The 144,179-nt window shown below is 42.4% G+C and overlaps 1 non-coding gene across 1 annotated transcript; it reads right to left on the reverse strand.

Annotated features, from left to right (window-relative positions):
• Positions 1-20,692: 20,692 nt before the first annotated feature.
• On the reverse strand, positions 20,693-20,765 carry Trnaa-cgc (transfer RNA alanine (anticodon CGC)). The gene has a single exon. It is a non-coding gene; the product is annotated as a tRNA-Ala (tRNA).
• Between the last annotated feature and the right edge of the window lie 123,414 nt (positions 20,766-144,179).

Consider the following 144,179-nt stretch of genomic DNA (forward strand, 5'->3'; position numbering starts at 1 on the left):
TATCTGTTTTCAACACCGTTGTACTTCACTGTAGGCATCCTCCTTCCCTATCGCGGATCATGGATTTGAATTACTCATTGCTTCTGTAGGGGACCTTTAAATTAAATCGCATTCTGTACACAATACAAATTAGCGTTTTCAGCATTAGGAAATAATTACTAAAACCCAAAAGAGCGGGAAATTACGGAAAAGGAGACTAGTGGAGATCAAACGCCACACTTTAGATTTGTAGTCTGCCACACAATCACTGAGCCATGGAGCCACACCTAAGAAATATTAGTTTTTAATTTGTATGTCAAATGTATAACTCATAACTGAAACACACCATAGAAGTAAAATATGTTTTCCTTTAAAATCGACTGAGGGAAGGAAGAGGAAGCGCTGGATCCTCGTCCACCCATGTACGGATTATGACAACAAACTTTTACTGACAACAACTGTCTTAGGAGTATGTTCTGAGGAAGTGATAGAAAGATAATTTTGTTTTCTGTATCTCTATATCTGCCTTGGATAGTCACATGATGAATGAATAAACCGTACGTTTTCATAAGAATATTAAAAAACAATCTTGAAGTTATTTGTAAATATATCCGTGTGGTGGTGGCGCTAACTGAGGAAGTTCTCTTCCGTGATAAAAATAAAAAGTATTTCTTTGTTTAAAAACAGGATAACATACTTACTTTCCTTGCCAAATTGATTCCTTACTCTTACCTCACTGAACTGCAGAAAGATGTCAGTTTTGTCCTTCTTGCAGTCAAAGTGGAATTACCACAGGAGCACGTTCCCACAACGCCTTTGAATGTCACCAAAGCCTAGTCGTCACATAATCTTGTCCTGTAAACATCACGCAAAATTGAGATCAGCCCTAACTTCTTTGATAAGCGTCTTTCCTGGACTGTCCCTTGCAGACTGTTCTATGCTAGTGTTACAATTGAAGCACAGGCACAGGAATTCATCGAACTAAAAAAGCAGGTCTTTTGTTCCTTCTTAATTTTTTGGCTTTCGCGAAGCAGCCATTCAGCCGTCTCATCAGTGGAAAGCTAATACTGATGATACGAACGTGAGAACAACAGAGCACGCAGACCCTCTAAATGGTAACATCTCCGATCCGGCAGGGAACGGAACACGTGCCCCTTTACTTAGCTACCCGCCGTACTTACCGCGCTGCTAACGAGGCGGACACCTAACAATACTCTGAAGGCCTTAGGGTGTAGAGCTCAGTATTTCCACGGCAAAGGACAGCAATCCGCAACCTTTGTAGTTTACTGTTACACCGTCTAGTGCCATTCATTGTTACGGAAATGATGCAGGCATTTTATTAAAACTGACTAGACTACGATAAAAATTATCGCTCTCAAACCAGTAAGAGGAAATTTATTACTGTCCTCTAGAGTAATTATCTTCTTCTGACTGTGTTCGGCGAAATAGTTTAATTTGACGTTTCACTACGTCACATGTAGATGTCAAGATATAAAAGAAACCGACTGAAGTAATTGTCTAGCGTCGGAAAACGTTTTCTTTTTGTGCTAAATCACGATGTGACACTGAAAATGAGACGGTCACTTTTTGACCATACCAAATCTCAAATTTCTGGAGGACTGTGTCATCTATATACATTAATAAGGTGTTATCTCAGATACTTGTTCAATTTTAGGGCTCTATGACGAAATATGAAAGTTGACATTTATCAAAAAATATGAGGAATGGAACCTTAGTCCCATCGACGTAAGTTAAAATATACAAAATGAGATGTTTGATTGATCAAAGCTCTCAGTCACCTAAAATATACTGCGTCCAGGTTGGACACCAAAATGAGGTACCGTGCATTTCAAATAATTATGTCATCGGTCAACGAGTACTGACCAGCGGTTGTATCTCCGGGTTTACGGAAGAAACTGCTAGAAGCCTTCATCGACCGTCCCCGTTTAGATACTTGCAGAGCTTGTGACCTATGGCGACCGCAAATAATGCAAGTGTAGAACCTGAGAAGCTGAAATGCGCAGGTAAAAAGATACGTCTTTGAAAGGTATAAAATTCACGAAAATGATTGAATGTATCAACAGTGAATTCGGAATGCCTTCAATTACCACTCACATACCTTGTATAGACGCGCAACAGTTAACAGTCACTAACGTTAGCCCAATCTAGTATGTTTTACAGCGTACAATCCTCCACCGTGTATCTACGATTGATTTTTGACGATACAGAGCAATGTCCCATGTGCTTGTGGCACATGAGTTTCGTTCAGATGAATTTTGGTTGTTTCACAAGCAGTTTACACAAACGAAACTCCTTTGAAGTTGATTTTGAGCCTCTTGTGAAATTTGGCTTTTGTGGCGTATACATTATGTTCTCCCACGTAAATGCCTTAACTAATTTTACTTCTTTGCAAGAAAACATAGTTATATCATGTTCTGGATTTTACGAAATATTGGTAAAGGGAACAACAAATGATGAAAGTATCCGCGAATTTTAATGTACCGTAACATCAAAACGCAATATAGTACACATTTAAGTCAATAAAATGGGTAAAATATGTAAGAACATATTTAATACCATGAAAATATTTTATTAAATATTTAACGCAAGACAATTTGAAGTGATATCTTTTGGATTAAACCATAGCTTACTCTGCTCTTAAACATACCGGAAACAACAAAAGTACAATAGGAAGGTACGTTTTACGTTACTTGTTTTCTTTTGCACGTCTGTACTGCTCTAGAGAAAGAAAATTATTTCTGTCACAGCTGTTTTTTAAAATGTCCACCATCACTGAAGTTACAAAGATAACTTTTAATTCTAAAGCACAGTGCGCAACTTGAAACTTCTCAAAATTCTCTGCATTCGTAATATATCCCCAGTCAGAAAGAATGTTTTAATACGAGGATGGTGCAAAATTTTGGAAATGAAATATTCGTGGAGAGATGTTCGGTGATGTTGCAGACAGCAGAAAACTCGAGTGACCTAGACACATTGTAAAAAAAAAAAAAAAAAAAAAAAAAAAAAAAAAAAAAAAAAAAGTTGAACTTATTCACTTACCTCTGTCTAATATCACATCTAGTGTGTGTGTCCACTTGCATTCCATATTCTCAACAATTTAAACAATTTAGAACGATTTTGGCAAAGACAACGCCATAGATCCTAATTTACCAACGCTCCTTGCAAGGAATTAAAAGTAGCTGTAGGCTTATCGCAGAGAATTTCCCATTTTACGGTTAGTGGAAGCATTTTAGACCTCTCAGACTGGAGATACCTAGGAATTGAATCAGTCACAGATTTCACGGCTTGAAAATATTCATTATGATAACCAACGGCTTCAGTCCATGTAACGCACCTCTTTAAGACACCCCAGGTGGCAGTGCTAGATTCCGCAGCCGTTCCCTTACACTAACACACAACACGGGGATTTGGGAAACACTTTCTTTGTGTATGAAATTAATTTATGTTCATCTGTGTAGCAGCCGCGTCCTTCTTCGGCGAAACGTTGCATTGTGTAGGAAAAAGAAAAAGATATTGAAATGCTGGTAGAATATGGGTAGGGTAGATGTCGCTTTCAGAACATCCACTGCAGCATGCGAATACATAACAAGATGGTTTTCTTTTTGAATTGGCTTAGGCCTTAGTACTTTAAGACAGCAATTCACAAATCGTGCTGCTGTTTAATGATTTGTCTTTAAAGGAAATCAGTTGCAGCTTTTAAGATTCTTCCATACTGAGTCTGCCGACAATGAGATTGCCAATGAAACGTTTACGTACGTCCATTGTATCGTCGATGATATGCGGTCGCACTGCGTCAGTAAAATCTGCTTTTTAGCCGACTACTTCATTGTATGCACAAAACTAGTATACGTTGCAGAATTTGGGAATTCATATAAAACCCGATCTGCTCGCTGCTCGCTAGAATTAGAACAATCTGTCAGCAGGAAAGCGACGTCCATCACAATCCAAGATCTTAATTCAGATGATAATTTTGATGTAACAGAATGCATAATGGCAACTAACACTGATGAACTCTTATGAAGTAATATTCGGCAAAATTTTCTTGGCGCAGTCCTTCTCTAGTTCTGAAACGGTGGCAGTCGCTACTAGTCTTGTTTGTCCCACTGCTAATCTCGAAAGCACACGAAGCCTCTTAGTATGCACGAAAATGACTTCTACAGTGCTGTATAGAGTATTATTGTTGAATCAGTTTTCTTTTGAGAACTGCAGTTTAGAAATTCAGAAAACGTAACGGAGGTACATCATTCATGATCCTACATAACATCAAATTAACCACGTTTTAATGCATTAGAATGCGATTTTTCCTGTCTTTAGGTTTGACGGTGGGTCTGATTTGAATATTTACAATTAAAGCAGCACGCTGACATTACGGGTAAAAATAAAGTGTGATAAAAAGAGCAATAAATTTAATTCTATCTAGCATGCAACTGAAATATGTAAACATATGAAATTATAGTGAACTACGTGGAAATATGTAACGATAAAATGATGTATGTAAACGCTGCTAAGGTAATTCGTGAACTTTTACACTTATCGCGTGTGTAAGTGCAAAAGAAGAAGATGCAGTTACATAGCTATTCTGGCTCTAGTTACCATGCATATAATCGGTTTTCTAATGCTCGCTTCAGTAAAGTTCCCTGAGTGACTTAAATATCGGCTTTGCGAATTATCTGCAGCAGTTTATTCTTAGAAACAAAATTATGTCACTGTTTTAGTTTTCACGAATAAATTTTCTTCGTATCCTCTCCTGGCTGAAATTAAAGATCTCATATAGAAAAATCACGTTCCTAAAACGTGCCCTATTTCCGCCAATACCAGCTCCTAACACTGCCAACCAAATCGTTTCAGCAATCAAGTGAAGACAGTTTGTAAATAATGTATAGTGACAAAGCCAATATTATGTAAGTTTCCCGAGATAATTTACTAGAGTCGTCTGTTTCTCCTTGATGAGGAAATGATCAGGGGAACAGTGAGGCAGAGAGAACTACATATCTGCAGCAAATGTGCACCCTGTTATCGTATCGACTTAGCCTCTTCCTATCGATGTAGCAACAATGATTACTAAAGTACAATGGACAGCTGAAACGAGTAGTAATATGCTTAGCAATATAGACGTGCAGATGTTTGTGAAAGAGATACTCAAAACATTTCGCTTATAGCGACATCAGGTAGAGGACTGTAGCTTAGACCTGTAAAACCAAGCAAGGGTCTACAGTTGGAGAAACGCAGAATGGCACGCATTACGCTATCAAGAGCGCAAAGCGTGTAGCCTTTAACGACTACCACAGCAGAATCTTAGTGAAAGGTTTCTCACAATACCGAAAGAAATTTTATGTAGGTATACTTAAAGTTTGACAGTGGTGCCAAAATTTGTGTCCATACACTCATGGGTGACACAGGAACTTAAATTGAGGATAGTAAAGCAAAATCAGAAATGCTGAACTCCGTTTTCAAATTATCCTCCACTAAGGAAAATTCCGTAGAAATACTGGAACACGTGAGGCAATATTGACCTTACGACTTATCTTAGAAGAAAGATTGAGGAAAGGCAAACCTACGTTTCTAGCATTTGTAGACTTAGAGAAAGCTTTTGACAATGTTGACTGGAATACTCTCTTTCAAATTCTAAAGGTGGCAGGGGTAAAATACAGGGAGCGAAAGGCTATTTACAATTTGTACAGAAACCAGATGGCAGTTATAAGAGTCGAGGGGCATGAGAGGGAAGCAGCGGTTGGGAAGGGAGTGAGACAGGGTTGTAGCCTCTCCCCAATGTTATTCAATCTGTATATTGAGCAAGCAGTAAAGGAAACAAAAGAAAAATTTGGAGAAGGTATTAAAATCCATGGAGAAGAAATAAAAACTTTGAGGTTCGCCGATGACATTGTAATTCTGTCAGAGACAGCAAAGGACTTGGAAGAGTGGTTGAACGGAATGGATGGTGTCTTGAAGGGAGGATATAAGATGAACATCAACAAAAGCAAAACGAGGATAATGGAATGTAGTCGAATTAAGTCGGGTGATGTTGAGGGTATTAGATTAGGAAATGAGACACTTAAAGTAGTAAAGGAGTTTTGCTATTTGGGGAGCAAAATAACTGATGATGGTCGAAGTAGAGAGGATATAAAATGTAGACTGGCAATGGCAAGGAATGCGTTTCTGAAGAAGAGAAATTTGTTAACATCGAGTATAGATTTAAGTGTCAGAAAGTCATTTCTGAAAGTATTTGTTTGGAGTGTAGCCATGTATGGAAGTGAAACATGGACGGTAAATAGTTTGGACAAGAAGAGAATAGAAGCTTTTGAAATGTGGTGCTACAGAAGAATGCTGAAGATTAGATGGGTAGATCACATAACTAATGAGGAAGTATTGAATAGGATTGGGGAGAAGAGAAGTTTGTGGCACAACTTGACCAGAAGAAGGGATCGGTTGGTAGGACATGTTCTGAGGCATCAAGGGATCACCAATTTAGTATTGGAAGGCAGCGTAGAGGGTAAAAATCGCAGGGGGAGACCAAGAGATGAATACACTAAGCAGATTCAGAAGGATGTAGGTTGCAGTAGGTACTGGGAGATGAAGAAGCTTGCACAGGATAGAGTAGCATGGAGAGCTGCATCAAACCAGTCTCAGGACTGAAGACAACAACAACAACAACAAGGAAGATATGTCCTTACTAAAGACGACAGTCTCAACCATACGTAAAGTTACCCATTCACACAGGCTCAGAGTTATTGACGAACCAGTGAGGGATGCAAACAATATTGCCAAGGGTTTAGATGCACCTCGACAAACTACGGATCATTTGCACTGCTTCGGACTCCTTCGACGAAAGTACGCTGGCTTCCAATAACATAACAGCGAAATTACTGAAAAGAGAGAAGCCTTTTGAGATGACTGAAGACACAGCAGCTGCATTAGCTACTCTTACGGATAATGACAGAAAGGATAAAATTCATTGTTCGCAGAACTATTCAAGCAAACATTCTATGAACAAGAAGAGTATTGTGATACTTCTGTCTGAAAAAAAGGCATTTTCAGCCTGACTGCGAAAAAACAGTCTTTAAACTGTCAAGAGAAAGTCAAGCAAGTAAGCAGCGAGTTCTGAAGGTAGAAATGAGAAACTTTTGGCTGCTAATTGTGATGTGCCTGGTAATTGCACCTAAGTCAGCTTCAGAAAAATTAATACTGTAGAGTGGGAGGACTGGACCTTGAGTGATTTAAAACATCATTCACCATTAAAAGAAACAACACCTTTATTTGACACTCCGAATTTAAAAGCACAGACAATAACCATTAGAAATTTAGCTAAGTCAATTTTCTTTTTATTTTACTGCCCAAGAATGCCATCAATGGACCTGCTTTTTAGCAGCTTGGAATTACAAGAGCAATCTTTTAACTGTCCAAGTGAACATTAGATGCCCTTAAATTTATAACATCTCGAATAATTACTGCGTCCGAGGTAAAAGCACAATACAGTAAATTAACAGTATTACACGAATGAAGCCTTCAAGATTCAGTTCAATGAAAGAATCAGAGAAATAGTCGTGAAATGACAAGAGTTTTAAAATTAGAAAAACACTGAAGTACTCCTTTGGTCGTGACAACAGGGCAGCCATAAATTCTAGTTTGCTGGCTACGTGGAGCCCAAGTTGCTTGAAATGATGGCTAATGATTCTAATAAATTTGCTGCCTGTGCTGAAAAGTAAAGTGGTGGGTAGCACTGAACGCGTGCCGTGATTGCAAAACAAAATCCGGTGTTGAGATAGGTCAAAACACAGTAGTAGTATAGCCTTTACCTAACCTCTAAATAATAAATATTTGCCCAGGTTCTCCTATAGTTCAGACAAAAGGCTATTAGTTAACAAACAATTATTCAGGGCTGGACGCGATACGAGGGTAGAATGGACAGATTTCAAGACAGTTAAAGCAAGTCACAAGTAAGGGAAATAAATCTGTTTTAAAATTTACTCCCTAACTTTAATCATTACTTTACAATAGTTCATTAAAATCCTTTATGATTAAATTAAACGAAAATGTATCATTCAAGGTTGGCCTGAGTACAAGATGTGCATTGAAACCCCTTTTACTGACACTTCGCTGCAGATATGTACGTAACAGCAGTGCAATTTAAAAATTTGTTTTCTTAGTGACAAAATTAACGAGGAAGGTTGATTTGAAGTAATTGATAATTATGCAGCCTATGACGGCTTACTCATCAAAAGGCAGATAATCAAAACAACCACCTCCTGTAATATTAGCGCTACGAATTACCAGAAGCCTTCAGATGAGCTCTAACACTGAAACTGAAATAAGTAGCTTGTAAGTGGCCAAAAGCACACAGGCATGGAACTTTTAATACAAACCTACTTTACTTTCAACAGTACACGGACGGATATTAACAAAATCACGAGCAAATCGTCAGACGCCGTAATCGGACCGAGCCCCAGCACACAATGTCTCTTAGCGCCGCTCGAAGGAAAGCAACTGAAAGCCACTAAAGTGGTAATATCAGAAAAAGGGAAAATCGGTTGCACACAGTGTACTCTAAGTATCATGTAAGGTAAAGAGCTCATTTCTTATCAGGATCAAGTTCATCCCAGATAAGCATGCAGTTTAACAAACTTTCCCAAGGAAATCAGCTGCAATTACATTTTTCTTTTTCTTTTTTCAATAAATAAAATAAAATAAAATAAAATAAAATAAAATAAAAAATGTTAAAATGCAATATATTGAGGCTCGAATCTTATGTAACAGCGTAAAATTCACTTTTTAGGTTACACAGTGAACAGTGCCACAAGTAAAAGCAAAATCAATTGCAAAGCGTAAAGTGAGTGGTTACACTCATATAAGATGCCAAATTACCAGTACACACACTTGGCTTCCCAGTTAGGCATAAAGTAAATCGTTGACCAAGGCGAAGGTGGAACTTCAGGCGCTAGGGCAGGACCACTGGAGTTGTAGACACTTGCGAGAAGCGACACTTGTGAGAAACTGGAATGTGGTGACACTTGTGAGAAATCCGGGATGCTGAGGGACCGGCACAGGGTGTGTCGCAAATGCTGCGCCACTACCTGCTCGGCCACTACCTGCTGTTGCTTAGTGTCACTGAGCGCTCGGTTTATGCCGGCCCGTGCAGCTGCCGAGGGACATTCACACTCCTCCAATGCAGCCACACTACATTATTTCAGAATTTTTTTAGGCATGGAAGAGTGGCCTTAGTTAAATTAGAAATCGGAGCTGATTTTGCTCCCACGATATCATGTCAACCATTAGTTTCAGCACAGTTATGCGTTACACCTTTTTCATTGGAATTTTAGTTCTAATTAATCTTACATAGGGCATAATTTTCGCCCAACCACATACTAAACGATGTATTTTACAGCAACTATAGAAACCGGATATGTTTTCCATCTTTCATCCCTCACCCAAAATTTTATATGATAGGAGTGGCAACTTTTCCGTATACTAAGAGCAGTCAACTAAAGAATTTGCTTCTCGGTAGAAACTTTTTTCTTTATTGTTGTTGTTGTGGTCTTCAGTCCTGAGACTGGTTTGATGCAGTTCTCCATGCAACTCTATCCTGTGCAAGCTGCTTCATCTCCCAGTACCTACTGCAACCTACATTCTTCTGAATCTGCTTAGTGTATTCATCTCTTGGTCTCCCTCTACGATTTTTACCCTCCACGCTGCCCTCCTTCTAAACTGGTGATCCCTTGATGCCTCAGAATATGTCCTACCAACCAATCACTTCTCCTTGTCAAGTTGTGCCACAAACTCCTCCCCGATTCTATTTAATACCTCCTCATTAGTTATGCGATCTACCCATCTAATCTTCAGCATTCTTCTGCAGCACCACATTTCGAAAGCTTCCATTCTCTTCTTGTCCAAACTATTTATCGTCCATGTCTCACTTCCATACACTGCTACACTCCATACAACGACTTCCTGACACTTAAATCTATACTCGATGTTAACAATTTTCTCCTCTTCAAGAGCGCTTTCCTTGCCGTTGCTAGTCTACAATTTATATCCCCTGTAGTTCGACCATCATCAGTTATCTTGCTCGCCAAATAGCAAAACTCCTTTACTACTTACGTGTCTCATTTCCTAATCTAATTCCCTCAGCAACACCCGATTTAATTCGACTACTTTCCATTATCCTCGTTTCGCTTTTGTTTATGTTCATCTTATATCCTCCTTTCAAGACACCGTCCACTCCGTTCAACTGCTCTTCCAAGTCCTTTGCTGTCTCAGACAGAATTACAATGTCATCGGCGAGCCTTAAAGTTTTTATTTCTTCTCCATGGATTTTAATACCTACTCCGATCTTTTCTTTTGTTTCCTTTACTGCTTGCTCAATACACAGGTTGAATAACATCGGGGAGAGGCTACAACCCTGTCTCACTCCCTACCCAACCACTGCTTCCCTTTCATGCCCCTCGACTCTTATAACTGCCATCTGGTTTCTGTACAAATTGTAAATAGCCTTTCACTCCCTGTATTTTACCCCTGCCACCTTCAGAATTTCGAAGAGAGTATTCCAGTAAACATTGTCAAAAGCTTTCTCTAAGTCTACAAATGTTGGAAACGTGGGTTTGCCTTTTCTCAATCTGTGGTGTAATGTGAGTCATGCTAGCAATTAGCATTAAGGAATGAAATTTATGTATTGGAACAAGATGTATTCATGGTGCACTCAAACATACGTTGTTTCTAAGATTCTCTACAGAAAAATGCTGTTTGCGATTGCTAGAAAAGCTATGACTTTTCAGGCTTCATTAGTAAATCTTTTACAGTTTGCAAGTGTCATTTATCCGACTTTGTGTCGTTTCCAGGGAACATCACCTGAAGGTAATCTCTCTTCGTCCCCCACTATATTTATTTACAATATTTACAGGATGATTATTTATTAACATTTTTACAATAGGGCGATCGGCGTAAACTGAACCTCTTTTCAATATATCCAACTGTTGCTGTAGCTTCAGCCATTTCCTTTTCATTGTAATTTCTGTGCATGGACCACACAAATAAGAAATGATTTTATATTGCCGTCAGCTTGTAAGGGACTTAGAATTTATCTCATCTGTATTAATTGCGGAGTTATTTCTTCTTTTCCCACCTAGATTTAAAACTAGTCGGTCGAATTGGTGCCCATGATATTCTGCGTCCTCTCTGGGAATTTCTACTAAAGAGTAAAAATTTCGATGAACCTTCGAAATTAATGCATTTATCCTCCGATTCCATCCTTCTGAAAGACTGCTGGTGCGATGACGCCTATCTGCACAGTTCCATACATCCCTTGCCACGTCTTCATTAACCAGCCATTGTTCAACAAAATAGTCGTAAAAATCCTGCAGGTTTTCATTAACTGGCATGCTCTCCTGAATGCATAGCCACCCATCATCAAACATGTCCAGGGGAATGTGAGCCAAAGAGGAACACAATATAATGTGGAAACGATTTTCTTCGTTTTCCTTGTAGGCAGCAACAAGGCCGCAATTCTGCACTTGCCTCCACAAGCACTGATTGAAGTAGTAGTTGCAGCCATTAATCTTTGGGTCAGGAAACAAATTTCTTACTGATTGGATGACTGTAGCTTCAAAAACCATCTTCATAGCTATTGGATTCAATCCAGGTACTTTGATCTTAACAGCTGTGAAAAAGCCATCGTACGCTTCTCGCTTTTTATTGGGTAGCAAAGCGTACACGGTTGGTACTGTGTTTGTTTCTTCCTCAGAACTAGCAATATCGTCATGAACAATAAATAACTGTCCAAGCTGCTTGCTGGAGCTTTTGAACCTTCCATCGACAAAGAACGAATCGCAGTCTGTTAAACAGGATTTTCCCTTTCGCTGGCGAATACCAATACCCTATCATTCGGTCCTTTGTCGTCATCCGCAAGTAAAAATTTGCTCCCGTCATTCATTAGCAAATGATGTTCTTGCAGAAATATTCCTGCAGCATCGGTCGGATCTTGTGTAGATCCCATTCATTTTGGCCTGATGCCTTGCAGTGAACGTTTTTCACTCCTGTGTGACGGCAGTGATGTGACGATGTCGTATCCTTGATTGAATAGCGGCATTAATTCTTCGGCGTAAACAGAAGAAATTGAAGTGTCCGTTTCTTTTGCAAACCTTTTGGCGTTTGCCTCGTGTTTTCACCCTTCATTAGCCGCGACGTCCGGAGTACATGTATGGCGGTGCGCTATCTTTTTTGTGTCCCTGTAGACCGCCCGATACCTGTTCGGCCGGGTCTCCTCACAAATGGCACTCCTCACAACTGTCGCCGCTCACAAATGTCCCAAATCCGGACCATTGAAAGCCCGGGTACATCATAATACACTTTCACTTCGCGTCCACGTTCTCACCAGCCGCCCGTGCTCGCCACAACACCCCTGCCGCCGCCACACGCAATCCAGCCAACTCGAAAAGTCGCAAACCAAAGAGTGCGACTCCTATCGAAAATGGAAGCGATACGAACTGCCACGTGTCGGTGACAATGTTTCGTTTGCGTATACAGAGTTAGTCACTAATTATTGCCACCAATAATAACTCTGAAAGAGTGATAGGAGCTGAGGAGTTTGTGGGACAAAAGTTGCATGGGACAATGGGGGCCATAATATGACGGTGGATTTTTGTTGCTAGGCGGGGTAGCTTCAGAGATATGATGGTCAACTTTGTTTTCTTGAATGGGATGCTATAGTTCGGTAATTATTTTCCGATAGCGACTATCGAGACGAATCCAATGATGTGTAACAGTAAGGTCATTGAAGGTCAACGGAGGTCACAAAGATGGCATGAACGTCCATTTACAGAAGGTGTTGGAAGTGATGGCCGTTGGTATCAATGCAGTGCTCCAATCTTGTTAACATGGACTGAGTGGCACTCCTTATCACATCGGCACTTATCGAAGCACATGCTCTGACAATTCTCTCTTCAGGTGTCGTAGGAACGTCTTTATAAACAATGACTTTTACGAATCCCTACAAGAAAAATTCCAGATGCGTCAAGTCTGGCGACTGAGCCGGCCACAACATATCTCCTCCGCGTCCAACGGAAACGATTTGGGAATTGTCTCTGCAAATCATTTCGAGCCATCAGCGAAAAATATGCCGGACTCCCATCGGTTTGACACAGCATTCTCTTCCTTGTTCCTAAAGGTATATCTTCCAATAACAGACCTAATATTTCTTTTAGGAGTGTGGTGTGCTTCCTACCATTAAGATATCCTTCGATGCAATAGGTACCTATAATTCTGTCCTCCACATTCCCACATCATGCATTCAGCGCCCACGGTTTTTGGTGCGCAACTTGCCGCTGCCAACATGGATTTTCAGTTGCCCAATAATGCATGTTATGCAAAATTAACATTTCCATGGTTCGTGAATGTAGCCTCGTCAGCAAATAAATTCAAATTAATAAATATGTCATCCCTCTGAATCTGAAGTTGAGCACATCGGAAGAATTCAGTGCGACACATACAATCCGTAACAATTCTTGGTGGACACTGATATGGCGATGAAGAACACGAACAACAATACTCTGGCTCATGCCAGTTTCCCTTGCGATATGACGCGAACTAACACAAGGATCTCGAACTACAGTGGGAAGAGTACCAATTCCCTTTTCCTCGTTAGTAATTTTCCTTTGCCAGATATGTTTCCGATGCGTTAAAGATCCAGTTCTTCTCAATTTATCATACACATATTTGAATGTAGAACGTGCAAGATGAGTACGTCGGGAATATCTTTCAGCATATAAGTCTCTAGCTCCCATTGTATTTCTTTGGAATTCTCCGTAAATGAGAAGCATATCGACTTGTTCTAAGGAAGGAATACATTATTCACATTCTCTTGATTCGACGATAGTAGTCTTACCGCTCCTATTAGTGTTGTAGTGCGAAACCGTCTAATGGTCTCTACATACCAATAGCACGTTGGATGGATACGCCATTCTCGGCGAATATTAACTATTTGCACGACATAAGAGAGAGAATTGTCAAAGAATGTGCTTCGGTAAGTGCCGATGTGATAAGAAATACCACTCAATCTACGATAAGAAGATTGCAGCACTGCACTGATATCAATGGTCATCACTTCGAACACCTTCTGTAAACGGACGTTCATGCCATCTTTTTGACCTTCGTTGATCATCAAAGACCTTAATGTTACACATCATTGGATTCGTCTCGATAGCCGCTATCAGAAAATAATTACTAAACTATAGCATCCCATTTAAAAATCAAAGTTGACTTTCACATTTGAGACACGACGTCACCTAGCAACAAAAAACCAGCGTCATATTATGCCCCCCTTGTACCATGCAACTTTTGTCCCAAAAACATTTCAGCTACTATCATACTTTCGGAGTTATTCTAGGTGGCAATAGTTAGTGACTCACCCTGTAGAGCTGCATCAAAACGCATTACTTCACACAAGAAATGGTTTTCGACATGTAAACTCCCTAGGTAACCTCGAAGCTGCTATCCAGATAGAAACACCATAAACTGTAGACTACATTATATGACTGTAGTGTGAAGAAAAATCTTTATCCAGTGGGAGGAACAGGCAGCAAATATTTAAAACTAATATTCAACAACAAGATTGATAGTTATTTTAGCCAACATTTAGGGCCAAAAATCCTGAAGATGGCTTTAACATAACCAGAAGCCGGTAAATAAATAAATATTATTGCGCCCTCGTCTTTCGATTTTAACCTAAACGCGACTTAAATACGTGGTGAGAAACCAGTGGATATCGGTATAGAAGCTGATAATTCTGCCTCGATTGAAATAAATGAATTGCTTTAAAAGGGTTCTCTATGAAAAATATCCTGTCACTATTAAGAAGAGCAGCTCCTACTAGCATCAGCTTTTGCAGGATTACTTGATGGTAGCTAGTAGATAATTTCTAACAGACAAACCAAATACGAAATCTCGAACCACACAAAATGCAAGAAAAGAGAAACAGGAAATTCATACGGAAAGGGAACGATAATTTCAAGCTATATCATTTGTTGGCTGAAGATGTCTGTTTCGCTGCACCATAACAAACTTCTTTGGTTTAGGGTTTAAGTTATGACGAAGCAAACAGTTTCATCTTAAGCAGTCGATTTGGAATAAATCGATTGGTCGCAATCTAAATCGAATTTTTGGAAATAGAATTGTATCACAATAGTCCTCCAAAACTATACTTCTATTTATTAATTATGTGTGGCATTTTTCCATTGTACTAAGGTAATTCTATGAACCCAGAGATAAATACAATTGTGTGTTCCATTGTTATCACAGACTCCAGTCACAGAAAATTACTCGTCACGAAAACAATACACCGAATCTTTAGACAATAGGACACGGTATGAGTAGGTACAAAACGTTTATCACAAAATATAAGCAAAACATAAGACAATTTTAAACCAGTAGTCTAGAAGTAGCGTCGATTCATAATCAAAATGTTTTCGATTCCGGGTTCGAATCCCGGCGGTGCTTAAACTTTGATTAATAATCAGCATTGGCAGCCGAAGACTTCCGCCGTAAGAAGTCACACTCTTTCTGCCAATCAGCAATGATGAACGACATGAGGATGTAGAAGGCAATAGAAACCACTGCGCTAAAGACACGTAACGTGCAACCACAGGATATGTGGCCTGTAATTAAAGAAATGTCATGATGATCGCTCCATTGGCAAAAGATACCGGAATATTCCCCCATTCGGATCTCCGGGATGGAACTGCCAAGAGGGAGGTTACCATGAGAGGAAGATTGAATAATCGACGAAAGCATAACGTTCTACGGGTCAGGGCGTGAAATGTCAGAAGCTTGAGCGTGGTAGGGAAACTAGAAAATCAGAGAAACGGAAGGCAAAGGCTCAATCTAGATATAGTAGGGGTCAGTGAAGTGAAGTGGAAAGGAGACAGGGATTTCTGGTCAGATGAGTATACGATAATATCAACAGCAGCAGAAAATTGCATAATGGGAGTAGGATTAGTTATGAATAGGAAGGTAGGGCAGAGAGTGTGTTACTGTAAACAGTTCACTGACAGAGTTGTTCTTATCAGAATCGACAGCAAACCACACAGACAACGATAGTTCTAATATATACGCCGATGTCGCAACCTGAAGATGAAGAGATAGGGAAAGTATATGAGGATATTGCAAGGGTAATACAGTATGTAAAGGGGGATGAAAATCTAACAGTCACGGGGGACGGGATTGCAGTTGTAGGGGAAGGAGTAGAAGGTTACAGGAACATGTGGGCTTGGGACAAGGAATGAAAGAGGAGAAAGGATAATTGAGTTCTGTAACAAGTTCAAGCCAGTAATAGCGAATACTGTCTTCAAGAATCACAAAAGGAAGAGATATACTTGGAAAACGACGGGTGATACAGGAAGATTTCAGTTAGATTACATAATGATCAACAGAGATTCCGAAATCAGATACTGTATTGTAATGTGTACCCAGGAGTAGATATAGAGTCAGATCACAATATAGTAGTGATGAAGAGTCGGCTGAAGTTTAAGACATTAATCAGGAAGAATCAATACGCAAAGAAGTGGGATACGGAAGTATTAAGGAATGACGAGATACGGTTGAAGTTCTCTAAGGCTATAGATACAGCAACGAAGAATAGTTCAATAGCTCAGTAGGCAGTGCAGTTGAATGGACGACTCTAAACAGGGGCCATGACGGAAGTTGCGAAGGAAAATATAGGTACAAAGAAGGTAACTGCGAAGAAACCAGGGGTAACAGAAGAAATACTTCAATTGATCGATGAAAGGAGGAAGTACAAAAACGTTCCGGGAAACTCAAGAATCCAGAAATACAAATCGCTGAAGAATGAAATAAATAGTAAGAGTAGGGAAGCAAAGACGAAATGGCTGCAGGAAAAATGCGAAGGCGTCGAAAAAGAAATGATTGTCGGAAGGAGAGTCTCAGCAGACAGAAAAGTTAACCTTCGGTGACATTAAAAGCAAGGGTGCTAACATTAAGAGTGCTACGGGAATTTCACTGCTAAATGCAGAGGAGGGAGTGGTTGGTTGGTGGTTAGTGTTTAACGTCCCGTCGACAACTAGGTCATTAGAGACGGAGCGCAAGCTCGGGTTAGGGAAGGATGGGGAAGGAAATCGGCCGTGCCCTTTCAAAGGAACCATCCCGGCATTTGCCTGAAACGATTTAGGGAAATCACGGAAAACCTAAATCAGGATGGCTGGAGACGGAATTGAACCGTCGTTCTCCCGAATGCGAGTCCAGTGTGCTAACCAAGGAGGTAGTGGATAGGTAGGAAGAATACATTGAAATCCTCAATGAGGGCGAAGATTTGTATGATGTTATAGAAGAAGAAACAGGAGTCGATTTAGAAGAGATAGGGGACCCGGTATTAGAATCAGATTTTAAAAGAGGCATGGATGGCTTAAGGTCAAATAAGGCAGAAGGGTTAGATAACATTCCATCAGAATTTCTAAAATTATTGGGGGAAGTGGCAACGAAAAGACTGTTAACATTGGTGAGTAGATTGTATGAGTCTGGCAACATACCCTCTGACTTTCGGAAAAATATCTTCCACACAATTCCGAAGATGGAAAGAACTGACAAGTGAAAAATTATCGCATCGTCAGTTTAACAGCTCATGCGTCAAAGTTGTTTACAGGGATAATATACAGAAGAATGGAAAAGAAAATTGAGGATGTAGTTGATGACGACCATTGAGGCTTTAGAAAAAGGAAAGGCACAAGAGAGACAATTATGAAATGGCGGTTGATAATGGAAGCAAGACTAAAGAAAAATCAAGACACGTTCATAGGTTTCATCGACCTGGAAAAAGCTTTCGATAATGTAAAATGGTGCAAGGTGTTCGAAATTCTGAAAAAATAGGAGTAAGCAAAAGGACGAGGCGGGTCATATAAAATTTGTATAATAGGCAATAATAAAAGCAGACTACCAAGAACGAAGTGCTCGTATTAAAAATGGTGTAAGACAAGGACATAGCCTTTCACCCCTACTGTTCAATCTGTACATCGAGGAAGCAAGGATGGAAATAAAAGAAAGGTTCAGGAGTGGAATTAAAATTGAAGGCGAAAGTATATCAATGATACGATTTGTTGATGACATTGCTATCTTGAGGGAAAGTGAAGAAGAATTACACGATATGCTGAACGGAATGAACAGTCTCTTGAGTATACAGTATGGATTGAGAGTAAATCGAAGAAAGACGAAGGTAATGAGAAAAAAATTATATATGAGAATTGCGAGAAGCTTAACATCAGGATTGATGGTCACAAAGTAGATGAAATTAAGAAATTCTGCTACCTTGGCAGAAAAATAACCAATGACGGACGGAGGAAGGAGGACATCAAAAGCAGACTAGCAATGACAAAAAGGGCATTCCTGGCCAAGAGATTTCTACTAACATCAAATATCGGTCTTAATTTGAAACAGAAATTTCTGAATATTTACGTCTGGAGTACGATATTGTATGGTAGTGAAACATGGACAGTTGGAGAACCGGAACAGAAGAGAATATAAGCATTTTAAATGTGGTGTTACAGACGAATGTTGAAAACTAGATGGACTGGTAAGGTAAGGAATGAGGAGGTTCTGCACAGAATCGGAGAGGAAACGAACATGTGGAAAACACTGATAACGAGAAGGGACCGGATGATATGAGAACTCTTAAGACATGAGGGAATGACTTCCATGGTAATAGAGGGAGATGTAGAGGGCAAAAACTGTACAGGAAGACAGAGAGTGGAATACATCCAGCAAATAAATGAGGACGTAAGTTCCAAGTGCTAATCTCAGAAGAAATGGTTAGCACAGGAGAGGAATTCGTGGCGGACCGCATCAAACCAGACAGAAGACTGATGACAAAAAAAAATAAAAAATAAAAAAATAAAAATAAAAAAATAAAAAAATAAAAAAATTAGGTAGTGGATGACAATTATTGAAATACATGAAAAAACACGTAAATTACTTACAAACTACGGCGTGCACACACTTCCTTCAACATGTAAACGTCTCTACAGATATTCGGAATTATATGATGGCATGTTCGATATTTCTCCATCATTGGCGATGACGTGGCGCATACGAATACCGAAATGCTGCACGACCCCCTGAAGTGTCGGATAATCGATGCTTTCGATGACATTCTGAATGGCTGTTTTCACTTGATCAATGGATTTGGGATTATTTGTGTGCACCTTGTCTTCAATGCAGCCCCACAAAAAGATAACATGGCCGCCAATCGAGACCCTTGACAGAGGCCTCTCAGTGTCCAGAGCCTGAATTTCGTGCCCCAAGTGCCCCTCGGTGATATCAAACACTCTCGTGCATTAATGCGGTCTAGCTCCGTCTTGGATGAACCACATCTTGTCAAAAGCGGGGTCACTTTGGATAATGGGGATGGGATCATGTTCTAAAACCTTCACGTACCATTCGGTAGTCACTGTGCAATCTACAAATATGCTACCGATTATTTCGTGAGTGGACATTGCACACCACACAGTCACCCGTTGAGGGTGAAGAGACTTTTCAATCGCGAAATACGGATTCTCATTCCTCCAAATGCGCCAGTTTTGCTTATACACAAACCTGTCCAAATGGAAGTGGGCTTTGTCGCTAAAACAAACATGCATGCACATACTAATTCCCATCATGTCTCGCGGCGAACCGTGCAGTTTGAACGTCCTAAGGTAACCCGTTCAGAAGTAATGACGATTTTATTTCGTATAGTTCAATAATTCTCACAAGCATCGGCCTTTGCATATATAAGGCTAGTGAAATTAAGTTCCAGAGGAGCAGGTTGGGTGTAACAAGACGAGACAGATTGCGAAATGTGTATGTGAGGAAAAGACTAAAGGAGGAACCAGTACAGGACAGGATAGAAAAATCAAGACTGCATTGGTATGGACACATGAAGAGAATGGATGAGGGAAGAATTCCAAAGAGGATGTTTGATCTGCATCTGGAGGGGAAGAGGCCCAGAGGAAGACCAAGGGATAGATGGGTGAAGGGAGTGAAGGAATGTGTGATGAGAAGAAGAGAGAACTGGACGAAGGTGGAAGAGGGGGAATGGTGGAAAGACAGAACCTGATGGAGAGGCTTGTGTTCCCGACAGACCCAGCCAGTGGCTGGAAACTGTCCAAGATGATGATTTCGAGTTCACAGTGGACGTAGGTTGGTAAACCAACAAGTTTTCACCTCCGCTAGCGGAATTTACCTTGGCTGCGTTCAGCTGTCCGCTGCAGTGCTGCTCTCGCCCTCTGTAAATCCTATAAAAATGATAATCAAAATTTTTACTGTTTTTATCAGTAAAACTATCCTATGTTTCTCATTAGGCCAGAAAAGCAGCACTCATCCCTAGTCTGGAAATATGACGATACACACGTTCATAGATGGAGCAGTATGTATACTACAATGCCCTCTCAGTTCTCGCATGAACATTTGACTACATGGCTGTTTCATTTCTCCACTGTAGGAGCTCAGCGACTCTTCAGCTAATTTCTAGCTGAATGTCAGCCGAGGAGGAGGAGGAGGAGGAGGTTAGTGTTTAACATCCCGTCCACAACTAGGTCATTAGAGACGGAGCGCAAGCTCGGGTTAGGGAGGGATGGGGAAGGAAATCGGCCGTGCCCTTTCAAAGGAACCATCCCGGAATTTGCCTGAAACGATTTAGGGAAATCACGGAAAACCTAAATCAGGATGGCTGGAGACGGGATTGAACCGTCGTCCTCCCAAATGCGAGTCCAGTGTGCTAACCACTGCGCCACCTGGCCCGGTGAATGTCAGCCGAAGTGCACGCAGTGTTCACACGAGATTCCTCTTTTGGCGTCGTACAGAGCGTGATGCGCCCTGTTCTACACTTGACTCTGGTTCAGAGTACAGTTCTCGAAGTTTTCCGTCTTGTGTCTTTTGTAGCAAACTGTCCCTCACCTGTATCCTATTGTGTCTCACATAATGGATTTTTCAGACCAATGGGAGCATTCCTTTCATCTTATGGAAATTACCTCTGCCAATTGCAAAGGGCCTACCTTCCAACTGTGTCAAAATTTCGCCCCTCCCTACTCCTTCTGAGTTTATTCCAGCCAATCAAACATTTTGTGCCCGCTCCTGATGCCTAAAAGTTACATGCCGTCATCATGAGCGCACGTGAACAACTGCGTCACTGCTCTGTTTCCATTTGGAAATTCCCCAACGCAGTTTTCTAAAGAATTTCTCAATAGAAAGAAGCTCTGGCCCGCTACCTGCTCCCCGCGATGCATCGCCCAGTGTGTTCATTGTCCCTTTCGCCACAGGCCACCAACGACGTTTTAAAAGCATTCCATTTTACTCAGGCCATGACAGTGCAACTCTCGTCTGCCCCAAACTAAAAATTTTCATTCAATCTGCCACCGTACAATATCATTCCGAATTTCTGACAATATCCTTTCCATGTTAATAGCATAATTAATACACTCTTTCTGTGTAACTCTCCTGTTAGTATTTTTCTTATGGTATGTTTTTCTACTGCAGATCCTTTTACAGCTTCTAGTATTCTCAATAATTTTTTCCACAGAGCATGATGAATTTATGTGCCAAACATCTTGCATTTTTTTTTTTTATTCAACATCTTACTAGCGTTATTGTCAAAACAATTTAACGACTATGTATATAGATGATAAAACTGCAGATAATAATTAAAAAACTGAATAGTAAATATGCAACTGGTCAACAATATGAAAGTAAAAGACGTTCATTAAAATGTTAACTTCAATCTATTCATTGTTACGTAGTTTGTGAGTCACGATTCTGCATAAATACAGTCTGTACATGGGTTAACGACTGCTTACCGTACCACAGTCTATGATGGGGTGAAATTATGTCTGCCGGGCAATACTTGGAAGGCATAGCCCAAGGTCCTACCAGGCGTGTGGAAAGGCCAAGTTTCATGTTGTTGTTGTTGTTATTGTTGTTGTTGTGGTCCATTCAACTGTACTGCCTTCTGAGCTACTCCTTACTGCTTAATCTATAGCCTTATAGAACTTCAACCGTATCTCGTAATCCCTTGGTACTTCCTTACCCCACTTCTTTGCGTATTGATTCTTCCTGATTAATGTCTTAAACTTCAGCCTACTCTTCATCACTACTATATCGTGATCTGAGTTTATATCTATTCCTGGGTACACCTTCTGCTTGCTACGTCGGCATATGTGCCTGAACTATCGTTGTCGGTGTTGGTTTGCCGTCGATTCTGACAAGAACAACCCTATCACTGAACTTTTCACTGTAACACACTCTCAGGTCTACCTAAATTGCCTTCTCCATCCTCATGCCGTTGAGCATTGCTGATGCTTCCGCCTTTAGGGACAGTTTCTCACTCCAAGGATAAGAGAGTGCCCTGAAACTCTGACCGCTGCACCATCCTGTTTGACAAGTCCTTTGGCAGGATGAGGTTGACTTCTTATGCTGGAAGTCTTCGGCCGCCAATCCTGATTATTAATCAAAAATTTAAGCGGTTGGGGGTTTCGAACCAGGGACCGATGAAGTTTTGATTACTGGTCAAAGACGCTACTCCTTTTTTCGATTTCATTTTGTTCGTTATTGTTAGTTGTATTTGTTCGGGGAGCACGTCCCCTGACAGCCGTTGAAGTTCGATGTGGATCCAATGACTTAGTTTTTTCTTTTATTTTTTATTTTTTATATTTTCTTTAATCACAGAGTGCAACTAATCTTTTGACCGGAAAAGCTGAGGTACCCTGCTGGCAATCTTCGACAGTGGGGTCATGTGGACTATGGCGACGTTATCTCCAAATGCGTCCAAACAGGTCAACCGTAGTGTTATTCGTTTGGTGGGTGTCCAGGGACAAACACCGGAAAGAGCATCACCTTAAAGATAGTAAGCAGAAAACTATGAGTCATTCCAAATACAAGTGGTTAAAAACAAAAAAGATTGAAATGGCTTTAAGCACTATGGGACTTCACATCTGAGGTCATCAGTACCACCGGCTCGTTTGCGTCAAAATGATAACATTTGAATCTTTCCATCTTTTGGAAAGATCTCTGAGGATGGTCATGGGCACAGTCCACTAGTAACAGAATATGGTCTGCGTCATTTCTTTTCTCTGGGATCTCTAGCGTGTTTGCATGATTAGTTTGGTCCGGGATTTCAGTGGTTACCTAGATTTCAAACATATACGATCAAGCAAACCAATAACTTATTAAATATCATCCAGGTACTAATAAAACATTTCGACAACTCCCTGTATTATTTATTTATTTATTTATGCATTTATTTTACCTGGCAAGATTAGGGCCTTCAGGCCCTCTCTTACACCTAACCAGGCATACTCAGATTCAACAAATTTCAGTTTCTACAGAACATTAAAGACATATAACATGTTATACAGTATTAATGTTACAGAAAAAATTAGAGATTATAAAAGTACTACAATGATAATTATAACAATCAAAAAGTAATTATAATAATCAAGAATAATAATAATAGTAATGACTATGTATAGGAAAGTGAACATATTTTTTCTTTTATGAATGTCAGTCCTATTGCTAGTTGGGAATTTTCTCGTTATATTCTTGCAGCTTGTGAGTTATTCTCATCAAGCAGAGACATAAGACGATAGAATGGGGTGAAAGAGATATAGAAAAGGTGGATAAGTTAGAGGAGGAGAAATAGAATGGTAAAATTCGAAGCTATGATGGAGAGGAGAAAGAAAAAGATGAGAGGGGCACGACAATGGTGGCTATACCGTCCCTAATATGTAAGTCTTGAGTTCCCTCTTGAATGTTAAGTGGTCCTGGATAAGACGCAGATCACAGGGGAGCGCGTTCCATAGTCGTATGGCTGAGATGGAGAATGACACAGAGAAAGATTTTGTGTTATGTAAAGGTACAGCCAAGATGCTAGATGTATCCGATCTAGTATTGCGGTTGTGGAATGATGATAGGTGTTTAATGTGAGAAGATAAGTATTGGGGGCACCAGTGGCTAAGAAATCGTTGAAGTAAGCACATCGTGTGAAGATCGCGTGCCTTATGTGGGCGTATCCAACCTAGCTGGGAGTATGAAGAACTGATATGATCATACAACCGTATATTGCATACGTATCTAACGCAAGCATTCATCACTAGCTCGAGGCATCTCGAATTTTCACTATTTGTGCCGTGTTGAACTACATCACAGTAGTAAAGATTAGGCAAGACTAGTGTTTGGACTAATTTTTGTTTAACATGGGTTGGAAATATTTTTCTAAATTTTTGAATTGCATGTAGGGAGGAGAGTGATGTCCGGCAAGCTGTGACTGTTTGTTCTTCCCAGTTTAGGTGTTCATCCAAGATTATTCCAAGGTCTTTTACTGTTTTTTGGTATGGTACTTGGGTACCATTGAGGAGTATTTGAGGGACTGTTTCGCGAAAGTACCGACTGATTAGCTTTGGATGAGATATAAGTATGACCTGGGATTTCTTGGGGTTTAGTTTCAGACCTAGGTTCTGTGCCCATCGAGAAACAGAGCAAAGATCTGCGTTCATACTCGCTACTGCGTCAGCAATGTTCTTGGGGCTTGCACTTATGTACAGTTGGATGTCGTCGGCATATAGATGGTAGTTGCAGGAGTGAATCACTGAAGAAATATCATTAATGTACAGTGAGAAGAGTAATGGACCAAGGACGGAGCCTTGAGGAACTCCAGAGCGCACGTTTTTCCATGATGACTTTTCCGACCCACAAATGACTTGTTGACTTCTGTTTTTGAGGTAGCTGTCGAACCAGTGTATAGCGCTGTTTGAGAAATTCAGCTGTTTCATTTTAATTAGTAATATATCAAAGTCAACTGTATCAAAAGCCTTGCTAAAGTCAAGCAGTGTTAGGATGGTAGCTTCACGTCTGTCCATAGCATGTTTAATGTCATCAGTTACTTTGATTAATGCAGTTGCTGTACTATGGTGCTTTCGAAAGCCTGACTGATATTTGTTGTGGATGTTATGAGTTTTGAGGTAATCCGTCAGTTGTTCATGGACGATGTATTCTAGGGGTTTAGATATTGCAGGTAGTATGCTGATCGGCCTGTAATCACCTGGCGACTTAGGGTTGTCAGTCTTGGGTATAGGTTGAATTAAACTTTGCTTCCACTCAGTAGGATATGTACTACTGACAAGAGACAGGTTGAAGATGTCTGTGATAACTGGAGTAATAGTGTCTACGACGTTCTTAATCATGCCAATGCTGACTCCATCATTTCCTACTGCCTCGGAAGAGATTCTCATAATTGCCTTGTGTACTGTGCCAGTAGTTACATGTTTTAGGTAAAACTTGTCTCTCGAGAGATTGATATCTTGGGGCTGGTAATTTGTCGCTGCGTGGCAGTTTATAGCTGTTGAGAAGAAATCATTGAATTCTTCTGCAGACGCTTGATAAACAGCGTCAGATCTTCGCTTCCCTATACCGAAACTGCGCAGCTTTTTCCACAGTGCAGCAGGTTTTGTTATACCGCATACGACAGAGCGGGCATGTCTGATTTTGGCATTCCTCACGCTTTGCTTGGTTCTATTTCGGAGTTTCCTATAAGCTTCGTACGCCTCGGGAGTTGGGTTACGCTTGAAGGCCCTATGTGCAGCATCACGTTTATTCATTAACTGGCGCAATGCAGTGGTGAGCCACGGAGCGGGAGCTCTCTTTACCTTGACAGTGCGTTGAGGAGCATGTTTATCATACAGTGTAATAATTTTGCGACATAATTCCCGAATTTTTCCGTCTAAAGTCGGTTCATTGCTTATATCATGCCAAGGGATGTCTGAGCAATCCTTTTGAAGAGCGTCATGGTTAACATTTTTTAGGTTTCTGTAGGTTACCAGGTGAGATTTTTCTTTGGTAGTATGCACTGAGTAATTTAAGAATATCACGTCGTGAGCAGAGAGTCCTGGAGCGGATATCTGATTGGCGCGAATTATTTTATCTGGTCGCTTTGTTGCTATTATATCTATGAGTGTATGGCTGTGTGGCGTGTGATGAGTTGGGTCCAGCGGTGTTAAACTCATATCATTGGAGTGGAACAGTCTCCTTAGTTTTTCTGCAGAGGGAGATTTTAACTGTAAGTCGATGTTTGTGTCGCCCATAATGATTATGTGTTCATACAGTGTCACGAGCGAGGACAGGGCAGACTGAAAGGAGGACATAGCACCGACGTTTGGAGGTTTGTAGATTACTCCAATTAGCAGTTTCTGATTTGATGTGTTTATTTCGAAAAACAAGTACTCTGCTTCTCCTTCGCCCTTTGCATCCGATGTGCATAGTACAGTAGGTCTTAGATCAGAGCGAACATAGGCACCCACACCACCTCCGCGTCGTGTTTCACGATCTGCTCTTAGGAGAGAGTAACCATTGATTCGGATAGCGTCGGAAGAGTGTTTCCTGTTACCGAGAAAAATGCCATCTACAGTGTTAATTTTCGGAAGCTGCACAGTGGCCTGACGGCAGCCTCCATGCTGGGCACTCCTGAAAAATGCTAGTCTTGATATCTGTCTCGATTTGGTGGTTTGATCTGACTTTATTTCATTGAAAAGCTAATTGAAAAGCACCTGTAAGTTCATATTCATACGAGATGATTGTGGCACCTCGCCTGTTCAACATCAAGTGTCAAATGAAAACACCTTCAGCCGTCTGAATTTCCAGTTTTACTTTATTTGCGCCACCAGTTTCAGCGGTAGAATACGCCATCTTCAGCCCCCCTGACTGATGTTTCGGAAAAATCCCACCTCTGGTCCGGTTAAAATACGGGCAGGCATTCAATGACTGGAAACTGTAGATATCCTCTAAAGGAGGGAAGGACGCCAACCGGGCCGACTTGGAGCAGGAGAGTCACCACAGGATATTTGAATTTCTACTGTCTAAACTTTTACAAATAAATTCATATAACTTTGTCACCATGACTAGGAAGGACTGAGGACTCACACTCATCGCAGTGGAAGTTCAAAAACGTCGCAAAATACCTTTTTTTTACATGTGAAATTCCTCATCTTTTCACTTACTACTGGCTGCATTTGTTGCTATAGGTACACTTTTCTTCCTAAGTAAGAGAGATTCTTCGATGAATTTTTCATAGCATACAAGCAGTAGTTACAGGTGTATGACACTCTAGAAATTTCCAAATCTATTAAAAAAACTGTGGAAAAAATTGAGATAATTAACTATAAAACTTGAATTTTTTCTAAACATGAAGTTTAAAAAGTAACAGTTCATTCATTTTTTCATAAATTAAATAACTTCTAGAGAATCATACACCTGTAACTATGGTTTGTATGCTGTGCAAAAGTCATCGAAGAATCTCTCTTACTTAGGAAGAAAAGTGTACCTATAGCAACAAATGCAGCCAGTAGTAAGTGAAAAAATGATGAAATTTCACACGTAAAAAAATGTGTTTTATTACGTTTTTGAGCTTCCACTGCTATGAGTACGAATCTTGAATCCTTCCTGGTCATTCTGTTAAAGTTTTATGAATTTATTTGTAAAAGTATAGACAGTGGAAATTAAAATGTCCTGTGGTGCCTCTCCTGCTCCAAGTCGGCCCGATTGACGTCCTACCCCCTTAACACAGCGATCCCATCGATCATCACTTGCCCACTGGTGTTAAGAAGGAATCTACGGATACGAGTCACCGAATGTTGGTGTCATTATTTTGACTGGGCCAGTGTTGGCATTCTTCCCGCTCGTCGTTGAAGGGGCCTGAAGATGCGGTAATATAGTGCTGAAACTGGTTGCACAAATACAGTAAAACTGCAAATTTAGAGGGCTGAAGGTGTTTTAATCTGAAATTTTAATTAAAAAGCCACCCGGAACGGTGTAGAATACTCACGTCACGTGCTGTTCCACTTGTAAGTAACTGAGCGGTAGTAAAGGACCGTATCTGCCGAGATAGCGGCTCCTGCCTGGTCTGGCAGCTGTGGTTAGCAAAGCATCAGATAGGCGCCCTCCTTGATCCTCCGCAGGACTGGGCCACGCTGGGCGGCGCCTGTACTTTATCGACTGGGATCCCGGCCGCAGGAGGAGAGTAGGAGAGAGAGGAGGAAAGGGTGTGCCGGCGCCGGCACTGTGCCAGTTACGTGTCCGCATTACGGGCCTCGCTGATTACCTCGGCGGCCGCGCCGCCGCCTTCGCCGGCGGTCCTCGGCCCGGACCGGAGTGGTCCATCCGGCCCCATCGTCCACGGCCCGCTGCGCCGTGATCGAGCGCCCATTAGCACTCCTGGGCGCCGCAAATCAGAGCTAGCGCCGCGCCACGGCCGCCGGATTAATTAGAGGGGAGACGACGCAACGGGTAATAGAGTGTGGCGCTCGGTACCCAAGGAGCAGGTAGCTGACGCGCGAGCGGACAATAGGCTACTGCGATCGGCCAGTGACCTGCTTGTAGCATAGGTCTACATTTTTACTAACGTGACAAAAGTCTTGCGATACCTACAGGGACAAATGCAGATGACGGTAGTGTCGCGTACCAAGGACAGTGTATTGGCGGAGCTGTCATTTGTATTCAGATGATTCGTTTTATGGACGCACATTTGGAATTAACAGGCTCTGAACGCGGAACGGTAGCTGGAGGTAGACGAATTGGAAATTCCATTTCGGAAATCGTTAGGGAATTTAGTATTTCGAGATGAACAGTGCCAAAAGTGTGCCCAGAATACGGAATGTCATGCATTGCCTCTCACCACGGACAACAGAGTGGCCGACGGCCTCGCTTAACGCCAGAGAGCAGCGGCGCTTGCGTAGAAATGTCAGTGCGAGTAGACAAGCAACACAGGATGAAATAACCGTAGAAACCTGTGTGCGATGTACGACGAACGTAACAGTCAGGACATTGCGGCGAAATTTGGCATTAAGGGCTATGGCAGCCGACGAGCGACGCAACTGCCTTTGCCAACAGCGCAACATCGCCTGTAGCAATACTCCTGGGCTCGTGACAATACCAGTTGGACTCTATACGATTTGAGAACCATGGCCTGGTTGCATTAATCCCGATTACAATTGAAAAGAGCTGATGGTAGGGTTCGAGTGTGGCACAGACCACACGAAACCATGGACCGCCGGCCGGTGTGGAAGAGTGGTTCTAGGCGCTCCAGTTTGGAACCGCGCGACCGCTACGGTCGAAGGTTCGAATCCTGCCTCGGGCATGGATCAGTGTGATGTCGTTAGGTTAGTTAGGTTTAAGTGGTTCTAAGTTCTAGGGGACTGATGACCACAGATGTTAAGTCCCATAGTGCTCAGAGCCAATTGAATCATCTGAAGCCATGGATCCAGGTTGCCAACAACGCACTGTGCAAGATAGTGGCTACTCCATAATGGTATAGGCTGTGTGTACATAAAACGGACTAGCTCCTCTGGTTCAACTGAAACGATCATTGACTGGAAATGGTTATGTTCGGCTACTTGAAGAGCATTTGTAGCCATTCATCGACTTCATTCGGACAGCTCGAGCAAGTGCTTTGACAGCTCTTTGAATATTCATGGGGTATAATCGAGAGGTCAGTTCGTAAACGAAATCCGGCATTGGCAACACTTTCGCGGTTATGGACGGCTATAGAGGCAGCATGGTTTTATATTTCAGCATGGGTCTTCGAAGGACTTGCGTCTAGCCAACGTCAAGTTGTTGCACTACGGGGGGGGGGGGGGGGGGGGCGCAAAGGAGGTCCAAAACACCATTAGGAGGTGCATGGCGGAGGCTACCTTGTACCACAAGTAGCCTTTTCGTTGCCTGTTTCACTCTCAAATGGAGTGAGGGAAAGTAGATCTTTATGTCTCCGTACGAGTCCTAATTTTCTTACATTTTCTTCGTGCTCCTTTCGTGAAATGTACGTTGGCGGCATTAGAATGGTTCTACAGTCAGCTTCAAATGCCATGTCTCTATGAACACCGTCTCCCTCCTAGGAATTACAATTTATATAAGAAACATCTCTACAATACTTGCACGCCTCTGAATTCCTTCGATGTCTTCCTTTAATCTAACGTGGTGTGAATCTCAAACACTCAGATACAATACTACTGAAGAATGGACCACACCAGCATTCTATACTCTGCCTGTTTTGTACACTGACGTGACAAAAGCCATGGGATACCTCCAAATAAGGTGCCGGACCTCCTTTTTCCTAGCGTATTGCATCTACATGATGTGGCATGGATTGAACAAGTCCTGGGAAGTCCCCTGCAGAAATATTGAGACTAGCTGCCTCTACAACCGTTCATCATTGCAAAAGTGCACGATTTTGTGCACGAAGTAAACTGTCGATTGTGTTGCATAAATGTTAAGTGGTTGGCAAAATCATTCACTCGAACTGTCTGCAATGTTCTTCAAACCAGTCGCGAACAAATGTAGCCCGCTAAGAGGGGGCACTTTGGTTCATAAAAATTTCATCATTGTTTGTCTGCAAAAAGTCTCCAAGTAGCCGAACATAAAAATGTCCAGTCAATTATCGGTTTAGTTAGACAAGAGGACCCAGTCTATTCAGTGTAAACACATCGCAGTCTTGCTCAGTGAATTGTTTACAACTTACAAGGGAACCTCCCCATCGCACCCCCTTCAGATTTAGTTATAAGTTGGCACAGTAGATAGGCCTTGAGAAACTGAACACAGATCACTCGAGAAAACAAGAAGAAGTTGAGTGGAACTATGAAAAAATAAGCAAAATATACAAACTCAGTAGTCCATGTGCAACATAGTCAACATCAAGGAGCACGCGAGCTCAGAAGCGCCGTGGTCCCGTGGTTAGCGTGAGCAGCTGCGGAATGAGAGGTCCTAGGTTCAAGTCTTCTCGCGAGTGAAAACTTTAATTTTTTATATTCTGTTTATGTGAAAAAATCTTATGTTTCCATCACTTTTTTGGGAGTGATTATCACATCCGCAACAAAACCTAAATCGGGCAAGGTAGAAGAATCTTTTTACCCATTCGCCAAGTGTACAAGTTAGGTGGGTCGACAACATATTCCTGTCATGTGACGCACATGCCGTCACCAGTGTCGTATAGAATATATCGGACGTGTTTTCCTGTGGAGGAATCGGTTGACCTATGACCTTACGACCAAATGTTTTCGGTTCCCATTGGAGAGGCACGTCCTTTCGTCTACTAATCGCACGGTTTTGCGGTGCGGTCGCAAAACACAGACACTAAACTTATTACAGTGAACAGTAAACTTATTACAGTGAACAGAGACGTCAATGAACTAACGGACAGATCATAACTATGCGAAAATAGAGAAAGTAAACTTTTCACTCGAGGGAAGTATTGAACCACGGAACTCTCCTTGCGCAGCTGCTCACGCTAACCACGGGACCACGGCGCTCCTGAGTTCACACGGTCTTTTTTGTTGCCTATCTTGCACGTGGACTACTCAGTCTGTATATTTTGCTTATTTTTTCATAGTTTCACGCAACTTCTTCATGTTTTCTCGATTGATCTGTGTTCAGTTTTTCAAGGCCTATTCACTGTGCCAACTTATAACTAAATCTGAGGGGGGTGCGATGGGGAAGTTCCCTTGTTAGGTTCTTCGCTTGCGGGGTCTTCGTCACGCTCGAACCCTAGCCTGAGCGCTTACCAACTGAAATCGGGACTCATCTGACCACGTCACTATATTCCAATCGTCTAGGCTCCAACCAATATGGTCAAGAGCACACGAGAGGATCTACAAGTGATGTCATACTGTTAGCTGACGCACTCGCTTCGGTCGTCCGGTGTAGTATCCCTTAACGTCAAATTTCTCAGTATTACCAGAACAGATACTTCGTCGTGCATCCTACATTGATATCTGCAGTTATTTCACGCACAGCTGCTTTTTTGTTTTGACAATGGTTATTCCTATTGAAATTTGAATTTTTAGTTTGAATTCGATCATTGAGTTCCTCCATTTCGTCCATCGTCATTCCTCTCTGGTAATCTGGCAAGTTACCGTCATTATTTCTACTTCTTTCCCGCAAGTTGTGAAATTCACTAACATACTCGAGTTCGCACAGTGCACTCTTGAAATTTTCGGCTGAATCGTAGGATCTACCGATGAGCTGTTGCTGGTAATGTTAAGGTAATATAATGTAGCAGTGCCTTATAATTTCTTTGTGACTGTACAGTTGATCCAAGAATCGGTTCTTCTTGACCAGGGATTCGAAGAATTTGACAGGACTGCGGAATCCTGATGCTTCTAACATTATCCTAACAACACTTGAAAATTCTGGATGGTCAAGAAAATTTTGAGGTCGAAAGTTTTAATGAATCCGCCATACGAATTTTCCCTCTCGTTGAAGCGCGTGATTCCATGTATCCGTGCCCAAATAATCCTCGTGCACTGTCATGGATTCCCTTCGTGTTGTCAGGTTCACGTAATAACCTTTCTGACCACTGTCTGTCTGTGACGTGCTGCGTGTTACCAACATAGTGTGTTCTATTAAGCGTTTTGCTGTGGCAGGAGCACATTCCTGCTGCATTGGCCCATGTGCTGGAGGTGTGTTCTCATATAACGGTTTGGAGAGTCACAAAACATTTTCTTCACTTCTGTGATGCTCTTGAGGGCGCTCTACTGGACGACACTGTGTTTGCAATTTCGCGACCCGCTCATCTGCCTGCTGAACGTCAAAGCGACACCGCCTACACCCCATCTTGAGTCAATCACAGGACTCTAGAGGCGCTAAACCTCCCCTAATGTCAAACCAGGGCAAAAGTTATGAAACCTACGTCGCTGAAAAAAAAAAGAAACTGCCAATTACTGGCTTTTTTAAGTTTTCGCAGAGGGGAGGACGGTTTTTTCCGTCGTGTCTCTTCCCACGGAAACTACCGAACAGATACAATCTCAAAGATCTTTTCTAAATCTCCAAACGTTTCTCATACGCCAGATTTTTCTTATACAAATGAGGCAGCCAAGGGAAGTGGTTCACTGGCCTATTTTCACTATTGGCGAACACGAAAACAGGTAAAAATGAGCGTATGGCATCGTTGGCGGGGAGTCCCCATCTGGGAAAGTTCGGCCGACAAGTGCCAGTTTTATTTCAGTTTACGCCACATTGGGCGACTTGCGCGCCGATGATGGGGATGAAATGATGAGGAGGACAACACAACACCCAGTCCCAGAGCAGCAAAAAATATCCAACCCATCCGAAATATCACGCCTTTCAGACGACACCAACCACCTGAATACCAGAGAACTGTTCAGTAGTTTTAAATTTTTTCTTACGAACCGAAAACAACCCACTAAATTTTAAAAGATATGCTTTCAGTGTAGATGACGTTTTTAATTATGATTTATTAAAAGGAACAGAAAACTGGCCAATAGCTTACACAATTTCAAATTCATAGCAACTACAAACATTAACGAAATGACATGCAATTCATCACGAATCTGACGAATGAAGCTGTGTGGTGCAAAAGAATCAATTTTTTTAGCGAACAGTTTTGTTAAAATCTTTGAGAAAGACTTCAGAACAGCCAGCGTGCCTGTGACGACGCTCTCGTATTGTAGTCAAAGCGAGTAGACGATGATTCGTTCTTAGTGGACGAATCATGCAACTCAGTAGGCCTAAGCAACATGAGACGGCCGCCCCTTCGGAACAGAGGAGTGCACACGGCATCCCCAACTGCAGAGAATAATCTGAACAGAATTTCAGCAGCCGCTGCAATTTTATTTTAAACGCATCTGCTTTCTGCCCTCGACGCCATTATAAAGGTAGGCTATCTCTAACATCGTGAATTTTTTCAGACGCAAGGCGAACTCGGCTGCCATCTGAATAGATTCACAACGTTTGAGGTAGCCACACTTGATAATACCCGAGGGTGCCACAAGGAGTCGTGTTTAAAATGAATGTACTCAAACTTTTATAAGCTCTTGGTAAAGACATTAAAAGGAGCGTCATCAGTAGTAGATCCGTCACAGAAAAAATACAGAATACTGCAGTAGATCAACACAGCTGTGGACGATGTGGCCGATGGCAGGCGAGCAACAGGGCAAGCAGAACGTGGCAGCAGACGCAGTGAGTCAACAAGTGACCGACGCCAAGTAAACTCAAACACCCTACCCGGTTTCTGACCAACCCCTCTAGCGCCGTTCCCGCTAAGAGACAAATTACAAGACCCGCCGTTTGAAACTCCCATCTTGCACTAATTGCTTCCATCGGCTTAATTATGCTGCCTTTAGGATGCGATTCCTCTGAGAAGGAATTCTACACAGCAAAATGGTGTTAGAGCGGAAGAGCAGTAAGAGCCCGAATTTAGGCAGCCGTTAGTCTAGTTTCGTAAGTTACTGTTCACAAACTTTTAAAATACTTACATCAGTAAGTTCATAGATGTCTTAGCAATTTCTGTACAAATTTGCTCCAATAGTACACACTTAAGAAACTCATTAACAAAGTAATACAGTCTCTACAATTTTAGTGACGTTTGAATCATGAGTAATATTTGTGGGAAAAATTTTAACAGAGTGCGACATCTGACTTAGTGTGAAAAATACCTCGGACAAAATTTAAAGCACCCACATTCTTGAATTTCAAGTACATTTAATTTTATAAATTGAAAAACCTTTTTTCGAACTTTTTATTTCTTATTTGTTTTAGTGGTGTAAAAAACATAAACAAAGTTCGTTTAGGGATAGTTAGGAAGACAGAAAACCGATATCAACATTTAATCCAATTCTGATGTGTAGCTTTTGAGAGAACTCCGCCCAAACAGGCGTCGGAATGGCCAACGGTACCGACCGAACACCGTGTCATCCTCCGCCGATAGGCGTCATTGGGTGAGGGTATGAAGGGGGATGTGTCAGCACACCGCTCTCCCGGCCTTTGTCAGTTTTCGTGGCCAGAGCCGCTGCTTCTCCATCAAGTAGCTCCTCAGTTGGCATCACAAGGGCTGACTGCATCTTACTTGCCAACAGCACTCGGCAGAATCGGATGAGCACCCATTAAACTGCTAGCCAAGCACGACGGCGCTTAACTTCGATGAATTGAGATGAGAGTGAGACTTACTATTGGGACAAGGCCGTTGCCCTTTTAAGAAAATTAGCAATAATTTAGGTTCCAGAAAAATGTAGTTTCTGAAAAACGTAGTTATTAAATGTACACAAACCATGTTTACAAGCTTTTGCAGGAGAGTTTTCTCTTGCCTCTCTTGCTTCTTTTTCTGTTTAATCTCCTGTCTTCTCCTCATTCTGAAGGTCGCCATCCACTCATACTGACAATTCATCGAAGATTAGTAGGTTTCGAACTAACAGAAGCTCTGCATATTGGACAGACAGTCACTTGAAGTACATTTGAACACCTTTTCCGTAAACTATCTTCAACCGCTAGATCGACATCCGATGCACAATCTTGTAGCCAAAACAGTGTCAGTTTAGAGACAAGGATTAGTGATCAAGATGTTATCATAGAGACAGTTGTAGCTAAAGTTTATAAATCATAGGAGAATTTTTATGCTACAAGGAACAGAGAAGCAGTTGGTATTATTCCACTACACTAAGAGTCGACACCATTTATTTCCAATATGATGGAAATAGGTAAATTATGAGCAACTCCCAAAATGATTGTAAACCGTGCTGTGCGTAAGTACGTGCAGAGTAGGTGAATGAAAGATGGAAAAATTCGGAAAATTCTTAGGAAACAGGGACTGTTACACTCTTGGTTCAAAAACGAATGTCCAAATTTTGACAGGCAGAAGTTAGTGGAAATTCGTGCGTCTACAAAAATATCAAGACGCGAATCATACAACTATTTGCATTATCAAACTTTAGCAAAAGACCTCGTCCAGAACCCAAGAAAATTATGGTACTACGTAAAATCACTATGCGGATCGGAGGCTTCTGTCAAGTTGCTCTTCGACCAGTCTGGTGAGGCAACAGAAGACAGCAAAAGGAATGCTGAAGTTTTTGAAGTTTTAAATTTCACATTTAAGAAATCATTCACGCAAGAGGATCGAACAAACAACCTCCATTTAGACAAAGATTGGAGCTCCTCGCGTGTTATTTACTCGCTAACTTCAGGTGCGGTACGTCCTCACGACGTTTACTGTGTACACACAGGATCCGATCTCCCGTGCATGATGTTGCTCGGGATCTTTTACATCGCGAAACACTTGCGCTTGCACTAGTAGCTTGAATTGCTGCAATGTAAACACCACTATTGGTTTGGATACGGCAAGTTTTGACGCTATTGTCCCACAAGTATGTGTGTGTGTGTGTGTGTGAGTTCCTAAGGAACCAAACTGCTAAGGTCATCGGGCCTTAGACTTACACACTACTTAAACTAATGCATGCAAAGAACGACACACACACCCATGCCCGAGAGAGGGGCCTAGCAATCCGTGGCGTGGCGCCTGAGACCACGCGGTCACTCCGCGTGGCGTCCTACAAGTATAGCTTTCCTGATACAGCACTATAATTACAACACATTTTTCAATGCTAGTCTCCTGTTGGCGTCCAGTTAGGAAGTAATGTGTTATGAACTGTATCCGGTATACAAACATGCCGCTAGTTGCAGATAATGTACTGTAAACTAATGCGAACTATCTCATGCAGATGCAGTTTCTGATACTACGGTCGCAGGTTCGAATCCTGCCTCGGGTATGGGTGTGTGTGATGTCCTTAGGTTAGTTAGGTTTAAGTAGTTCTAAGTCTAGGGGACTGATGATTTCAGATGTTAAGTCTAGGGGACTGATGGTTAGGTTACTGTTTTTTAACGTCCCGTCGACAACGAGGCCATTAGAGACGAAGCACAAGCTCGGGTTAGGGAAGGATGGGGAAGGAAATTGGCCGTGCCCTTTCAAAGGAACCATCCCGGCATTTGCCTGAAACGATTTAGGGGAATCACGGAAAACCTAAATCAGGATGGCTGGAGACGGGATTGAACCGTCGTCCTCCCGAATGCGAGTCCAGTGTGCTAACCACTGCGCCACCTCGCTCGGTGGTACTGATGACCTCAGATGTTAAGTCCCATAGTGCTTCAAGCCATTTGAATATTTTTTTTTTTTTGTCTTTCTGATAGGTGATCGAAATCTTTTGACCCATAGCGTGAGAAATACGACTTTTGCAATACGTTGTTAATGCACGGTTTATTTTGTCACTTGTCCCGTCACTCAACCGGATGACATCAACGCAAAATTGTCATTTCTTCCAAGATTTAGCTACTTTGTGCACACCTGCAACACTTACATCATGGGTGGTCTCAACGCATAGCAGTACACAACACGTTGTTCGGCTTCCATTGAGTCGAAACGTTACCATTCGGAACTGAAATTCTGCTGCCTTCTTTCCAAAATACAGGGACCAGCTACACGATCCAGTCACATTAACGGAACCATCGTCTACGTTCGACTTCAACGTACAATAACCACTAACAAACAGAGGTGGCAGCACTAGCAGTTGAGGGGATGTAAAAAGCCGTCGCGAGGACGCGGAGAAACAGTACAGTTGTTGTCGTAACGCGGAGTGTGAGCGATTTACCTGCCGTCCAAAACGGCATGATCATTGACTTTCTGTCCAAAGATGGAAGCATGGTTTACAGCTAGCATGCAGCCGTGGTTAAAGGATAGTGTACATGACGAAAGGGTAGGGACCGTGTAAAAATGCTTTCCGTAAATCTAAGCATATGGAACCAGCAGTATGTAAGTAAGCGAATTCAGTTAATTCAGACAGAAGAAATTCAGTTTGTAGGCCGTACTGCTATTTACCGCATTCTACCAGCTGAATGCTGGTTAAAGGAGACGTGTCTCATTGGCATGTGTTCGGTGTGTCAGTAGGACCCTGTTTTAAAAACATAGGATTCTCGAAATTACAAGAATCTCCACTCTACATGCACCTACGGACACCAACATTCCCCCGTCTGCTTCCGATGCAGTTGCCTCGCATCCTATGTCTGACGCCACTGGTGGGCGCACACCACTCCATGACATGCTATATGGTGAGGACGCTGACGTTGACCTCCTTCAGGAGGTGCACGTTGCAACTTTCTGTGCTCCCCATGATTTCACAGCTCATGTCTCTCACGCTCCCTCTACTGGTAGTGGGGTGACGATCCTCCTACGTGGTGCGGTATCCTCGTTGATACAATTGCCCATCTCCTGATGCCAGATGTATCGCTCTTTGGTATAGCGGCGACAGAACTATCAACGTCTAGGCGCCATCTGGTTTGGGTCGCCACCGCAACACTCACGCCACTTTTCCTGGGTCGGCAGGATGCATTGATCGTGGGAGCCGATTTTAAATCCACCCAGGAGTCCAAAGATCAGCTAACACCTCACTCACCACTAGTCATCTCAACATGGTGCATATCAGTCGCCCTGTCATGGTGGGTGTCATGTGCAAAGCCTAAACTTCACATGGCTTTAACTTTGTGGAAGGGAGGCCACGGATGGCGGTGAAGAACCTAGGATTCTTATTTGATCAGTCTCCGGGAAGGTACTATGCTTTATTCGCCGGAGAGCCAGGTATTGAACCGTCCAAGGCACATCTCACTTCCCTCTCTCGCCGTCACCTTGAAGGAACTGTGGTCAGGGCGCGCACACATGACAGATTAGTGCAAGAGCGCCCATCCATGTGTCATGTGACAGTGGAAGGGCGCAACCGTCGAAGGACGTTAATCAATTTTTAGATTAACACACTACCATTTGACAGTCTTGTTTTTTATTTAATTACGATCCAGCTTTCGGATTTTCAGGCAATTTTCAAGTAACTGATTTTACGTCATTAACATATATTGCAGGACATTAAGCTCAATATATGCTAATGACATAAACCCAATGGCATAAAAGACCGAAAAGTGTGTAGTAATTAAATAAACAATGCAGCGAAATGGCGGTGTGTTCATTTAAAAATTATTTAATGACTCTTCCTCAGCAACATCAGAAACTGTTGACTTTGATTAACATTCTCGCGAATTATGATGGGCGGCGCTTAGATACCCTACCCTCCAGGTGCATTATGGTATGCTGTACTTTGAACAATACCACCCGCCTGCTAACACTACGACGGTCTCCAGACTCTCCTTTGTTGCTGTTTGCTTACGTCATCGAGAAAGAAGTCCATGACACTATCCAGGCTGGTTCTATGAAAAAGTCGCTGGACCTAACGGCCTCCTACTGGGGTTTTATCGGACATTTCGTCCTCTAGTGGGATTGAGGACCTTATGTCACCTCTTGTACAGATCCCAAACGGTTTCCTCGGTGACCTCATTCCCATCCACAAGCCTCAGGGTATCTCACGGATATACTATTACCGCCTCTTGACTTTGCTCAACAGCAAACATGAGGAACTTTACCCTGCTGTTGGCTGCATGGCTTAAACGGATGAGCTGGTACGTGGCTTCCCCTGATAAAACTTCTTTGGGAGGTGCTATGTCGCTATCGGGACTTAATCGCTCTTGCTTATCCCCAGCGTATGCCGGGACTTATGGCAGTTCTTGACTTCAGCCAAGCGTTCGATCGGGTCGATCAGGACTACCTGGAAGGTGTGCTCCGAAATATGGGATACCCTGATATTACCGCCGACGTCACGATGCGTCTCCTTCGTGGAGTTAAGTCCCATGTACTCTAGAATGATCCTCTCACTCTGCCCCTACTTGCCGTTCGGTAAGTGAAGGCTGCCCGCTCTCTGCTCTGTTGTATGCATTCACCATTGCTCTGCGGCCTCCGTCAGCGCCTGTCTGAGTTGTCTTTCGGTGGCCACGTCGTCAGCTGCGCTGCTTATGCAGATGATCTCCTTATCGTTCTTCGTAGCGATGCTGAGGACAGGGAGTCAGTGGCATGGGTTATCGCTTATGGCGAAGCCTCTATTAGCTGCCTTAACGTCCGAAAATCGAGTGCTTTGGCTGTAGGGGAGGTGCTTCCTAAGGAAAAAGCTGCCCCATTGAGTGTAGTTGCTACTGTCCAATGCTTAGGACTTGATTTTGCAAGTGACCCGCGAAGCACGATTGCCCTCAACTGGCGGCACCTACTGTCTCAACTGAGAGCTAAGCTCCTAGATCATCGTTTACTAGCCCTTGATCTCCTACAGCGGGCACAATATGTAAATGTATATTTGGCGTATCGTATACCCCAAGCGGCACATGCACTTCCTGCTCCGCTGTCCATGGCTTACCGAATACTAGCGGCATTCTGTTCATGTGTTGCTGTTCAAGATAAGGTACGAGACTCTTACCGTCCCACTGTGCCGGGGCTATTTAGGTCTATATCATGTGCCTGACGCAATTACAGCCCTTTTCGTTGGCTCTCACATGGCGATGTGGTGCCGTTATCCTACGTGCCTTACCAGCCTATTGGTTGAGACCTTTTATTTCCGCCACTTTTCCTTCGAACTGAACTATGTGCGTACTCCGATATTGCCAAGGCGCTTGACGTCCACGAAGGTGATCTACGGCGTTCTTGAGCAGTACAGACCACCGAATGTAGTTAAGGAGAAGCATCCCCATCTCGACTAGCGTGTCGTGTGGCGATCGGTGAGCACTCCTTATCTTGACATTGACGTCCAGCTTGTATGGTACCTTACTGGGAAGCTAGTAAGCTGGTCACGCCTTCACGGGATTCACCTTGCAGACACCCCGTTGTGTGTCACCTGTGATGTTTTGGACACGGACGAACGTTACCTAGTGTGCGGATCGGTGAGAGTTGGGTAGTTCTTGGTGCAACAGTCCAACAGATGCTGGCCTTAATTACCAGTACGCCTCCTGATCAGATATCTACTCACCTGCTAATAGTTCCGGACGCAAGGGATGACGAATTCCTCGAAATGTATTTGTAGAGTCGTAGTTCACTATTTGTTTGCTGACGGCGAGACAAATATCCTTGATTTTTGTCAGTTCCTTAATGAACTTTATTGTGCAGTTGTCCTCAATCCCAAATAAAGACATTTTTTTCTCCAGTTTCCTATTTAGTGTCTTTCCTAACTCTCCCCAGATTTGGAGTGTTACTGCAATAAATAGTCGATCCACGCCTTTTCCACGCTTAGAAGCCGTTATTCTCTGTTTATCGGGATGTTCTTCTCCAAAAAACCATGATTCGATAATGTCACCAAATCTGGCAACCTGCCGCTCCCTACTCCTCACGATGCCGGTCTGCTAATATTCTTGGTAGTGTTAATACTAATTTACAAAGAAAGGGAATAAATAAGTAAACCATTTATGTTGTTTGTACCTCTACTCCACGTTCCCTACACTTTTCTTGGTTCCTGGGCGGAGGGAACGCGGCATTTTGGCCAGGCCTCGGGCTGAGACTCCTGCCCCCACACCCCCCCTTTAGGCGCCAGGAAGATAAGATTCCTTTAAAAAAATGGTAAGGCGACCGCTCGCGGTAAGCGGATAATCATAGTTTGAGTCCCGATGTGGCAAAAATTTTCACTATCGCCATTACGTTCTACAGTTGATGATTGTCCGTATTCGGAATTGCCAATACATTTAACGATGGTTTAAAGTCGATCTAAATGCAGCACGTAAAATTCGTTCGTAAGTGAATAGAACGCATGGAAGCCGTTTATATTTAATGTAAATCAGTAAAGAACGAATCCATTCTTACGATAATAATGACAACTCGCTTTCAAAGATCTTGCTTCATCGGACATTAGGTGCAAAAAACACATCGTTTGTTGTATTTTCCGCATGCCACTTCTATGTTTCAAACTTGTGGGAATCTGCTCAACTTTTGTAAGTAGGTAAACGAATACATGTTATTAACGTAGTCCTGTAGTTTGGTGAAAGCTTTATCCGTTACCAAGATATATGCAGCCTGGTTTGAATGACAATACAGAAATAAGTATTTATTGGATCAGTCCTCGCCCGAGTCAACAGATATCTACTTCAGATGAATTCGCAATTGCGAATAATGACTACTATCAGCTGTAGAATGGAATGCCGACAGTGAAAATTTGTGCCGGAACGAGACACGAACCCGGATTTCCCGTTTATCGCAGGCAGTCGCCTTACCATTTTTTTTATTATCAGAGAGACTTATTACTATCGTGAAACTTCAGTAGACCATAGTCAAATGATCATGTAATATAAGCTGCAAATGGGAGAAAAACCTTAATCATGATAACAAAATAACAATAATAGAAGAAGAACGGAAGAAAACTGAGAACACAACCGAAAAACTACCACAACCTCTCATGACATATATAAACAATTTTTTTAATTCTTACGTGTTTTAGTTTTTGTTGAGGTTTTATTTATTATATATATTAGTTTTTATATAGAATCTAATAGCAGAAAGACAAACGAATCAGAGTATATTCTAATTAGCAAACTTAAAAGAAAAGAACAATATTATTTCGGGAAGTATAAGCTCATGTGTATATATATTTCATCTATTCAAATTTTACAATAGAACTGGAGCGACACTGAGTCAAAACACTAAACAAAACGAGCAGGTAAACTAGGAGATAAGAAGCCGAAGCAAATCAGATGGGAGACATACATAAGAAGGAAAACACCTGTCTTTGGAAAAATGAAATTAACCAACACCTAGCCGACGGAAAACAAGATTCATCATGCTGGAGAAGAGGACTCGATATCGAGGCATTCGCAAGCATGTTCAATAGCACGTCCTCATGTACCGAATGAAGTTATCTGATCTTCTCCCTCGCCCTCTACAACATAATGAATGGTGTGGGTTTTCGACCGTGGCAAAAAGGAAGAATCTGGTCGCAATATGATGTCCGTAGTGTATAAAGTCTCAGTAAGGGAGGCCAGTTGCTTCCTAATCCAAGACCAATTTGCCATACGGACTCCACAAGTAAAGCGATGTCGAATCATATCCGTAGAAGTATAACGACTGCATAAATTCGTGTCGCTAAGACCAATACAGAAAAGTCGCTATACATTATAGCTTATACCAAGAGGACGTGTCACGCATCGGCAAATTCGGAAGACTGATATTGCACCAAACTATTGCCCAGTTCGTTATCGGCGATCCTCTTTCAACGTGGACCGGACAAGGCACTGTTTCCCAAGGAGGCTGTAGGAATTTCTTGTTGAGGACTGGTGTCCATGCAATGTCAGCCCATACGCAGCTCACCGTCTGCAGCTCGTGGTCTCGCGGTAGCGTTCTCGCTTCCCGAGCACGGGGTCCCGGGTTCGATTCCCGGCGGGGTCAGGGATTTTTACTGCTTCGCGATGACTGGGTGTTGTTGTGTTGCCTTCATCATCTTCATTCATCCGCATTACGGGGAAGGCAATGGCAAACCACCTCCACTAGGAGGTTTCCCGCGTCGTTCCGCTACGCTCTGTAAAGAAGTATGGGACTGCATTTCCATTTTCCAAGTAGCTCACCGAAAGATATAAGTTCAGCCCCTAAATAGCTCACCGCAAGAAACAAGTCACGAATGTGTTTTAAATTATAATTTGTGCGACCAACATCAGTAGGGGGTTCAAGACCAGAAGGACGGATACAGAGAAATAAACGAGACGTGAATGTGTGGGTTTCTTGAATTATCAAAACAGTACTTCGCACATATAGCATCTACGTCCTCCTTCGTAGGTCAGCCAGGCCCATACCCCCAAAGCAACGAGGCCTCGTGGGCATCTCATATCGTAAGCGAAAGATATGGCTTTATCGTAAGAAACGACCAGACAGTTGCTATAGTTTCTTCACCATCAGCCGGCCGCAGTGGCCGAGCGCTTCTAGGCGCTTCAGTCTGGAACCGCGCGATCTCTACGGTCGCAGGTTCGAATCCTGCCTAGAGCATGGATGTGTGTGATGTCCTTAGGTTAGTTAAGTTTAAGTAGTTCTAAGTTCTAGGGGACTCAGATATTAAGTTTCATAGTGCTCAGAGCCATTTGAACCATTTGTATTTTTTGCGTAAGAGACTTCCAGTTGAGCGTCGCCATTTTGAGTGGACAACGATCAATGTTGATACCGAGAGACATATGCCGATCCACCACACTAGCCCATGGAACAGCACTGTCATCAACATCTCGCAAAGTAAGAAGCCTGCATTTACTTTCATTAAGTAGAACACCTGAACTCCAACAATAATCGCAGATTACAGCCTTCAGTCGAGGTATCTCCGCAGAATTGCGAAGTATAACCATCACATCACCCGCGTTTGCACATACAGCTATAGTCCCTCCGGATAGCGTCCAACCTTTCAGCTGGGATGCTAGCATCCGAAGTAGAGGCTCCAGAGACAACAACAAAAATGGTTCAAATGGCTCTCAGCACTATGGGACTTAACATCTATGGTCATCAGTCCCCTAGAGCTTAGAACTACTTAAACCTAACTAACCTAAGGACAGCACGCAACAATCAGCCATCACGAGGCAGAGAAAATCCCTGACCCCGCCGGGAATCGAACCCGGGAACCCGGGCGTGGGAAGCGAGGACTCTACCGCACGACCACGAGATGCGGGCCCAGAGACAACACAAACAAAGTCATTGACAGCGTGCTTCCTTGAGGAACTCTCCGACTGATATTTATCGGGGGCGTCAGTTGGCCATTAACAACCACCGAAGCTGAAATACCCGTAAATAGATTTGAGAGCACTCACCGTGTGTCAACAGTAAAACCAACTGCCTCCAGAATCTGAAGCAAAAAGTCGTGGTTAACACGACCAAATGCCTTACCAAAGTCTAGGAAAGCACGGCCAACAAGCGAAGGACGTGACAGCAGCATCCGAAACCACGTCACGATACACGACTACAGGAGTAAGAACGGTACGACCACATACACAGCTTTGATGTTTGGCAACAATTATCTCCATCAGAGACGACATCCTACTATTAACTGCCCTCGCCACCGTTTTATAATCAAAGTTTAACAAAGTAATTGGGCGAATACTATCAGGAGAAGCTGGTCCAGGGCGTTTCGAGATTAAAACAATTTTTTCCACTTTCAACGACGTCGGCACCACTCTACTCTGTGACACTTTGTTCAAATGAGTCGTAAAGGTAGTACCCAACAGCGACCGAAAGCGCCCGTAAAATTCCTTGGGAAGTCCATTCAGACCCGGAAACTTTCGAGAAGGCGATCCCACAATAAGTTTGTGAGCTTCCTCAGGCTGAAATGCAGCTAAGTGTGTCATTATGCTCAGGTGTAATTGTCGTATCCAGGATCCTGGCTAGAGAGTCGCAAGGGGCTGCACTGAGCTCATCGATGTCGTAGTTGTCTACAAAGTATGGGTGTCAGACACGCACAATATCAGCTTGCTCTGATACGATACGTCCATTATTTGTTTTGTCATGAGAGAATGTATACAAGCGCGTTAGCGAAGGGTTCGATGCCGAAGAGAATGATATAAGGTAGTCAGTTTTTCCGTCACCAGTAATAGTGGTTTCGATTGCATTTTGAACCTTTCCATTTGTTTTCTTTACAAGGTCAACAATTGGCCTTTACACGCCTAACATCCGCGATTCGCAGCGGGGCGTGATCAGAAGCAGCATAAAGTTCACACAGGAGGGAATAGTAATCTTCGAAAGTTCTGCGGAAGTCTCGCGCGTTGGTAGCACAAAAAAGCATCAAAGTTTGCTTGAGCCTCGGTTTTGCTAGCTGCGTCCACCCGTCAAGAGTGGAAGAGTATTTCCCAGTGGGCCGTAGAGTACGCTGCCACACGACTCGAATCATTATCGAGAGAGGGGTCAGCTAGGTGAGCGACGTTTAGCATCCTCGGAGGGTGAAACAATGTGACTAGTGGCCGTTCAAGATTGAGAGTTGTTGCCTCAGCACAGTGATCCGTAAAGGAAGGTTTAATGACTTCAACAGTAAGAATACTATCTGTCAGGCAGTCTGATAAGTAAAACCTCTCTAACCTGCTACTAGAAGTCTCAATAAATTGGGTAAATTTTAATAACGTCGGGTACTTACAAATCCAGACGTCTTTCAGGCGTAAGCAGTGGTCGAATTCATGTAATTCACGACAGAGATTCAAATTAGGAGACTCATTTGCGGGACGCAACACACAGAATCACCACCCAACAGAATACTCGAGTACTCTTACGCAACAGATAAAAAATGTACCCTTTACAAAAACGCGAAAGATCCACTGCGCGACTAGTGCCAGAAGGAGCATATAAAAGAACCAAAGTAATATTAAAATGGTGACAACCTATGCCCCTGCCAACATTTCCACCTCAGCGATAGAAATGCCTTCGCGGAAGAATAAGGCGGTACTCGTAGAATATTCTGGTGCTACGTTAAAGATCACACGAAAACCAGGTCAGGAGAAATGGCTTTAATAACACCTCCTGTAACAAGACTATGTCCGCACAGGAATCATAAATGAATTGACGGTTCGAAGACAATCGCAATTATGATTAACGTTTAAGGAAAGGAACGAGTAGGCTTGGGTCGTTGATCACAGCTGTACTGTGATGTACGGAACGTTCGAGCAGAATTAGGTAGCTCGGGCATGGATGTGTTGATATCCTTAGGTTAGTTAGGTTTAAGTAGTTCTAAGTTCTAGGGGACTGATGACCTTAGAAGTTAAGTCCCATTGTGCTCAGAGCCATTTGAACCATTTTAGAATTAGGTAGACAGCTGAGAGTCAAGGTCCACTGCGGAATCCACAGAGAAACCAGACATCGGGGTACCAGAACCCCCGTCATGACAACCTTTTTTCTTAGATTTCCTACGTGCCACCGCACGGTCAGGTTGTACAGGCTGTTTCTGTCGGCTACGTGGCACGGTGGCCTCTGAAGACGGAGGTGTGGGACAGGTCATGGGCACAGCTTCCTGCCCTGAGGGGGCAGGAATTTGTGCCCATGATCATGTAATGCAATTCCAGCCACTAAGACGGAAGTATTCTGCGGAACTGCCAATGCAGCAGGTGATACTTTGCCGCTATTTTCATTCTCCTCGACAGTTAGTGTAGTCGACTAATTCGGGAAACCATCGGCGGCTGAAGACGAAGGAGCAGGAGGACATTGCATCGACTCGGACTGTAACAGACGATACGATGACGAAGGGGGAGGGGGGGGGGCTCCACTCCCTCTCCACACCCAGGCTGCTCAGATGGAGCCACTTCGTGAGCAGGAGGGATGGTGGAGATAACTTCTTTGCCACTCATTGTAACACGGACGGGAGGCATCGTAGCATCGAAAGGAGCAGGGGACACAATTGACGCGAAGGAGGTTGGCGCAGAAGGGGCACAGCCAGATCCTCACCATCACCATCCTGAGTGTGACGTCTCTTGGTTGTCACTGTTTTAGGTTCTATCAGCTTGCCGGTGTGGCCGAGCGATTCTAGGCGCTTCAGTCTGGAACCGCGCGACCGATACGTCGCAGATTCGAATCCTGCCTAGGCCATGGATGTGTGTGATGTCTTTAGTTTAGTTAGGTTTAAGTAGTTCTAAGTTCCAGGGGATTGAGGATCTCAGATGTTAAGTCCCATAGTGCTAAAGGCCATTTGAACCATTTTTTGAAGGTTATTTCCTGGGGGTAACAGGATTCTGAACCTGTCGCGGAAGTAAAGGCGAAAAGTCATTGACACGATCATGAAAACTGACTGTAGGGTATTTATGATCCGAAGCAGAAGTAGATCCGACGTCGGGAGGGGAAGAACATGATCAGCAACCATCAATTTGCGACGCAGCACTAAAGACGGTTTTAATACAAAAACCCTGCGCGGGCAATTTGACCGAACGTGTCCACTTTCATTACATACGAAGCAGGTTCCCTCTTGACTAGCGTACAACGAACGCGGTAACCACACACTTGTAAATGTGATGGAATATTGCGTTTAACATGCCTTACCACGGAACGAATTACGCTATAACACTGTAATCTGTGTTGAATAGACCAGCCTTCACGACGGACATGTTTCAGGTTGCCATAAAGAGTTAATATTTGCTTTAGAAAGTTGTCATCAACTTGTTGAACACTGGAACATTGTTATATTCGATTTCAGTATCTCCGAATGACACCACACTAACTGAAGTATCGCGATGTTTGAAAGGGACTTCAGAACCATGTCGCGACAGTAATCTTTCAACGCGAAGGGGATCCATAAATTTCATGTAAAACTCGTACTCGTCCACATCAACATAAGCGGTGTGGACCTGTTCAGAGTTCACATGAATTGTATCGACAAGCCAATCGTGGATTTCTACAGACCCGGGCTGCACGTGTCGCGTTGTTTTATCGAAAGTAAAGCTCACGGTACCTTTTCGTGGAATACACGTGGAAACCATGGTAGTCATAGCGGAGCGGGGCCGACGCCGCTGCAAGTAGACGAACACAACAGGCAGTAAGACGGAACGGAGGCGCTATGACTCACTTGGCAGACAGAACAACACTAACGAGGGAAAGTTCACCCAAGCGACGCTGCGGCAAGTGAAATAAACAAGAGTCTTCCCGCTCGACGCTCGAAGAGGAACTAATTTGGCTATCCGTGCACGACTACCGGGTAGACTAAAACTTCCATATGTCGTCAGCCATACTTCTACGATCTGCACTCGCACATCCACTACGTGTACTCTCGTACAGAACAGATGTTGTGCTTGAAAGTCGCATGCCCGAGATCGGCAGGTAAATAGGATATACATGAGACGGTTACTAATCCTACCAGCAAGTGAAAGAGTGCGAGTATGTCAAATTGTTTTGATTTAAACGTCTTTGAAGCTGCCAGATAATTCGAAAAGCTAATTCCCTCGTTTCAAGTTCTTAACTCCGCCCAGCATATATATACACTCCTGGAAATGGAAAAAAGAACACATTGACACCGGTGTGTCAGACCCACCATACTTGCTCCGGACACTGCGAGAGGGCTGTACAAGCAATGATCACACGCACGGCACAGCGGACACACCAGGAACCGCGGTGTTGGCCGTCGAATGGCGCTAGCTGCGCGGCATTTGTGCACCGCCGCCGTCAGTGTCAGCCAGTTTGCCGTGGCATACGGAGCTACATCGCAGTCTTTAACACTGGTAGCATGCCGCGACAGCGTGGACGTGAACCGTATGTGCAGTTGACGGACTTTGAGCGAGGGCGTATAGTGGGCATGCGGGAGGCCGGGTGGACGTACCGCCGAATTGCTCAACACGTGGGGCGTGAGGTCTCCACAGTACATCGATGTTGTCGCCAGTGGTCGGCGGAAGGTGCACGTGCCCGTCGACCTGGGACCGGACCGCAGCGACGCACAAATGCACGCCAAGACCGTAGGATCCTACGCAGTGACGTAGGGGACCGCACCGCCACTTCCCAGCAAATTAGGGACACTGTTGCTCCTGGGGTATCGGCGAGGACCATTCGGAACCGTCTCCATGAAGCTGGGCTACGGTCCCGCACACCGTTAGGCCGTCTTCCGCTCACGCCCCAACATCGTGCAGCCCGCCTCCAGTGGTGTCGCGACAGGCGTGAATGGAGGGACGAATGGAGACGTGTCGTCTTCAGCGATGAGAGTCGCTTCTGCCTTGGTGCCAATGATGGCCGTATGCGTGTTTGGCGCCGTGCAGGTGAGCGCCACAATCAGGACTGCATACGACCGAGGCACACAGGGCCAACACCCGGCATCATGGTGTGGGGAGCGATCTCCTACACTGGCCGTACACCACTGGTGATCGTCGAGGGGACACTGAATAGTGCACGGTACATCCAAACCGTCATCGAACCCATCGTTCTACCATTCCTAGACCGGCAAGGGAACTTGCTGTTCCAACAGGACAATGCACGTCCGCATGTATCCCGTGCCACCCAACGTGCTCTAGAAGGTGTAAGTCAACTACCCTGGCCAGCATGATCTCCGGATCTGTCCCCCATTGAGCATGTTTGGGACTGGATGAAGCGTCGTCTCACGCGGTCTGCACGTCCAGCACGAACGCTGGTCCAACTGAGGCGCCAGGTGGAAATGGCATGGCAAGCCGTTCCATAGGACTACATCCAGCATCTCTACGATCGTCTCCATGGGAGAATAGCAGCCTGCATTGCTGCGAAAGGTGGATATACACTGTACTAGTGCCGACATTGTGCATGCTCTGTTGCCTGTGTCTATGTGCCTGTGGTTCTGTCAGTGTGATCATGTGATGTATCTGACCCCAGGAATGTGTCAATAAAGTTTCCCCTTCCTGGGACAATTAATTCACGGTGTTCTTATTTCAATTTCCAGGAGTGTATATATATATATATATATATATATATATATATATATATATATATATATACTCCTATATATATATATATAGTGATACGATAGTAATATTTTTCATTCTTGATGAAAATTTGTTGAGTAGAGTACATACGTAGTTAGAAGTACATCTAATGTCGGAGAAGGAAAAATACGTCGTGACATCTTGTTATCTTCTGCTAGGAAAGGCGAAGCGCCTTTGACAGACGTTAGTTTCTCCTGCGAGGTATGGTGAAGCTTCCCGCTGAGCAGCGGGCGGCAACTTCTCGGCGCTGCGCCATTGGGGAGACGCGTCTACGGCAGAAGCCGAGCCGAGCGGAGCATAGCGGACTGCCTGACATCTGCGCCGCCGCCGCAGTAATTAGAAGCGGTCCGGCACGGCTGCAAAATTACGACGAGCGAGCGCTTCAGAGCCGCGTGCTGCCAAGTAGCGGCGCCGAGCACCGCCCCAAGGTCAGCCAGACCCAAGCGAGAATCACCCCATCTTGCAGAGGACGTTGAAAGAGAGCAGTGAGAAAAGTCATGAAATAGGAACTCTGACATCTGCTACAGAGTATGTTTGGGATTCAGATCTTTCACGTGCGCATGTCCACTTTTAACCTCTCTCGCTGGTGAACATAATTTTGGCTCCAGGGTTTGTAAACTTAACATCTCAAGATGTTGACTGAAGATGGAGACTTAGTTCGTAGTAGTGATTGGCTAGTTTATAATTACGCTAGACAAAGCCATAGATCATAGATAAATCAAATATATCAGCAGTTTTCGATGGATGAGGTCTCGCAGTATTAAACGAAAAGGCAAATACCAATTTATACTAGTAGGATCTTTACTAGTATGATATTTTTCCTTAAGCACTGCACCAACATGAGATAAATTTGTAAGACATGGCGGTTTCACTTAAAGAAACATGTAATGGTTCAAATGGTTCTGAGCACTATGGGACTTAACTTCTGAGGTCATCAGTCCCCTAGAACTTAGAACTACTTAAACCTAACTAACCTAAGGACTTCACACACATCCATACCGGAGGCAAGATTCGAACTTGCCGTAGTGGTCGCGCGGTTCCAGACTGAAGCGCCTAGAACCGCTCAAACATGTAATAGTTCAGTATAATTTTATATCTCTTCATCGTAGTGTAAAGAAGCGCTTAACAAACAGTATATCTACAGGGTTACAATCATTGAACTATATGAAATAAAATCGTAATAATTTATGAATGGTTTGCGTTAGGACGTTCGAAATACACTAGGACATTCACATTGCACAGTTGGCCTCGTGGTATGACGGGGATTAGTTTGCGTATTCATGGTTTGGTTTAGCGACGAAGCCCACTTCCTATCTGGACAGGTTCGTCAATATACAAAATTGGCGGATTTGATAGACTGAGGCGGCCAGAGTAACCGAGCGGTTCTAGGTGCTACAGTCTGGAACCGCGCGACCACTACTATCGCAGGTTCGAATCCTGCCTCGGGCATGGGTGTGTGTGATGTCCTTAGGTTAGTTAGGTTTAAGTAGTTCTAAGTTCTATGGGACTGATGACCGCAGCAGTTAATTCCCATAGTGCTCAGAGCCATTTGAACCATTTTTGAGAGACTGAGAATCCACATTTCGCATTGGAAAAGTCTCTTCACCCTCAACGGGAGACTGAGGGGTGTGCTATGTCCACTCGCGGAACAATCTGTGCGATAGTCCTCGATGGATCGGTCACTACCGAACGGTACGTGAACGCTTTGGAAGATAATTTCATCCCCCTTATCCAAAGTGACAATGATTTCGACAAGGTGTGACTAATGCTTGACGGAGCTCAGCCCCATCGAAGCAGGAGAGTGTTTGATGTCCTGGAGGAACACTTCGGGGACCACATTCTGGCTCTGGGGTACACAGAGGACACTGGCACTGGCTTCGATTGGCTGCCATATTCTCCGGATCAGAACACACGAGACTCCTTTTTGTGGGGCTCTATTAAAGACAAGGTGTACGTCAATAACCTCAAAACCATTGATGAGCTGCAAACGGCCATTCAGGAAGTCATCGACAGCATCGATGTACCGACACCTCAGCGGGCCACGCTGAATTTCATTATTCGTCTGCGCCGCATCATCACCATCTATGGCAGGCGTATCTAACTTATCATAATCGAAATCCGAATACCTGTAGTGGCGTTTACACGTTGAATAAAGCGTATGCACGCTATAGTTTGTGACTAATTTACGTTTTTTTTCACATCGTTCAGTAATTGTCACCCTGTATTTGTTTCCATACTGTTGGTAAATATCGCAATGCCAAAAAATCATTAATGTAGGGTAAGGGAATTGTGAGAAAGCATTTGTCTAGGTATCGCATTTAAGTGGTTAACATTTGCAAGAGCACAGGTTAATGTAAGCATCATACAAGCACTTGACGTGTAAAATGCTGGTATGCTAGTAGCCGCTCCAACCGCCAGAACGCTGAATGCAAGCATGTAGATGTGCTGGTTGGCAGTTTGTGGCATGGAGTTCCATGCCACTTGATTGGGCAATACAGGAACGAATAATGCTGTTTGTGGATGACGCCGCTGTTGTTGTACGATGATGTCCCACATGTGTTAGATTGGAGACAGATCCGGTATCGAATAGGCCAAGGAAACTTGTCGACACTCAGCAGAGCATGTTGGGTTAGAACAGCGTTATGTGGGTGAGCGTTATCCTTTTGGAAAAACCCCTCTGGGATGCTGTACATTAATGGCAGCACAATAGGTCGAATGAAAAGGAAGGTCAGCGTTGGCCGTAATATTGATGGTTTATTGATAGCTATCAATAAACCATCAATATTGCGGCCAACGCTCACCTTCCTTTTAATTTAACTTATACGGTTGTTGTGCACACAGCACTCCATGGAGTCGCCAATCAACAACAGGTCAAATCACCAGACTTACGTACAAATTTGCAGTGATGGTGCGTGGGATAACCAAGAGATTGCTCCTGCTGTCATACGAAATCCTATCCCGGGTTGGTTGCAGCTCCTCAACTGGCCCCGCTCTAACCAACAAACCACCATCTCTGGCATTCGAGGCAGAACCATGTTTCGTCAGAAAAAATAACAGATCTCCACCCAACACACGGGTGAGCTCTGATTTTAAACGACTGTAGTCTCAAATCGCGATTCTTTGTGTTCAGTGGAGTGTACACTACAGGGCGTCTGGCTCGATTTCGTTCCTGAAGTAACCAACTCGTTACGGTTCGTTGTGTCACTATGGTGACAACCGCTGCTCAAATTGCTGCTGCAGATGCAGTACGATGTGTCAGAGCCACACACCGACCACTATGGTCTTCCCTCTTGGTAGTGCCACCTAGCCATCTGGAGCCCGGTCCTCTTGCGACCGTACATTCAGGTGACCGCCGGTGCCAGTATTCATGTACAATGGCTACATTCCTGTCAAGTCTTTCTGCAGTACCGCAAAAAAAAAAAAAATCAGCTTCTCGTAGCCCTAATACACGACCTCATTCAAACTCAGTGAGGTGTTCGTAATGGTGTCTTCGTTGCCTTAGAGGTATTCTTAACTAACATCAACTCACGACGTCCAATCTCAAAGATAACCGACGGTCACGACCGTTATATAGTGTATGGCAAACTTGGTTTGCATCATCATAATGGCGCTACTACCGCAACTCTGCGCCACGCGACTGACGCGAAATTTGAACAACATCTCTCAGATATAGATACAGCCTACCAGATTTCGTTTATGTCGTGCAATTGCTTCTTAGTTTTGCGACTTTTTCCGTTAGAGTATTATTGCTCAAGACAAATGTATACAGCACATATCTCTAAACACGAGAAGAAGTGAAAATTTGCAATCCATACGTATTATAAAAATGAGTGTACATAGATATGCATGTTTGTATGAATGTATGTATAGATGCATGCTCTATATCCAACACTAAACCAGTGGTCCGAATTCAACCAAACTTGGTATACATAGCACTTACTATCTGAAAAGAATCGCTGTGGGGTTATGAACCACCTGCATGTGAAAGTGGTGGGGGTGAGAGAGCAGATTAGCTCACAACGCGCGGATATCAGTATTTTAGTCATCCAGTATTTGAGAATTAAAGCACTTAATGACTTTCAAATACCTTTATAAATAATTATAAACTTTCACGAAACTTTTTCTCGCTGACAGTCCCATAAAATGAAGAAAGGTAAATAGGTTATCGTTTTTACATTTTCGCAGTTCTTCCAATAAAACTGCCCCATGAAAAATGACGTTTTAATTTATTACTTCTTTACTACTACCTTATTCACGACACGTTTTACAGACAGTATTCACATGCAATACTGAATGACCAGCAAAATGTCATGATACATAGTTGAGGAGACACGATGTCACAGACACTGACCTACATGAAAACGAAACTGCGGGGCAAAATTCGCTACAGTCAGGTGAAGTACATGCACAAATATGCTTGAGAAATGTTAAACGTATGTGAAATATATTTCAGATTTGTGTTCGCAGGCGACGTCACTGGTAAAACGCTTAGCCTAAAACCCTGGAATGATTTGAAGCAAATTCGGTACACATATAAATACAATCTGGTAGGGAATGTTGTGACCAGAACCACCACCTTCCTGTTTGGACCAGAGTGATAACGTGGAGAGAGAGATAGGGAGATGGAGGAGTGTCGTAGGACCGTTGCTATTCACAATATACATAAATGACCTTGTGGATTACATTGGAAGTTCACTGAGGCTTTTTGCGGTTGATGCTGTAGTATATAGAGAGGTAACAATAAAAAATTGTACTGAAATGCAGGAGGATCTGCAACGAATTGCCGCATGGTGCAGGGAATGGCAATTGAATCTCAATGTAGACACTTGTAATGTGCTGCGAATACACAGAAAGAAATATCCTTTATCATTTAGCTACAATATAGCAGGTCAGCAACTGGAAGCAGTTAATTTCATAAATTACCTGGGAGCAGGCATTAGGAGTGATTTAAAATGAATTGATCATATAAAGTTGATCGTCGGTAAAGCAGATGCCAGACTGAGATTCATTGGAAGAATCCTAAGGAAATGCAATCCGAAAACAAAGGAAGTTGGTTACAGTACACTAGTTCGCCCACTGCTTGAGTATTTCTCAGCAGTGTGGGATCCGTACCAGATTGGGTTGATAGAAGAGAAAGAGAAGATCAAACGGAGAGCAGCGCGCTTCGTTACAGGATAATTTAGTAATCGCGGAAGCGTTACGGAGATGATAGATAAACTCCAGTGGAAGACATTGCAAGGGAGATGCTCAGTAGCTCGGTACGGGCAATTGTGAAGTTTCAAGAAAATACCATCACCGAGGACTCAAGCAGTATATTGCGCCCTCCTACGTATATCTCGCGAAGAGACCATGAGGACAAAATCAGATAGATTAGAGCCCACACAGAGGCATACCGACAATCTTTCATTCCACGAACAATACGAGACTGGAATAGCAGGGAGAACCGATAGAGGTACTCAGAGTACCCTCTGCTACACACCCTCAGGTGGCTTGCGGAGTATGGATGTAGATATAGATGTAGACAGAGCGAGGGATGAGGGGCAGTAGGAGAGGGAGAGGGCGGAGGAGTAGATGGATAGAGGGGGAAGGAGGAGATGGACAGAAGAGTAGTAGATGCAATGAGAGAGCGGGAGGAAAGGATGAACAGAAATAGGCGCAAGAGGAGATGGTCATAGTGTTCATCCATGAGGTGAGCAGAGAGATGAAGTGTAGGTGATGGACAGAGAAGGGGTGAAGGAGTTTGACAGAAAGAGCGGGAAGGGGGAAAGATGGACTAACTGGAATAAATACACTCCTGGAAATTGAAATAAGAACACCGTGAATTCATTGTCCCAGGAAGGGGAAACTTTATTGACACATTCCTGGGATCAGATACATCACATGATCACACTGACAGAACCACAGGCACATAGACACAGACAACAGAGCATGCACAATGTCGGCACTAGTACAGTGTATATCCACCTTTCGCAGCAATGCAGGCTGCTATTCTCCCATGGAGACGATCGTAGAGATGCTGGATGTAGTCCTGTGGAACGGCTTGCCATGCCATTTCCACCTGGCGCCTCAGTTGGACCAGCGTTCGTGCTGGACGTGCAGACCGCGTGAGACGACGCTTCATCCAGTCCCAAACATGCTCAATGGGGGACAGATCCGGAGATCTTGCTGGCCAGGGTAGTTGACTTACACCTTCTAGAGCACGTTGGGTGGCACGGGATACATGCGGACGTGCATTGTCCTGTTGGAACAGCAAGTTCCCTTGCCGGTCTAGGAATGGTAGAACGATGGGTTCGATGATGGTTTGGATGTACCGTGCACTATTCAGTGTCCCCTCGACGATCACCAGTGGTGTACGGCCAGTGTAGGAGATCGCTCCCCACACCATGATGCCGGGTGTTGGCCCTGTGTGCCTCGGTCGTATGCAGTCCTGATTGCAGCGCTCACCTGCACGGCGCCAAACACGCATACGACCATCATTGGCACCGAGGCAGAAGCGACTCTCATCGCTGAAGACGACACGTCTCCATTCGTCCCTCCATTCACGCCTGTCGCGACACCACTGTAGGCGGGCTGCACGATGTTGGGGCGTGAGCAGAAGACGGCCTAACGGTGTGCGGGACCGTAGCCCAGCTTCATGGAGACGGTTGCGAATGGTCCTCGCCGATACCCCAGGAGCAACAGTGTCCCTAATTTGCTGGGAAGTGGCGGTGCGGTCCCCTACGGCACTGCGTAGGATCCCACGGTCTTGGCGTGCATCCGTGCGTCGCTGCGGTCCGGTCCCAGGTCGACGGGCACGTGCACCTTCCGCCGACCACTGGCAACAACATCGATGTACTGTGGAGACCTCACGCCCCACGTGTTGAGCAATTCGGCGGTACGTCCACCCGGCCTCCCGCATGCCCACTATACGCCCTCGCTCAAAGTCCGTCAACTGCACATACGGTTCACGTCCACGCTGTCGCGGCATGCTACCAGTGTTAAAGACTGCGATGGAGCTCCGTATGCCACGGCAAACTGGCTGACACTGACGGCGGCGGTGCACAAATGCTGCGCAGCTAGCGCCATTCGACGGCCAACACCGCGGTTCCTGGTGTGTCCGCTGTGCCGTGCGTGTGATCATTGCTTGTACAGTCCTCTCGCAGTGTCCGGAGCAAGTATGGTGGGTCTGACACACCGGTGTCAATGTGTTCTTTTTTCCATTTCCAGGAGTGTACATAGGAAACGCAGGATAGTAATGAAAGAAGTTATCACGCCACTGGTACGGCTATAATTAACGTAACCTTTAGACATATAATCTCATATGGTGGTACCTTATTCCAATGAACACACCAAACTTATTTTAGCACTGGGACTAGCAGGTATGGCTAACACACTGATGAGTCAAAATATTATGACTGCCGTCTTGATAGTGTCTTGGTCCATTGTTGGAACGCAATATGGCAACCAGTCGGTGTGAAATGTGCTCGCCAAGTCCTTAGTAGGCTAGCAGAGATATGTAGCACCAAATGTGTACTACGCACAGGTCTCGCAATACCCGTAAATTATTATGAGCCGGTGGTTTGTGAACGCATAGCTAGCTCCCGATGGCTTCTAAAATGTGTTCTTTAGTGTTCATTTCAGAAGAGACATAAACGTGATATCACTACCATGCTTTTCTAAGCAATTTACAATTTTTGTTTTGTGGCATGAAGGTGCCATCGGCGTTGGAGAAAATAAGCATGAAGAGAAGTAGTTTGTCCGTGGAGGATATTTACCTTCAATTACTACCACAGTTTACAAGGAGGCCCAGGTGAGTGTACCAAAAAGCCTAACAGTGCCCTCACTGGCCCGCATATGTGGCGCGATGCATGTGTCGAGCAACTGTATTCCTGTATGAAAGCTTATCCATACATGGCTATCGACCTGGAAACAGGTTCCCATTGACGCACGGTTCAGTCTCGATTATCCTATGCCCACTGAAATAGTAATAGACAATGTCGTCGGGTCAATATGGAAAACGTAAGGGTAGTATGCTTTGGAGCTCCATATGTTCACAATGTGCACTGAAAGTGTGCACCGATACATTTGCGCCTGCTCCTGCATTCTGCTCTATCGTGCAGCAAGGCACAGATAGGTGCCTATATTGCACTGCTGAGGAGGCAAGCTTGCAAGGCCCCCCCCCCCCCCACTTTTTTTTCTTTTTTTTTTTTTTTTTTTGTGAGAAGCGTTGTTACTGGTTTCGCACCTCTTCAGCTCTTCAGACACTTTCCTGTAATGTCAGTGATATGCAAACAGCACACCAGCTCTGCTGTTTCATGAAACACTTGCTCGTTCAGAGTTGCTGAGCCTTAGTAATCTCCACTTTCTCACAACCGCTGATGTCAGTGCAGTTTAACATTTGTGGCCCGTATCGTGTGCCCTGCTTATACACTCTCCTTCCCGCAGCGCTATAAGGTGGTACACAGTATCATTTGGAGACAATCATAATTTTGGCTCATCTGAGCATCTAATTGGTGAATTCAACAACAGCAAAAAAGGAATCATTAATAGCTTAGTGAGAGAGTGACCCGACGTCACTGGAAGTGAATCACCATGAGCGTTTGCATACACTGCGCCAAAGAATCATATAAACTCCATAAATGCCACCCACTGCGACTCTTAAGTTTCAAATTTGGCTCAAATATGCCTGAAACTTTTCTCTGTAATAGTACAAATCATGGCGCCCTGCGACAGCTCCCTCGGGCTGGGCGACGATTCATACAGCAAGGTGACCACACATGCGAAAGAAGCTCATTTGACGATCAAGGTGGTACAATGATATTTAATTGACACCATACTTCACCACAATCCTTCCCAATGCCACCGTGGACGCGTGGATTGGAAGGTCGTCAAACCCGCTCAAGCCCACATTTCACCCCTTCACGTGACGCCAGTGACAGAAGTCACAACCGACGCTCCCACCGTTTAAATCAAGCGGACGAGGAAAAAGTTTCAGACACACCGCAGCTCGAAATGGCTACAGCGAGTGGCATAAAGGCCGTCAATGAGACCACCCCTTCCCCTGGGGCACTGATTCCCACACACTTTGCGGTCAGATGTGGAAGTTCGCTGTGCGATGAGCAGCACGGAGGCCTTTTCAACAGCCTTTGACACTAATGACCCCGCCTGACGTTTCGACACATCCCTAACGACATCGTGGAGCTGCATCCCCATTAATCATTATCCGACCCGTTTGGAGCACAGTTAAACCTCAACTTTTGCGGTCGTCTACAGGTCAGAACCACTATGGGTCGTTCAACAACGTACGACAAAATTTGAACATGATCAACATCGGAATGGGGTGCTTATACTTTTTCGTCCCTGCTATTTGGTCTCCTCCTGTGACGTGATCACGGCACAGTGGAAAGGAGGGGGGGGGGGGCGGCAATGCGACATTAAGGCAAGAGTGAATAAAATGGCAAAATCCTCGATGCTACACAGCTGCCTTTGTTGTAAACCTTTAAAATATACCTTTACATAGAGAAACGATGACTAGAGTCCCAGACGCCTGCATGCAAGCTATGGTGTTGCTCTTTCGCAGCCACAACGTGCTCTTACGCCAAGGACTTCGTCACGTTTTATATTTGTAAAGATAAATTTTTAAAATTCTCAATAATGGCAGCTGGATCCGACCGAGGGATTTGCCAAACTGACGAGTGTTAGAGGGACCATTTGCCGTTTTATTAGCACATGTGTCAGTGTGGCATCCCGAACGATCACGCCACAGGAGGACGCGAAATATGAAGGATGAAAAATAATCAGCACCCTTTTATGCATCGAATGATGTTCAAATTTCGTAGAATGGTGTTGAAAATTCCTGGTGGTTTCAACCTGTACACGACAGCAAAAGTTGTGCCGCATTGCGCTCCATACGGACGTGATAGCGTTCGGTGGTGATGCAGCACAACAATATATCGAAACGTCCGACGGTCTCAGTAGCGTCAAACGTTGTGCAGAACGCCTTCGTGTTGCCCTTCGTACTGTGTACTGTCGTTTTCCACCGCGAAATGTGTGGGAATCAATGCCCAAGGGAAAAGGATGGTGTCATTGACGCCATCTACACCACTGCTGCGTCCGTTTCGTGCCGATTCTGAGAGGATTTGTGTCTGGAATCTTTTCCTCAGCCACGCATACGAAAATCGCGTGAGTTCAGCGATGAGCGTGACCTCCAAGGCAGAGGCATCTAAAGAAGGGGTGAAATGTGGTAAGAGGGGCCTTGACGACCTTTAAATAGTGCGACACGTCCGCGGTTGCGTTGAGCATAGTTATAGTAAAATTTGGTGCCAATGTGACTGAGCCGTGGTAAAAATTGCTGTTTTGAAGAGCGCGCCGCAGCACGTAGTGTGAAGCAGACGCCCTCCGTTTCTGGCGGTGGCGCCGCTGTGGCGATCGCAGCTATGGTGTCTCCCTCTGGTGGGAAAGGGGAAAGGTTGCCTGCTCACGTGCATTTAAGGGGCGCTATGAGCTCGCCAGTCGGTGAGTCTGGGTCAGTCTCTCGTCCCCAGCTTGCTAGTATCTCTCTCGTCCACATTTGTTAGGCAGTTAGTGTCTATCTGTCGTTCGGAGTGCTAGTATGTCTGTCGTTCGGATCAACCTTTAAAGCCGGCAAAATGAGAGTTGTTCCACTCTGCCAGTAAGAGAACTCAGCGAGTGGTCGCCCGGTTGCGGCTTAGTTCCTGCATCTGAGTCTGCGCGTTATGCCGTTAGGTCGCCAAGTGAGTCCAGTGGTCCGGGGCGTATAGCGAGGGGTAGTGACTTCGCGGTCGACACGAGAGCAACCGGAGTCAACCCACGATATCAGTCTGGCCGGGGCGAGCTGCGACGCCGAGAGATGGGAGATCAGCGCGTCTTCCTGCGTCCGTTGAAGCGGCTGGCAGCGGACAGTTCGGGAGAGCGATTTGCGGGTGCTGCGCCAAGTCTTCTCGAGATATCGCAGTTTATTAGAAGTTAAGTGATTGGTGATATGTTGTTTGATTTACTCTTGTTAAATTCTACTTCTTTTCTTGGTGAGGAGACCAGCCGCTTTGTTTTGGAGTCGTCCCACCATTCTTCTCCGTTTCCCCACCCGCGGGAAGGTGGTTATTTATGAATTGGGGTCCACAGCTCGTAGTGGTGCGGTAGCGTTCTCGCTTCCAACACCCGGGTTCCCGGGTTCGATTCCCGGCGGGGTCAGGGATTTTCTCTGCCTCGAGATGACTGGGTGTTGTGTGCTGTCCTTAGGTTAGTTAGGTTTAAGTAGTTCTAAGTTCTAGGGGACTGATGACCATAGATGTTAAGTCCCATAGTGCTCACAGCCATTTGAACCATTTTTTTGTTCTTCATGAATGAAGTAAATAAAATAAATTCTTAAGAATACTCTTTGAAAATAAATCACAGTTCATTACTGGATTACAGACGTAGTTAACCCAGCTTCCAGGTCACTACCTCTGAAGTGTAGGCTTTTCTTCGTAGGTGTCGACACCTCGCTGTCTGAACTGTCATCGAGTCAGAGTGTGGCGTCGCTTCTACACCTATTACAGACGAAGGTTCCGCTCACCTTTGGGTCAAACTTCAGACTTAAGCGCTTGCACTTGATGCGAATTGCGGGGCATCGAAAAAGAGATCTTTTAATTCAGTTTCACAATGTAATCAGGTCCTCACTAGAGATAAGACGATCGTGCTTGTCGTAGCAGGCTACTTGCTCTGTTTCTAGAGAAGAGTCACCGAATCAAGTACTTAAGTGTTACGAAGTACACAAGGAGTGGTTATGATTACTCCGCAACCCAAGAACATTTCAGTAGTAGCTTTTATATTTTTACACACGTCTATTTCCTAATACCTCTACTACGTTTCGGAGAATAAGATTGCATGAAAAGTAAGAGTCCATAAAGTCCCGAACATGGCAAGAAAATCTACAGAGTTGCAATCCATATGTAACGTAAGCTACTTTTCTGGTCTCCTGAAGCTTACCCCACATATATCTGCTAATGATGTGATATCCCGCAGAGAATATTCCAGACATTCAAACACGTCCATCTACATGACGACTGCACTTGATGTCGATAGCAAATTCCGCACGATTCGTGTGTCCACAGGTACACGGGTTGGATAAATATATCGACACAGGAAAAACACAACACAATCCTAATAGGGTCTAAGAAAATCATCAGCATTGAAATCAGCTTCCAGTCATCTCAGAATGGATAAATGGAGCTTTTTTGTGGTTTTCAGGGGAATCTTACGTTATTCTTCCTGCAAAATGGTGGCAAGTTCAGGCAACGATGATGGAGCTGCATAGCGATCACGCAACCTTCTCTCCAAAGCAGGACGCAGAGGTTCTACTATATTGAGATATGGAGACAGTCTTGGCCAGGAAAGATGCAATACTCCGTGCTCCCAGAACCAGTCGTGAACCATCCGAGCTGCGTGAGCAGGGATACTGTCGTCTTGGAACTCAAAATCATCATGTTGATCAAGCACTGTGTCATGGGATGGACTTGCTCTTGCTTAAACAAAATGCTGACATAATCGTCAGCAGTAATGCCACCTAGTAGAGTATCCCACTAGCACATGGAATACAACGACATGCCTGTCCAAATCATCATCAAATCCTCGCCTTATTTCACTGTTGCGACGTAAACTTGGCCAGAAGCTAGGACAGTGAGCAACAAAATCTGTCGGACGAAGTGGCTTTCGTCCATTGCACCGTATTGCGGGTCTTATAACTTCGGCACCATGCTTTCGTGTTATGGGCTTTGGCATCACTGATCAGTAGTTTTGGAATTCCAATTCGGTCTCCCTTCTTGTTGCTTGGTGCGCGAGTGTGACATTTAGATCTGCAGTCACTTTGCAGCATATTTTTGGTCACAATCCTCTTCATTGACCATCTATTACGAACACTCAACACACTTCCGTCTGTGTTATGTCTTAGCGAATGATGTTCCTCCGTTTACCCTGTATGCCGTATAAATCTTCGGTAGGGGACCTTCTGAAACATCAAACACTACGGCTCTCTTGTTTATGGAAACACCCATCGCACGAACAATAACCATCTACCATTGCTCGAATTCATTTACCCCCGACATAGTGCACTCACAACTACACATAACACTTTTCTGACCACCACTGCCACTTGCAAATTATTGAGGATAAGGTACAGATGCCGTTCGTGATCACATACACCAGCGCCCCCAGCAGGCCTGGGTGGTATCTGCATTGCTGTTCAAGCGTTCATTTCTCGTGATGCTTCCATGTTATTGTCCAAATCCTGTAGAACCAGCAAGCTGCAGGAAGATGAGTAAGACAGTATTTAGCATAAATTTGAGGGCTGACAGAGATTGGAGAGGAAAGGACCAAAAGATAGAGCGTAGTGCAGCAGCTTTACGTCTCATGGATTCAACAAGTCGTTGGTAGTACACTGCAGAAATATTGAGCCGTGACGCCTCTAGAGCCGTTCATAATAGAGAACGTTTTACTGGTGCAGGACGTTGTGAACGCATTGACCTCTCGATTACGTCCCAGACGTCCCAAAACTGTTTCATGGCACTCATGTTGGGCGACTTGGGTGACAAAATCATTTGCTGAAGTCGTCTAGAATTTTCTTCAAACAAATCATGAACAACTGTAGCTCAGTGATATGGCGCATTTTCATCCATAAACATTCCATCGGAGCATTATGTCCATGAATGGCTGAAAATGGACCCAAAGTAGCCGAACCTAAACATTTCTAGTCAATGATCGGTCCAGTTGGACCAGAGGACCCAGTCCATTCCTCCCACCATTATGGAGCAACCACCAGCCAACACAGTGCCTCACTGACAGCTGGGTCCCTGGCTTCGTGGCACACTCGCACATTACCATCAGATCTTACCAATAGAAATCCGTACTCATCTGACCAGGCTACGGATTTTCTGTCGTCTAGGGTCCAACCGATATGGCGGCGAGCCCAGGTGATGCAGGTGACGTGCTGCTGTTAACAAAAGCACTCGCGTACGTCGGCTGTTTCTACAGCCCATTAATGCCAAATTTCACTGCACTGTCGTAACGGATACGTTCACCGTACGCCAGACATTGATTTCTACCGTTATTTCACTCCGTACTGCTTGTCCGCTGGCACTAATAACTCTGCGCAAATGTCGCTGCTCTTAACTGAAGGCCGGAGACCACCGTAGTCCGTGGTGAGAGGTAAGGTCTAAAATGTGGTAGGTCTACTCTCGGCACGCTCCTAACACTGTGGATCTCGGAATATTGATTTACGTAACGATTTCCGAAATGGAATGCCCAATGCGCCTAGCTCCAGCTGCCACCGTGTGTTGAACGTCTCTTAATTCTCGCCAAACGGCCCTAATCACGTCGGAAACATTGTCTCATGAATTGCCTGAATACGTATGACACTTCTGAAAATGCACTGCCCTTTTATACCTTGGTGATGCGATTGTACCACCTTCTGTATATGTGCACTCCGCTATCCCATGACTTATCACCGCAGTGTATATAAAAGATTATTAACTGAAAGCACCAGGAACAGGTTCGGTGAAAGATGTTTGGTTAAAGGGAACTCTGCTGCTCATTTTTCCGCTTTAGCAGTGTGTTTTTTGTTATAACCCGCTTGAACATCATACAGATTTAGTCATGAACGAAATAAAATAAACAGTTTCCAGAGAGTTCCTAGCAAAACATGGATTAATTATTTCCTTCTCGAAGTATCAGACATCCGTAATACCTCACAACAAATTAACATATGCAAATAAGAATAAATAAACATAAATACCAAGAAACCAATTTAAATATAAATTATATCGCTTGCCCGAGTTAGCATTACAGTATAACTATATTTTAGGCCAATATGATACAATGTTTTCTCATCAGCACCTCAGAGTGGAATTTTGATAGTGGCGAATGCACATCTAACTTTAGATCGTTAAATATGGCGTTATGAAAATATCATAGTTTATGGCTTTTAGAGTTATTGACTCAGTAGTGGAAGACTTATATCTCAAGTTTTCAGAAGTACGATTTTAAAATGAAGAATTTTTACAAGTGGAAAGAAAAAAGTAGATGTTCTACACTTTTAATTTATTTAGTTAAACTGTATTTGTCTTGTACGTCCATCGTCATTATAACTGTAGTACATCCACAATTCTATGTTTTTTTTATAGTTATCTATGTAGTTGGTCTATCAAGCAGCAGCGTAATCATCTTAACATGAGATGTTTTTCTTAACAGCATTTTCTTGCAGGCTATGTTACAACAAATTATTATTAACGTTATAATATTAATACATTTCTAAGTTTTGTTATTACTCTTTTTTTAAACTGAGGCATCTGTGTGCTTGACAGAAAGTAACACTGGCCGCTAGAGTCACAATCCGGATGAGGTGTCTTTTAATTCAGCAATGATAGCTTGATGACTTGACGCGAGTACTGCAGGCTTCTGTGGCAGTCCTTTCGTTTTGTCTCAACATGGCGGCTGGTGGAACCAAATCAAATTTTGTCGTGCCTGAAGGCCAACCGACTAGCGTTGATTGTTTGGAAGAATCTTGTGGGTTTGATAATGTCGCACCAATGTTGGTAAAACTACTGACCGAAAACTGAAACCTATATATTTTCGTTGCTTGAACTAAGCCGACAAGATCCTTTTTTAATCGTAATGTGTACAGTCCACGACTTGGCGCAGACATGACTTTCATCATTAACAAAAATCCTTTTATGATTTGAAGGTGGTTTTCTTTTTATCACCTGAGGAGTTTTGAAATCTTTATCTAGCCACGCCAATTGTTACACAGCGGCATTCTGTAAACTATGACATGCGTCAGAAGATGCAACTCAGAAGTGGACCATAGGACTTTCTTTCAGTTTCGTCAGATTTCTATCGTCAGTTGAAAGGCAAGCCCTAAAGGCGTCTCTGAAATAACACCCTTTGCTCGCCGACAACCGACAACTCTGCAAATGGGGTCCATTGACACAGCACACTCCGCCACGTCGCACCGCTACAAAGCTTAGCACGTAGCACGTTACTTCATATTGTTACTTCTAAATGTCTCCACTCATTCTTCGCTATTGTACATGATTCGTATTACTTTTATGTTAATAGTGACGGTAGTTCCGCATTCTCGTGCAATCTATTGTCATCTAATGCCGCGCCGTCTCCGAAGACCTCGGTTTAATAAAATTAGGCCCTTTCCTCTGATTAGGTTATGAATTCACATACAATGAAGAGCTAAGACATAGCAAATTTCGACGTCAGAAATGTTTCACAGGTACTGTATTAACTTGAGTGTAGCTATTGTCTGCTTCTGTGTGTAACTATTGTCTATTACGTTCAACGAGTAATTTTAACGTGTGATGCAAACGCCACAAACTGAAAGAACTATTATAAATATTAGAGGGAAGCAAAAAATAGTGATCGGAGGACACCTGTTATTTTTGTGCTCAAAAATTAAACGTCCGTCCGTTTGGTCACATACTAGGTACATCAATATTACTGCGTTGCAGAAAGTCGTTTTCCAGCTTCAGTGGTGTCTCCAAAGTCTGACAGTCGATCATCGAGGACCAAATAAAACAGCAGGGCCCCTAGCTTTCTAAGGATGTTATCTGAAAAATACAAATACAGTACTTAACATTAGAAATATCAGGTATTGTTGAGGAAAAGTGTATTGAAGTTACTCTTCTCTGCTGTATTTGCACGTCATTACTCGAGAGTTAGGCATTTAATGCATTCAGATGACACATGTGACCGTCATCGAGATGTAAGATTTATTTCAGATACATGGCACAGGCAATTAACTACAAAATGTGACAGAGTTAACTAACACTGTTCCACTAAAAAAGAATCACAATACATTTAATTCCTGATCGGCCGTCTTGCCTTAGACTACTACAGAGTTATTTTGCTCTGTGGGTCTGTCATCATTGTATAACGTTTTTTGGAAAATGATGGAAAGCTGCACTTACTACTTGGAATATCGAACACCACAATGTCTTTGACGGCGACACCTGATTTCGTGTACCAACAAGGGCTATGTTATAAATGTCACTTTAAAACGTTACATATAGCTACATCATATATGGAAATGGTTTTGGCATGGTTATCGGATTCCGATGGTTGAAGAGGAAATGGTTTGATGCGGCCCGCCACGAATTCCTCTCCCGTGCCCACCTCTTCATCTCAGAGTAGCACTTGCAGCCTACGTCCTCAATTATTTGCTGGATGTATTCCAATCTCTGTCTTCCTCTACAGTTTCTGGCATTTACAGCCCCCTCTATTACCATGGAAGTCACTCCCTCATGTCTTAACAGATGTCCTATCATCTTGTTCCTTCTCCTTATCAGTGTTTTCCACATATTCCCTTCCTCTCCGATTCTGCGTAGAACCTCCTCATTCCCTACCTTATCAGTTCGCCTAACCCCCCGTCCGAGATTCGAGTCCTCCGTCGGGCATGGGTGTCTTCTCCATAGCGTAAGTTAGTTTAAGTTAGATTAAGTAGTGTGTAAGCTTAGGGACCGATGACCTAAGCAGTTTGGTCCCGTAAGATCTTACCACAAATTTACAATTTTTTAGTTCACCTAATTTTCAATCTCAAATGCTTCATCTCAAATGCTTCAATTCTCTTCTGTTCCGGTTTTCCCACAGTCCATGTTTCACCACCATACAATGTTGTACTCCAGACGTACTTTATCAGAAATTTCTTCCTCAAATTAAGGCCGATATTTGAAATTAGCAGAATTCTCTTGCCCAGGAATGTCTTTTTTTGCCATAGTTAGTCTGCTTTTGGTGTCCTCTTTGATCCCTCCGTCATCAGTTATTTTACTGCCTAGGTAGGAGAACTCCATACTCTGTACTTATTAGACTGTGCATTCCGTTCAGCATATCATGTAATTCCTCTTTACTTTCACTCAAGATAGCAATGTCATCAGCGAATCGTAACATTGATATCCTTTCAACTAAATTTTAATTCCAATCCTGAACTTTTCTTTTATTTCCATCATTGCTCCCTCGATGTACAGACTGAACGGTAGTGACGAAAGGCTATATCCTTGTCTTGCACCTTTTTTAATATCAGCACTTTGTTGTTGGTCGTCCACTCTTATTATTCCCTCTTCGCTGTTATAGATATTGTGTATGACCCGTCTCCCTACAGCTTACCCCAACTTTTTTCAGAATTTCGAACATCTTGCACCATTTTACATTGTCAAACACTTTTTACAGGTCGACAGATCCTATGAACGTGTTTTGATTTTTCTTTAGTCTTGCTTCCATTATTAACCGCAACGTCAGGATTCCCTCTCTCGTGCCTTTCTTTTCCTAAAGTCAAACGGATCGTCATCTGGCGCATCCTCAATTTTCTTTTCCAGTGTTCTGTATGTTATTTTGTCAGCAACTTGAATGCATGAGCTGTTAAGTTGATTGTGCGGTAATTCTCGCACTTGTTAGCTCTTGTCGTCTTCGGAGTTTTGTGGATATTGCTTTTCCGAAAGTCAGATGCTATGTTGCCAGACTCATACATTCTACACACCAGTTAGAATAGTCATTTTGTTGCCCCTTCCCCCAATGATTTTTGCAATTCTGATGGAATGTTATATCCCTTCTGACTTATTAACTCCTCCAAAGCTCTTTTAATTTGACTTAACTCTTCCAAATCTCTCTCAATTTGACCTTAAGTCGTCCAAAGCTCTCTTAAGTTCTGATTCTAATACTGAATGCACTATCTCTTCTAAATCGGCTCCGGTTTCTTCTTATTTCACATCAGAGAAATCTTCCCCCTCATAGAGGCTTTCAATGTACTCTTTCTACCTATCCGCTCTCTCCTCTGCATTTAACAGTGGAATTCCCGTTGCACTCTTAATGTTTCAACACTTGCTTTTAATGTCTTCGAAGGTTGTTTTGACTTTCCTCTATGCGGAGGCTGTCTTTTCGACAATCATTTCTTCTTCGATGTGTTCACATTTTTCCTGCAGCCATGTCTTCTTACCTTCCCTGCACTTTCTATTTATTCCATCCCTCAGCGACTTGTATTTCTGTATTCCTGAGTTGCCCGGAATATTTTTGTACTTCCTCCTTTCATCAATCAGCTGAAGTATTTCTTCTGTTACCCATGGTTTCTGCGCAGTTACCTTCTTTGCACGTATGTTTTCTTTCCCAACTTCTCTGATGGCCTTTTTAGAGATGTCCATTCCTCGTCAACTGTACTGGCTACTGAGCTATTTCTTATTGCTCTATCTCTAGCCTTAGAGAACTTCAAGTGCATCTCATCATTCCTTACTACTTCCGTATTCTACTTCTCTGCGTGTTGATTCTTCCTGACTAATGTCTTAAACTTCAGTCTACTTTTGATGACTACTAATTTGTGATCTGTGTCAATATCTGCTCCTGGGCACGTCTTACAATCCATTATCCCATTTCGTAACTTCTTTCTGACCATGATGTAATCTAACTTAAATCTTCCCTTATCATCTTTACTTTCCCGAGTACACCTCCTCCTCTTGTGATTTTTGAGAAGGGTATTCGCTTATAATTGCTGAAAACTGTTGCAGAACTCAATTACTCTTTCCCCTCTCTCATTCCTTGTCGAAGCCCATATTCTCCTGTAACTTTATCTTCAACCCCTTCCCCTACAACTGCATTCCAGTCCCCCATCACTATTAGATTTTCATGCCCCTTTATACTGTATTACAATTTCAATATCCTCATAAACTTTCTCTCTCTCTTCATCTTCAGCTTGCGACGTCGGCATGTATACCTGAACTATCGTTGTCGGTGTTGTTATGCTGTCGATTCTGTTAAGCACAACACTGTCACTGAACTGTTCACAGAAACACACTCTCTGCCCTAGCTTCCTATTCACAACGATTCCTACTCCTGTTACACCATTTTCTGCTGTTGTTGATATTACCCTATACACAGGTGACCAGAAATCCTTGTCTTCTTCCAACCTCACTTTACTGTCCCCTCCTACATCTATACTGACCCTTTGCATTTCCCTTTTCAGATTTTCTAGTTTCCCTGCCACGTTTAAAGTTCTGACATTCCTCGCCCCGTCTTGTACAACGTTATCCTTCCGTTTGCTTAATCAATCTTTTTCTCATGGTAACTTCCTCCTTGGCAGTCCCTTCCTGGAGATCCGAGTGGGGGACTATTTCGGAATCTTTTGCCAATGGAGAGTTTATCATGACACTTTTTTCAAATGCAGGCTTCATGTCCTGTGGATACACGCTACGTGTCTTTAATGTAGTTATTTCCACTGACTGTTGCATCCTCATGCCATTGATCATTGCTGATTCTTCCGCCTTTAGGGGCAGTTGCCCAACCCTCAGACAAGAGAGTGCATTGAACCTCTGTCCGCTTCTCCGCCTCTTTGACAATGCCGTTGGCAGAATGAGGGTAACATTTTATGCCGGAAGCCTTCGGCCGCCAATGCTGATTATTAATCAGAATTTAAGCAGAGAGGGATTCGAACCCGGACCGAAGACATTTTGATTATGAATCAGAGACGCTACCCCTAGACCCCTAGTCCAGGGATATTTAAATATAAAATTTTGATGATCTGATACTGAAACTAGATATCGTAAAACCCATGAAACACATCCATCATAGTTGCCCCTGTCACATCTGAAAATTCAATCACATGATATAGCATCATATCAAGTGATCCAGCCAAATTTCTCCTGATCTTCCTCTTCACTCTAACGAGCGTGTAGTATCAGCTTCCGGTCACCTCTGCAGTTATGAAGAGTTTCATGAGCGTCCATCTATCATTTCTGTGTAAAATGATACGCAAGCACGTGCATGAATGTGACAGTTTAACCTGTAGTACTTGAGACAAGCACAGACACACATACTAATATGCTGACACACAGAATTTGCTTCAGGTTATCTGCCATACATTAAAGACGAACTTGATTTTGTAGGTTTAAACTCTTCTGTTGACAGTTACAAAAGCTTGCTGAAAAGTAATATCCCCAAATTTTTGACGTGAAAACTCTTAAAGCTCTTTTAGTAAAATAATTCTACTAGCATTCTCCATCTTTATTCTTCACATCTTGTATTTATTGCCCAACATAGTCAACCTGGCAACGAACACAATTCTCCCAACGAGAAACCTGTGTTTTGATCCAACGGTGTAGAATGTTTAACTTTGTTGGAGGAACCACAGATTCAGCTCTGCTTTCACGGCTACACCACTATCAAACTTAAGTTATCGAAGGTGTTTTTTAAGTTTTGAAAAGAGATGAAAATCTGCTCGATCCAAGTATTGACTGAATGACGGATGACCGATGACAGCGAGCCCAAGGTGTCGGATTATTTCAGGTGTCACAGCCCTCGTTGTGGTTTAGCATTGTCATGTTAAACGAGGAAGCGTTTCACCCGTGGACGTACTCTTCGAATTCGGAACTCGATTACAGCGCTCTGTTTTTCACGCACTGACATACTTACATCACATACTGTCATCTAGAATTCGGAGCTCCCTTGCTGTATAGGGTGGCAAATACATAGATATAAATAATAAAGATGTAGATTGTTAGTAATATATGTTTTACTTGAAAAGCTATAAGAATATTCCTACCAAATAATTCGGAAACATGATTTTTCAGCACACCTCGTACAATGTGCTTCTGTACACAACATTTCGGCAAAGCAACTGCTTATAATTGGAACGACCAGATTACAAGAGAGCACTCATACGGCGCTGAAACAAAATCTTAGGAGTCAGTACAAAGTAGTAGATTCCACTAGCGTTTGTTGTAGTCTCAATTAAGGCGAACCTGAAATAAAAAATTAAATTCAGGAAGGCCTTCCCCGATATCTGCGATTGCGTCTTTTTACCTTTCACTGTCTGTGTGTGTGTGTGTGTGTGTGTGTGTGTTCGTATACCTCTCTCATTCTGTTCCCTCCACGCATTCTCTCCTCTATCTTCATGACCTAGCCATTTCTGCAACTTTCCCTCAGCGGAAAAGTAAAAATTAAAACAAAGCCAGCCTCGCGTGTATGCCGACCACTCAGTCCAGAATTAATTAAAGGAGATAGCGTTTTTGGAGTGTTGCAGCAGATAAAACATTCTCCGCTGCCTCGGGCACCAAGATACATAACTGGGCCGCATAATGAGAGCGGTTGCTACTCTGCATTAGGCGAACACGCAGTAACACGCGGCTTTCTGTAGAACCCACATTCGCATGAGCCCCACGGCGTGTTGCTGCGTACTGCAGCTATGTCACTTTCCCGCCGCGAAACAAAATTGTTGTCGCTTCCTGTCCAAGACAACGATGCAAACAAAACGTATCACACATTCAGGTAATAACACAGTTAATTTTTTCTGTTGTTTTAGTTAGAGACCTATTTTCCGCTGCTCAGTACATAGGAGCATTTATTTATACCGAAAAGAAAAGAAGGTAGTGTGTTATACAAATATATTATGATAGATATTGAGGTGATTGGTTAGCGATATGCATGTACAAATACGGCAATATCACGTGCACAAGATATAAAGGACAATGCGTTGTCGGAGCTGTCATTTATACTCAGATGTTTCGTGTGAAAAGGTTCCCGTCGTGCTTATGGCCGCACGATGGTAATTAACAGACTTTGAACGTGGAATGGTAATTGGAGCTAGAAGCGTGCGACATTCCATTCCGGACATCGTTAAGGAATTCAGTATTCAGAGATCAACAGCGTGAAGAGTGTGCTGCGAATACCAAGTTTCAGGCATCACCTGTCGCCACGGACGACCTTTAAAGGCACTTCTGCGTCAAACGCGTAATTTACGTAGGAAATATTGGAAATTTAATATATAAAGTATTAATTAAAAATTATGTACAACGAATCGTTATACAGATTGTAGAATACAGCCCTAGGAACAAATGTAGAATTACATCCCTCAATTATTTTTGGGATGGGGACGGCACGTTTTTGTTTTAGAAGCGAACGAAGACGGACGCCTTTCTGCGATTACGACAGATTTGTACGGCACACCGCCATTATCACTAACGTGTTATATAGGTGCGATCATACTACGCCCACTCTCATATTGATGCATACAGAAACTGATTTAATCTAAGTTTCATTGTAAATTTATTGTTTTTGCGTGACAATAAATAATAGTGATATTAATTAATATTTGTTTTATTTTTTGTTAAAAGTCATCCTTAGCTAAACTGCGTCTTGATATGGTGAAAGGTTCCATTTTCATTAAATGCACATACATAGTCAAGTACAAACCATTTTTTCGGTCAGTAAATTATTTTCAAAGGCCGATAAAAGAAGTTTCCATTCGAAGAGATATCACTGGTTGAGGAAAAGAATCAGAAGGAACCTTACACAGGAAGCGATTGTCAGCGCGCCTAAGAAATCACTTATTTTAATTAGTAGGCTCACTCCGTAGCACTTATCCATGCACTATCACGTCAGAATTAATAATAAAATAAATTTGAAACTGGCGACGTCATGTCTGGAATAACTATTACGTAAACTATATTGTGTTTCTTTGTTGCATGGACGATGCGAACATACTTTAGGACCAGTACCATTGAAATTAATTATAGCATCCAAACTGGACAGAAATTTAATGGAAATTACGATGAATCCTGGAATCTCTACTGAAAAATAGGATCTAAGGTAAGATACCACATGCATACATCACGCTTATTCAAGCGAACTCTAAAATTGCAGTTTGCTTTGTAGCTTCCATAAAAAAAAAACATTTCCGATATTGTAGCAATCACTTTCTCTCAAAATCACGAATTGCAATTTATTTTGCCGAACAGTGCAGTATATCAATAGACTTACACTATCCTACAAAATGGCCAATATATGTCTTGTACAATGCAAGATAGCGGGCAACCATTACAACTAAATATTTTCCGATCAACTGTTATTCTTTGGCGGTAAAACCATCATTGTTGCTATCCTGAATTTTACGATATTATTTTTCACGAATTTAACTCCTCATGAGTTTACAGATTTCATCCTTCCACAATACATTACGTGTAGGATGACAATAACACGCAACCAGTTCGAGAAAATAGAGCACGATAGACAGCAAACGCAAACAGAATCTGACACGGGCATCCAACAGAATACAGACATTAACTCTAATGTTGACACAGACGTTAATGAGCAATCAGTTGTTGAAACGCCTAGTGACGGTAGTTTTGTTGAAGCCCCGACCAATAGTGAATTATTAAAAGCCAGCTCTAAACCAATTATCGATCCTGACCTTATGTCAAAAGGCGAGAGCAGAGCAGTTTCAATCGGCAAATATTGCAAATATGCGTAATATAATAATGTAAGAAATGACCGAAAACAAAAAAGACAGTGACACACATATAACATCACTGCAAAATCATATGACCAAAAATATACAAAGTCATGCGAGCGCACTATGAGCAGAAATACAAAGAGATATGGCAATACTAAAAATGGGACGTGACGAGATTAACACTGATTTCATAGCACTAAAAAACCAGTAACGACACTTTATGCGAAAGGATGGGCGAAATAAACACAAGACTGACTGGACGACTGACTGAACTTCACAAAAAAGTTACGAACTAAATTTGCAACAGGAAATAATCACAAAGGGATTCAGTTAAGAGCCACGTGCGTAGCTGTGCGAGTCAAATGAAGTATTGTCCGTTACTACATGAGTCAGTAATTACGCTGGTAGCACAATTTGAAAACAAGGTGAACAAGTTGACTAAACAAGTAACAAGCAAACATTAGTGAGACAGACAACTATTCCGCAGACATAAACGAAGCATTTCACAACTGGATCGACGAGAAGAACCAATATTTAGATCAATGCATAGACGACAGATTACTGGCAGCTGTGCATACTCCATGACTGAATTCATTAAAAATTATAAACGCATCATAGCTGATGCAGTGCAACGTAGCGCAGCTCAGCAAAAAATTTAAATACTGTGTGCAACAGGACTGTACTAACGGCCACAGTCGAAATGTTAAGTATGGAAATGAAAATCAATATCGGTATGACAGGTATCCGATATACACGCCATACAAACCACATTGTCAACAGAACACATTACCATACACATCACTAAATTACACCCGTGGTATTAATGGACAATATGTTGCCTTGCATTCAGCAAGTGAACATTACAATAATTACAGTGAAGGAAACAGGTATTATAGTAGAGAATGAGATTTTCGCTCTGTAGCAGAGTGTGCGCTGATATGAAACTTCCTGGCAGATTAAAACTGTGTGCTGGTCCGACATTCGAACACGGGACCTTTGCCTTTCGCAGGCAAGTGCTCTACCATCTGAGGTACCCAAGCAGCTTGAGTAGCTCAGATGGTAAAGAACTTGCCTGCGAAAGGCAAAGGTCCTGATTTGGAGTCTTCGTCTCGACACACAGTTTTAATCTGGCAGGAAGTTTCAGGTATTATAGTGCTAAAGAGCAAGACAGCCTAATCAAACATCACCAGTTTCAGCCGTTCCGGAAAGACGTAGTGTACACCCTGCCATTGCTTCCATGGCATTCAGAAACGAGTTTCCCAGATCATGGACTAACCGGAAAAGAATTTCATACGTAGTAGTTTACTTAGAGAGAGACACAGCTGTCTGGGTGTACAACGAAGCCGACAGGCAAGTAACTTAACGTACATTTCGAAAGAGCTCCCTTGGCTATATTTTGGTCTCAGACTGTTCAAGAGTGTCTCAGAAAAATGGGTGTCGGTTAGACCATCAGCGAGAGCAGCACCACTAGTTCCTGCAGCTAATAAGGCCAGTACACCGTTCGCTTGTTACATATTTTTACGAGCTTCAAACAGGAGCAACTGCAGTAATGGACAGGAACTGTGATTGTTGTGTAGAGATGCGAGCTGATTTGGCGACCCTTCGCTCACAGCTCCAGGCTGCTTTGGCTTCTGTCACACAGCTTGAAGCTGCTACCAAGGGGCGCCACTGTGGGGGATCGAAAACAGGGATGCAAGGGATGTCAAGCACGTCCCATGTGTCCTCCGACCGGTCCACTGCTGTGGCCACCCCGGGTACTGCCTGCACTGAGGTTGACCCCTCACCAATGATCGAGTGGGAGATCATTCCAAAGTCTGGTAGGCAGCGAAAAACTTCCCGAGGGGCCAATCGTAGGGCCTCCCCGTTCGTTTGACGAATAGGTTTCGGGCGTTATTTGTGGCTGACGATGTCTCTGAGTTGGATGCAGTCGTCCACCCTATTGCAGAGGAAGCTTTTCGGCCTGCAAGGTCTGGGCATTCACAGAGGGTGGGTTTTCTGGTAGTTCCAACATTAGGTGCGTAATGGGGCCCCTTAGGAACATAGCTCCCAAGTGGGGGGAGGAAGCCAATGTGGAATCCGTGTGCATTCTGGGGGGGAGTCATTCCGGATGTGGAAAGGGTGCTTCCGGATGCTATGAAGATTATTGGGTGCAACCAACTGTTGGTTGGCTCATGTCGATACCAATGACGTGTCTCGCTTTGGATTGGAGCAGATTGTGTCTGATTTCGAGCTGCTAGCGGAAATGGTAAAGACTGCCTGTCTTGCTTGCGAGATTAAGGCGGAGCTCACCATCTGCAGCATCGTCGATAGAATCGACTGTGGTCCTTCGGTGCAGAGCCGATTGGAGGATCTGAATCAGAGGCCCAGGCGGTTCTGTGACCGTGTAGGCTGCAGATTCCTTGACTTGCGCCATCAGGTGGTGGGTTTCCGGGTTCCACCTAATAGGTCAGGAGTCCACTACTCACAGGAGGCGGCTACACGGGTAGCGGTGGCTGTGTGGAAGGGACTGGCCAATTTTAGGCTAGAGGGTCTCAGGGAACCACAGAAGGGAAATCCGTCTAAAAGTGGGCAGGTAAAACACAGTAATGTAGTTGTAGAAACGATTGGTATTGTAGTTGTAAATTGTCTTAGATGTGTTGGGATAGAAGCAGAGCTCCAATACCTAATAGAAAACAATGAAGCTCAAACAGTTGTAGGTACAGAGAGCTGGCTAAAGCCATGAATAAGTTCAGCCTAAATTTTTCAGACGGTCTAACAGTGTTCAGGAAGGACAGATTAAATACAGTTCGTGGTGGAGTATTTATTGCTGTCAGAGGTAGTTTGCCTTGTAGCGAAATTGAAGTTGATAGTTCGTGTGAAATAGTATGGGTAGCGGTTATACCAGACAATCGGGCTAAACTATTAATTAGATCGTTTTACCGACCCCCCGACTCAGAAGATATAGTTGCTGAACAGTTCAAGGAAAACTTGAGTCTCATTTCAAATAAGTACCCCGCTCATACAATTATAGTCGGTCGTGACTATAATCTACCCTCTATATGCTGGAAAAATTGTACGTTTAAAGCCGGCGGCAGGCATAAAACGTTATCCAAAATAGCACTCAATGCTTTCTCAGAAAATTATTTTAAACAGTTAGTTCATGAGCCCACTCGAAGCGTAAATGGTTGCGAAATCATACTTGACCTTTTAACAACAAATAATGCTGGACCAATAGTGAGTATTGTGACGAATACAGGGATTAGCGACCACAAAGCAGTTGCTGCTAGACTGAATACCGTAACACCTCCAACCATCAACAAGTAACGCATAGTATATACACTCCAGGAAATGGAAAAAAGAACACATTGACACCGGTGTGTCAGACCCACCATACTTGCTCCGGACACTGCGAGAGGGCTGTACAAGCAATGATCACACGCACGGCACAGCGGACACACCAGGAACCGCGGTGTTGGCCGTCGAATGGCGCTAGCTGCGCAGCATTTGTGCACCGCCGCCGTCAGTGTCAGCCAGTTTGCCGTGGCATACGGAGCTCCATCGCAGTCTTTAACACTGGTAGCATGCCGCGACAGCGTGGACGTGAACCGTATGTGCAGTTGACGGACTTTGAGCGAGGGCGTATAGTGGGCATGCGGGAGGCCGGGTGGACGTACCGCCGATTTGCTCAACACGTGGGGCGTGAGGTCTCCACAGTACATCGATGTTGTCGCCAGTGGTCGGCGGAAGGTGCACGTGCCCGTCGACCTGGGACCGGACCGCAGCGACGCACGGATGCACGCCAAGACCGTAGCATCCTACGCAGTGCCGTAGGGGACCGCACCGCCACTTCCCAGCAAATTAGAGACACTGTTGGTCCTGGGGTATCGGCGAGGACCATTCGCAACCGTCTCCATGAAGCTGGGCTACGGTCCCGCACACCGTTAGGCCGTCTTCCGCTCACGCCCCAACATCGTGCAGCTCGCCTCCAGTGGTGTCGCGACAGGCGTGAATGGAGGGACGAATGGAGACGTGTCGTCTTCAGCGATGAGAGTCGCTTCTGCCTTGGTGCCAATGATGGTCGTATGCGTGTTTGGCGCCGTGCAGGTGAGCGCCACAATCAGGACTGCATACGACCGAGGCACACAGGGCCAACACCCGGCATCATGGTGTGGGCAGCGATCTCCTACACTGGCCGTACACCACTGGTGATCGTCCAGGGGACACTGAATAGTGCACGGTACATCCAAGCCGTCATCGAACCCATCGTTCTACCATTCCTAGACCGGCAAGGGAACTTGCTGTTCCAACAGGACAATGCACGTCCGCATGTATCCTGTGCCACCCAACGTGCTCTAGAAGGTGTAAGTCAACTACCCTGGCCAGCAAGATCTTCGGATCTGTCCCCCATTGAGCATGTTTGGGACTGGATGAAGCGTCGTCTCACGCGGTCTGCACGTCCAGCACGAACGCTTGTCCAACTGAGGCGCCAGGTGGAAATGGCATGGCAAGCCGTTCCACAGGACTACATCCAGCATCTCTACGATCGTCTCCATGGGAGAATAGCAGCCTGCATTGCTGCGAAAGGTGGATATACACTGTACTAGTGCCGACATTGTGCATGCTCTGTTGCCTGTGTCTATGTGGCTGTGGTTCTGTCAGTGTGATCATGTGATGTATCTGACCCCAGGAATGTGTCAATAAAGTTTCCCCTTCCTGGGACAATGAATTCACGGTGTTCTTATTTCAATTCCCAGGAGTGTATATTTAAAAAAAGTTGATAAAAATGTTCTTAACGCCTTTTCAAGAGACAGTCTTCACTGCTTTCGATGTGATCATGTAAGTGTAGAATAGTTGTGGAATGTTTTCAGAGAGATAGTATCCACAGCAATTGAGACACATGTACCACGTAATTAATAAGTGATGGTACTGATCCCCCATGGTAAACAAAACGGGTGAGATCGTTGTTGCAGAAGCAACGAAGAAAGCATGCCAAATCCCCAAGGTTGGCAAAGTTTTACAGAAGTTCGAAATATAGCGCGTACATCAATGCGAGATGCTTTTAATAATTTCCACAAAGAAATTCTGTCTCGAAATCTGCAGAAAATCCAAAGAGATTCTGGTCATACATAAAGCACACAAGTGGCAAGACGAGCGATAACAACGGTGAAGTCACTGATGACAGTGCCACTAAAGCAGTTATTAAACACGGTTTTCCGAAAGTCCTTCACCAAAGAAGACGATGTAAATATTCCTGAATTCCGATCAGGACCAACTGCCAAGATTAGAATCACAGAGGTTTATATCCTCGGAATAACGAAGAAGCTTAAATCAATAAAGGCAAGGCCTCCGGGCCAGATTGTATACCAGTCAGGTTCCTCTCAGATTATGCTGATAAAATAGCTCCATATTTAGCAATTATATACAACCACTCGCTCACAGACGCATCAGTACCTAAAGACTGGAAAATTGCTCAAGTCACACCAATACCCGAAAAGGAATGTAGGAATAATCCGCTCAATTACTGGCCTATATCACTAACGTCGATTTGGAACACGTACTGTATTAGACACATTATGAAGTACCTCGACGAAAACGATTTATTGACACATAGTCAGTACGGTTTCAGAAAATATCGTTCTTGTGAAACACAACTAGCATTTTATACGCATGAAGTAATAAGTGCTATCGACATGGGGTGTGAAATTGCTTCCGTAGTTTTAGATTTCCAGAAGGATTTCATCACCGTTCGCACAAGCGTCTTCTAACCAAATTTCGTGCCAACGGAGTATCGCCTCAGTTGTGCGACTGGATTCGTGAATTCCTTTCAGAAAGGTCACAGTTTGAGGTAATAGACGGAAAGTCATCGAGGAAAACAGAATTAATATCCGGCGTTCCTCAAGGAACTGTTATAGGCCCTCTATTGTTCCTGACCTATATTAACGACATAGGAGTGAATCTGAGTAGCCGTCTTAGTTTGTTTGCAGATGATGCTGTCATTTACCGTCTAGTAAAGTCATCAGATGATCAAAACGACTTGCCAAATGATTGAGATAAGATATCTGTATGGTGCTAAAAGTGGCAATTGACCCTGAATAAGAAAAAGTGTGAAGTTATTCATTCACATGAGTACTAAAAGAAATCAGCTAAATTTCGATTACACGATAAGTCACACAATTCTGAAGGCAGTCAATTCAACTAAATACTTAGGGATTACAATTGCAAATAACCTAAATTGGAACGTTCACATGGGTAATATTGTGGGTGGAGCAAACCAAAGACTGCGATTCATTGGCAGAACACTGAAGGTGCAACAGATCTACTAAAAAGAATGCTTACACCACGCTTGTCCGCCATATTCTGGAGTATTGCTCTGCGGTGTGGAATCCGCATCAGGTGGGACTGACGGATGACATCGAAAAAGTACAAAGAAGTGCAGCTAGTTTTGTATTATCGCGGAATAGGGGAAATAGTGTCACAGACATGATACGTGAATTGGAGTGGCAGTCATTAAAACAAAGGCGTTTTTCGTAGCGACGGGATCTTCACATGAGATTTCAATAACCAGTTTTCTCCTCCGATTGCGAAAACATTCTGTTGGCACCCACCTACATAGGGAGAAATGATCATCACGATAAAATAAGAGAAATCAGGGCTCACACAGAAAAATTTAAGTGCTCGCTTTTCCCGCGTGCCGTTCGAGAGTGGAACGGTTGAGAGTCAGCTTAAAGGTGGTTCATTGAACTTTGTACTTGTACTTTATTGTGAATAGCAGAGTAATCACGTAGATGTAGATGTAGAAAACAGATGATGGAACCAGAGCCTTTCAATGCCAAATATGGCAATTTACGAAGATATTTTGAGAAATATCTCAATATGACACATTTTCTAGTCGAACCTATGCATGATATAGTCCGCGCACTATAAGCAAGACTATCATTCTGTGTCAGAGAGAAACTAATGCACATTACCGACAAATATGCGGAATATTTGTTGATAGTGCTAGATTCAGCTGATTTACTATATGAAGATCAACCGGGTGGGCAGCAATACAGCAACCACAATGTTTGCACGAGTGGTATGCAGGCACGCAGGTTATCTAACATATTCTAACGTGAATGGTAACCATAAAATCACATACTCGACAGGCGGTAATCCAAACACGAGGAGCCGAAACAATAATAGTAACAACACGAAAACAGTTGGTGCTATAATATGAACAAAACAACACTTTCAGCCAAGACACAACCAAAAATTTACAGAAATGCATTCCAAACACTGGTCTACCATCGGAATACAACAACTACAACAACACATGTTCGTGGAAAGTGCTCCCACGGCCAATGCAAAACTAAAACAGAACATTGCCTACTAATCAGCAAGGAAGTCACGATACGTAAACACAAAAACAGCGGCAGAATGGACAGTGGGATCGGCAGTACCCGAATGTGAATATCATTGAATTATCAGGTGAAACACCACCTTCACTTGCATGAATATGACGTCGCAAAACTAATGACTGTCACCATTGTGCTCCATGTCGTTGCTGATGAAAGTTTGGTGGTAGCTACGGTACTTAACCATAGTTTAATACACCCACAATAGAACATCACAATGAAGAAATTTTAAACAATGTTACGCAACAACCACTATTGTTCATACGCTATAATCACGATGAGAAGTTATTCAATCAAGTATTGGAGAATAACACACAATGTCGTTCATTAGCCAATGAAATAGCTGTAGCTGAAACTGCTAATATAGTAAGAGATATTCCACCCAGTATTTCTTTGGGTACAGGAATTACTGTGATTCTTATATCGCACAATTTTCATAAGAAAGTGATAGAATCTGAACTAGTGCATGAGTTTCCTGCACAAAAATGAAAGATTTTGACTGCAGTAGGAAATAAGTCTAGAGAACTTAGGAAACGAGATTTTGTGTCTATTAAGGTAGGTAATGAAACAGTACTATGGCCATTCCTCGAGATCCAAAATCTTGTTGCTAACTGTATTATAGGTTTAGTATGTTTCAAACAAATGTTGCAACGGAATATTAAGAACTTTCTCATTCCCTTACACTTGTTGTAACAAGCATGACGGAATCATCAGATTGGCGTTAGGTGCCCGAACTATAAATGAGACTATATTACCAGTGCGTACAAAGCATGAGAATTGAGAGGAATAAAAGCAAAAAAATTTTAGATTTTAAGTACCTTTCCACAACTCACAAGAGAAAGTCTTTTGACAACTGACAATCACTCCTGATTCCAGGTGGGAGAATATATCAGTCCTGTGTTCTACCTTGTGGACTGAACGTCAGTTCTGGTGTATTCATGACTGCTTTATTAGTAGTAGTGTTACACATTACGTAGGTGACGTTCTGATCGACATGAAGACGTGGAAAGAACGCCACAAATTACTTGAAAAAATTCTGTACATATCTGCATTATCTGGTATAAAGTAAGTATCTAAATTTGCAAGTAGTGAGATAAGGTATTTAGGGCACATAATTAATGCTCAAACTATACTCACTAGACCGCGTAAGTTGGACGCTATTAAAAATTTTTCAAGTCGACTTACTAAAGGACAATTGAAGTCATTTCCAGGACTCCGTTCTCTCTCTAGAAGTTTCCTGCCATAACAATTATGAAACACTCAATACCATCGAGGTTGCTTAAGAAAAATCATGTATGGATCTGAAAAGCGCAGTGCCAGCAAGATTTTCAAAATATAAAACATGCATTAGTAAATTGAAACTATTTAAACAATACAGATTTTAGAATTTTGTATGACAAGTGATGAGTTATGCAATGGCTTAGGATCTTGCCTGTTTCAGGTGGTTAAGGACAGAGAACAGGAACAGGTAAGGATAATTGGATTTGCAAGCCGAACATGAAGCGAATGTGAACGAACATACTCAACAACTGAATTAGGGATCCTTTTAAAAAGTTTAATTCTTATGTACACAGAAAACACAAAAAATCTGTTCCGACCACCAAGCCCTGATATTCTTATTGAGTATGAAGCTAGTTCACCCAAGACTGTCAAGCTGGGCTTTGTCATAGCAGAGTTACGCATTTCAAACTGTTTATATGAAGGGAAAGGATAATATAGCTGACGCTTTGGTTTGAATGATAGTAACGCTGATGTAGAAAATGAGAACGACTATAGAATATATAGAATATTTTACCAATACTACATTGATTTGTGTAAATACATTGCATATTTGCAAAAGTCAGATCGGCAATGGAGCAAGGTAAGGACTTCGCTGACTAATCAACCTAATCATTCACTGTCTAGCCATTATAGAATATATCAAGATGTGTTATTCTATCGTCGACATCCAAATGCCTCTAACTGGTGCGTATGTATACCCGAGGACTCAGAACACAACTTATTTAGACACACACATTTAGTTTGGGGACGAAGAAGTGTCTTGCAAAACTCAGCACATACTGTTATTTTATCAATATGAGGAGAAACATACTCAATCTTTTAAAGCTTTTCAGAAAGCTAAAACACAGAATTTATCCTCAATGACAGATTTACATTCCATACTACACCGTAAACTTATGGAAATCGTTAGTATATACATTTGTTGACCCCATCCGACAAGTATCGTTGGTGTAAAATACGTAAGCATTTTGTGACATATTTTCTAAGCATGTTAAGCATTACGCCACAAAATCTGCGACTGCCAACACTATCATAAGACAACTTTCACGTGATTACATTCCCCACGTGGGAAAGTCAAAGGCAATTCTATTTGACAACGCCTCGTACAACACGGGGTACAAGTGGCGCAAATTCTTAAAATACAATAAGAGCATTTCTGTATCGAAACATAATCCTCAAACTAATCCTACAGCTCGGATTTCCAGGGAATTGAACAGGTTTATGAGGACTTATATACCTACACAACATTCTAATTCGGTATGCTATTTAACTCTTTTTGATGATGTGCACGGTTATCTCAGCATATGTGATACTACGTACACTCCTAATGAACTAATGTAAGAGGGGGGAGGGATGGAAAACTTTCTTGCCTAACAAATAAAGAGTGACAGAAATTTCATAATACCCATTTATTTTTCAACATAATAACCGTGTACACTAACGCACTTGCGGACACTCTCAGACAACTACTGTTAGCAGTTCAAATAAAAGGTCTTTGATTTCGATTGCAACGAAGCGTTCACAGCATTAATCACTACATCATCATTGTCAGGTCGCCGTCCTTTGGGGTCTTTTTTTTTTGGTTTGGAAAGAGAAAAAAGTATGATGGAGCCAAATCTGGAAAATATGGCAGATGTTGTAACAATTCGACCCCGCAGTCACGCAGAGTTTCCAGTGTTGCGAGGGCTTTGTGCACCGGTGCGTTGTCCTGATGCAAAAGAACTGCGCGTTAATTTTCCTTTCCTTTCTTTCTTTATCTGTTCTCTCAAACGGCGCAGGAGGGTGCAATAGTATGATGCATTGATAGTTACATCCTTTTGCAAGTAATCCACCATAATTACCCCTTCTGCATCCCGGAAGGCCGATGCTATCCCCTTATCAGCAGATTTTTGCACCCAGAAGTGTTTTGGGGTAGGGGATGAAGGATGTTTCCATTGTTGTGACTCTTGAGTTGTCTCAGGATCAAACTGGTGAACCCATGTTTTGTCCACTGTCACATACCTTGCAAGGAAGCTGTCTTCAACCGCTTCAAATTGGTAACGATTTCTTCAAGACACTGCACACACTCCCGTCTCTGATTTGTATTCAAGTCTTTCGGGACCCACCGAGATGAAACTTTCCGTATTCCCAAAATATCCGCAACAGTGTCATGATGAAGCTCACGGAGATTCCAAATGTGGTTTCAATGTGCTGTAACGTTATAGGGGCATCCTGGAAAATCGTATCGTGAACTGGAGTCACAGTTACATCAGTGGCAACGGTGACAGGCCTTCCGCTCCTAGGCGCATCTTCCTCGTTCTTCCATGTTTGAAGTCGGACACCTAAAGGGTTCAAATGGCTCTGAGCACTATGGGACTCAACTGCTCAGGTCATCAGTACCCTATAACTTAGAACTACTTAAACCTAACTAACCTAAGGTTATCACACACATCCATGCCCGAGGCAGGATTCGAACCTTCGACCGTAGCGGTCGCGCGGTTCCAGACTGTAGCGCCTAGAACGTCTCGGCCACTCCGGTCGGCTCCGACACCTAGATTTTAGCTGTTGCATAAGACGGAACACTATCCTTAAGTGTATTCCGCATGTCCTCCGCAATTTCCTTGGACGACATTCCCTTCAGATGAAGATATTCAATCACAATGGTTCTTGATTCTGTCGATATTTGCCATTTTGCTTACACTGCGGTATGCAAGGCATCCAAGCGGCAAAACTAACGAGGCTGGAGCCACGAAATTTGACTTGCATATCGACAAAGGGTCACTGTAAGTGTACGTGGTGTTGTTTGTGCGAGACATTGTAATAACTATCTCGGGATAACAACTTTTCGACCGCCCCTCGAATGACCGTAAGGAATCTAATGAATGGTGCAATCCGTTCCCGAAATTTCCAAATGAATCGGTGTCGTATATTGAGAAGATTATCGAACTTATTACGAAGGTGACACAGATAGAAACCAATTTTATGTTAATTCGATAAAAAAATGCAAAGAATCAAAGTTGGCATGCAGCTATTATTCCGCACACACCACCAACCCTCTCCACACCCACCACAAATCCTCTGCACTGAAGCGGTGCACTCAATAGTGGCGTCTGCTATACGACGACCCGTATGTAATCGTTAATAACCCGCATCATGGAGAATACCTATTACAAAACCATAAAACAAACAAAATCGTTGGACTTTATGCTCACAAAGGTTTGAGAGTTTATCATTCTAATTAATGAGCACATGTTTATTTGTAACTAGTAAGTAAGCATAGTACCAGCGAGTTGTAGGTACTGCGCAACTCTTCCGTGAGGAATGAAGATGGCGTAAGAAATTATACTTTCAGCAGAACCAGCCAGCAGCAGCAAGAAAAAAGGGGAAAAGAGGAGATCTGAACTTCTTTATCAAGGAAGAATCTTCACGCAAATAACCGAGCGGGGTGTCACAATGGTTAGCACACTGGACTCGCATTCGGGAGGACGACGGTTCAATCCCGCGCCCGGCCGTCTTGATTTAGGTTTCCAATGATTTCCATAAATCCCCTTAGGTAATTGCCGGGATGGTTCCTTTGAAAGGGCACGGCCAACTTCGTACCCCATCCTTACCTATCCGATAAGACCAATGACCTCGCAGTTTGGTCTCCTTCCCCAAATCAACCCAATCCCTCTTAACGCAACTTTTATGGTGATTTTAACTCATAAGCAAATAAAAAAATATTCATGAAACAATGAAACTGGTAAGCTGTACCGTCGATCGACGCCAATCCTTGACTGTAACTAAAAGAGATGACAACCATACACTTCAACCTAGAAGCAGATTAGGTACACGTCATGCTGAGTAAATTATGATCAGATCAAGCCAAGACCATATATATACAAACGGTACACACCCGAAACGCGAAATATTTGTCGTTTTGGACTAATGTTTCTTTCGTAAGACTTTTGTCTATTAATACATGTGAGCTTGAGCTTCTTTGGTGATGTTATTAAAATGTCATGTCCAATCTTTCAGCTTTCCAATGGCATCATTTGCTAGTACAAGGTTTGGTTGAGAGATCCATAAAATCTATAAAAAACTGTAAATGAATGCCAATTAAAATGTAATGTGGTTACATGTGACGTAACAATGATCAGAATTTCTAATATGCAACAAATATGGGTAAAAGCACAAAACGAATGTAAAAAGAAGAAGGATTATGGAACATTTTCGTACATTGCAATGACTGCAATAGCCATCAAACATTTGTGTAAAACTGTTAACAAAAAAAAAAAACATTATTTCTAAAAAAACAAAAACATTATTTGCACATTACAAGATACAGTGTAATGGCGATGGAATTGTATACGTGAAAGTGCAATCACATTTTCGGTGCATCACCTATCACGATGGTACAGAACGCAAATAATAAACGCGTGAACTACTAGATTTATGGTCCCGATGCATAAGAGCTGAAGACAACTCTACGTGTGGAGGTCTTTTGGATGACATTCAGGGAATGTAGTGTTCTTGAAAAGCGACAGACTCTCACCTGAATAAGTCGTGGATCGACGCCAATATTGCTGTCCGAAGTCTGATATCCATGCCTTCACGGAACAAGATATTGTGGAAAGGTTACCAACTGGTCTTCATCCACGCGACGGATGACCTAGGGAAACAGTGAAGATAAGTGTTGTTCTTGTGGTCTACAGTCCAGAGACTGGTTTGATGTAGCTCTCCACGGTACTCTATTCTGTGCAAGTTTCTTCATCTCCCAGTACCTACTGCAACCTACATCCTTCTGAATCTGCTTAGTGTGTGTACCTCTTGGTCTCACGCTACAATTTTTACCCTACACGCTCCTATCCAATAGTAAATTGAGGATCCCTCGATGCCTCAGAACACCAACCGATCCCTTCTTCTAGTCGTCACATATCTCTCTTCTCCCCAATTCTGTTCAGTAACTCCTCCACCCATCTATTCTTCAGCATTCTTCTGTAGCACCACATATCGAAAGCTTCTATTCTCTTTTTGTCTAAACTATCGTCTATGTTTCACTTCCATACATGGCTACACTCCATACAAATACTTTCAGAAACGACTTCCTGACACTTAATACTATACTCGACGTTAACAATTTTCTCTTCTTCACAAACGCTTTCCTTGCAATTTCCAGTCTGTATTGTATATCCTCTCTACTTCGACCATCATCAGTTATTTTGCTCCCCAAATAGCAAAACTCCTTTACTACTTTAAGTATCTCATGTCCTAATCTAATGTCCCAAGATAAGTGTATAAGTGTAAATAACAGTGCAACGTGTGAACAAAGTCACGTATCTAATATCAAACAGTGAACAATAACGTCGATGTGCAACAACACTTTCATAGCAAAAAATACTAGAAACTATTCTTATCTCTGCGTTATTATTGCACATGCTGTGTGTGTGAAGATTGAACGGCGACTCGTCGTACAAAGACTAGAAACCTGCAACCGAAGACCTAAAAGCAACAAACTCTGTCCTATGAGACAATCAACGAAAACGAACTCTCTTTGTATAAACAGATGTAATAGTATTAAGATTATTTTACTTACTGTAGATGTAAGTGCGTATTTTCTTCCGTCACTGTGATAATTTCTGCACCCGCTCAAACGGAACTGCTAATAAATTTTCAAAAGCGTGTTGCGGGATGGACCATGAAGTAATGGCTCTTAGCTGCACTTTGAAATACATGATTGCGCATGCGCGCGGCAGTCGCTATGACCATTGAGATGTGTATACCTGGCACATCCGCCACATTCTAATTTGCGTACACAGCTTGTAAATATAGAATAATGCATATTTTAGGGTGAATTGACCGCCTGCAGGTGCGTCCTTTCGCCACGCAATTCAGGGGGCAATTAAAAGGCACATCTGCGGGAAGAGTGTAATCTACAAACGAAATATTTGAAACATAATAAATAAATAAATAAAGCACTAATTAAAAATTAAGTGCTGTGAAGGTGGTATCGACTGTACCATACAACCGCAGAAACAAATGTAGCACTACGCCCCCCAATTATTTTTGTGAAGGGACGTCACCTTCTTGTTTAGAAGCGCGCCAAGACGGACGCTTTTCAACAATTTTGCAGACTGGTACGGCACGAGACCAATATCATTTATATTTTGTAGAGGCGCAATCATAGTAGGCGCATTCACATACTGTTGAATGCACCAACTGATTTAACATAATTCTCATTGTAAATTTATTGTTTATATATGAGAACCGAATAGTGTAATATTGCTTAATATTTGTTTCATTTTGTGTTGAAAGTCTTCCTCACCTATACAGAGTTTTTACATGGTGAAAGGTTCCGTGTATGTTAAATGCACATACATGGTCCAGTACGAACCATTTGTTTGGTGAATAAATGTTTTCTAAGTCTGATAGAAAAATTGCCATTCGAAGAGATATCGACGGTCGAAGAAAAGAATCAGAATGAACCGCACACAGGAAGCTATTTTCATGCGCGCCTAACGAAAGTAATGTATTTACAAGCATTATTTCTTCGAGAAATTTCGTTGTTATTTTAATTAGTTGGGTCACTTCCTAGCAGATGGACCATCTCAGCAACGCTGACTGTCTCGAGAACACCAAGAATACTTCAGTGGACCTAACTATACACTGGTGGCCATTAAAATGGAAACACGGAGAAGGTGACATGCTTCAAACGTCAAATTGGTATGTTGTGTACTAAGTGTTTGGATATGTAAACGGATAGCATGTCATTACAACACCATGTACAGGCGGTGCATAAAACAAGATTATACAAAGAATTTCTAATCCAAAAATCACTTTTGAATACTAGTTGTTTTTCAGGACGTCGCGACAGTCCTTGTGAAAGAAGAGTGGAATATTAGATGTAACGCCCTGATGTCGGAACGTTAACTCGTATTGAGTTGGTCTTGCTCTTTCAAAGAAACCATTACAGGTTTCGTCGTAGGAGACACTGGCAGCATCCTACTTACTGTGGTTTGTCGTTCACTGATATTGGGGCTCTTGTTGATCGGGATTCGACAGCTGTCATCAGAACATGGAATCAATGCGTTCAAGAAGGCCATATTCACGTCATCCAGGATCTCAGCTGCCCTACGCGACTAGTGTCCAAGAGTAGAGTTATACTGAGGCAAGAAAATGTTACGGGATACCTCCTAATATAGTGTCAGACCTCTTTATCCCGGGCGTAGTGCCACATTTCGACGTGGCGTGGAGTCAACATGCCCTTCGAAGTCCCCTAGAGAAATACTGAACCATGTTGCCTATACCCGTCCATAATATCAGAAATTATTACCATTGCAGTATTCTGTGCATAAACTGACCTCTCGAGTATCTCTCATTAACGTTCCATGGGATACATATCGGGCCATCTGGGAGGCCAGGTCATTCGCTCGAATTGTCGAGAATGTTCTTGAAATCAGTCGCGAAGAATTTTGGCCCGGTGACATGGCGCATTGTTATGCATAAAAATTCCTGCGCTGAATGACTGCAAATGGTCTCTAAGTATTCGATCACAACAATTTACAGTCAATTATCGGTTCAGTTACGTCAGACGTTCCACAACATTTCATGTAAAGACAGCCCACACCATAATGTATTCACCAACAGCTTGCACATTACCTTGTAGACAAGTTAGCTCCATGGCCTAGTGAGATCTAGAGCATAGTCGAACTCTACCAAGCCGGTCAGAGTGGCCGAGTGGTTCTGGGCGCTACAGTCTGGAACCGCGTGACCGCTACGGTCGCAGGTTCGAATCCTGCTTCGGGCATGGATGTGTGTGATGTCCTTAGGTTAGTTAGGTTGAAGTAGTTCTAAGTTCTAGGGGACTTATGACCTCAGCAGTTGAGTCCCATAGTGCTCAGTGCCATTTGATTTTTGAACTCTACCATAAGCTCTTACCAACTGAAATCGGGGCTCACCTCACCAGGCTACGATTTTCTAATCGCCTAGTGTTCAACCGATATTGTCACGTGCCCAGGAGAGGCGCTGATGGGAAACGCAATCGCCTCGTCTGTCTGCTGTCATACACCACTAATGCCAAGTTCCGCAGCATTGTCCGATTGGATACCTTCGTTGTACGTCACAAGCTGATTTGTGCGATTATTTCATCCAGCGTTTTTTGTCTATTAGCACTGACAACTTTACGCAAATGCCACTGCTCTCAGTCGTTAACTGAAGTCTGTCGGCCACTACTTCGTCCGTGGTGAAAGGTAATTTTGAAATTTGGTATTCTCGGCACTATCTTGACGCTGTGCATCTCGGAATATTGAATTACCTAACGATTTCCGGAATGGAACCCCTACCTCCTACTACCGTTCGGGTCCCAAGTCTGTTAATTCCCGTCCTGTGGCTATAATCAAGTCGCACACCTTTTCAGATCAATCAACTGACTACAAATGACAGTTCAGCTAATGCTCTCCCCTTTTATACTTCCTGTAAGTGATACTACCGCCAGCTGTACATGTGCACATAGGTTTCCCACGACTTTACGCACCTCAGTGTAACATTCGCTCAGTCATGCATTATCGCACAGCAAATTCGCGTATCACCAGCCAGGTATCCAAAATATCCAAAATGTTTGTGAGAAGGCTTCTGAAATAGCGTGGACTGTAAACATGGTGACCCTTGTTGCTGACTTCCTCGGTGCTACAGCAGAGAAATGACGCCACACTAGTGCTCTCAGTGACAACACTGGTAACTGGAACGCCACCATATCGTCTCTTCAGGTGACTGCTGGCTCTCATATGGCTTTCGCGATTCGTGCATCCTTGCTTGAAGAAATGAGAGGAATAAAAGTTGCCATAGTGCATTCGTCATCGCCTTGACTGCATTTCTCATCGCCTTACGGGTTTGTACCGGGCCTGATGATATGAGGTTCCTGTGGATACACAACAAGATCAGCTCTGGATGGCATTGCAGTTATTTCGGACAGTAGCAGTTACATTCCTGATTCGTTAAGCCCGGTGGATGGGCCTTACCTTCGAGAAAACACAAAACTGAATGTTGTCCATGCAGCCCTTACCTGCATCGATACGGAGTGTATCCGACTGGAGCTCTAGTAAGCACACATTCCAGACCTTTCATGCAATGAAAAACCTTCAGTCCGGAACCGCGCTGCTGCTACGGTCGCAGGTTCGAATCCTGCCTCGGGCATGGACGTGTGTCATTTCCTTGGGTTAGTTAGGTTTAAGTAGTTCTAAGTCTAGGGGACCGATGACCTCAGATGTTAAGTCCCATAGTGCTTAGAGCCATTAGCGAATGAGAAACTCTGATAATACGTTGTCGCTGCCCACCACTCACAAGATACTACGGTTGGCGGACTTTGACACAGATGTGAAGCAGAATGGAACGACTTAGCCCTATCTGTCATTGGAGCTCAGCTGAACTCGAGACCCAGTGGTGTTAGAGCATTTGTTGTTGCTTTGTGTTCTGAAGTTCGCGTCCATTTCGCCCAAATCAACTACAAATTTGGTAATATTATATTCTTCGAACCATACTGTGTACAGACGGGAAGTAAAATTTCGTTATTTGCTCGGACTTAAAACCCACGTGTATCCCTTTACTGATCTGCACTGACAACTCATTAAAGTTGATCAAAAGTTTATCTTTAATCTCCTTATTATTCTCTTACTGCATTTTTGCAATGACTCTTTCTGTTTATTTACTACCATTTTTAATCCTTGCCAGTATAGCTTGCACAGTATTCGGATTTAAAGAGGAAGAGGTTACATTAGCATTTGTAAATTGTAAAGGATCTTTTTCCGAAGTTCTGCATTACTACTGAAAGATGGAGAGGCTATGTAAGTTTTTATTGCCGTCATAAATTCAATGCCTGAATCTTCAACCACTTAGCTTCAGTGTTGTGACAAGTCACACCCTACAGAATTATTTACAAGTACTGAACCAGCTACTGAATTGTCGTTTCCATCTCTAAGTACCGCAATTTGACTGCATTAATTATGTTTTTGTGTCACTGCGCACCTACCTCCCTTGAACCAATAATCTGAGAAAGCCTCTCTTCACTCATCTTTTCTGCTTCTAATAGCTCATTAGAAACACCTTCCCCTAGTCATATAACACGTGATTTTGACATAATAGTTGACATCTTCGCTCAAATATAGGAAACAGAGAATGAAAATCACAAACATTCTAATAGTGTCTGAGAATAATCACTGAACACAATCTACTGCTGAAATCACAACTGACTCTTTAACATATCTGAGAATCAATAAAACACTGAATAATACCAGGCAGTACTACTGTCTTAAATCATATGCTTTCGAGTAAAATGCAAACGTGTTCTGCTGTATGTATGCCTAAAGAGAAATAACTGCACATCTGTAACGGAAGAGCGAAACTTTCAGAGTGAACATCCACCATAAACCACTGTCTAACTATACAACACCGCAAGTCAAGAACAGTATACAGGGAAACAAAAATCTTCAACCGAAAGTAATAAGTCTAGCAATACAAAGTGAAAATATTAACAAATGAAATCTGTCAATTACTATAGATAGCACATAATACAAATAACACATGAAATGTAGGAATAGTTTTCCCAAACAGATACTAACCCTACACAATATATGTCATTTTAGAAAAGTACACATTAGAAATGGTTCCAATAAATTAATAAAACAAGAAACAATATTCTTTCAGCTCGTGTTGCCTATGCACTACAATACGGCTCCCCATGAACACCGTCGTATATCCAAACTACTAACAGCAAATTAGTGTACTTCTCATCTCACATACAATAACTGTTCAATATTCCCCACTGTTCCCCATAGGTTACAGTACCCAGCAGCAAAAAGCGTTCTATACAAAAAGATTGTTGTGTGCAGTCAACTACCAGAAACCGCCAGAAATTATTTTTACTCTGTACTGTCACATAAAGTCATCTTTTGACATGCAATGGTGAGCAGCGTGCAAACACATGTGCAGTTGTTTCACAAAACATAAAATATTCAAGGAAAAGATCAGAATACACTAACAGTAAACTTTGTTACAAAGCAAGGCCTTCATCTAGCTGCTGAACCAGTATCGGATGCTGGTAGGGAAGCATTGACAAAGGGATCTTTTCAAAGGAGGTGTTTATAATCAATGTAAGTTTAATGATTGCGCTCACTTTCCCAAAGACAGTTTCGTGTTTAGACGTCAATGGAACCTTACTGTGCACGTGATATAAATTTACTTTCAGTAATGGCTGTGTTTAATCATTAATTGTATTGCATATGGAGCTTCTGTGTTTAAAGCACCTAAGTGCGTAATTACGTACATCGTATGCAATCGTTATAAACATGCCCATCTGACATATCACATTCAAATACCGTGTTGCTTTATAGAATTTATGCGTAATTTGTATTTAGATTTCCATTGCAAAACACACAACCACTGAACTAAATTATATCAGAATGTACGCCAAAACAATTATTGTTTCACTCAATGTAATCTGAATAGACAATCACTGTTCCCTAAGTGTACAAAATAGTGTTTAATTGTGGCCCTAACGATCACATGCCTGTCATGTGTGACAGAGGATAATGCTGTAGTAGCAGTGCAATGGCGTTTCTCAGGAACCAACTGAAAGAAATCACGCTGCTTTTGCCATTACTAAAATACAACTTTAGGAATGCAATGCAAGCGATAATTGGATCTTGCTTGTTGGAGTTTGATTCCCAATTGTTATGTTTGAAAACTTTTAAGTAGCAAGTTGTATGTGGAGGCTCATTGTCGAATAATTTGAAAACTATTTTGATTTATTTGTAGATTTATCAACGAAAATTAAATAGTGCGAATAAGGCAGCATTATGATCATTTTTACTACAATGTCAATAGCTCGTACAATGCCCAAGAAATTATTCCTTTAGAGAAGACTTCTTACATTCACACAATTAACTCTATAAACCAAGTTTAACTCCGGTATTAAAAAATGAAAAAGGGTAAAGAGTGATGTATTTATTTTCCGAGTTTATGTATTTTCGAGATATTCAAACAACAGTAACGTAACTGTCAAACAATGCAACATACGATATTTAGAAATCAGAACAAAAAAGGTTCTTTAAATACGACATTCCGCTTTCTGCAACATTTGCGCACGTCGCAAATTACGTTCTATATGTACCAAGAAGCAGCAACAGCATTCCGAAATCAGGATTCCACAAAAGCAACCCACATCAGTTTCGGCCAACGCTCGACACAGAAGTCTTGCTCATGCGGGCAAACTAAATGACAACTGCACAAACCTTGAAACCCAGAGACTCTCCTTTGTAAAGTGATTACTGTGACAAATATCAAAAATAAAATTGCAACTTGTCACAATCTAACAACTTTTCAGACCATTCTCTTCATTGGCTCTGGACATCGTCTCCACTGTAGCAGCTTAACCAAGTGGCAAAATGCTGCTGCGAGGCTGACCCATTTTTCAACGACTCATCATTTAACGGTGTAAAAATTGCTCACGTGCTGATATTGCGCCCTTTGATGTGGGATTGGCATACTAGGATGTCCTTCTTACGATTCGTTTTGCGACTTCTCGAACACTAGATTTCGTAAAATTAACCTTTTCTCTTAAGCACATAATAATGATGTTTGGGTTACTTGTTTTCCATCGCTGGATGATCATCGTTAGTTACTGATGGTAGACAGTTTCCACATCCTCTTACTGCATTTGGAATAATTTTTCAGAAAGTTTAGGTACTACGTTGCCCTAAGTTCTTTATATATATATATATATATATATATATATATATATATATATGAATGTCAAGAAACATGACGAGGGCATCCGAAATGGAAACTATAATTAGTGAAATGAAATGTAGCAGTTAGTACCGAACGGTTATAACATCTGAGGAACAAAACAGGATGACAATGTCTACAAAGCCTTGACTTTTATGAGATCTGTATTAATGAGATCTGTATTAATGAGTAAAAGGTCATCCTTCATAAAAGTCAAGGCTTTGTAGACATTGTCATCCTGTTTTGTTCCTCGGATGTTATAACCATTCGGTACTAACTGCTACATTTCATTTCACTAATTATAGTTTCCATTTCGGATGCCCTCGTCATGTTTCTTGACATTCTTCTCATAGTTTTATTTTTAACCACGTACTTTGTAAGTTCGTTGCGGCGACTTAATGTTCCATTTAACTTAGTTTTTTCTTCTGAGTTCTTTTTAATGAAGTTTCTTTTACATTTTTGTAGTAGTTATACACCGTATTCCCCTTCAGTCTTTCACCATATCGGCATATCTTCTCTTATTGTATCCATCCTACCCGGTTTCTTAAAAAGTCCATCTTTCACAACCACAGCATGAAGCACTGAAATAAAGGTATTCACTCATTTATTTGTTCCCTATATATTGATAAATTACTTTTACTTTCGACGGTATGTTCAGTCATGGAAAATGCTCTCCTTCTATCGTTACCATCCTTTGTTTCAGTACAAACAGTAACTTTTGTTGACTCAATAAAAACCGTTTCTAACTGAATAAGATTGCATCCATTTTCCTGTCATTTCAGCAATTTTTTAAATAACTCACAAGGTTGTTCACTTTTCTTTTCTAAAGAAAAATCTGTCTTCTCCTAGCTTTTATTTATTCTTTAAGAATGTTTACCAGACTGTCTGGAATACTGGATTCTTACACCGGAATGCCATAATTTGAATAATTGTTGTTAATTTTACTTATATTTGGGTCCAGTGTTAGGATTCCATCAATGTAGCTGGGATATATAATGTTTTATGTTTGTTTTCTCGTCTTAGTTGCTGCTTTCGTTAATAATTCAGCAGGAAAATTACTTTTCGATTCGTTTTGTAGTAGTGTCAGTTGTTTACAGCATTATTCCACTCTTCTCCAGTAACTGATAACGCTAAGTAAGCACTTTTCACTACATTCACTCTACATGTATTGCCTCAATACTCATATGTCACTCTCATAAAACAGAGCATGTGTACAGGTGATATCATACGAGTAAGTTCCGTCATTCCTATTACTGCGTAGTTTCAGTTCGCTGATTTGTGGATATAGACTTTCACACCCTCGTCAAACTCGATAACAAATTTGCGAATGTTTGAAGTAGCTTAAATTCTTCATTTGTGTGGCCATACTGTCCGTAGTCGCTTTATAGTTCATGATTGTATTTTTGATCCGTCGTTTTCACCAGACGCGTTTCGCTTTATTGAGTCAAAGCATCATCAGTGGTCTGTAATTAAGTTTATTTACATTTTGATTTGCCTTTTAGATCGATAAACTGTTCGTTAAGGATAGGTTGGTTTGTAGTTACGGTGATTTTTCGGCTGCTTTCTCGCTTACATCGGAAAATGCCTTCTGATAACACACCGTTGTTTTTCTTTGTTAGACACTGATAATTTTCGTCTACTTTTTAGATGTTCTGCAGCACTATGCAATTCTCACAACTCAATTTTTTGCACACCAGTGTATTCTGTTTGTTTTAGTACTTCGAGTATGTGTATACGTTTGTGTTTTTTAGTGTTGCCAACAGAAAATTTCCACTAATTTGTCTTTCACACAGAAATATTCTTTTTAATTTATAGTATTGTGTAATTCTATTTAAGTATGTTTCTGTGTATGTGAAGGCGATACAGTAATTCTGAATGTTACCGATAACAGGGCTCTCGTGAGGACTTAGACAGAAGCAACAAGGGGAAAGATGTTTTCAGTTGCGCTACAGATAAAGGATCATAATCACTGTCTTTAGAGTAGGGTTCTCCAAGTCTAGCGCAAGCAACACTAACAAATAGTTTCGTATGTTGGGAAGCCTTAAGATGGCATATCTCCAGCCAATCAAAAGGTTGTTAACCGCGTATGTGCACTGGCAAAACGAGTTCAGTAAACTAAAGGAAACATCTGGAGTGACATTCCCAGGATATGGTATATACATTTTGACGCCCCCGCTCCCTCCCCCCAAATTAACCATGGATCTTGCCGTTGGCAGGAAGGCTTGCGTGCCCCAGCGACACAGATAGCCGTAGTGTAGGTGCAACAACAGGGGAGGGATATCTGTGGAGAGGCCAGACAAACGTGTGGTTTCTGAGGAGGGGCAGAGACCATTGCAGTAGTTGCAGGGGCAACAACCTGCTTGATCGACTGAACTGGCCTTGTAACATCAGCGTTGCTGTGCTGATGCTGCGAACGGATGAAATCAAGAGGAAACTACAGCCGTAATTTTCCCGAGGCCATGCAGATTTACTTTATGGTTAAATGATGATGACATTCTCTTGGGTAAAATATTCCGGAGGTAAAGTAGTCCACGGGCGGGGCTACTCAGGAGGACGTCGTTATCAGAAGAAACAAAACTGGCGTTCTACGGATGGGAGCGTGGCATATCAGATCCCTTAATTGGGCAGGTACGTTAGAAAATTGAAAAGCGAAATGGATAGGTTAAAGTTAGATACAGTGGGAATTTGTGAAGTTCGGTGGCAGGAGGGACAAGACTTCTGGTCAGGTGAATACAGTTTTATAAAAACAAAATCAAGTAGGGTAACGGAGGAGTAGGTTTGATAACGAATAAATACATACGAATGCGGATTAGCTACTACGAACAGCATAGTGAACGCATTGTTGTAGCCAAGAAAGACAGGACCCCACGCCTACCACAGTAGTACAAGTTTATATGCCAACTACCTCTGAAGAAATGTATGATGAGATAAAATAAAGTATTCAAATAGTCGAGGGAAATGAAATTTTAATAGTCATTGGAGACTGGAATACGATAGTAGGGAAAGGAAGAGAAGGAAAAGTAGTAGGTGAATATGGATTGGGGTTAATGAATGACAGAGGAAGCCGCCTGGTAGAATTTTGCACAGAACATAACTTAATCATAGCTAACACTTAGTTTAAGAATCAAGGAAGGTCATATACGTGGAACAGGCCTAGAGACACTGTATGATTTCAGATATATTGTATAATGGTATGAAATTGTAAGACATTTCCAGGGGCAGATGTGGCCTCTGACCACAATTTATTGGTTATGAACTGTAGGTTAAAACTGAAGAAACAGCAGAAATGTAGGAATTTAAGGCGATGGGACCTCAATAAACTGAAAGAACAAGAAGTTGCAGAGAATTTCAGTGGGAGCTTTAGGGAACGATTGACAAGGGAAGAGGAAAGGAATGCAATAGAAGAAGAATGGATAGCATTGTAAGATAAAATAGTGAAGGCAGCAGAGGATCAAGTAGGTAAAAAGACGAGGGCTAGTAGAAACCCTTCGGTAATATAAGAGATATTAAAAGTAATTCATGAAATAAGAAAGTATAAAAAATGCAGTAAATGAAGCTGCATACAAACGTTTAAAACATTAGGTCGATAGGAAGTCCAAAACGGCTAAGCGGGAATGGCTAGAGGACAAATGTAGGGTTGTAGAAGTATTTATCGTTAGGGGTGAGTTAGATAAAGCCTACAGAAAAATTAAAGAGATCTTAGGAGGAAACAGAACCACCTGTATGAATATCAAGAGCTCAGGTGGTAAACCAGTCCTAAGCAAAGAAGGGAAAGCCGAAAGGTGCAAGGAGTATATAGAGGGCCTACACAAAGATGATGTACTTGAGGGGAATATTATGGACATGGAAGAGGACATAGATGAAGATGCGACAGGAGATATGATACTGCGTGTAGAATTTGACAGAGCACTGGAAGACCTATGTGAAAACTAGGCCCGGGGAGTAGACAACATTCCGTTAGAACTACTGATAGCCTTAGGAGAGCGAGCCGTGACCAAGCTCTTCCATCTTGTGAACAAAGTGTATGAGACACGCGAAATACCCTCAGACTTCAAGAAGAATATAATAACTCCAATTCCAAAGTAAGAAAGTGCTACCAGGTGTAAGATTTAGCGAACTATCAGTTTAATAAGTCATGGTTGCAAAGTGCTAACACGGATTCCTTACAGACGAATGGAAAAACTGGTAGAAGCCAATTTCGTGGAAGATCGCTGTCGATTCCTTTGAAATGTAGGAAGACGAGAAGCAATATTGACCCTACGACTTATTTTAAAAGCAAGGTTAACGAAAGGCAAACCTAGTTTTATAGCTTTTGTAGACTTAGAGAAAGCTTTTGACATTGTTGACTGGGATACTCTCTTTGAAATTCTGAAGGTGGCTGGGGTAAAGTACAGGAAGCGAAAGGCTATTTACAATTTGTACACAAAGCGGAAGGCAGTTATAAGACTCGAGAGGTACGAAAAGGAAGCTAGCGTGTGAGAAGGTTATAGCCTATCCCCGACGTTATTCGATCTGTACATTGCGCAAACTGTACCAGAAACCAAAGAAAAATTTGGAGTAGGAATTAAAATCAGGGGGGAAGAAATAAAATCTTGAGGTTTGCTGATAACGTTGTAATTTTATCAGAGACAGCAAAGAACTTGGAAGATCAGTTGAAAGGAATGGACATTGTCTAGAAAGGAAGATATAAGATGAATATCAACAAAAGCAAGACGAGTATAATGGAATGTAACCCAATGAAATGAGGTGATGCTGAGGGGACGATATTAGGAAATGAGACACTTAATGCAGTAGATGAGTTTTGCTATTTGGCAGCAAAACAACAAAGGATGGTCGAAGTAGGGAAGATATAAAATGTAGACGCGATGTCAGGGAAAGCGTTTTTGAAGAAGAAATATTTTTAACTTCGATCATAGATTTAAGTGTCAGGAAGTGTTTTCTGAAAGTATTTGTATGACGTGTAATCATGCATGGACGTAAAACATAGACGATAAACAGCTTAGACAAGAAGAGAGTAGAAGCTTTTGAAATGTGGTGCTACAGAAGTATGCTGAAGGTTAGAAGAGTAGATCACGTAACTAATGAGAAGATACTGAATAGAACTGGGGAGAAGAGGGATTTGTGGCATAACTTGATGAGAAGAAGGGTTAGATTGGTAGGATACGTTCTGAGGCATCAAGGGATCACCAATTTAGTACCTGAGAGAAGCGTGGAGGGTAAGAATCGTAGAGGGAGACCAAGAGATGAACACACTTAACAGATTCATAAGGGTGTAAGCTGGAGTAGTTACTCGAAATGGAGAGACTTGCACAAAATAGAGTAGTATGGAGAGCTGCATCAAACTAGTCTTTGGACTGAATACCATAACAACAAACAACATTTTGACTTGTTATGTTATGTGGACAATTGAAAATCGCTTCGGTTGAGGTTGAAACGAGCACTAGACACTCGGTTAATAAAAATCCGCAAATGGTAATAGAATTCACATACGCAGAGATCCGCATAAACTTAATTATGTATACAGATAGCTCATCCATCCCGGTGATCGAAAATTTCGATGATTTTTTCCTCATATCGATATCAATACTGGCAACGTATTTGTCCTGGAAATTCCATCAATTTTGAGAAAGACAATAAAATATTATTATATAATTACAAATCAAAATTTTCTGATTTTTTCCTGTACTTTTCCTGCGAAAGCATGCGGTTTTTAAAGCCCATGATTATAGGTCAACGGAAAGTACCCTATAGGTTTTGTTGAGTGAGTTTGTATCTATAAATGTATGTGTCATAAATGACCCTATGTTTAGACTGCATTGATTTAGAAGCTTCAATTCATTACACCGCGAAGAGACCATAGTCCATAGCACGTGACATAAGTTTCAGCTTCATACGTCTGCTCGTTCCTGACGATATGTGGCCTTAACATACGAACAGACAGCCAGACGACGACCGACAAAACAATTCGTATCGTGTGATGTAGTTATAAATTAACAATTGTATTTTCTTCAGTAACGTGAGGAAGATAGCGAGTGTGAAATTATGTGCCATAAATGCCCATATTTTTCGATCGCATTGTTTTAGAAGGTTATATTTACCACGCTGCCAAGGGTCTATAGTCTTTAATACGGGACATAAATTTTAAACTTATTACCTCTACCCGTTTCTGCAAAAAATGAGTCTTAACATACGGAAGGACAGGCAGATAGTTAGACCCAAATGATAAAAAAAAGATACTTTTTCGTGTGACTGAAATAGGAATTAACAATTTTCGGACTTTTTCCTTTAGTTGTGCTCTGTAAAATTATTTCTTGCGAAATCCCATGATTCTTGGTCAACAGAAAATATACTATACCTTTTGATGAGTGAGTATGCGAGTACCAAAATATATGACATACATCACTGTATCTTTTGATTGCACTTAGAAACTCCAAGGGACAGTAACCTCAGCATGTAACATACTGGTACTAAGAGCTATGTACCGTTCTTTGAATGTGGAACTAAGGTATTTGTTTACATCTTGTGGTACTGCACTCTCCCAGAAATACGAAAGCTATAATGTACTTCCATTTTTGGCATCTGCCAGTTCTCACATCCAACCAGAAAGCGATAGAGTGGCACTAGGTTTTATTATGATCAACTCGAAGTAAAGTCTCCTCTTACATTAATTTAATCACCTCTCCTACTTTCATACACTAAATGTCCATTCCAGTTAAGTGTAAGATATGGACAAGAATTAATTGTTTGTCTTTTATGATGTAGTGTGTGGGCTACTCTAAGACGTTGACGAATGACTGTCCAGTGTAATTAGCCATTACCACGGGAAGTTTCTGAACACGGGTGATTCAAATCATATGACGACCGATATTAGGCCTGACTTATTCGATTGTTATTGGTCTTCTATCCTGCAAAATTTGACACTGCAGTAAACCCGTACGAAACCCGTCGCCGTGCGTTCGCATCATTGACGCCATTCAGTAACTCGCATTTACTTTTAAAAGAATACAGATATTAGTTTCACTACGTTTCTAAAACTTTTCAGTATTTTTGCTACATTTTAGCCGCAGGAATGTATGATCTTCACTGAAGAAACTGGTACAGTTGCCTAATATTTTGCAGGGCCGACACGAGAACGCAGAAGCGCCGCATCACGACGTGGCATGATCTCGACTAATGTCTGTGGTGTTGTAGGGAACTGAGACCATGAATCCTACAGGGTTGTCCATAAATCCATAAGAGTACGAGGGGGGAGGGGGAGATCGCTTCTGAACTGCACGTTGCAAGGCATCCCAGATATGCTCAATAATGTTCACGTCTCGGGAGTTTGGTGGCCAGCGGAAGTGTTTAAGCTCAGAACGATGAATGTAAGTGGAGCCACTCTGTAGCAATTCAGGACGTGGAATTGCACAAGTCCGTCGGAATCCACAATGGAAATGAATGGATGCAAGTGATCAGACAGGATGCATACGTACGTGTCAACTTTCAGATTAGTATCTAGACATATCAGGGGTACTATATCACTCCAACTGCACATTCCGCACACCATTACAGAGACTCCACCAGCTTGAACAGTCCACTGCTGCCATACACAGTCCATGGTTTCATGAGGTGGTGTCCATAGCCATAAACGTCCATCCAATCGATACAATTCGAAACGAGACTCGTCCGACGAGGCATCATGTTTCTAGTCATCAACAGCCCTGTTTCGGTATTGACGGGCCCAGGCAAGGCGTAAAGCTTAGTGTTGTGCCGTCATCAAGGGTACACGAGGGGGGGTCTTCGGCTCCGAAAGCCGATATCGATGATGTTTCGTTGAATAGTTCGCACGGTGACACTTATTGTTGGCCCAGAAATGAAATCTGCAGTTATTTATGGAAGGTTTGCTCTTCTGCAACTTTGAACGATTCTCTTCAGTCGTCGTTGGTCTGGTTATTGCAGGATCTTTTCTCAGGTGATGCGATCGGAGATCTGACGTTTTCCGGATTCCTGATATTCACGGTACACTCTTGAAATGTTCGTACCGGAAAATCCCCAGTTCATCGATGCCTCGAAGATGCTGTGTTCCATTTCTCATGCGCCTACTATAACACCAGGTTCAAACTCTCTTAAATGTTGATAACCTGCCATCGTAGCAGCACTAACCGATCTAACAACTGCGCCACAGATTTGTTGTTTTATACAGGCGTTGCCGACCGCAGCGCCGTATTCTGTCTGTTTACGTATCTCTGTATTTGAATAGGCATGCCTATACCAGTTTCCTTGGCGCTTCAGTGTAAAACATAGGGAACGGAAAGTTACATGCTATTACAAGTTTTGAGTACAAGATTACTAAATCAAATGTATATGCTTGACAAATAGCTCCATTTCACAATGACTGTCACGAATATTAAAAGGTAAACTGTTTATTAAGAAGTTAAAATCCCACGTTACCACGAGTGCAAAAATAAGGTTTTTAAATATTCTTAAAAACCGATTCAGAAACGTTATGCAATATAAAAAAAAATCGCGCGACATGAAAGTACCAATTTTCTTTTTACCCAAAAAAGTAACACTTTTTATGGAAAAATACGTTAAACAACGATGTGGGGCAGTCACTTACTTGAAAATGTTTTTGCAGCGTGAAATTGGAAAAGTGGTTTTTCCCTCTTGTTCAAGAAGTCACACGTCCTGCTCTGGCACCCAGTGTGGACACCGGTGTGAATGGAATCGCTCGTAGACACAAGCTGAGAGAGGAGCGTGCATCTACACGCGCGCCTCTACTTGTTTGAGGGGCATGGCGAGTAGGCGCTAGGCAGTCAGGCATAAACGCGCCTTTAAATTCATTAAAGAGTAATGCAGATCCTCTTTCTTCCAAGTGTTGTACTTAGGAATAATTCTGTTACTCTAAACCTCTGCGTGAATACATGTAGTTTCGTACTGTGGCAAATATACCCAGCTGCTTAAAGAGATTGCTGTAACATATACATGTGTAAGCTCCACACGTAATTCCCACATAGTTTGCAATTATTCATATGGCAAAAAGTAGCCAAACTTAAATGATTTAGCAAGTCCGCTATACATTGTTTCCACTTGATGTTTTCATCAACTACACACCTAAGACCTTAAAATTCCATACCCAGTTTAGTATTTCTGATTAGTATGATAGGGCAACAGGATGATGAACAGTCTTGATTGTACAAAACTGGAAGGCCTGTGTTTTATTCGAAGTTTAAGCACAGCCCATTTACTCGAAACCATTGAGTACCTTCTAGTAAAATATCATCTAGTACTTCTGTTGATGCTTTTTTACTTGGCTTCACAAAAATACTTGTATACAGACAGCACTATGTCTGCCTCCGGACTGGTAAAACATTAACTCAAGGCAAAAACAGTAGTGAGCCAATGATCGACCCTTCCGTTTTCCAGTTGAAATTTCTCACCATACTGATGAGTAAATACGACATACACAGCTTATATGTCAACTAAACTTCACTTGTTTATATGCGTACGACATACATAACTAATTGTGGGTCCCTAAGAACTTGCAAAAATTTACACATTTTTTTTTTGATGCCCTTTGGGGAAATGGAATGAAGAAGCTTATCGCGTTTTCATATATATGATTCCAGACGGATACTAGTCCGGAGTCTACAAGGACTTCCGTCATGAGTCAGAATCTGGGAACTCAGATATTGCCGTGATGCTGACCTATGGTCTCACTTCTCTCCTTTCTATAATGTAGAAATCATTCGTTTGTATCTACGTTGCTGATATCAATGTGAATTGCTGACACATGTGTTAAATTGACGAATACGAGTGATTTGTAAATGTTAGTTCAGAGCTTATGCGCTAATAATCCACAAATATTTATGTACTCGTACATAACTAGTCCTGTTATAAAACTTCGTTGTCTGGAAGTTTTACTGAACTGTACCATCCGTTGTTCTTCTATATCGTCTAGCTATAGCACATAAGGTATAGTTGAAAGAATCAAGAATACAGAACTATGCATTAGAGTATTGCATTCATGCACCATCCACTAGTTTTTCATTGAAACCTTTCTCAAGAAATTAGCCTATTTCATCAGGTACGTTCGCTTCTTTATCATTGGGTACCTGTACGCAGTTCTTCTCTTGATAGTTGACTTTTTGTATACAATTCAACTTTTCTGCAATCTCGGCGAAATCTTTTCGATGTTCTACGCTTCGAGAAAACATTTTTGTGTTTGCTACTATGTACTTTTATTTCAATTACAATGCAGTCCAGCCTTGAATCAATTTGAGTTGCTGGTGTCCGTATGTATTGTGGCGTACAGTAGTGACTGGTTAATACTTTCTTTGCTGTCTTCGAATGTAGTGTAGATTCTCGTTTCACATTGACCGGAACAAATACGCACGTCGTAGGTACACACGAATATGTTAACAGTAGACATTACTAATATACACATTAATGATACAATGTATGTCACCACGCACAGTACATGAAAATCCATTATCTAATACTCAGGATAGTGTAACTGAATAAAATGCGTAGGAAAAGCAACGAGACTTCGCGCTCCTGCGTTCTGAGAGACAATGTGGGTATTCTGTCTTGATGCCCTGACTAGTCCTTTTATAAAACTTCGCTACCTGGAAGCTCTAATGAACTTTACCATGCGTTTTTCTCCTTTATGTTCGAACGAACGGGCTAGCTTATCTAGAGAAGGTGGTATTCGACTACGTAAATGCGATTGTAAAGAGGATGATGAAATGTGTCGGAAGTACCTGACGATGCATTTACTTTCGATCCCTAAGTTCTTCAGATCTCATTACGTCTTGAAATACATACCACTATACCCCCACGTCGCAAATACAGTTGTTGCCCTATGACAATAGTACTCTTAGTTTTTGGATGGGTGATACATCTGTGCTTTCACTAGTGTTTGAGACTATCCACCACCGTACATAATCCACTCACAGCCTTTTTCTACCACCCTCCCTCCATATCTGTCCCATCCTCACACCCTGCCACACACACACACACACACACACACACACACACACACACATTCTCTACAAAAATGATCCACAAGAATGCAGATAAATAAAGGTTTATAGTTCCTGCTTGCAAAATTTTCACTAGTCAGCGCTGTCATCATTGTGAGGAAATACTGTTACACAAGCCATCATGCCTTTATTATTTGGCACGCACTGGTTATCATAGAGCTTAATTAACGCGTCAGCACTGAAGGTATTACAGTGTTCATTCATACATGTAATAATACAGCATATTATGGGGATCTACGGTCCCTTATGTAGCGTTATTATTTGTACATTCACGCAAGTCATAAATGGGTATAAAAATAGATTATCGGGCTAGAATCGCCGAGAGTACTGTATTCGCGATGTTGCTGCTCAGAGGTTAAAAAAAGTACGGAAAGAGATCAATGGTGGTAGTTGAAGTAGCGGTTGAGCATGAAATTCTCGACGCAGGCAGACTCTCAGCAAAAACCCAGAACTACACCAATTGTGAGGAAGCATATTTCTTATTAAGAATGACAATAAAGGGCAATTGTGATAATGGAATAGAAATTAAAGTTACAGCAGTGTTCTCTCCGTCTACTATTGGATTGCAGTGTTGATTGAGTCATAGTGTTTGACATGTGTGAATATCATGTTATTCGTTTTGGAGAGTGAAAATTTCGGTTTTTTATGGCCTTTGTCGAGATAAACGGTGGGTAATTAAATAAGACGATTGGATGATTTTCTCTTTTTGCGTCTAAGAGGAATAAATTTATCTGGAAGTCACTAAAAGGGACGTTCTTTTCGTCTTTTAGTGTCAGTCATTACTATCACCTTCAGTGCCGAATTGTTTTAGTTAGATATATAATGCTATTGTGCCTTCGTATGCATATGCTATATAGAAATTCCAACTGACAAGTGGAAATATCATAAAGAACTTTCCGTTACCTGTGTGTCAGCGCCGGCCGGAGTGGCCGAGCGGTTCTAGGCTACAGTCTGGAACCGCGCGACCGCTACGGTCGCAGGTTCGAATCCCGCCTTGGGCACGGATGTGTGTGATGACCTTAGGTTAGTTAGGTTTAAGTAGTCCTAAGTTATAGGGTACTGATGACCTGAGCAGTTAAGTCCCATAGTGCTCAGAGCCATTTGAACCATTTGTGTGTCAACAAGGTATGAAAGCTCAGTGCACTGGCGGAGCTGTCATTTGTAATTAGGTGATTAGTGTGAAACGGTTTCCTAAGTGATTATGGCCGCACGGCGGGAATTAACGGACTTCGAACTCGGGATGGTAGTTGGAGGTAGACGCATGTGATATTACATTTAGGAATTCTTTATACAATTCAAAATTCTCGGATCTACTGTGTCAAGGATGTACTGAGAATATCAGATTTCATGTATTATCTTCCACCACGGACAACGCAATAACCGAAGTCCTTCACTTAATGAGCGACAGTAGTGGTGTTTGTGTGTAAGTCAGTGCTAATAGACAAGAAACACTGCGTGAAAGAACAACGTAAATCAGCGTGAGACGTAAGACGATACTATTGTTACGACAGTGCGGCGAAATTTTCCGTTAATGAGCTACGGCAGCAGACATCCGACGCAAATGCCGTTGCTAAAAGTACTACATCGCCTGCAGCGCCTCTCTTGGGCTTGTGACTGTATTGGTTAAAGCTAGACGACTGGAAAACCGTGCTGAGTCATAATTAAGTTGGTAATAGATGATGGTAGGGTTCGAGAGTGGCGCAGATCCCGGGACGCCGTGGACCCAGGTTGTGAACAAGGCACTGTGCAAGCTTGGGGTGGCTCCGCAATGGTGTAGGCTTTGTCCATATGGAACGCATCCAACGGAATCTATCAGTAAATAAATGTAAATGGTTTTGTGTGGCTACTTGGAGCCAATTTTCTGCCATTCATGGACTTCATATTCCAAAATAATGATGGACGACAATGCTCTTGTCACAGGGCCACAATTGTTCGCGATTGGTTGGAAGAACATGCTGGACATTTCGCGCGAATGATTGGGCCACCCAGATCACCCGAAGTGAATCCCATCGAATACTTATGGGGCATAATCGAGAGGTCATTTTGTGCACAAAATTCTGCACAGGCCGCACTTTCACAGTTATGGACGGCTATAGAGGTAGCACTGCTTAGTGTTTCTGCAGGGGACATTCAGACTTGCTGAGTCCATGCCACGTCGAGTTGCTGCACTATGCTAGGCTAAAAGCGTTCTGAAACGATGTTAAGAGGTGGACTACCCAGTGACTTATCTCGTCTAAGTGTATGGAGCTATAGTAGAACTACACTCCTGGAAATGGAAAAAAGAACACATTGACACCGATGTGTCAGACCCACCATATTTGCTCCGGACACTGCGAGAGGGCTGTACAAGCAATGATCACACGCACGGCACAGCGGACACACCAGGAACCGCGGTGTTGGCCGTCGAATGGCGCTAGCTGCGCAGCATTTGTGCACCGCCGCCGTCAGTGTCAGCCAGTTTGCCGTGGCATACGGAGCTCCATCGCAGTCTTTAACACTGGTAGCATGCCGCGACAGCGTGGACGTGAACCGTATGTGCAGTTGACGGACTTTGAGCGAGGGCGTATAGTGGGCATGCGGGAGGCCGGGTGGACGTACCGCCGAATTGCTCAACACGTGGGGCGTGAGGTCTCCACAGTACATCGATGTTGTCGCCAGTGGTCGGCGGAAGGTGCACGTGCCCGTCGACCTGGGACCGGACCGCAGCGACGCACGGATGCACGCCAAGACCGTAGGATCCTACGCAGTGCCGTAGGGGACCGCACCGCCACTTCCCAGCGAATTAGGGACACTGTTGCTCCTGGGGTATCGGCGAGGACCATTCGCAACCGTCTCCATGAAGCTTGGGCTACGGTCCCGCACACCGTTAGGCCGTCTTCCGCTCACGCCCCAACATCGTGCAGCCCGCCTCCAGTGGTGTCGCGACAGGCGTGAATGGAGGGACGAATGGAGACGTGTCGTCTTCAGCGATGAGAGTCGCTTCTGCCTTGGTGGTCGTATGCGTGTTTGGCGCCGTGCAGGTGAGCGCCACAATCAGGACTGCATACGACCGAGGCACACAGGGCCAATACCCGGCATCATGGTGTGGGGAGCGATCTCCTACACTGGCCGTACACCACTGGTGATCGTCGAGGGGACACTGAATAGTGCACGGTACATCCAAACCGTCATCGAACCCATCGTTCTACCATTCCTAGACCGGCAAGGGAACTTGCTGTTCCAACAGGACAATGCACGTCCGCATGTATCCCGTGCCACCCAACGTGCTCTAGAAGGTGTAAGTCAACTACCCTGGCCAGCAAGATCTCCGGATCTGTCCCCCATTGAGCATGTTTGGGTCTGGATGAAGCGTCGTCTCACGCGGTCTGCACGTCCAGCACGAACGCTGGTCCAACTGAGGCGCCAGGTGGAAATGGCATGGCAAGCCGTTCCACAGGATTACATCCAGCATCTCTACGATCGTCTCTATGGGAGAATAGCAGCCTGCATTGCTGCGAAAGGTGGATATACACTGTACTAGTGCCGACATTGTGCATGCTCAATTGCCTGTGTCCATGTGCCTGTGGTTCTGTCAGTGTGATCATGTGATGTATCTGACCCCAGGAATTTGTCAATAAAGTTTCCCCTTCCTGGGACAATGAATTCACGGTGTTCTTATTTCAATTTCCAGGAGTGTACATTGCCAAGCTGGTTGTCCATAGACATTAGGCACTACCACAAAAACAAAATTAAGACTTCCAGAATGAGAATTTCACCCTGCAGTAAAGTGTGCGCTGATATGAAACTTCCTGGCCGATTAAAACTGTGTGCCGGACCGAGACTCGAACTCGGGATCTTTGCCTTTCGCTGGCAACTGCTGTACCAACTGAGATACCCAAGCACGATGCACGTCCCGTCCCCACAGCTTTACTTCTGCCAGTATCTCGTCTCCTACCTTCCAAACTTTACAGAAGCTCTCCTGCGAACCTTGCAGAACTAGCACTCCTGAAAGAAAGGATATTGCGGAGACCTGGCTTAGCCACAGCCTGGGGGATGTTTCCAGAATGAGAGTTTCACTTTGTGGGGACGGGGCGTGAGTCGTGCTTGGGTAGCTTAGTTGGTACAGCATTTGCCCGCAAAAGGCAAAGTTCCCGACTTCAAGTCACGGTACGGCACACAGTTTTAATCTGCCAGGAAGTTTCAAAATTTAGACTTCTTTCTTCTCCCAAAGAACAGTTCTAGGCATTCAAGGAAGTGTCAAAAGCGGCATAATACTATAACTGACACATAACGGTTGGAAAATTACTGGGAAGCAGGCTTTGCTTTCAACCAAGATAAATAAAATTAAAAATAACTTTTCCGTTACCTTTTCCTATTTTTATTAGGTGGGGCTAACGTTACAGACACTACTCGTAGTATAAGGTAGTAAGAAAGCACTGCAATTTTATATACATTTTCGCGACAAAAACATTAACTGATGAAACTGGGGAATTCGCATTCTCTTTACAGTTTTAATCAATCACACGAAAGCGTGAAGTCTAAATTATCTCTCCGTTTCTCCCAATTGGGCTCGGGTTTGTCGAGTTGGAAGAAGTCTCGAAGGCGCAACACCGGCCAGATGGGTTCATAACGGAAGCTACCTTTCTCGCTCGAAGCAATGGGTGGGCCGTGAGATGAGACTTTGTTTCCGGTTTATTCGCAGGAAACAAGGAAAATAAATAGACTCGTTGTAACGCACCGCTGGGCCCACTGGGCGATAAATCAAGCCGAGAAGACGTTATGACAGAAACTCATTAGCCGGAGCGTGATGAAAGTACTGCCCGGCGCAGCGGCGTCTGCAGGCAAAAACTTCCTACGCCGCGGTCCGTGGAGCGAGCGGCTAAACTCCTCCCAGCGACACATTACGGTGTCTTCGCCGGCGGATATTTATGAAGGAAGGGCTCGCTGAATAAGTAATGGTGGCCAGCTAACGTTTTCGCGCTCTGTCCGGAACGGCTTCGAGGGCGCTCGTGGGAAGCTGTCACTGGCAAGCGCTTCTCTCGCTAGACAGCTGTACGGGCGGGAACTGCGAACGGCAAATTAGCTTGTCTCCGGCTGCAATGGCTTAGCCGCGATGTGCAGCGGCTATGGGCTGAAGTTCCCGTGCTCAATCTCCCGTCTGGCGAACGGACCAGAGCTGGGCCGGCTTTGTCCTCAGCTTCACTGCGCCGGTCCATCGTCGCAGTGCGCGCAGAACGGTCCCCAATATTCGCCATAACGGCACTGCAGACAACACACCGTCGGGTGCCTTTGTTGCGGTCACATCTTACTAGGAGAGCACGGCAAGTGCCGTAACCCAATTTCCCAGACACTTCGCTCAGTGGAAGAGGGGTCAAAATACACGTGTCTCGGCTTGTACGTAGATACTTGAGCGTCCTTGAGAAAACGACTCTCACAGTTGCCGGGGAAATTTAATTGGCTTTTTCCGAATAAATAATTGGACAGGAGTGGTTGGGCGGTGAGTAGCAAAGCGGCTTCTCACCTTTGCGCCTCCTGTTGGAAACCCGATTATAGTTAATATTTTTGTTTTTCATTTAGCTGTCCATGTCCGAAGAAGATTACTACACGATATTTTTCATGTTATATTGAAATAAAGTTGTCCTTATTCGCCTTCGAACTGTATGGATGATAAATTAATTTAAAAAATAACAACAATAAATGAATTCTTGTAGTGTGCCTCGATTCATAATCAACTGAAGAGTCAGTTTTAGTATTACGTAACATTACGTAATAGCGTTAAAAAGTCTGCCCATGTTTGAAAATTCGTAGAAAGTGCGTTGTCAAACGACCAAAACTCACAGGAATCAGCTTATTCACCTCGCCAAAACATATGAGAGAAAACTATAACATCAAAACCATGGCACGCTGTAGACAGTGTAGCAGACTAGCTACCAGCGTAAATACCCAATAGCGCCATGTAAGTAAGAAAATAAGATAACCCACTGAAGATAGAACGAAAATTGCTGAAAGATGTCTAGGTAAAACGAAACTGAAAAAGTGTCCTGCACAAGGCGAAATTTCGCGTCCTATTTTCATAGCAAGCACGGACATAAGAAGAACTGCAACACCACAAGATGATTATGCTTAATTTTCCTTGCTGTAATCCTTGAGGTGAGTCTCTTTTACCCCACTGTTTTCGTTGGGTCAGTATGACCAGGCTAAGAATTTGTTATTCGGTAATGTTTATGTATTTAAACTATATCGCTCGAAACGTAATGATTTTGTATTTTTTGTATACTCTACGTAGATTAAGGGTCAAAGGAAACGAACAGGTGCTCTCCCCATAGTTACAGCTTTATTTGTTACACTTGTGTCGTTTGGGTCAATATGGCCTAGTAACACGTTATTTCTAATCGTCTCAGATACATGTGTAACGGTTTTTGTAGGAACGCAAGTCTTTGTTCACTTATTTTTGTAATGGGTAAAATTACCCAAGAAAAAGGTCGCTTATTACATTCAAATTATCAAAGCGTTATCGCTACTAGTAATTTTTCATCAACTGTTTAGTGTGGACACAGTTTACGAATGTAACGTAGTGACTGAGGTGTTCAGATCAAAAGGAGGACATGTCACTCAGCAGTAGTTTTGAGACATAGTGAAAAAATCTGTGTAATATTGAATAGTGTTATTCCAAAACATGCTCATTAGGAAGACTACGATCTTATACCTTCATCTGTAACCATAGAAAAGAGCAAATAACAGAAAATCGTAACAAAAAATAGCTGACATTTCTGCTTTTTGAATTAAACAACACTCATTTTGTCATATATATCAGGTATCTTAAAAAAGTATCTTTACAAGTAAAATATTCTTTTCAATCATTTCATCATGTTCTTACGAATTCCTGTTTTTTACTTACTAAACAATCCTGTTTATTTTGAGAGACACATGTTCATAAACGTATCGCACTTCATCATTGATCCAGATTCATTGTCTTTCTGTTCACCAGAGATTTTGTTAATGGCACATTTCTTTAGAATGTTATCAAATTACTCATGAAACTGCAAAGGGATAACGTCAATCATGCGTGAAACATCCTTTATTTCTTATGTTTCAGAGGAATGACGTCCATCTATGCTCTAGGCACGTTATGAAGATGGAGGACTATTCCACTCTTAACCAAGGGAAATTCACGTTCCACCATTTCACAGTTACTGGGTGAAACAGAGTCGCATTTTGACTGAACTGCGTACTCAAATATTTTTGTGTTGCGTAAAAGCCCATTTTGCTCCTTTCACGGTTAAAGACTTCTTAAAAAATTAATCTAGATGTTTCTCATACTCAAGAAATGCATCTTGTGTGCATACCTCAACATTACTTTGTTTCCTTGCTGTCTGCAGTACTGAGAAACCTTTAGTAGGGATTATACACTGAATCCTGCTATCTTTTCCGTAATTCCAGATTTCTGTAATCCCTATCGCAAGCATTGTAGGAATGAACACAGGTTGGGAACACGTGAGAAAGAAGGGAAATTATCACAATGAACGGAATGTACCAAAATTGAGGCATTGTGTGATTTCTGTTTTTTGCGGTACAGGCATCTGAAAATGCACGCAAATTTCACTAGAGGCCACTTGTTTCGTTATTAAATCCATATGGAGAGAAACCACTGCATTAGGATTCTTCTTTGTGGTTACTTAATGTACATATTGACGGAAGATTTGTTATCAGAGACACGGCTACAATAAGTAGAACGTGTCAATTTCCGTTAAGTGTGTGGACAGGCCATTTCTCCGTGAAATCTAATGTGATCATTTTTGATATTCTTGGCTCATCTCCTTGTGCTAGTTTTTCACAACGTGTCATGTTATACCAGAACTGACGTGCCCGAAACTTACGAAGTTCCAACTCATTTTGCACTGCAGTCTCGATACCAGGATTATTTTCTCCCTCAGTTATACGATTAAGCCTCTCACATTCACCACAGACATCCACTGGTGGATGATCAAAGACATAGTTGTATTGATTCTTAAAATAATCATAAAAAGAACGATACTGTTCCCTGGGTCTGAATAGTAGTGTTACTCTGTCCCAAAAGAAATTGTGTAGTGGTTCATGGAATAATCATAAAAATAACTATATTGTTACCGTGGTCTGAAGAGTAATGTTGCTTTGAGACCTATAAATTATGTACCTTTCGGGTTCGTATTTTTCAAGAAACATCACTTACGTGATCTTCATAGATAAAGAACTTAAGTGCTATCCCTTCTTCCTACCACAATGTCCATAATTTGCTACTAGTACCAGAGAAGACTTTATGAATTCAGCTATCATGGCATTAGTATTTTCTGGAACTGAATATTAGTTTTGGTTTATACCACAACCATCATGTGGCGAAGTCTATCCTTCATGAATTAGACGACACAGTCTCTCTACTCGGCGTTTTATTAAGCTACATTTTTGCACAGCATATTTTTCTTGAATCCAGCCTTAACTAAGATTGGTAATGGAATTTGGACGTGATCTCCTTCCCTTTCGTGTAAAGGGAAGAATATGAGCACAGAAGTACCTATCCCGTCCATCTTTGTTGCACATACTGTTCAATTCTTTCAACAATAGTTTCTTCGCAGAAACTGAGAACTTTTCGAAACATTTACACCGGCGTCTTAAACAGATACTAGCGTATGATTAACATGTATATTTCAGCGAATATCATATTTTTACCGATTTGCTGTATAGCAACGTAAATAGAAATTGAAAATTTTGCGTAAATGAAAGTAATTTATAATCAGTTTTAGACTAATGTTTGTACACAACTTGGTTCTGCTACTATATTATGTACACAGAATACAAATTATGTACATTTTATGACAACTTACTACACCTGTTTCCGTTTTAGGAACAGTATTTCCTATCCATTTGGTATGCTCCAAACCCATAACCGTCATTTGTTTAATCATATTTCTCTTCCACAATTCAAGGTGTCGTTTCTTCCTTCCTAACTCATGTAAAAAAATGTTTCCGGGCTCAACTAACTATTTCAGCACCGAAGCCATTTTTAAATCTCACAGGTGTTTCCTGCATCCCACTACAATCGTGCCGACATGCCTCAAGTTCTGTTGTGCAGCACAGGAACTTTGTCTCTATGAAAAGTCCTCTTTCTGCACGAAACGAAATTTCAACACTGGTTTAGACAGAGGAAAATACCTCTAAAAACTCCCATTTTAGGACCAACAGACGCGGAATCATGAGAAAATAACAAATACGGTAATAACTCATACCCCCAAAAACGATAACAAGCGACATTTTTGGTCACAAAGCCTCAGCTTTTGTGTGTCTCATCAAGACGAAACGATTTTCGTGACGAAACAATTTTTATCTGATGTGCAGCTGGAAGTATTAGTAAAGGTATCTGACAATGAGGAGAATATTTCTGAAGAATATTTCTGAAGAAGACAACCAAACCATGGACGAAAGCGTTCGTGATATGTCTGATAGAAGAGACTTCAGACGTTGATACCCACATGCTAGCGTGTAAGCGGTGGAAGCGGCCCAGTCAAAAGACGATAATGTCTTGTGGAAGTTAGAATGTTTCTCACATCATGGGAGAGCGTCTTGTGCAAATGTTATATAACTGATTATTGGTCGAACAATATATGCCGTATCCTGAATAAGATACGTAAAATTCATTTTTGAAGCTCCTGTGAACGATAAAACTTTTCTTTTGAGTTATCAGTCCTCTGACTTGCTTGATACGCGGCCCTCCACGTTTTCCGCTTCGTGCCAAACTTTTCATCTAGTGTAGTAATTGCAACCTACGACCTCATTTATTCGCCGTAACTATTTCAATCTCTATCTTCCTCTGCAATGTTTCCCTCTCCATCTCCCTGTAAGTACCAGGAAGTTGCACCTTGTGTCTTAATAGATGTCTTATCATTCTGTCATTTCTTCTTCGGAGAACGTCCTCATTTGTTATCTTATCCCTCCACCTAATATTAGACACTCGTATGTCGCACTGTAGCACCACATCTGAAAGGGTTCGATTCGTTTCTGGTTTCCCCATAATCCATGTCTCACAACCATACAATGCTGTGCTGCCAACGTACATTCTCAGAGATTTTTTCACAAGTTAAGACCTATGTTTGATACTAGCACAGTTCTCTCGGCCATAATGCCTTTTTCGCCAGTGCTAGTCTGCTTTTTACGTCCTCCTTGTAATGTTCGTCCGTGTACTGCTAAGTTTCTAGTTGTTCTCATTTCTGCCACTTCTCCTTACCTTCATTTTTCTTTCATTTACCCTGAAAACATATTCTGTACTCATTAGATTGTTCATTCTATACAACAGATCCTGTAATTCCCCTTCACATTCACTGAGGATAGAAATAACATCCGCGAGTCTTATCATTGTTATTCTTTCATCATGAATTTTAATCTTAGTCATGGACTTTTCCTTCATTTCCGTAATTGGTTCTTCGATGTGCAGACTGAACAGTAGGGGCATATGACTGTAACACTGTGTAAGGAGTTCATTATGTAAGAGGTTTACTGTTCACTACCGTACTGGATCAAATGTAATTTCCATGTATTGCTCTTGCTCTGCCTGCGATGTAAAACATCTCTGCTGCAATAGAATCGCACGTCAGAGCAGTGTCGGCAGTAGTAGTAATCGCTCGCCCCTACAGTTCAGAAGTCATAGTAGCTCACCGCTACAGTACAGTTGCTAGGAATGTAAGAGCAATAGCAGTCGCCGCTGGTGCAGCGCAGTTCATTGCATGTAGTGTAAGGTAAACTTTATTATTCTTCATCGCCATGCGCGTACTTAAATTTGGTGCCTGAGATGTTAATATGAATTTGTTTCAGTCTTTTTGCGGTTTGTCAGCACTAATTAAGTCAGACTTGTAATGTTCAAATATTTTTGTGTAATGGTTTGCAGAAATGTTTTCAATAACAACGTTTTGCAAAACATAATTTTTTACCAATCATTTACTTGAATTTATATATTTTACAAATTTTCTCAGATCATACTCATCAGAGGACCAGCTATGCAGCTGTGACAACAAGCAGAGTCAATTTTTTTCTGATAATGCAAATCTGAGACAAATGATGTTCAGTAGTAGTAGATAGACCAGCATGGCACTAAGCTGTGCCAATTGCGAACAGATATATAGACAGCGTTATCCGGCGACTCTGTTACGAGGTAAGAATTTTTCAGTTTATTCAGGTTGATTTCACTGGGCCATGACAAAGTGCTGCTTACGTCCAAAATTTATCAGTTTCAATTCCCAGTCGATTTTGTACCGCACATTATTTTATATACGGGAAGGTTACAACTGACGTACTCCCATTCTAATTCGAGCACTTCGTTCTTGGGCTTCCAGCATTATTGTTCCCTGATCGGCACCTAACAGATCCTCAATTTTATTTTCCAAGTTTCTGTATATTATTCTTGTCAGAAACTTGGATGCATGAGCTGTTAAGCTGATGGTGTCGTAATTCTCGCACTTGTCGGCTCTTGGTATCTTCGGAACTATGTGGATGATGTTCTTCCATAAAGTCTGATTGTATACTGCCTGTCTCACACAGTCTACTAAAGTAGGCGTTTTGTTCTCACTTCCTCCAGTGATTTTATAAATTCCGATGCAGTTTCGTCTGCACCTTCTGCCTTATTTGATCTTATGTCTTCCAAAGATCTTTTAAGTTCTCATTCTAATACTGGATCTCCTATCTCTTCCCTGTCGACTACTGTTTCTTCTATCGTATCATCAGACACGTCTCCCCCTTTTAGGGGCCTTCAGTGCACTATTAGCTCCTCTGCATTTAGCAGAAGGATTCCCATTGAACTCTTAATGTTACAACCATTGCTTTTAGTTTCACCGAAGACTGTTTTCATTTTTCCATATGTTTGAGTCCGTTATTCCGATATTATTTCTTTTTCGATTTCTTCACATTTTCCAAGAAGCCTTAGCTTTTCCGCATTTCCTATTTATTTCGTCCCTAAGTGACTTCTATTTCGGTATTCCTCAATTTCCTTGAACATTTTTATATCTCCTTCTTCAATCGAACAGATGAAGTATTCCTTCTGTTAGCATGGTTTCTTTGCAGCTGTCTTCCTTTTCTTCTCAGTTATCGTATTGGTACCTACGGTTTTCAAATATGGTTCAAATGGCTCTGAGCACTATGGGACTTAACATCTGTGGTCATCAGTCCCATAGAACTTAGAACTACTTAAACCTAACTAACCTAAGGACATCACACACATCCATGCCCGAGGCAGGATTCGAACTTGCGACCGTAGCAGTCCTACGGTTTTCTTTCCAACTTCTGTGACTACCCTCTTTAGAGATGGCCATTCCTCTTCGTCTGTACTGCCTACTAAGCAATTCTTTATCGCGATGTCTACAGCATCAGAGAGCTTCAAACTTATCTCTTCATTTATTAGTATCTCTGTATTCCACTTCTTTGTGCAGTTATTCTTCCTTAATAGTATTTTAAGCTTCTGCCTAGTCACCATCATTACTAAACAGTTGTCTGAGACTATGCGTACTCTTCGGTACGCCTTACAATCCAATATCTGATTTCGGAATCTGCAGTCTAACTGAAATCTTCCTGTATCTCCCGGTTGTTTCCGAGTGTATGTCCCCCTCATCTTGAAAAGATTATTGGCTACTAGTAACTGATATTTACTGCCGACCTCCATTAGTCTTTCTCCTATTTAGTTTCTACTACCAAGCTCATACTCTCCCTTTAACCCTTCTTCTACTCCTTCCCCTGTAACTGCATTCCAGCCCCCCTTTGATTGTTAGATTTTCATCTTCCTTTACGTTTTGAATTACTCGTTCAGTATCCTCATGTACTTTCTCTTTCGCTTCATCATCGGCTTGGGACGTCAGCATTTGTGCCTGAACTACAGGTGTCGTTGTTGGTTTGCTGCCGATTCTGACGAGATAAACCCTCTCATTGAACTTTTCACTGTAACACACTCTATGCCTACTTTCCTATTCATAACATACTCCCGTTATAACTTTTTATGATGCTATTGGTATTATCCTACACTCAAACGACCAGAAATTCTTTTTTTCTTTCCATTTCATTTCACTGACCCCCACTATATCTAGTTACAGTCTTTGCATTTCTCTTTTCAGATTTGCTAGTTTCCCTACCACGTTCAGCCTTCTGACATTCCTCGCTCGACTCGTAGGTCGTTATACTCTCGTTGGTTCTTCAGTTTTCTTCTCATACTCACCTCCCTCTTGACAGTCCCCTCCCGGAGATCCGAATGAGTGACTGTTTCATAATCTGTGGCTAATGAAACCTGTCTGTTGCAGGCGACTTGTCCTGCCTTCTGCCTTCTGCATCCTGATGTCGTTGAGCGTTGCTGCCCTTAGGGGCAGTTTTTCACCCAAAGAGCAAGCGAGTGCCCCGAATCTCTGTCCCCTCCTCCAACCTGTTTGACAATGCCGTTGGCTGAATGAGGGTGACATCTTATGCAGAAAGTTTTCGGCCGCCTTACTAACAGTTTATGTTCAAACTTTAAACGGTGAGCCGGCCGAAGTGGCCGTGCGGTTAAAGGCGCTGCAGTCTGGAACCGCAAGACCGCTACGGTCGCAGATTCGAATCCTGCCTCGGGCATGGATGTTTGTGATGTCCTTAGGTTAGTTAGGTTTAACTAGTTCTAAGTTCTAGGGGACTAATGACCTCAGCAGTTGAGTCCCATAGTGCTCAGAGCCATTTTTTTTAAACGGTGGCGTGGTTCTGATTACTAAAATTAAAGGCTGATTACTTATTCGCTTCTGTGATTACTAATCAAAGACGCTACCCCTCCACCACGGCTGATATTAAAATACTGAGACCACTGTCGTAGAAATGACTGATAATGAGAATGAATGGTTTTATTATGGCATTTGGCAAGAAACAGATCAAATCACGCTTGAAGCCGATACTAGTTTGTTATTACCAGCTGATGTGTGTAATCGTTTGGTGAATCAACAAAGATTCTTTGGCATCTGGAAACATGTGGAGACATCTTTTCTGAGGTAACGTGACAGAAACTGCCATGTATGCTACACTTCGATGACAAGTCTGCTCTAAGACCACGAAAAGTAGATTACACCACCTGTAACAGTTCTGTGGGAAAAGTGGTTGGAGGTACTTTCGAAGCCACTGGCGCAAGTGTATCTGTAGATGAGCAAATAGAACTTACACTTAAAATTATAATATTTCATATAAATTATGAGCATTATGTCCCAATTTGCCAACTGGTTCATTATCACCAAAAGAGTATACGAGTATGTGTACAGATTTCTTAAGGAAAGCAGCGGGGCTAAACAGATTAAAGCATCGAAGTTTAACTGCTTGATTCTGTGTTCGACGTTCGATGCTTTCGAAAAATCCTGTGCCCAATGGAGACGTGAGTCACAAAACGCATACCACTTTGATTGTTACTTTTAGTGTTCCTGCTGGGCATCTCTCTTTTTGCCTTCACTTATGGTGTGTGAGTGTCGGACTTCGTCTTCCAAAAATGCCATTATCTTCGTAATCTGTCTTTGAGTGATCTTTTCCCTTGCAGAGTAAATAATCATGGAGAAGAGAGAGCAGAATTTTGGATGTCAAATTGCGGCAGTAATCGTCCAGATTTTCCCTTAAGTTTTGTAATTCATATGTTACATTAGATATACGATAATACATCGTCCAGTCACATTAATGAGACCACTGCCTACGTTCGAAGTTAACAAGCAACAGACACTCACGGACAGCAGGTGGCAGAACTAGCAGTGGAGCTTATGTGAATCGTGGCACGGTGACGCGGTAAACAAAACTGTCTTTCCCGTAATGCCGAAAAGGAGCGATTTATCTCACGTCCAAAGTGGCATGATTACTGACTTTCAGGCGAAGGGTGGAAGCATTGCCGAAACGGCTAAGTTTGTGAACGGTTCGCGTGAAGCCGTCATTAAAGAATACTGTGCATAGCAAAATGACGCTGTCCAATACCTGCGCCGAGACAACTGTGCGGAAGTGTGTACGGGCAAATAGGCCTGAAACGTCTGTGCAACTGACCCCTCAGATGAACCACGGCGACACCAATAACGTCGCGTCAACGACTGCGCAGCGAACGATGCCGCGTACGGGCCTCCGTAATAGGCGCCTGCTTCAAAACCGCATGCTGACTGCTGTTCATAGGTAACGATGACTGGAACTTACACGCCAATACCGGAACTGGACGTCCGTTGAGTGGCGACAGGTGGCCTTTTTTCAGATGGATCACATTTAATGCTCCATCGTAAAAATGGCCGTGTACGGAGTGAAACGGCTGAAAGTCTGCAATAATCATCTGAAGGCTCCAGGCCGGAGGGCATTCCCTGGCTGATCCTGTCATTGCGGAAGTTGCAACATATCAAAGGAGTTTGCATCTATCCTCGGTGATTGTCCTACATGCAAACTGCTTTTCCTCGGCACGCTGACATCTACCAAGAGAACACAAAGCTCGCAGTCTACGAGCGTGGTTCGAAGAGGACCAGGCTGAGTTTACCGTATTCCTCTGGCCGCCAGTCTCCCCGAATTTTGACGCAATTGAGAAGCGGTTGGACTTCCTCGATGGGGCTGTTCGTCCCATGGGTCCTCAAATGAGAAACCTAGAACAGCCGACAACGGCACTGGAGTCTGCATGGCTCGACATCCCTTTCTGTATCTTCCAGTACCTCACTGACTCTCTTCATCCATGACTCCAGTGGTCCACGCCGAAAAATATATTCAGGCTTTTAACAGGTGATAATAGTAATGTGACTGAAAATTGTATGTAGAACGCAAAATAGTGGCTGAGCTTATGTTTCATACCTTCTGGACACTTCAGATAAGCCTGAATTATAGTGTTTCTGTCTCCTTAGCGACAAACTAAGATTCGTATCGTTTCCTCACATGAATCAGCAGTGATTTAAATATCTTCGAAAAGGTTCTTTGGCCTTGCTTCTTAGTATCTTCAGAGGAAAACATTATTATCAATAGTAGAAACTGAAGACTGAAACTGCACCCAAAAACGAGCCCACTTTCTGGCCATCCTTAAAAAAGCTCTACTCTGATCGCTAGAATTTTGTCGGAACATCTCTGCTGTCGTAACTGAAGTTGAACCTAACCACCTGACTCAGTGGCCAGCACACTGGTCGTGTATTACGGAGGACGACGGTTCAAACCCCGTAAGGCCATCCATACTTCTCTGTGGTTTCCCTAAATCATTTAAGGTAAATACTGGGATGGTTCCTTGGAAAAGGGCACAAGCATGTAGTTCATCTCAAATGACCCCGTATTCTGCGATTTTTTTCCCTTTATTATGATTTTGATCACCTTATACAAAGGCGGGCTGTCAGCAGCATATTACGCCGCTCTTCAGCCTTGAGTGGTATTATAAGTATTACATATAGGTGGCACAGAGAAGACAATAAAAACGGCGGGCAAAAACTGTAGACACAAAAAACACATGGAGCCGTTCACGCTGGACGAGAAAAAGTCACTAACATTAGTTGACACGGCGCACATAACATGGATGACGGCGACGGCACAGGTGAACAGTGGTGGCGTGACGGCGAAAAAACACGAAACACAAACGAAGGCACACACACGAGACACTGATGGCGATGACCTCCGGCGCGCGAATGTTCACTGAGCATGTGCGAGTCCGGGGTCCTGCCAAGAGAGGAGGAGGGGGGGGCAGAAGGAGAGGGGAGAGCAGATTCCATGGACAGGGGAGATACGAGGAAGGGAGGAGGGGGAGGGGAAATCCCAGGGGAAGAGGGGTGGAGGAAGGGGACGGGGGAAAAGGAATGAGAAGGGAGGGAGGGTGCCTAAAGGAAAGGACACAGGAAGAGGTGGGAGGATCAAAGTTGATAGGAGGGGTAGATGGAGGGGAGGAGGAGGACATCATTAGGGTGGGGAGCTGGCGAAATCAACCTTGGGAGAGGGTAAGGAGGGTGGAGAGTTGGAGAATGGGTGGGACGTGGGAATACAGGTGCGGCAGTGGGCGGGGATGTGAGAGGATGGGTTAGACAAGCGGGTGTGGAGGATCGAGTTTGCGAGAGGTGTACAGGATCCGTATCCTTTCGAGGGAGAGGAGGAGTTGTGGGAACAGAATGAGATCGTACAGGATCCGCGTGAGGGAGGGGAGACAGATGCGATGTGCGAGGCGGAGAGCATGGCATTCAAGGATTTGAAGGGATTTATAAAAGGTAGGGGAGGGGGCTAAGATCCAGGCCACATGGGCGTAACAAAGGATAGGGCGGATGAGGGATTTATAGGTGTGGAGGATGGTGGAGGGTCCTGACCCCACGTACGGCCGGAAAGGAGCTTGAGGAGACAGAGTCGGGTGCATGCCTTGGCTTGGATTGTCCGGAGATGGGGGGTCCAGGAGAGGCGACGGTCGAGGGTGACGCCAAGGTACTTGAGGGTGGGGGTGAGGGCGATAGGACGGCCATAGATGGTGGGATAGAAATCAAGGGGGCGGAAGGAAGAGGTGGTTTTGCCTACAGTGGTCGCCTGGGTTGTGGAGTGATTGACCTTGAGCAACCACTGGTTGCACCAAGCGGTGAACCGGTCAAGATGGGATTGGAGAAGGTGTTGGGAGCGCTGCAGGGTGGGGGCAAGGGCAAGGAAGGTGGTGTCACCGGCAAACTGGAGAAGGTGGACGGGGGGTGTGTATTCTGTGGAACTTTAAACTCTAATCTACCTGCTTATTAACTGAAGCAGGAATTAGTCTCAGTTGGCAACCGATAAACTTTCCCAACGTTGCCGTGTCTTGCAGTCTCATGCGGTAGTACTAGTAGTCTGCACCTCTGCATGTCTCTCCTTCATCAGTTTGCGTACTGAACCGTTTTCCCAGTTTTCTTCAGTGTTTCATTTCCTTTTAAGATTTCGCACATGTACTTCTGTGATTTTCTTGTTCTTCGTATCTTCAACACACCGCGGCTCATAAACAGAGAATGTAGTGTAAAGAACTATCAGTAGATGGTGCTGTCCCAGATTACTGATACGCGGGAACTGTCAAATATTGCAGTAATGACAATAGATGGCGTTGATTCCGTTTCAGGGTTTTATTGCTTTAAGCAAATACTTTCATTTCTATACCTTTCACAATAGCTACAACAGTGCATGATCTTCCCATTTATGAACTGCACAATGTTTGCAGAGTTTATTCAGTATTAATTTGCCATAAGACTAAATGGTAACCTGTGCTCTTAAAAGTATCACTGCCTAGTTTTCTCCGAATAGTCTCACCCTCAGTTTTGGAAAGACACATTATATTCAGTTCTGCACATGTAGGGGTGCTAGTATATGCCTCCCGTCCCCCACGCGCATCCTCTATGATCTCATTCCTTTCCCCCATCTGCTCCTATTCCTCGAACATATCCGCATCCTCTACACCTCCCACCGCCTTGTTCCCCCTCACCCCCTGGTTGCTCCTCTCCTATCGCATCCCCGACCCCCGCCACATCTTCACTGTTGTGCCCCCCCTACCCTCCATCTCTACACCCTTCATCTCCTTTCCCAAGGTGGCTTCCATCAACTCCCCCTCCCAGATGATGCTCTCTCTCCCTCCATTTCTCCCTCCTATCAACTCTGATCCTCACTCCCCCTCCTTTCCTCTGTCCTTTTCCTGGGCTCTCTCTCCCCCCCTTCCATCCTCTTTTTTCCCCACCTCCCCTCACTCTGCCCCCTTCTCTCCCCTGAGTCCTTTTGCAATTCCCTCCTCTGCCTCCTCTCTTTCCCGCTCGCGGATGCCCTGCCCCTCTCCCCCTCTATGAGTCCTCTCCCTCGTTGCTCCCCCCTTTCCGTTTTTTCCTTCCTCCCCCCTTGTTCTTCCCCCTCCTCCAGTTCCCCCTCCCATCTGCCTTTGGCTCGGGAGTGTCATCTTTGTGCCCCCATTTTCGTGCAGTGTTTTACAGTGAGTGTTCTGTGTTTTTTTTTGTGTGGGGGGGGGGAGGTGTTGTGAACGGCCATCATACTGTCATCACTGGGTGGGCTTTCTATCTCTTGCAAACAGAAACCAAACTGTCGCCATGTTCTGTAATTGTGTGTGTACTATGTTACTTGTCTGATTCCTGTTTTTCTTGTTCCTTTTCTTCTTCCGTTTTTGAAAACAAAAGTCTGTAGGCTGTAGAGCAGCGTACTAAGCTGCTGCCAGCCCGCCCCCTTAGGGGGGAATTGAAAATCAATAAAGAAAAGAAAAAGTAGGGGTGCTACACCAGTGAGAACTATAACACATGGTGGGAAAATAAGGAACTGGGTGGAAACATCAAAATTCTTGGAAGTCTATAATGACGAAAATTTGAACTCGAGGAAGCACATTTCACAACGCCTAAAAGAAACTTAGTTCAGCCACATTCGCAATTAGAAGAATTGCAACTGTTGGGTAGAGGGAAATAGGTAAGTAGTCATATTTTACACATTTAAGTCAATAATGATATATGAAATAAAATAGAGGCAAATCAGTAAGTTGTCGTATTATGCACATTTAATACAATAATACATATGAAATCTGGGGTAACTCATCTTTAAGAAAGAACGTCTTCATTGTTCAGAACAGTGCTGTTTGAATAATATGTGGTGCTCATCCACGATACTCTTGTAAACATCTGTTTAAGGAGTTGGACATTCTGACCAATGCTTTACTGTATATTTCTTCATGACGTTAGTTGTAAATAATCCAGTGTAGTTCAAATAGAACAAAGATGTACATAATTACAATGGCAGAACGAATAACGACATTCATTGCTCCACATTAGGGTTGTCATTAGTACAAAAGGGAGTACGGCGCTGCAATTAAAGTTTAATGACTTATCCTGGGATATAAAATGTCTGACAGACAGAAAAGTAAACTTGGAAAACTGAAGAATTTTCTCCTCCTTATTTCGTTCTACTCCGTAGCAGAATGTCTGTTACTGTAAAGTGTAAAGGTTGGTAGCAGGAATTAGTAGCTCACAACTTCACAACTTTAAGATTATATAAAAAAATACTGCGGTTATGTAACTCTAGTGTAAGCCTCGCTGCTGCGTGCTGTCTCCGCTCTTACCTCGATTAATGAAGGAGAAAGACGCGGAAGTCCTTTCTTGTCTTGCAGCTGAACTCCAGTTCCACTATTTCCCGGGTTTCGGTACAGTTTACTAAGGTTTGGATAACCGCATGAGGCATCGCGGATATTTTCTTACTGCCTTATTCATTTACTATCTCGAAGATATCACGAAAATAAATAACAAACCGAGTATTTATTTAGAGGCCGCAGGTAGGAGGTAGATGCTGGGTGTAACGTGCCAGGGATACTTTTAACCAGTATAATAGAATAAACTTTCATTATCTTACTTCTCTATAAAATAAAATAAACTAAAACAACCCTTGAAATACGCATCTCAGCATCTAATCACAAGAAGTTATTTACCCTGGTCAATAGTTAAACAGTGACTGTGAGATTGACGAAAATAGAAACGAACGAATTAAATTACTTTTTTAAAGTACCAGAGCTAGAGAGATGCAAATTATGTACTTTGACTCATTTGTAGCTTAGAGCAGGGTATACACAAAAATAGTTGTGGATAAGTGACGCAGAAACCTGGTTTTGATTTGTTATTGGCAAAATTATCATAATAGAAACTAACAATGGTGATAAGAAGTCCGCAGCTGAAGTGATTAATTTAATACAGTATTCAACCGTTATCACTCGACAAAGCCAGAGAGAAGATAAGATCATCACACGCAATATTCTGAAATACACTCACGAACTACTAACCATGGCGATTCCTCGTACTAATAAGAGTATATTCAGTGCAAATTTTCCGGTGACATCCGTATGACAACCTCAGCTTAGACTCCTCATCAAACAATTTTCCTCAGTGATCATCACTGAGTAACAGTTTTATAGCCATCGATATCGTATACCAAACATAGAGGTCCAGCACGCTTTAGGCTAATGACCTTCTTAGCTTTCACAGTGTCAAGGTGGCCCAATCTTTCGAAACTATTGTAATCAAGGCAGTTACTTAATATTTTAAAATTTTGAAGAAATATTTATTATTTGTAACGAAATCTTCCATCAGATGGCATAAATGTTTTAAATATTTTCAGTTTAACTTAAGTCTCAGTAGTCGATGTCACTTTCCGCAGTGAACATCGTGTTCAATATTTTGCATCGGCTGCTGTGGGAGTCTGCGCCAATACCAGCTAGGAAAGAGAGAAGTTGCGATGGCGAGTGGCAGGAATACAAAATTATCTCTACAAACACTTGAAGATTGAATGAACACTTTATTTCTAAAAGAAATGAACATATCTCCTTGTGATTCCTGTGCTTTCCTATCTATCACTACTCGCAGAACGCAGTCTATGTAACGTCTTCCTAATACTCGCTGTTGGTGCCCTCGAAGTCTGCGTCCGAACGGGGATGACCAGCGATGGGCTGCTGGTCAAATCTAAGTTGACAGGTGGCGCCCACCTCTGTCTTCCTGGTGGTCTGGCGCTGCCTACTTTTTCCACTGGCGTATGGGTCAGTGCCTACTTGACGCCATTTCGCGACGCTGCCCTGGTCAGTGTGCAGTCGATGCTTTATCACTGCACACAACACTTTCGGGTCCGGAGCCTTAATTACAATCAGTATTATGAAGAAATTTCAGGAACAGTTAACGAAGTTAGTATATTAAAACTTTTTTTAAAAATTCAAACACCTTGCAGGTACACCTTACTGCAAATGTGTGGATGTTGCTATGAGTGTGCTAAAAGATATTTTCATGTTCAGGACCCCAGTAAAACATCAGCTCCTCTTTAAAAATAATGTTCTTAATATACATCAGCAACAATTAATGGCTTAAGTTGTTTTCATTGTTTTAAGATGGTTAATTACCTCCCCCACGACTCCACACCCAGCTCATGTGCCTCATAAAAGTCGCTCGTTTTGATAGTGTTACGGTGCTTCTCAAAGTTAACATCCAGGCACTGCAAGTAAAAGTAACCTTCGCACGCGGCCACAAAATGGAATCATAAGAGAATGTAGCGCCTCCATCCCATCTCCGTGAAAGTGTCCCAGCTAACTCCAGTACAAGACTGACTCCGCCGGCGTGACCGACCCTGCGTGGCACTGGCTGCACCGTGCGGGTGTGGAACGTAAACATGTTCTCGTAAGTGCAAACATACAGTGAAACATACTATCTACCCAGCCCACTCACGAGGATCAACAGTCCTCATCATCATCTGGACAGAACTTCTCTGCCTAGTAACTGAACCAGAAGATAGTGACGGCTGTTAGTTCCTCATCACCTTCAACCAATAATCTAGGAAGTCTTAGTTTCCAGTCCATGAGAAGGAGATACATATCTGATCAAAGGTATCGGGACACCCCTGTCTAATGCAGAGAAGAGTACAAAACTTCACGAGAGACCAACCTGCCAGCATTGAAGGAGGTGGGGCATATTGTGTTATCGAAGTGACAGAACGGCAAATAGGTCGGTCACGAGAGCTTATTGAATTCGATAGTGGGTTAGTCATGAATGTCTCCGAGTAACAGTTTCATCAGGGACATTTCAAACTTCCTAAAACTGACCAAGCAGAAAGATAGTGATGTCACTGTGAAGTGCAAAAGGGAAGGAATAACCACAATTGACGTACAGAAACAATCGAGTGTTCCAGAATGTAGCTGCGAAATGTGTGAAATCAGTGGAAGTAATCACTCGTAATTGCTACGAGGAGTACAGCTTGTAGAATGACTAGGGAGTTGGTTAAAATTGTTGCGAGCTAACATTCCAAAGATGTTCGGGCTCATATGCGGTTCCTCTTCGTCGAAATGTCTTGGCTGAAACTCGTCTAGGGGTTGAACCGCACGTGTCACCTTACACGCCCTAAATTAGACACATGTGACCCTTTGGTTAAATTGTCTGGCTGATGGCAAGTTTGCGAAAATGTATGAAACGAAGTTAATGCAGTATATAATAACAGTAATAATAATATCGGTAACTAAATTAACTATCCATAAATGATGTAGGTCACACAGTTGCGGTTTGGTTAGAATAATGTTTATTCAGAAAGAAAAATAGTGAAAGTGATCGTATTTAGAATTGCTATTATACTCGAGCGAATATCCGTTTGAAACATTTCGAACATTCACAATCTCATCGCGAAACCCGTGTCCAATACTCCACCTCCATATTTACACGACAAGTTATAGGTCACACCTGGCACGCGGCTCCCAAGGCGAAATGTTCTAAGTCATTCCACTTCCTAGCTGCCTAAGACCGGTTGTCCGCTTTCACGTCTCAATCTGAAATGTGCCTTTTGGTGTCTCCAGCCGAACTGTCCGCCTTCGCGTCTGCACCAGCATTGTTCCTCTGCCCGTCCCCAGCCGAATTTCCCGCGCGCCGAATATCTTCGCTCAGCTGACTAGGGCAGTTCCTATTCCTAAAGCCGTCCATCCGATTGGCCACAGCTTAGTCTAAATTAATTTACATTTTAACATATTTAAATAATCAAAGCTTAACCGCTTTCACGTTCAAAATAAAGTAACAATAAAATCCATTACAAAATATCGTTAACTTCTTTTACATAAAACCAATACATCCATTTTTAGCTTTGGATGCCACGGCCAGTAGCCTTGCACCAATGTGCTTCCTGATAAATAAATAAAGAACAAAAGTAACAATTATGCACTTTACTTTACAACAAATATTCAATTACTTAATGATTCAATAAGCTGTCATGCTGTCATGCTGTCATGTGTTTTGTGTGGAGGAAATGATGATCTGGTTGTTAACTAAAAATAGTGATAATTTAAATTTACTATACCTTTTAAACAAATAAAGTTCCAGAGTTGATATTTACGACATTTGTCATTTTACTGATGCGCTTCTATATTAAATGTCTGCCGTTAAGATCGACCAATGGTTCAGATTTTAGCATTCGGGTCTTTGTTGCAAAACTTGTTAATTTAATTTTAACAGTAAATCCTAAACTATTGTAGATATGATCAATATTCAGGTTTTATTGAGATCACCATGAAATTTTATGAAGGATAGTGGATTAAAAATACTGTGGCTTCATTCCCTGTACTACTACAGAATTAAATAATTTTCATAAATGTTTCCCTTTATGGTCGATCTTAGGTCGACCATATTTAACACTGCTACGTCTCTCTGGCCACAAACTCCTTCTACTGGGTTTCCCTGTGACGTAGGTTGTCGTCTGTCTCAATCACACACTACAGCGCCTAGGCCTCAATAGTCAATAGACGCCTGTGGTTTACCTGTCTCTAGGGGAGTGCATGCCCTTTGGTGCACACGATCCTGGACGACAGGGTTCGTTTCCAATTCCTATAGGCTGACTCTTTCGGCCATGTATTTAAATGAGAGCGCAATCCTCATTAGCTCACATGGTCTATCAGTTCCTCATAAGCCATAGATATTTGTAGTCAGTGCTAAACGATGCCTGAAGTGTCGTAAAGAGAGACGCCGCTGGACGGTGATGAAGTGAATGAGTTATTTGAACTAATGAATTGCTCTATACCCTTTGGCAGTGCGCTGGAAGGGTCTAGGTTTGGCGAAATTATAACATACTGTTATGGTATGAGTGTATTGTTGTGGTAGCAGTGCTCCGACCAGACCCCAATGGAACAATTTTGAAATGATTTTGAACATCGTATTTGTTCCAGACCGAACCATCAACATCATTAATTGCTCTGGTTTCCGATCTGGACGAACAGTGGGTTGCCTTTGCTATAGAAAGATTCAGGCATCTCACTGGAAACGTGATCAACAGAGCTTCAGTTTTAATAAAGGTAAAGGGTTGACCTACCCCATGTTAATCTCCACTAGAGGGCGTTCGGATACTTCTAAGCAGACAGTGACGTAGCTGGTGTGCGGCCAGCACTGTTGAGAGACTGATATAAAAGCTCACCACGTAATCGATGGATTCCATGTCTGGTACGGGCAGTGGTGTCTGAACGCGTGTTCTGCTGGAGGACGAATAGCCAGTGTGGTGTCACCGCCAGACACCACACTTGCTAGGTGGTAGCCTTTAAATCGGCCGCGGTCCGCTAGTATACGTCGGACCCGCGTGTCGCCACTATCAGTGATTGCAGACCGAGCGCCGCCACACGGCAGGTCTAGAGAGACTTCCTAGCACTCGCCCCAGTTGTACAGCCGACTTTGCTAGCGATGGTTCACTGACAAATTACGCTCTCATTTGCCGAGACGATAGTTAGCATAGCCTTCAGCTACGTAATTTGCTACGACCTAGCAAGGCGCCATTATCATTTGCTATTTATCTTGTGATGCATGTACCGTCAGACCGATGTTCACCAATTATGGATTAAAGTTAAGTATTCCAGAACTACGTACCTTTTTTTTTTTGCTAGTATAATTACTTTACCTGATTCCGACCTCACGCCAGCCTACGTGAGCTTAACGCGTACCTTTCGGCTAGTGGCTTGGCTGTCTTGCCAAGTCACAACAGCCTGCATGACAGTTTGCCCCGCCATCGATGGGATCTCTATTCGGCAAGATCTTTACAATATACGTCGTATGTAATTATTGAATCATGCCATGAAATTAACTACAAGAGCGCCCTTTCTGCCACTATCTTTCGATTACAGTAACGAAAGAACTTTAAATACTCTTCTACAAAACTGAATGGTACCACTGCATTCATCGTGGTTTTTGTTCTATGTTGATCTCGACGAGTCATAAAGTCTCGACACCATTGTCTAACCTTTTCTTCCCAATTTACTGTAGCCCCGTATACCATGCACAACTAATTATTAATTTGAGCAGCTGATAGCCTTGTGAACAGAAGTATCGAAATGTAGCATGAACGTCTCGTGTGCATGACAACGTAAGAAAACGATAGTGGCCTCGTAACTCTTGTCCACTTCATATTCCTTGCTGTTGGCGCTAGTCGGTGAACATTTACGCCAGCCATATTCAAAATAATTTGCGATATCCGAGCTCATTCGTTGATAATCGCGTAAAGAGAAGTGTCAGACAAGAAGACATTCAGCAGCCACTGTACCAACCATAGATCTGATCACAACTTTTTGTCCACATCTTGTACGATTTTGTTAGTCTCGATAATGGACCTGTCATGCGGTTCTTCATTCTGCAATTTAGTACGACCACTTCTAAATGGTCCCCACCATTGAGTAGCCGCTGGTTCCGTCTTTGCTGCAGTCCCACCTACCAGGGACAACTAATGACTAATTTGAGAAGCTGTATAGACTTCTGAACGGAAGTATTGAAACAAAATATGCAATTTGCAGCTAGCATCAGCAATGGATTGCGAAGCGATGGAAACAATGACTTGTGTCGTAAACAGTAATCGATAAATGTCACAGTATTCGTGCAACTTTGTGCTGAGCTGCTAACATTTAAATAGAAAATAATTACCTTTACTTTTTGGATACGCCTAGTAGTTAAGCTCTTCTTAAAATATCAAATAATAATCTTCCTATATCACATAAGAACCATGGGAGAAATTTCTAAAGCTTTTAAAATAAATTCACCTACAAGTCGAGGAAATAGCTTATTCTCAACTGTGTAACTCAGAAAGTGGTAAAAGTCTCAGGTATCACAAATAAAACTGGAAAAGAGAAAAACGTTGTACAGCAGTAAACTGCCTGGTATATGCAGTCAATTTTGCTCTAGTATCTGATAATCTAGAATATATAGAAATAAAAAATCTATCCTTGAAACTGATGGCCGGTGGAACACGTTTAAGAATCTGCCAAGAACATCAAACACATCACTAACATAAAAAGTGCAACAAATTGTTTTATTAACAGACAGGCCGAAGAGAAGAGGTCGTAGAGCCGAAGTAGGTAGGATAATTCAAGAAAGTGGGTTAGAAAAAAACTGCCATAAACGAAAGCATTCAGTTTATAAGTTCATAACAGGAAATGCAAACTTAATGCATTACAGTAGGATAGTGAAGCATATACATTAGTGAATGGTTCGCTCTGAGTAATAAATTAGGCAGTCTACAATTATTAGAGAGAAGAATCTGGATGATACTTTTAGATCGAATAAAAAGCAATGAAGCTTAGAACTAAAGACGCAATTAAAAAACATTTTAAGTCGTAGTAAAAACAGAAAAAGTAGGGAAAAGAAGACAGATGATATTTTGACATTTATACAAGAAGAACTACTGAAGGGTGACGATATGTATTTTCAAATATCTTTGGAAAAAGAAATTCACAAAAACATGGAGCCGAGAAGTTAAAAACATACGATATAAAGGCAAAAACCAGCAGAAAGTGATATTTTGAGAAGGAAAATGTTAAGATTGGAAGAATTCCATGGAGGTTCACATGGCTCTGAGCACTATGGGACTTAACTTCGGAGGTCATCAGTCCCCTACAACTTAGAACTACTTAAGCCTAACTAACCTAAAGACATCACACACATCCATGCCCGAGGCAGGATTCGAACCGGCGACCGTAGCGGTCACACGGTTCCAGACTGTAGAGCCTAGAACCGCTCGGCTACCTCGGCCTTCTTCCATAGAGGAAGCGATACGAAAGCAGTTGAATGAAAGGAAAAGAAACAGACATAATGAAATGATGAAAGATTCAGACATAGTGAAATGATGAAAGATTATTGGAGGAAAAGAAATGAGTAAATGAGACTGATTTAAAATACTCACGTGGTCCGTAGCTGGCCAAACTGGATGGAAAGAACTATAATAGGAAACCCTGTTGAGATTTTGTTTGCAGTTCGTCCACTGCTCAGCGTCTTAACGTTGACGTAACAGGAGATAACAAATAAAATCCGTGAAAACTGGCTGATAGTTTCCGCTCCAGTGCGTTTGACTGTCTGGCACGGAAGCGTTCGCTTTAACTTTTGAATTCTTGCCAGTTCCCCGAGAAGTTGTTGAATTCGTCCCGGGACAAGTTCATCGAAAAACCATTTGTGGGGTGTCGTTCCGCTGCCTTTATCGGTAGTTTCCTCACGTGCGCTGTCACGCTAGTACAGCACCAAAGGCAGAGAGGTAGAAACTGTATGGGCGAATCTACCGAGCAGCTCTGGGAGTAGAAACCATGGATGATAAGCATGCGGAGGAAGAAGGGCATTTATATCAACTGGAGCTGATTTTCATTGCTATGACGAGAGAGAAGAATATAATCGTATTAAACGGATTTGTATCGTAGACGTGTCGTTTACAATCCCAGCTAGCTTCTGTAACTTCAGAACGGATAGCAAGTGAGATCTGGATTATTAATACCTATTCGTATAAAAAATTTAATTGTAACTACCAGCTACGTCTTTCCAAGGAAAACTTTTTATCTTGAAACTCTTTCGTAAATTAATCCTTTTTATTTAAAAGAGCTAGTCCGTCCTACCACAGAATCTGTTGCTGAAGGCGTAGAGCGCTGTCAGCGATTGACACAGTGTATAGCGCTGACAACATACAAACAGACTACTTACAATCTTCTCCTGCCTACTGTTGCCATGTACGCAAGCTCGCTTTAAAATGTTCTTCTTTGTTTTGTTTAGTTTTCAACATTATAGATGGAGCTATGGGAGGGAAAAGCAAAACTAATAAGTCGTCATAACATTTACTTGTGCAGCTGTACTTCGGAGGCTAACTTACGGCGTATGGCGGAGGGTGTTTTGCGTAGCAGTGTCGCTTCCTCTTTTGCTGTTCCAGTAGCGTACAGCACGCGGAAGGAACGATTGCCAATAAGCCTCCTTGTGGTCTCGAATCTCTCTAATTTTATCTTCATCGCCTTTTCGCCAGATACACGTAGGTGGAATACAAATGTTGGCAGAATCTTCTGCGAACGTACGCTCCCAGATGTTTAAAGTAGACCGTATTGGGATGCAGACCACCTCTGTCGCTGCGTCTTCCACTGGAGTGGTTGACCATTTCCGTGTCGCTTTCGCGCTTACTAAACGAACCTGTAACATAACACGCTGCTCTTCTTTGGACGTCCTCTGTTTCCTCTAACAATCCTATCTGGGACGTATCCCATACCGACGAGCGTTATTTCTGCACTGGTCTTTGTTGCTGGACTACATTTCCTGAGTATTCATCCAATGAATCTCAATCTGGCATCTGCGTTTCCTGCGGCGAGTTGTATGTGGCCGTTATATTTAAAATCGCTCCGTGCACATACTAAGAAGTATACATGGAAGTAGCTGCTTCCAGTCGTAACTGAAACAATGACGATGTTTTCAACTATCATGAACTGGAATAAGGAGAAAACAGCAGAAAAACGCCGTAGTCGACGGACTGACACATCATCTTCAGTCAGTAGTCATTTAAAATTACGTATGCAGAAATTGGGAGCTTCGAATGATCTTGTAGAAATGTGTTTTATTAACTCTAGAATATTCAACAGTATTCTTAACAACTAAATTCTTGAACATATGAGCAACACTTTTTTGATGATAGTTATCTTCGTCCTGTGTTAGGACGCTATCGGTTCAGGATCATATAAATGAAAACCATTAGATATGAGTGGCGGAAGTCTTACGGGAATACATTTGATAACAACACTTTTCGTTCTGAAATTGGAAAGGCTCTGGCTGACGAGATAATAAAAAGATTTCTTTTTCTGAAAAAGTGTTGACGCTTTGTCGAAATTTATACAGTTACAGATCACACATCTTGTTCATGAAAATGAACATGCTAATAAAACCCAATTCTAACTTTATTCTTTGTTCAAGGAGCTCATGTCTGGCTAATCTGACCTTTTAGAAACCCTAGTCCTTCTAACCAAGTCCTATACCACATGATAGAGGAATTGTTTATTACTATGAAAGGCTTTGGTCTACAGTTCTTTGCTGATTCCCCTTGAGCTGCAGCATACAGCTTTGAAAGGTGTGATGTTTCTACGACGCTTGCATGGGGGCTTTATTAAATATTAATGAAAATATTTTTTAGTAGCTGTAAGTCCGATTACGCAAGTCTCGTAAACGGCTGGCCCTGACTAGTATTATTACGCAATCTGACTGCATAGAACAACAACAAAGAGTGAAATGAAAATTTTTGTTAACACAATTAATTAATTAAGTCCCCAGCAACTATAAAACCTACGAAACCAAAGCACAAGTATAACTGTTCTGTGTGTGGGAGTGTGACTCAACGTACACATCTGGCACGGTTCTTCTTCAACAAGACAAGAAATTTCAAATACCATTTATACTGACGTGATAGAAAATTAGAATTACTATAATTGTGCAAGAAACCCAGAATTACACTCTAATACAAGAACACACGCCAGATGCTTTGTTGACTGAACCTGTAATGAAGCATTATTCAGGACACACAAATAATAAGAAAATAAAGAACAGTAGTTAGTTACCTTAATTTATATTGACGAAAAGCACTCAGATCATTACAATATCTCCATTGGAACAACATCTGCTATCTCTCCCATCAAATAACTGCATAAACATGGAACAACACTCTCCACTACCGCATCTCACTGTGACTTCAGCTACAAGCAGTGTCCACCACAACTTCTCGGCAAGAACTGCCTGCCGCTACGTCTCAATAATCACTGCCAGTGGAGGCGGCGGAACAATACTCTCTGGCGCGATTTCTGGCGCTGTGGCTCAGTGTAGCCACCTTTCATATGCCCTTCCTCCACGGGCTAGAATTTGATGGTATTTTTGCCAGCATTGGTGGTGAAAATACTACCAAATTCGTCAAAAAAAATACAGACAAAAATAAAAGATAATATTAATACGTAAGTATCATATAACTAGATAAAATTTTGGCTTTGCACTGACCTTACAATAGCCTAATATATAAAATACACTAAGCAATACAAATTCTTTCATACATGTGACTTTACATAATAGTTTACACAAGTATTATGTGGTTAAACAGTTCAATCAATAGCGTCAGCAATGACGAATATGTACAGGTAAGAGTCTTATAACTTTTCACAGACAGTAATACACAAAAAATCAGTTTATACAAATTTTCACAACAAGTAGTTGACAGTTCCAGCAGTAGCACCCAGCACTGTTGAATAGGTGCTGACAGCAGCAAGTGACATCATCTCAGTAGAAGCAGTCCATCAGTGGCACCCAGCATTGTGGAATAGGTGCAGACACCATCAGGTGACATCATTTCAGTAGAAGCAGTCCATCAGTGGCACCCAGCAATGTGGAGTAGGTGCAGACTCCAACAGGTGACATCATTTCAGTAGAAGCAGTCCATCAGTGGCACCCAGCTTTGTGGAACAGGTGCAGACTCCAACAGGTGACATCATTTCAGTAGAAGCAGTCCATCAATGGCACCCAGCCATGTTGAAGAGGTACAGACAGCAAGAAGTAACATCATTTCAGTAGAAGCAGTTCCATCTGTGGTACCCAGCAATGTTGAAGAGGTACACACAGCAACAAGTCACATTTCTCAGTAGAAGCAGTTCATCAATGGCACCCAGCAACGTTGAGTAGGTGCAAACAGCAACAGGTGACATCATCTCAGTAGAATCAGTCCATCAGTGGCACCCAGCAATGTTGAGTAGGTGCAGACAGCAAGAAGTAACATCATTTCAGTAGAAGCAGTTCCATCTGTGGTACCCAGCAATGTTGAAGAGGTACACACAGCAACAAGTCACATTTCTCAGTAGAAGCAGTTCATCAATGGCACCCAGCAACGTTGAGTAGGTGCAAACAGCAACAGGTGACATCATCTCAGTAGAATCAGTCCATCAGTGGCACCCAGCAATGTTGAGTAGGTGCAGAGAGCAGCAAGTGACATCATTTCAATAAAGGCAGTTCCATCAGTTGCACCCAGCAATGATGATCAGATGCAGAGAGCAGTCCATCATATTCACTATCACTGATCACACAGTTCATTAGCAGAAATTAAACATGTCCTAGCGGCACCAATCATGTAGAAAAAGTACAAGTAACAGTCCATAATTTCACCATCACTAATCAGACAGTTCAAGCATGAACAATAGTTTGAATGCACATACAAATGCTTTTACAATTCTCTTACACTAAACATACAAATCATAACAAACACACAAATGATATCAGATAATTGTCATATTACTATTACAAATACACAAACATCAGTAAACCTATAATATTTATGGGTGTCAGTGCAAGCCACTACAAACAAATAAAATAATATTTAGGAGATAGGTGGGTAGGATTAGGAAAGGAAAACACACAAAACACACTCACTCATCTATCATCCACATTAAGTATTACTGTGTAATTGGATAGTGTTAACTGTGTGAATCCACTTCTGTCAAAATTTCATGTTCATCATGTGTATCAAGTAGTAGTGACAGCAATGTATAACAGTCAATAATAGTTAAGTCAACGTCATAGTCATCATGTCAAGACCAATGTTTGCCAAGCCAGATCAAAATGTACGGTTGCTGAACAACTGTCAGTGTGCCAAGATATGCAACTTCCTCTCTCCAAAAAAAAAAAAAAAAAAAAAAAAAAAAAAAAAAAAAAAAAAAAAAAATGTACATACTGCTTAGTGATTTAACAAAGTGTGTGTAGACAATCTTCCTTCCATTTTAGTGTTCTAGTCTGCTATCTTCATCCTCCTTGTTCCATATAGACCAACAACAAAAGAAAAATATGCACCTCACTTATTTTACCTCTTATACACCATAACTCCAATCAACTTCATATAATCTCAATACCTCCATAATACCTCTTCAATACGTTGATACATATAAACCTTATTGCCAGTATCATTTCACTTCCATAACAACTCTTTCCTCTAGTCAGTCTCCTCGATCGAGTACAGATAAAATCCTAATGCAAACCTCCTCATCCCATACAATCCGAAGACACACTGTCAACACACAACCTCTGTGTAATCCATCTGACCAAAATCTTCTACTCATTATGAATTATAAACAAAGAATGCATACATGACCTCTAACAGACTTAGTCCGAATAACTCTCAGTAATTAAGTACGATTACGGAGTGTGAATGATCCTAATATTTCACAGTGTGTACACCACTCCAAGAATTATGGCAAACAGAAGCAAACATGTGGAGTATTTCTTGTGTCAAGTGTCACTTCCTATTTCAATTGCTCACGAAAAATGCAGTGTAATAACTGTGTTGGTATGTCATGTCGTTAGCTTCCTTCCTATTGGCATACATTTATACAGCTTTCATAAAACCTCCAGCTCATGTGACTTCTATGAAGTTTCTTGTACTAAAGTCGCTCGTCGAATTACTGCAGTTCATTTTCTTATGTTAAAATATAAATCACTGAGCGTAAGCAAAACAAGCAACAGCGAGTAAATATACCAGTAGTTAACAGAATGTCAACAAGTGGATGCAGCACAATTTCTATAACGAGGCTTCGCCAAGCGAACAATCCATAACCCATACCACAGCGTAACCCACACTCCATGTCCGTACACTGTACATCAGCATTGGTATATACCAAATTAAAGTATAGTTATGACAACAAGCAGAAATGTGTAAATGTGCAATCCATACGCATAGCAGTAAACATATATCTTACGTACTAAACAGGTCATTAGCATCGTATCTTAATAAGTAAACATGAAGGCGCAAGCAGATAAATCACAAAGTATAACTTACATACCTAACCACATCAGCACAATTAATCAGGTGACAATTATAATTTAAATAAATAGGCACAGCAGGCACATAATTAAAAAATATGACATCAGTGAAAAAGCAGTGCAGCCAAGCGATGCATAATATACACAAGTAACAATCCAGTTAATTAATAATCATTGTCAAAATCAGTTAACGTACGCAAGCACGTCGCTTCACAAGTAATTTCATTGAACATGTAATTAGCACAAAGTATGAATCACGTAATCGCGACCAGCAAATTACGTCTAAAGTACGTACCTAAGTGGAAATATGTTACCTGAAAAATAAACTCAATTAATAATTACCTTTTTAGTTTATTACTTTCTTCTTCGAAATGACATTTTTCCTGAAATTTTCTCGATAGCAAGTCGTCTTAACGTCGGACACGCACAGAATTTACCTGAAGTTCTTAAATATTTTAGAGAACCGTATCCTGAAAAATACTGAATGTTAATAACAGAATTCATCAAGTCACTATAGCTTTATACTGATTTTATTCGGAGAAAGACTGTGTATTTGTTTACGGCTGTCAGTGCATTCGCACCGAGCGCTCGATCAGCTGTAGGCGCGAGACGTAGGAAGTGATTGTTTGCGGTCAACGACTGCCTTGTGCGGTGCGCAGACTTGACTGTTGCTTTGAGTATATGCCCCCACCAAAACACAGCGCGGTATCCTTGTACTCTCCGTGTGTTTACATACAACTGTTAGTTTCTCAAAAGTATGTCAGTCTACAAAAATTTTTCAAAAGTATATCATTCCACAAAAATTTTTACGTTAGATATATGATGTATTCCCTTAGAGCGTCGTGATTTAAGAGTTTCTACTTCGACAGTGTTATCATGAATAATTTTGCGAATTCTATATGGACTGTTATAAAGCAGAAAAAATTTCCGACACAAGCCTTTTCCTTTGTGAGACAAACGATGAGCCTTAATTAACACCTTCTGACCAACTGACAAGATTTTTAAACGACCAGGACGCTTAGCTGATTTCTCTCTTCTAGCAGCCGCAGATGCAATATTTTGTAGAGCCAGGTTGACAACTTCAGAATGCCGCAGTTTCCGTGAAGGCGGAAAAGGAACGATTTCAGAAATGCGATTTGTCGGTGCTTTGTTTTTTAATATCAGTATAGGCGATAAAGAAGTTGAGTCGTTAGGAAGTTCATTAAGAATGTTTTGAAAAATATGAAGATACTGATCCCAAGTTCTGTGATTCTGATGACAATAAAGACGACACAATTTATTGATTTCCTTCATCCATCTCTCTGAAGCGTTAGATTGAGGGTGAAAAAGTGAAATGAAAATTGGTTTAATTTTACGACGCCGTAGAGTACGAAGCCAAATTTTAGAACGAAACTGTGATCCATTATCTGATATAACCTTATCAACATGACCCACTTCTTTAAGAAAATGGTTAATGAAAGCATTAGATACTGAACGAGCTGTTGCTTTGCGTAACGGTGTAAAACACATATATTTTGATGTGAACTCCACTGCTACGAAAATGTACGCAAAACCATTAGTAGATCGAACCACTGGACCGAACAAATCAACTGCAGCCATGTCCTTTAATTTTGCTGGAATGATAGGAAACAACGGTGCTCTGTGAGATACTGTCGGCGGCTTAGCCTTTTGACATAATTTGCATTTGGCAAGAACAAATCGAATACGTTTTTCCATATTATTGAAGTAGCAATTTTCTCGTAATTTATGAAAGCATTTTCTGGGACCAAAGTGTGCATAACTGAAATGCGTATACCAAATCAGCTTATTAACCCACTCATCAGGAATACAAACTAACCAAACAGAGTTGTCGACCGATTTTCGTTTAAAAAGAATGTCATTGCGAACTAAATAATGCTGTCTAATCGCTACGCTTTCCTTTCTCTTCCACTTCTCCTTAATGTCCTTCCAGATTGGATCCTTATTTTGCTCCTTAGCGATGTCCTGGAGCGAAGACGAAATAAAGTTCTCAAACGGAACACCTTGAATATACATCAAACAATAATTGTTCTCCTTGCAGTCCTCTTCAGCACTTTGTTTCAAACCCATAGGTGCACGTGATAAAGCATCAGCAACAATATTTGAAGAACCCTGTATGTAAACAATACTAAAGTCAAATTCCTGTAAGTACAACGCCCATCGTGACAATCTGCCATGAGTTAATTTTGTCGACATAAGAAACTCAAGAGCTCGATGATCGGTGTAAACCTTAGTATGTCTGCCAAACAAAAATGTGCGAAATTTTGTAAAAGCCCAAACAACAGCCAAAGCTTCAAGTTCCGTAATCGAATAATTCTTTTCTGATTTAGAAAGAACACGACTTCCAAATGCAATAGACCTTTGTACTACAACGCCGTTTTCTTCTATCTCTTGAAATAAATGTGCACCTAGGCCTTTGTATGATGAGTCCGTCGCCAAACAAAAATCTTTAGATAAATCCGGGTGTGAAAGAAGTGGAGCAGCAACTAAAGCATCACGGACTTGTTCAAATTCTGACTGAGCTTCCTCATCCCAACACCAATTAGATTTCTTTCCAGATAGTTCACATAAACGAGGTGTGGCCAAATCGTCCAATCTAACAAAGCGTCTAAGAAAATTACAGACACCAAGAAAACTACGAACATCACGTTTTGTGGTAGGAACATCATAATTACGAATAGCGTCTAATTTTTCTGGATCAGGAAGAATACCTTCTGTAGAAATAATGTGACCGAGAAATTTCACCTGAGAACGACCAAATTCAGATTTTTCTAAGTTCACCGTAATGCCAACTCTTGCAAAAATACGTAATAATGAATCCAAAATTTTGTTATGCTCACTCCAAGAACGTTTAGCAATAAGAATATCGTCAACATATGAAGTAATGTTGTCACGAAGATAAAGAGGTAAAATTTCGTTTAAGCTACGAATGAATGCTGCTGAAGATACAGTAAGTCCAAACGGTAATTTCCGAAACTGGTAACAGTTACCAAAGGCTAAAAAGGCAGTATATTTTCTACAATCAGGGTGGAGTTCTATTTGCCAAAAACTTGCGCGCATATCAATCGTGGATAAAACTTTAATTCCATGAAAATATTGAAGAAGTTCATCTAAATTTTGTGGACGGTCAGTTTCAGGAATGATGATATTATTTATCTGTCTGGAATCCAGAACCAAACGAATTGACCCATCCTTTTTAAGAACAACGTGTAATGGGCTGGTATAAGGACTGACTGCTGGCTCAATAATGCCCTGATCTAACATGTATTGAAGTTCATTCTTAACCTTGTCTCTGTAAGCCAAAGGAATAGCGTACGTTTTCCCGCAAAATGGTGTGTGTTCTTTTACTTTAAATAAATATTGTAAGCCTTGTATAGTTCCCGTGTGATGACTAAACACTGTAGCATGTGAAGTCAAAATTTGGTGCAGCTCTTCTCTTGCAACGTCATCTGGCACTTCAGCTTTCTTAACCTTTTCATTAATTAGTTCTTCGCTATTAATTATATCAGCCATCGCGTCTCTGTATCTATTGTCATTGTCATGAATAAACACATTGTCGTCATAATGCTCAACGAAAACATCAGAAGTAAGAAACCTTAAACATTTTGTATCTGACTCAGATCTTGTTAAACACTCGAAAACTTTCAAACATTTCGGCATTCCGGCAACAGTCAAATTCACACTTCCTTCTTTAAAGTTCAAAATTGCCTTATGTGTGTTAAGAAACTCCATACCTAATATAATTTGTGTACTGAGCAATGGAACAATAATAAAATTAGCAGAAAATTCGTATCGTTGACAATTGAAATTTAGGTTGGTCTGTTGTTTGACTTCTACACTTTTTCCAGAAATCGCTCCTCGAATTGTAGTTTTAGAAATAGGTAACACAGGAAAGGCAATAGTTCTTTCACATATACGAAAAACTGATTCACTAATGACATTCAAT

This window comes from Schistocerca cancellata, chromosome 9, assembly GCF_023864275.1.
Source record: "Schistocerca cancellata isolate TAMUIC-IGC-003103 chromosome 9, iqSchCanc2.1, whole genome shotgun sequence".
Lineage (NCBI taxonomy): Eukaryota > Metazoa > Arthropoda > Insecta > Orthoptera > Acrididae > Schistocerca > Schistocerca cancellata.